We start from the raw sequence: 123,459 nt of genomic DNA, 5'->3' as shown, positions 1-123,459 counted from the left end.
TTTATTGAATAAAATCAATTCTCCTTAAAGTACCTACATGGCATCCACGTGGACTCAAAGTCAAAGTCACGTATTCAGATAAATAATTAGTTCATAATTCACTCATTTGGATACAATCCGAAAATCAACTAAAGAAAGGAAGAATTTAAAGTTAACTGCTCACATGCTATACCGTGAAAAAGTTGCATGAAGGAAAATAAACAAGAAAGAAATTTTTTTTTTAAAGAAAATCTATAGACTTATTGTATTATTCATTTCAATCAACCGATTACAATTTAATACAAAGATAAAAAAATAAATAGGACAAGAGCCATAATCTACACTAGACTACATTACAGACCGAACAATAATTAACCCAAGTATCAAAACAAATACTCGAGCATAATAGAAGCAGAGGATATAACGCTCTAGAAGTAAGCTTCTCAGTTTGGTTAATCGTAACACTATATGTAGAACATCATGAGTTTTGAGAAGCTAAGCATCTAACTAAGGAGCAAGCTTAGACAAGGATTCATGCACATCGGTGACAGAGCCCAATGAATTTAACAAAACACCCGATACGTCATTCTGTTTAGACTCGTGAATCCAAGAACAAAACGAGCAAACAAAGAAGAAAGAAAACAAACGGGAGCAAAGATCTGCCTAGTTGATTCTAAAAAAAGTTAGCCCAACACAAGGAGCTAAAAGCTAGGTGAGGCAAGGTAAATCGAGTCGAGGCGCAACAATGGAGATAACAAGGTGTGGGCGAGTCAAGGACAGGCCTTACGACTAGTGCGAATGGATAGATAACAGGACCAACGAGATCCACAGCCCTCGACTTAGACTGTGGCGACACAAAGGCCGAGAAAAGGATTGGGCGAATACCACGTCACTTGACGGGGGCAACGACAACAACACAAATGAGGGAAAATATATGAGGTGAATAGTAACAGAAGAAAGAGAAGAGGGAGGAAGAGAAAGAAAGGAGGGAAGCAGCACCCACTAGAGGTAGAGGAGACAAGCCGTCAAAGGCGACAAGGGGGAAAAAGGCCAAACCCCAGAAGAGGGCTCTGCTAGGGCCGCCTGTGGAGAAATGCTGCAACTCGAGTGAAAGTGACAAGCCCACCCAGAAAAGCAAGAATTTGAAGTTACTTCTTTGAAGAGTAAAAGAGTTAGAATTGTTTCTCAAAAAGAAGAAAAAAATTAAATTCAAATAAACTGAGAATATAAAATTAATTTGCGGAGGCCCTAAATTATCATGACCCAAACGATAATGAGGTCTGCTATAGCCATAGTATCTTTTACAAACTTCGAAATTATGATGAAAACATATCTTTATTTACGAGAGATACAATTCATATGCAGGTAATGTACACTCCATAGCGGTGAAATGTGAATGCATCACCATATTGAAATGGAGAAAATACAAGCAATATAAACAGGAAAGCAGAACCTGCGCAAAGAAACTAACATGGAAGAGAGAGTTATACATAATTCATTCGTTTTGGAAGAGTAATGCCTGCTCTCTTGAGAAGGTTGCTTGCTTCTCGCTTTGCCAACATAATGATCTCTTCCTGCAGGGGGGGGGGGGGGGAGAAAATCATATCATGAATTCAGTGTAGATGTTTTGAAAGGCAGCAAGAGTGTGCGTGCAAATAAGGGACAGCATAGTACATAGGTGGAAGAACAATGTGTATGCTTTGTAGAAAAAATGAGAGGCTTAAATTCAGTTGAATAACAAATAAAATCAGGGTTATATTACCTCATCTACGTTCAAGATCTTCTTATCCTTCATAATCCATTGACCATTGCACATGACAGAGTCAATATTCTCTGTCCGCATGCAGTAAACAAGGCTTGAAATACTGCATCAAACAACTGAATATTAGTTTCCCAGTTAATCTCCTCATAATTTATTAAATCTGTATGATGAATGCCCAATATTGCATTGGATATAAATTGATGAATGTCCAAATAGTGATGATTTCTTGAAATTCCTTTTTCATTTTCAGTAGGAAAAGGGAGTATCTTAATACCCCAAAACATATGTTTCAATGCTTTTCCAATATTTTACATCCAAATTTATCTCAATAAATTTGCCTACAAGCAATGTGGGATCAGATCATGCCTAAACAACATAGAACAATATGGGGCATTAAATTAGAACCATAATAACTGGAATCTCAACACAAAGTAATATCAAGAAGTATTGCAAAGTTAGCATCTCCTTTTGCTGGTTCAAAACCTTGATGCAACATTTAAATCTTACATGTTCATTTATATCAAAAGCACTTTACAGATGAATACCATGTCAATTTATCTTTCGCTACTAGATGTGATTAGAACTAAAAGCATTATAAAATTACTATGACAATCTAAAGACTGGAAGAGAAATGAGAGGTCTACATTTATAATACATACCAGTCATGTAAAGGAACCATGGTCCATGTAAAAGGATTCACAATAATAATGTCAGCCTGCAAAGAGGGAAAATTTCATCAAACAGTCAATAGGGCATAAGCATGATGACAACACTTTGAAGCACAACATGTTATTATTATCCTTTTTTTCCTTTTTGAGGGAGAGAGAGAGAGTGGAAACCTACGGCATGCCATTAAAGCCATAAACCATCATTGAGAGATGTTGAAATCCAAACTTCTCAAGTGGGGAACTATCTAGGTGTCTCAACCATGGGTATACTACTTAAGAAACATAAAAATAAAACAATCTTAGGTAAATCAAATAGTAAAGTAGAGTAACACTTGATATACAAAATGATGATGGAAGCAATGAAGCATAACAAAGTGATTTTGAAGGACAAACAAACTACTGGCTAATGCATGAGGTAGAAAGTAGAAACACAATCATTACGTCAATTTTCTTTCTTGAAGAAAAAAGCAGACAATAGACATGCAGAGAAGTCAACAACCATGACATCATTACAGTCAATGGAAAATTAATAGGTAAAGATCTGCTTCTAGAAACTCCATAACTTACTTTATCAGAAAGCTCAAGATAACTCTTGCTATTTCAGTTTCTAATTAATCTCCGTTGTGTTTTGTTTATATTGAAGTTCACTTAAAGAGCCAAAAATATTTTCGCATGGTTAAAACATCCTCAAACACCCATTTCATTCTACCAAAAGTACAGAAAATAATTCATGATTAGATGATATATAAGTAGTGATGGCATCAACTATTGGGAAAACACGGTGAATAACCTACCCTTTTTTCAATCTCAAGAGATCCTATTTTGTTGTCAGATAAACAGTTCATGATTAGATGATATATCAGCAGTCATGACATCAATCATTGGGAAGACATGGTGAATAACCTGACCTTTTTTCCAATCTCAAGAGATCCTATTTCATTGTCCCATAGAACTGATTTTGCGCCATTTATTGTTGCCATCTTTAGTACCACTTCAGAAGGAACAGCAGTTGGATTGGTTGTTCCACTAATGTATGCCTCCCGCCCTTTGTTAATAAGGGAAGCTAGATACATCTCGTCAACTGTATATTCAGAGGCCTGAAGATTATTATGTTGTAGAATATTGAAAATAGCTCATGGACAAACTATACGATGATACAGAGGACAGCACAATATTTGTGTTAAGAATGATTGTCACTTTATGCAGCAGATTCAAACCCCCACTTGTAACATTCCTACTCCATAGTTTTTGAAAGTCAAAGAAAAACTTATTTCCCAAATTATGGGAATAACGTAAAAATAAAATAGGCCTTGTATTATTGTGTTTAAGTCCATTTTCTTAATTACATTTAGCAGCACTAAGGATCAATTTGTTAAAAATGAATTTAAGTTCAAGTTGTCTAAACAATTTTCCATTGCAAGTCTGGTCTTGGGAACTAAGACTAATGCCATGCATTTGATTTTTATGTTAAATTGATATCAAAAGGAAAACTGTTATAAATTGGACAAATGGCAACTAAGCAAACTTTCAGCCTGGGATACCATGTTTTGAAGTTGAAATTGTGGCAAAATAGGATATGATGCCAAACAAGTCCTTTGATCCAAACTCCAAAGTAATAATTACAGACAGATTTCCACCGAGATCTACGTAGGAAAAAAGAAATCCTAGTGACTTGTAGACTTTCACAATCTGTTGCATATTTAAAGTAAAAGGCCCACAATTTGAATTGAACTCGATAGGAAATCCAAACCCATAAGATTACCTGACAAGATCCAAAAGTACATTGAAACTTGAAAGTCCAACTTAATCAAGCAAAACCTATAACTTGTAGGAAAAAAGTACCGAGATCTATGTAGGAAAAAAGAAATCCTAGTGACTTGTAGACTCACAATATGATGCATATTTAAAGTAAAAGGTCCACATACTAATTGAACTCAAGATAGGAAATCCAAACCCATAAGATCACCTGACAAGATCCAAAAGTACATTGAAAGTCCAACTTAATCAAGCAAAAACCAAATTATAGAAACTTGGAGTAATGGCTTAATAAGTGAAATTTTATGCATACGAGCTCCTGTGAACAATGAAGCCATGAGACTAAATAAAAGCACATATCTAACAGTTTCAGTGCCACATTTCTTGAAAAATAACACGCTCAAAATAAAAGAAAGGGTTGAATGTACTCAATCGCCCAACACTAGTAAGTAATGCCAAAGACTCGGTATTTATGTAATTATGTTCATATTTTAAGAATTGATGTTAAGATTCTACAAAGATGATCATGCTCATCAGAGTAATTTAAAGATTTGGAACAGACCAATGCTCATCCGGTTATTGCTTGGTGCTCCATCTGTACCAAGGGAGACACAAACACCAGCCTCAAGCATTTCCTTTACAGGAGCAAATCCCAGCATGCGCATTGCAGATGCAGGGCAATGAGAAACCTTGACGCCGGCCTTTGAAAAGAAACCTATCTGCAAGATCAAATGAACAGACAAATATCAACTTTTCAGCTTGCTAGAGTAGAAAGGAATAAATCATTGTTCTCTATCAGTTTAAACTTTTAGAGTAATTGGTGAGTTATTATAACATTTTATATAGTTTAAAAAAAATATGTATATAAAAATTAGAAGAAAGTAATATTCGCTGAAAATTATGCCCACCTCAGCATCATTCAGCCAAACAGAATGGGCAGCCAACAAATTGCTCTTTAGAAAGCTTATTTTCTCCAAGTATGTCACCGTACCATGGTCAACTTCTTTTCTACTTTTTACAAGTTCATTTTCATACGGGATTTCTGCAATGTGCTGCACAATATGGAATAAGTAATCACAAAGTTCACCTTTCATAATTATTATTTATTACAAAGTTAAGCATAATCAAATTTGCTGGGCAAATATGAAGTAAATGAACATTGAATAACTCTAAGTCAGATCTTTAATATCAATATAGCAAGCTCTATTCTATGACTGAGAAAAAAAAAGAGAAAAAAATAAGTTATTAAACTCTTCAAATCAAGCATTTACTTGAAGAGGCAGAAGCCGTGTTTCATTGAAATATTAAACAGAACATCCACACTTGACACTGATAGTATTTCAGCAACATGAGAATTTTAATGGAGCAAGATATTAAATGCAGTGGAGTAAACTTAAAATGACTCTCCAGCCCTAAAGAAAGCCATGCCATCAAAAGAACAGAGTTCAGAAGAATATAAAGATTGCCGTCCAACTTGATGGTCATAAGCCAATAGCTAATATGATAAAATAATATATCTTTTATGCTATAATGAATATAATAGTATATTAGTACCTCAATGACAAAAGCCATTCTTCAGATGAAATTTTACTTCAATATTCCAGAACCAAAAGGAAAGCTAGGATCTCTGAAAAACTTCTTATATAAGTTTAATGTGCTTCAAAAGAAGTAGAGCTCTTGGTTAAGGATGAGTTTGAAGGACTACTTAGATATGAGCTTTTAATCTTTCCTTTTCTAAGTTAGTACAATTTTTACTGCCTAGAAATTAAGGGCAGCTATTGTAATAATAAAACTAATGCTAGGTGCTACATAGCTAATATTGATAATTATTACTATCCTTGTATGGACTATGGAGTATTTCATTCAGGGAAAGCCACACCTAATACAAAGGTCTCACATTGAGACAATAAGGAGGGATTAAAAATTTAAAAAAAGTGAAAACATTTCTGAGTACAAAACCTAGAAAACCAATGAATTGTTCCCTTTTGTCTAGTAAAAAAAAAAAGGTGTATATCACATGCCAAAGTAAGGAGGAATTGCAGAATGGACTTCTCACGAAAAGCTTTGTGATGCAATGTTATGATTTAAGCAGTAGAAACAGATGACTTAAGAAGATATTGATCATGACTAAAGCTTTTGAAAGTTAAAACAGCATATGGATATCTTACCATGTGGATGCCTGTATTGAGTTCTTCTGCTACATCTCTTGTTTCAAGTAGCAACTGATCAGTTGCATTCATTATCTGTCTCAACCCAAACCATATTCTGATACGCCCATCAGCTGTGTTATGATGCTTCTTGTAAAGTTCTTTCTGAGACTGTAATACTATATAATGCACCATGATCAGCAGGCAGTGGACTAAACTTACTGTTAAAAAGATGGACATATAGGGGATATATATATATATATATATATATATATATATAACTGACATCCTTTCCTATATTCTATTATAATGAAAGAAGAAACAGCAGTCATGTAGAAGTTTTCTATAAATGTCAACAGTTGTATTAGTAACAAACTTACAATAACCATGGCTTTGGAAAGCTCCACTTAACCCTCTTCAGTTAACAAACCTCATCAACTAATTTGGCTTAGTACAGGCCGATGCCAGTTAATCCATGCCATAAAATAACTACAAACAATTTGTCAGAACTGGAACAGTTAAGAACCAAGTATCATTATAAAAGGAGACATGTCAATTGTCAGGCGATGAGATGGACATAACAATCTACGTTGTCAAAGTGTAAGGCAGTAATCAAGCTGGGCAGAACCTGTACATCATTCTGTTCCCATTTAAAATTTTCAATGGTAAATGAATCAGAAAATAATCAAGAGAACATATGCTTATTTGATGTATCATAGGAACCACAGTAAAGCAGGAACTTAAAGCAAACAAAGTGAGTTTATAAAAAGGAAAATAGGTAAGCGGCAAAAAATGACCTGAATACAATGATCAGTCGAGTGTGTGCTCCAATTAGGAGGTAAACCATCACCAGAGTCCATAGTCGATTGTGTCAAGCATGCTCGTAAGCCCAATAAGTGCACTGCTCTTGCCATACCTGCAACATGCTGCCCTCCTGCTTCTGCAAAACATGTTACCTGAAAAAGAGGTCAGGACATATAATTACTTGATGCAATTCTAGCAATGTTCTCCAAGCTGAAATGAAATGTAAGAAACATAATTCTCTTTTCTGAAAAATATCACTAACCTAATAAATTATAGGTGACAAAAAAAATGCTCCAGTTAGCAAATAACACAATTGAAAATAAAATGGAAAACTGCTAATCTTATAGGAAATGGGCAACCAAAATTAACTGCTTTATGCATTTCACATGTAATAAGTATACAGTGATATCTGACTGTAATATAGCCAAATAAGTTATTAGTATTAGGGCATCAATAGAACAAGAATTTACATAATGGATGCCTAAAGATGTACAATCAAGACTAGACTTTCTAAAGTTTAGCATATCTCCACAGATTCCTAGATCATCAATTGAGTGAAAGAAGCTTTGATCTAATTGATATGTACTCGACAAAATTCATAAACACCCAATTCATAAAAAATAGGAACATTAGTGCACTGCTGCAAAATTTTAACTTCACAAATTTAGCAAAAGAGAGACCCAATTCATAAAACATTCCAAATGATGATTCTAAAATCTAAACTCATCAGAGGGTAAGTAGCCTATGTAAGAAAAGGAAAAAAACACTTCAAGTGTGCAGATAAAATGTGTAGTCAAGAATTCAGAATTGACTTTTTCTAATATTAAGCAACCCATTAATAGCTAGATCATCAATTGAACTAAAGAAGCATTTTACTGGGGAGAGGGTTACTCCTGAATCCTGATCCAATAAAAGAGGGTTTGACACAACCTTTGGGACCAATCTCTAACCGAAAAGCTCTAAATTAACCCTTTTCACTTGATTAACTCAACAATTTTGGAGTCTCGATTAGCTAATGGTAGAACTAATACATGCCCCATATTCATAAAAATGAGAAGATAATCTCACTCACCGACATGCTTCATTCTTCAAGATTATAACTTTCAGCAATTTAAGGAACTTTCCAGAGGAAAAAAGAAACAGTTCATAAATCGTTTCGGCAAGAAGATTGAAGAACAAGCCTACTCACTCCGGATCGGATGAGCTCGATCCCACACAGCAGCGTGGAGAGGTATGAGTCCTCCTCCGTCATGTTCGACTCGTACGGCCATATCCGCTCGTGCAGCCACGTCATCAGGTCAACGTCGTCAGCAATCCCCCTCGCCAGCTGCTGTGATGTGTGCACGTGCGTGTTCACAAACCCTATAAAATCCCATTTTCTCAGAAAGTATTATAAATTATGAGAGGAAAAAAAAAGGAGCTTACGATGGGGGATACCTGGGAGAACGAAGTGACCGTGGAGGTCGAGGACTTCGTCAGCGAGGTGGGAGAAATCGGCGAGGATCCGGGGGGATTGGCCGATGGCTTCGATGCGATCGCCGACTACGACGAGGGCACCATCCAGGAAGACCCGAGAGATCGGGTCCATGGTGACGATTACGGCGTTATGGAGGAGGAGGACGCGAGAAGTCGGCGCTGGACTCGGGATCTTGTCCGCCATCGTTTCCTTCTTTTGCTCGTCGCGGAGGGAGAGAGAGAGAGAGAGAGAGTAGCCTGGTGAGCAGCCGACGAGGGAGACGAGAGGGAGATGGTCTTCTTTCTATTTGGATATTTCTTTAGGTGGGAAAGAAGGCAAGAATTAACTACATGCGTTTTTGCAATTTAATTGTTTTTAATTTATTAATATTCTAATTAATATATAAAATTGAATATATATATATATATATAGTATTTTGTTATAATAAAATGCTCATAAATTTGTATATACAGGACATACTATAGTCTACTATAATAAATAAAAAATAAAATATAATTAAGTTGCAAAAGTTCAGAAATAACAATGACATATTTTAGTATACTTTCTAACCCCTACTTTTTGTTATTTTAAATACAATTAGTTATTCTCCTTCTCGCAAAAAATTATTTAATAGTTATTTTTATGGTTATAATATTCTTAATCATCACTGTATTTCTAAATCACTCTGTTGAAATATGATATCAGGTGGCAATTTTTTGAGTTGGAATTTTCTCGGAACTGATCTCCTGATCTCCCGTGGGTTCATCTAAATGAATTGTCAAATTTATGTCAACATATCGTCACACATATCTAATAGCTTTGATCATGTATGTTCACGTATAGTGCTGGCCTTATATTTACATTTGAACTGAAGCTATTAAATACACACAACTTATACGTGCCAACGTACAGACTTGCACAAATCAACCTAGCCTAGAAGAAAAATCACGTTCTAATATTTTACTCAACCAGATAATTTAGCATGAATATGAAACCTTTATAAACAAATTTAGATTTAATATAGTTAATTGGTTGCCGAGTCTAATTCAATTATTTAACGAGTATTATTTATATTTATTACCTTATTCATTCTATTCATAACTCAATTGTGTGTGATTCTGATATTCAATCTATCACTCAAATAATTTATTTATAATATGAATAAATTTATTTAAAATTTGAATTACTAATGTGGCAACGTAACATATTTATGAACCATGCAATATATTTAAATGAATTATGTTCATGTTTATTGTTTAATAGTCTAACGGGTTAGTAAACAGATCATGTACGTGTTGATTTGACTTAACCCGACCCGATTACCCGAGCTGTTAGTTGTATTCTTAATCCCCTTGTATTTTTCCCGCCCTCTTCCACCTCGTTTTTTATGTGACCCGCCAATCCATCGACCTCGACTTCCTCCTTGCTCTCTTTCCTCTTCCTCGCACACCAAACCCTAGACCGCGATAAGTGAATCCAACAAGCAAGAGCTCAGAAGGAGCCCCGAGGCGAGAAGGAATCCTCGAGAGAAATCGACAAAGAGGAGGAGATCCAACTGGAATAGGTCTAAGAGGGACCGGAAGCTCACCGATCGCTACTTCCCACTGATTCATCGGAGACCGGCATCGAAGGCTCTAACGATCGAGCAGGTGGAGTGTTCCGTTTCTTGATCCTTTTTAAGGGTTTGTAGATATCCAATCACATTCCTAAATGTCTGTATCTTTGCTAGGCTTCAAATCAAAGAACACGTGTAGAACGAAGAAGGCACAGAGGGATACCATTTGGGATGTCCTTCAACTTGGTTCCAGGATCCTGAAAGTAAGAATGAGGTAAGCTTATGGCCGATTTAGATTAGTATCCTGAAAGTAAGAATGAAAGGCGCAATCCTTATTATTATTATTATTATTATTATTATTATTATTATTATTATGATACAATCTTTGAATAGGGAAACATTGGAGTTCTCTGGTTTTGTTTGGGGTGGTAATAATGTGCCATGATTTATCCATTCTTATTCTTGTTATCCACCTTACCTTATAACTGTACCACTTGAGAGTTGTATCTTTTCAAATTGATATATAACATCTACAGGGGTTTTAATTTTGGAATGTGATTGCATATCTGCATGAAGGAAAATTACTGGTATTAAGGCGGCTTCAAAATTTCCTAGTCCTGTATCTTCTGCAGGGAAAAAAAAAAGAGGAGAAATTTTTTTTTGAACCTTGATAATTGTTTTAAAGAAACTTTGCTGTCTTTCTGTGTTCTTCTTGACATACCTGAAGTGAACACGAGAACCAAGAAGGTTGACTGGTGATAACTCAAAATTTTATTATTTGCAAGCTGTATTATGAATCTCAGCTATAATAATGGAATTGTTGGAAACTTGGAATCTCCATCTGATACTACAAATGCTGTATTGACGAACAGTTTGAAAGTCTTGTACTTCTATTAATGAGATGCCTTTTCTTAAAATTTAACTAGTTATCTATGACCATTAATTTTAAACTTTTTATGATCCTTTCACGTGTCATTTGATGATTTCTTTGCAGGCAACAGAAAATGCAAGACCTGCAAGACTAATCACTTAGCATCAGAAGAGTAGCTTTCCGGAAAGCAAATTAAGGTTTGAATCTCGGTCTAGTGATTTCCTCTCCACTACCGTGTTCAGAGTGAATCTTTCGTATATATTATTCAACTGCATTAAACCAAATGGCATAAGTAATTTTTGCCTCTTCTCCCTGATATGTTTATTTCATAAAGATACTATTGACTCATGTGTTTGGGAATTTACATGATTGGATCTTTATATGTCAGTTTATTTGAAATTAAATGATTTCATATGGATTAAAGAATGTTCTTACTATCTTCTGTGCAGTATGACTGCTAAATCACTTGGCTTAATTTTGCTTGTGTGTTTCTTTTCGACGAACTCTTTCTTTTTCAGTACCTTCTCTTACCAAATTTATCTGCTTTTACTAGAAATTTGCAAGGAAACACTAGTGATAAGTGAAACAACATCCAAAGGGTCGTCTCTGTTTGGATTTACCAATGTGAGATGATCAGGACATATTAGGAAAAAAAGAATGAAAAACTGGAGATATCAGGAGAGAAGCAATAAGTCGCTATATAAATTAAAACAATAATCAATCAAAACAATGCTTATGATTCCGAGGCAAGTATAGTCTCACTCAAGCATGAAATTTTGCCGCAAGCAGAGCTGCAGAAATAAGCTCATCAACAAATAAACCTACAGTCTTTACAAATATAATGAATGCACATATATGCTCGTTGGATGGATCAAGTATGTTGAAGCTATATAACATGAGAAGAGCTGAATATAGCAATTAATTCAAGCTTCAAACTGCAGCAGGGGAAATACAAGGAAATATTACGAAGGAAGATGAGGATGACACCATGATGGAGTTTGGATAACAACTGAAGACAACGAAGGTACAAGTCAATGACTCTTTTGCACTTGTCACGTTTTTGCTGCATTATATGAAGCATTATAACTATTAATATGAATCTTTGTTATCTCTCTATATGTAGTTCAACATAAAATGAGAAGGGGACATGTTTGCATTAATTTTACTAAATAGTAACCTATTCTTTCCATGGACAGTAGAAATCTAAATTTGCTCATTTGACATCTGTTGTTAAAATTACCTCCAAAAGAAGGCTGTTCTTTGCTTGTGATTTAATACTAATATGAATGTATGCTGCGGGATAAATTAACACCGGAAGAAAGACAAGTTTTTAGCTAAATGACCAAACAACCCTTACTATCTTTAAATTAGATTATGTTTTTGTGGGGGTAATTAAAACTTTAATGTCTCAATTTATGGTTGACTAATAGTTGCAACTTGGTCTGAAACATAAAGGAGTTAAATGCTTAATTTTAAAATATGATGGTAAATTAAAATTGTATCAAATCACACGGGTATAAAGTGTAATTTCTCATCCCTTTTTTCTTTCTCTTTTGTGATTGATTATTATTTCTCATCATTGCCTGTGGGAATATTTATAAGTTACCTTAAAAGCTTAAACTAGCTTAGGCTCAAGTTATAGCGGTTGTTTTGTTTATTATAGTCTAATCTCTCTCCATGTATGGCTCAGATATTTTATGTCAGTATGAATTAAATAGATATAAATTTTATACTTTAGTAAACAGATGGATGTCAAATTCTCTTTTATTTAAGCTTTGGTTAACAGAAAACATTGGTTTTATTTCTTTTATTTTCTAATCCCTGTGACGTTTCAATAGGCTAGGTATGAATTGTAAATGGATAGAAATATTCTATTTAACAGATAAACGTTTTATATTTTACTTTAAGCTTCTACAGTAGATGGCAATTAACTTAACAGCGAATGTAGCATAGAAAATGGCTAGATTTAACACAGGATGTACATTGGAAAGCATGCGATATATTGGATTGGAGTAGTAATTAATCGTAATTATAACATAGATATTTTCCTTGCATGTGATATATTTGGCATAGCATGTGAGCCTTGTTGTCTTTTTACCAGGATTATTTGGTGCTCTCTTCAATTAATTTTTCCCATTTTTTGCATGTGAGATTCTGGTTAACAGTTGGGGGAAAGTGAGCCAAGTAATATGTTCTCTGCTGTCTTGGTTACTTCTATAGATGCATTTATACAAGAGTAAATTCGAAAAATTAAGAAAGCCCATGTCTCTAATTTAGACTACCTCTTTTCTTTCCTTTTAGATTCTTGCTTGGATAAAAAGAATGGAGTATTATTCTTATTTTTCATTTGAAAAGGAAGTGGGTACTTAATGGTGTCTCAATCTGGTTTTTGAATTCAGATATATTCATATATTATGAGCTTCTTTTAACAATGTGAGCACTATTTACAGAAGAGTATAGCATTGCTCAACAATTAAATATGAAATATGGTACTTCTTCGTAAGCTGTCAATTAATCAACTACTCCAAAAATATTTGTTGGTAGACAAAAATTTAACGAAGAGAGAGATGCAAAGAGACGCAAAGATCTTTATTGTTAGATCAGAATCTTATTTAACAAATCATGTTTGTATGCCACATGTATTTTTAATGGAATTGTAACTATCAATGGCAGACAATCTGCTAACTGTGCTTCCTAACCTTAGAAAATTATATTATTATAGTGGTGCACGAGTTATATTATATTATGTTGTTTTGTTGTTAAACAGTATAGTGATATAATTATTTCACTTGATGTAATATAAAAAATAAATATATTTTAGTAAATAATTAAAATACCCTTTGGTAAGGAGAGCTGAGAGAATACAAGAGTAAAAAGAGATGAAAAGAATAATTAAAATAATAGTTTATTAAAATGATGTTCTTTTTAAAGATAAAATAATAGTTAATAAATATAAAAATATTTGACTGAAGGAAATGTGAGAGAAGTAGGTATGAGTAAGTAAGCTAATATTGAGATAAGATTTTTGTTTAATTATTAGAAACAAATTTCTCTTTAATTTGCTTATTTCACAAGTTAAGGGAGCCTTTTAAGATATCCGGATGTAATCCATAAAAGAGGCTCTGAAAAGTAGGAAGTATCCTAAGCCAGTATAAAGGTTTTTTAGTTCCATGGCAGTGACCAACCCCCAACTAAATGACACAAGACGGGTGCAAAACTCCTATGGGAAAATTCCATTTGTCTCCTACTTTGCCTTTCTATCTCTCTCTCTGTCTCTCTATATAAAAATTATAATTATCTAACTTGCATCAGTAGCTTTGGTTGGCCTAACTGTTTTTCCTACCACACAACAACCCCTATATCCCTTTCACCCTTGCCTTAATATTCTCTCCAGTGACTGGAGAACTCCAATGTTAATCTAGTGTTCCATTTCACATAGCTAACAAATCTTATTACCACTGGATGTTTCCATTCACTGGAGGGTATCAAACCTTTCCACTTTTCAGTTAGTTAAACCAACTCAGTTAAGAAAAGAACTCCTCCATTTCTGCATCATATAAATAAGCCATCCTCCCAAGCCCAACATAAAACATATCTCATCTCATTCATCCCTTCTCTCTCTCTCTCTCTCTCTCTCTCTCTCATCTGTAATAATCCTTAGCCATCAAAATGGTACTCTTACTTAGTCATATCTCAAAATTCCTAACCTCCCTCATGTTAATGTCAATGTACTAACACTATCTCTTTGGTGTTTAAAGATTGCAGAGCTCAAGGAAGCTTCCCTCCTGGAGAAGGAACTCATTGTGAAGCAAGGAGAGCCGAGTCTTGTAGCCCCAGCTGAGGAGACAAAGAAGGGTTTGTACTTCCTATCCAACTTGGATCAAAACATTGCAGTCGTAGTTCAAACCGTGTACTGCTTCAAAGAAGAGGGCAAGGGGAATGAGACTGCTGTTGAGGTGATCAAGGAGGCCTTGTCGAAGGTTCTCGTGCGCTACTATCCGCTCGCCGGCCGGCTCACGATAAGCGCGGAGGGGAAGCTGATCGTCGACTGCACGGGGGAGGGGGCAGTGTTCGTCGAGGCGGAGGCCGACTGCGGTATGGCGGTCATTGGAGATATCGCAAAGCCGGACCCGGCCACTCTCGGCAAGCTTGTGTACAACGTTCCCGGAGCTAAGAACATCTTGGAGATACCTCCTCTGGTGGTTCAGGTATGGTGTTGTAGATTCTTTTCTCTTATTTTTGACCCTAACTATGGCTTAATATCACTCACACACCTAAAGAATAAAGTATACAATCGAACGGTTTAAAATATTATACTATTTTTTTATAATATAAGGAGCAAATTGTGTGCTTTTATTCTCAGGATATTTACATAATTGCTGCTATTTTTTTTAAGTATCAGAATTGTTATTATAATTAATTTTTAAATAAAATATTCCTAACTAATTATTATTGAAGTTAATTAATACATGTAAATAACGAAAATATCTCATTATTTAAGTTTAATAGTGTAAAATATTTATTAATAACTTTTTTACATTTAAGTTGTGTTTTAATCATGATTAATTATATTTAACTAATGGACTTACATTTTTAAAAGTGCACAAAATGATGGTACTTTGAAGGTTTTGACAATTATGTAAAATCCTATGTAAGAAAATATATATATTTTTTGAAGTAATTTGTAATTAGTTCGTCTCGTAGATTTTTATCTTTAGTATCCCTTTTGTCAGGTGACAAAAAAAACTAACATATTGGGATCTAAGTCTCACATATTGGACTCTTTAATCAATCCACATCAACGAAGTAGTTGGCTTTGTTAGGGTTTTAGGTAGGTTTGCTTACCTAAAGCAACTGCTTTCCAAGTCAAGATTTAATTAATTAGGACTATATAAGATATAATTATTCAAGTAGATTTAAAGTTGTTATGTAACAGAGTAATCTTTTTAAAATAGTAAAAGTATTCTCATATGATTTAATAGAGTGGATGAGTCCAAATTAAAGATAAAGTATGAGTATAATAGTATCAATTCCTATTATTTAATACGTAAGCCTATTTGTTTTGAAAATAGACGAGTCAAATAATAAATATTCATATCCATATGATGTAGAATAATGGAAACTTTATTAAGATTGTGGGTAAATTTCAAATAATTCTCATGTGTTTATGCCTGAAATTAAATGATGTTCTAAACTTTTACTTATATCACTTTATCGCATTGTGGTTAATTTTTACATAATATCACTATAAATCTTCTACCCATATTTAAAATAAAATATACTTTCAACCTCTTCTACTTTTCTTTTATTATCTAATTATCATAATTAGATTATTAAAATTTCCTCAAACAAGAAGATTATTAATATTATATATTTATTTTTCTATTAAGTTTGAATTGAAAAATGAATGGTTTTATATTAGTCTAAACCATATGAAAGTAAGGTGGGGGCAATTATAATATTTTAAAGGTTTTCAGTAGTTAATTATATAAAAGTAGCATATAATATATATATATATATATATATATTATAGGATGTTATGGTAATATGGGCAAAATATGTGGTTGAAAATATTAAAAAAATAATTTACAGGTGACAAGGTTTACTTGCGGCGGCTTCACCCTGGGCCTTGGGATGAACCACTGCATGTTCGACGGCATCGGCGCGATGGAGTTCGTCAACTCGTGGGCGGAGACGGCCCGCGGCCTCCCCCTCTCCGTCCCTCCCTTCCTCGACCGCTCCCTCCTCCGCTCCCGCGTCCCTCCTTCCATCTCCTCCCCCCACCACGAGTTCGCCGAGATCCCCGACGTCTCCGAGGCCGCCGCCCTCTACAAAGAAGAGCTCCTCTACCGCGCCTTCTCCTTCGACCAATCCAAGCTCCTCCACCTCAAGTCCAAGGCCATGGCTGACGCACCCACCACCTTCACTTCCTTCGAAGTGCTCTCCGGCTTCATCTGGCGAGCTCGAACTCAATCTCTGAAGCTAAGCCATAACCAAAAGACGAAGCTCCTCTTCGCCGTCGACGGTCGCGCCAAGTTTAATCCCCCACTCCCCAACGGCTACTTCGGAAACGGGATCGTACTAACCAACTGCATCTGCGACGCCGGCGAGCTCCTCGAGAAGCCGCTCTCGTTCGCCGTCGGGCTCGTGAGAGAGTCGGTGAGGATGGTGACGGACGAGTATATGCGGTCTGCGATCGACTACTTCGAGACGACGCGCGCGCGGCCGTCGCTGGCGTCGACGCTGCTGATCACGACGTGGTCACGGCTGGCGTTCCACGCGACCGACTTCGGCTGGGGGACGCCGACCCAGGCGGGGCCGGTGACGCTGCCGGAGAAGGAGGTGGTGTTGTTCTTGGCCGACGGGAAGGAGACGAGGAGGACCAACGTGCTGCTGGGTTTGCCCAGCTCAGCTATGGTCAGGTTTCAAGAGATTATGGAGGAGATATGAGTCATTAATTATGACTTAACTATTAAATTATTATATATGTTATTATCTATGTGTTGTATGATGCTGTTAAGGGTGTTTATTGGTTATGCACTTATAATATTTACCTAAATGCAGCGTTTAGCTGCTAATTAAAATTTGTTGTATCTGTGCTTTATTCTTGGATAATGTGTATTTGGATTCAAAAATACATAAAATTGTGGAGAAATTATCAAAATTATTTTTACGTTTTGCTTTTATTATCATTGCTGAAAGTGTCCATGAACAAACTAAAGAGTTGAGGCAAATCGATCCAAAGCAGCAGTATCACGCAATTCACAGAAAAGAAAATAAAAAGATTCACAAGTAATCCTAAAAAGTAATCTTTACAATGTACCTTTTTCTTTTTAGTGAAATGGATACGTTTGCAATTTTTATTTTTCTCTATCTTTCTTTATCTCTTAAATATTTAATTTACAATAGAGAAAATTATTTTCCATTGTACTTTTATTCTCTCAAGACTCTCCACACTTTCTCTATGAGTACTGACTAGAACAGTAATCACAACCTTTGGATCAAGATAGACAATTTTACGAGAGGCATAAATTTTTTTGGCAATTAAATATGATTCGAAATTGACTATATTTGCATATTCTAACTAGAAGTAATAGTTAGCTAAGATAACTTTAAAGTCTCCGCCTAACTCTATTAGGGTTTTTCATGAGGTTATACCCTCTTTCTCCAGCCCACAAACTCTAAAGAAGTTCACCATTTCTCTCATCAAAACCTCACCTCACTTTGTCACACTCCCCTAGACTTAACAAGCTCTCGGCCACTACCTCTAACCTCCCCAACTAGAGCACCACCTTTCCTCTCCGTGAACGATGAAACAAAACTTCTCCAAAAATTCTCGGAGATGCTCCAAGGCAATGACATGGAGGAGTCTATCCCCCATAATGGCCGACAACACCGTATTAAGCCAAAATTCCAACCTCTGTCTAACGGGAGAACTCTTGACGGGCAAACCATTTAATGTCGGAGGAATGAAAGCTACTCTCTCGAAGGCTTGGAACTTATTGAGGTTAGTCAAAACACATTCCCTTTGTCCTTTGAGAATGAAACACAAAAATAGTCTTATAGTCATGACCTCTTTACTCTAAACGTCTTCCAACTCAACCTGCCGGTTGAGAGCTAAAACTTTGACCGTGCAGAGTTCTGTTGCCGATGATCTACTTCTTTCCAGTAGCTCTACCCTTTGTGATGCTACAAATCTGAGAGCAACTACTGATTTTTTACTGCCAAGTTTCTAGTCAGGCCATCTACTATGATAAGTTAGCCATATTTTTTAGTTCCAGAGTTGATTCCAATAGGAAAAGCCAGGTAATTGCAACTCTTCGTGTCAAACTCTTGGAGGGAGGTGATAAGTATCTTGGGAATCCTCTAATTCTCCCATGCTCTAAGTGCAAGGCCTATCTGTTTATCTTGGACAAGCCCAAGAAGCTCTTGGCTGGATGGCAAGTAAGACATCTATCTCACGCCAGAAGAATGGTTCTTATCAAAGAAGCACTTAGTAGCATCCCGATTTACTCCATGTCAAGCATACTACGACTCCCTCATGCGTGACTTCTAGTGCTGTTCATCCGCAAATAAGAACTTTTACGTTAGGAGGTGGAGTTCAATATGTCGCCCAATGAAGAATGGAGGCCTAGGAATCCAACGCATGCATCTCGTTAACAAGGCTTTGATCATAAAGCTCGCACGACGCTTCATTATGGATAAAGACAGCATCTGGACTAAGCATCTCAGTGACAAGGCATTGGAGCGGTCTCTTGGACGTGGAGCTCAATCTTCCAATCCTGCAGTAATCTAGGGAGAATGATCAAGTATGAGATTGAGAATGGAAGTTCAGTTTCCATCTCAAAAGACCCTTGGTTGCCAACTTACGACCTCAGCAAGATTCAGCTCTAGGACAACATCTCTAGAGTGGAAGATCTAATTACTAAGCAGGAAGCGAGGTGGTTCAATGAACTAGTCCAGCACCTCTTCCCAGCAAAAACCGCAAGCACTATTACAAACATATTTATTAGTCTAGCTTCCATGGCTATAAGGGAAGGTACAAAAGCGTCTTCTTAGCTTGCTGTGATAACTCACTGGTTGGAGAAGCACACGCACTGCTCCTATGCATCAAAGAACTCATGGATCTAGATGAACAGTCCGAAGTGATCTTTAATTACTGTTTAATAGTAGTGAATGCAGCAACCAAACAGATGGGAGCCCATGGATTGGCAAATTTCATATATCATCTAGGAATGCAACAGACTATCAACCAAGTTATCCTCTATCAAGGTTCTCTATTCGAGCAGAAAAAACATCTCGATAGGCCACAACCTTGCCGATCTAGCTATTCAGAACAAATGTTGTAGAGAATGGACCGATTGTGATCTAGATTTGTGTAATGGTTTGAATGAAATGAACTTGTCTATAGATTTCTAATAAGAAATAGTCTAGTTCTTCTGCATTAAGTTTCAAATTCAAATCTATTAACTATTTATATTAGACAGAGAAGAGACAAAAGTATATTTGGCTCTTTTAGGAAAAGAATAAGTGGCAAATAAATATAATGCCGCCATTAGGGGCCGAAAACAGGTAAAAGTTAATTCGACCCAATTCGCTATCCGACTCAATTTGGATCGGATTCAAATAAAAAGTTTCTAACCAATTCAGATACAGATTTGGAAACAGGTAAATTTTTTGGATATGGGTTGGTATAATTTTTTGGATATGTATATAGATATCCACTAACTTATATTTTTTTAATAATTTATAAATTTTAGCTTGTTTATTTAAATAGTGAATATTGATATTGTTACTAATAATGTATTATATATTATTTATAGATATTAATTTTGCTAAATTTATATGTATTTCATATGAAAAAAAATTATTTTTAACTATTAATACTTTGTGTTAATTCTCCCAAAAAAAAAAGTCGTAATTTTGCTATCCGTCTAATATCCGTATTCGAACAAAAAAGTTAAGCACTATCTATCGTCTCTCCAGCTAGCTACTAAAACTGCAATTTTTTGACAACTAGATCTGATTTGAAACTTAGTAGATTTGCATAATCTATAGTCCAGTTCATTTGTATTGATTTTAAATTCAAATCTATCTAGTTATACTTATTTGGCACTTAACATTTCCCTAATCCGGATCCCAAATACTTTCCTCCCACCTCCAGTTAATACTACTAGGCATAAATAAAGAAAGCAATGCCCACTAAAATTACAATTACAAGTTTTGGATCAAGAAACACAATTTAAGAGGGGGTTATCCAAGTTTTTGCCAATTAAATTTGATCCAAAATTGATTAGATTCGCATAATCTAGCCTTCATTTGCATTAATTATAAATTTATCTTCCAATTAATATTTCCCTAATCCAGATCCCACATACTTTTACCTCTTCTCTCTTTAATACGAACCTCTCGCATCTATGATTCTTTCCATAATTAATATAGTTGATGCTACTAAACATAAAATTTAATGGTAGAAAATAGTTACAAGTTCCTCTATTTAGCGAACTCACGTGCGCCTGGATGGCGGCTGTGACACCCAACCGCACGTGCCAATCCGAACCCATCATGAGACCGGAGAGAGATCGCCGCCATCCAACCCGTCCACATAACACGTGTCACTCTCGCTTCCCTCGGATCCTCGGCGGCCTGCTTTATGGTGAAACCGTAATAGTTATCAACTTCAAGGCCGTTCTAATAGGGGATAAGACTCCTTTCTTCTCGGTAACCGGCGCTTCTCTCTGCTTCAGTTTCTCCACGCCTTGCTAGTTTCCCGCGGGGGCATTCTAGTAAATAACCTACTAAGCCAAACCCGGAACATAGCTATATATACCCCATCTTGTAACAGCGTCTCTCCCACTTACGCTTCAAATTCCATTCCAAAACCCAAGTAGAGAGAGAGAGAGAGAGAGAGAGAGAGAGAGAGAGACATCTCATCTCGACCTCCGGTCTCCTCTTCCAGGTATGCTTGTCTCTCTTCAACGAACTCTAGATCGCTTCCGAACCCTTCCGTTTTTCCTTCACATCCCTTCACGAATCTGAGCTCGTGAGATCGAGCCGACCAGATCCGTACCGGGGTTTGCCATTCTCGTGCTCTTCCGAGCTTTCTCCATAGCTGGGTAAGTTTGGAAATCCTAGCGCGACTCTCGATGCTGTTCGAGGAGTTGACGACAAGTCCACGGCGTAGATTGTACTCGTGAGGCGCCTCACGGTTCCCGAGGAAGGGTCGAGGGGGGTTTGCTCCGCTCCACTTCCCGCCTCGATCGATGAGGAACTCGGATTTGCCTTTTTCGGCGGCTCCTATGCGTGGGGTGGATCAGACCCGGTCGACTCGATGCCGCTTTTGTGATCCGGCGTGGGGATCGAGGATCTCTGAGTCAAAGCCTCTCCGCTATTTATTACGCTCCCCATGCTCTTCCTCTCGATCTAACTCGTGATCTCTTGCTCGTTTTCGCTGCAGTTGTTGCTTCTCTCGAGGGTTCGATATCGTCCGGGAGATCTAGGGTGTCCACGAGCTCGTACTGCGGTACCTTCGCGGATATAGGCTCAGGGTTTCGGATTCCGACTTCTACGATGAGATCTCTATCCAGGCAAAGCATATTAGCGGCCATGGCGGCGGCGGTTACCGTAGTTGCGCTTTCGGTGCTCGGCTTTTACATCGTACCAGGTCTTCTTCTCATTAGTCTTCTCACTTCTCTCTCTCTCTCTCTCTCTCTCTCTCTCTCTCTCTCTCCCCGGAAAATTACTTTAGAAGTAATCCCACTACCAGTTGTTTGTCGTTTTTTTTTAATAATATTGGTATTTTTTTTTGTTATATCTTGCTTCTCTTTGCCGAACACGACGACCCATCACAAATTTACCAAAACTTTTTCGATTTAATATTAGAGAAATTTCCTTTATTTGTCCTTATTCATGTGGGTAGACGACGACTAGAAGCGGATAAAAGAAGGGAATAGAAGTGGAATAATCCGTTCAATTTGTTTCTTTATTCCAGGTCTTCATCTGCCGCAACTCGGTCGGCCCGTATCACAAGAATCCCGTTCCGTCGGCGTTTACCACCGGAAGCTTCTCCAAGAAGGTACGAGATCCATTTCCATCTCCTAATCTCTCTCATTCCAATCAAACGGTCAGGATCATGTCGTGGGACATCTCCTGTCATTGGATCGGCCCACAAGCCGTTATTTGTTCCCTTAATATTCTCACTGGTCGATGGTCCCCCGCCTCCGTTAAGAGGAACAGGAGGAGGGAGGTGCTCCTGGGGCCCAGTGGGCAGTGGCTGATCCGACTCGGTACGATCACCCCCACGACACCACGACCTCTGCGCCGGAACGACCTGGCCAGTGGCCAGAAGTACGACGCGCATGCGGTAATTATAGGAAAAGGATCACTTGTTCATGGTTCTCTCTCTCTCTATCACACGTCCTTTTCGGTGCGAGACGCCAAACTTGCTTACGATCACCGCCCTGTAAGATTAGTGAATAGTTAAGATAATTGTGCTAAATACAAAGGATCGGAATAGTCGAATAGAACCAACCGGTAGGGTTCTTGTCGAAAAGGGTGTTTTGTCCCGTCCCGTCCCGTTTAAACCTTTTCTCTTTGGCATCTCTATTGTCCTTTGAAATTTACTATAGTAGGTGTAGGAATTCACTACAATCGGGGTACGCGGCGCCCTTAGGTAAGATTTGGAGGCTGCTTAGTGAGCGATGTAGCGAATTCCTGCAATTGGGGCTTGAAACAACCTTTCCTTATCGGTATTTAATTTGATCTGTTTTTAATATTTATCGGGATTATTTAATAAGATTTGATTGTAAATGATATATAATAGGTCCGGCGGCGGAGACGGATCGGGTGGGGGACGAGTGCAGCAAGGACGACATCGTGGTCTACCAGGGCGCCACGACGCCCCTCCCGAACGGGATCCCGACGTACACGGTGGAGGTGCTCAACGTATGCGTGCGCGGGTGCTCCATCGCGCATATCCACCTGAGCTGCGGGTGGTTCAGCTCGGCGCGGCTGATCAACCCCCGCATCTTCCGCCGCCTCCGCTACGACGACTGCCTCCTCAACGACGGCCGCCCGATCCCCAACGGCTCCTCCCTCTCCTTCCAGTACGCCAACTCCTTCAAATACCCCCTCTCCGTCTCCTCCGCCACCTGCCTCCCTTCTTCCCCCTAATACCATATACCCCTCCTCTCGCTGTCTCTCTCCCTATCTCTTATTCTCCCTTTGCTTTCTCACGTGGGATTAACGCGGGGGATGCGTTGCTAACTGTAGTTAACGAGGGATTTATGCGATGGGGACAGGGTCACGTGTATATAAAAGACAGCTAATTTTTGGTCGAGCGATGGGAATGTCATTCTCTCGTACTCCAATTCTCTCTCCTTTTCCTCTCTCTATAATATACTTTCTTGTGATAGCTACCATATATACCATACACCACTTTACAGATGGGTTGTTGTTGTCGTCGTCGTCGCTGTAGCTTGGTCCATTTCATGCATGTGTCTTCTGGGCGCTCATTAAATGAGGCGTCTTTTTGCATGTATATAACCTGAATGTACTCTCGATGCGTATTGAGTAGTATTTCTTTTACATTTATACCCTCGAATTACTTATTAATGTGCTTCTCTCTCTCTCTCTCTCTCTAAGTTTGTTATTTTGTGTATACTTTTTAATAATTTAGTGATTTAAATTTTTAATTGCCCACAAGCAATAGCGACAAGGACCTTTCACACGTGTAGAGGTCGCAGTTACCTAATTAATTTTACATAGTAGTAGTACCTGTCTTGCACTTTAATTTGTGTGGGCTCTCACCTCTGCGGTGGATTAGTAAGTAGTAGTTAGGCCCTTCTCTAGACCCGAGAAGTTTGTGGGATATGCTTGTTCCGCAGGGAGAATTAATAGATGTCGACTTTTTGGTGGAGCATTTCGGGCCGTGAGCAACCAAGGAAGACTTTTTTGGCCCACTTTATATAAATTGGGTAGTTAAGCATTCAATCTACTTTGCCCAGATGAAGAACCCTGTGACCTTTTTTTGTTTCCCTAATGTGATGTACTTTATGTCGGTAGTTGGCAGCCACCGCTTGCATTCTCTGGCTTCGATCTTGCCTTAATTCCGGATTCCGGATCATCAGCAGGTATGGTGAAATTTCACAGTTTCTTGTTGCTCTTAGATGGTTGACTTCATCAACATTTTTCTGAGGAAAAGGAATCACTCTACATTGTGATTTATTTTCCCCTCTCCTTTATATTCCCTCTACATTGTGCTTCTGTCATTTTATTCCAGTGTAGCTTTGTACCATGAGATGAGCAGTAGTTGATGTTGTACCCTATTGCCATCTCTACCCCCCCCACCCTTTGATAATATATAAAACAACCGACTCCATGATTGAATACATTGGAAACGAAGCAAGAGTCATGTCTCCTCTTTACATGCACAATAGAAGAAAAAAGGGACATCTAGCCCTTTTTTTAATTAACATTTATACCCAATAGTAAAGTTAGTAACTTTATGAGACGTGTCATGATTCTAGTAGAGTAGATAACACGGCTTGGCCCAATCCTTCATCGGTGCCCACTGGACGGACGAAAGCATGTATACTTTGCGCCACTCCCAAGATCCCATCCCATGAGCCCAAAAGGCAATATGCCATATTACAATTTTGCCCCTCGAACTATCTAAACTGTCTTACTATATGATTCCCTTGCCGGTTGCGGTCCAGCATTTATTGCACTATTTTTTTTTATTTTTATTTTTTAAATTTTTTTAAAGGTTAAAGTGTAGAAATCTGCTTTACATATAGCTACAACAGAGTGTATTAATTGTCTAATTTGCTATCGTATTACATTGTTTGTAAATATTTTTCACTTTAAAATTAGCAAAAGAATGGCATTCTGCTTAATTAAAAATGTACCAAAGAGAAAATGATTCGCACCGGCCGCCACATGAGGCATAAAATTTGAGAGGATAGATTTTGTGTCATCGTATGCATGTAATTAATATGTTGCCCAGATTGGTCTGTAGGAAGTCGACTAGTATCTTAGTTGTTAGGCTTTTAGTAGTGTAACGGTGATTTCTTATGTTTTTATTCTTCTATATAATGTGCTATTTAGTCATCACTCAATACGCAAAAATGCAAAAAGAATTTAAGAAAAAGAAATAAAAGAGCACTTAAATTGATATCCCTAACTCCACTTAGCATATAGCCTATCTAGAAAATTCAAATTTCATCTCATCTAAGATGAAAGAAGTACACATTATCTATGTATCACATGTTAGATAAAATAATGGCATTGTTGCGTCTTCAGATCATGGTGCTTTTTTAATCCATTGCACAACACAAAGTGGAACACTTTACATGGATTATTATTTAATCAATGAAGAAGTTGACAAATTGGTAGGAGGAGCAGACAATTATCATGAGTAGGGTGGTTAAAGATGTTCAATTTTGGACCCTAATGCCAAGCTTTTGATATCCAATTAAGCCCCACATCTTGTCTTGCCCTAAAATAAGATCCCACTATAAGCTTTGCGGCTTTCACATTAACCTTCCCAACCACTCCTCCACTTGGTTTCCATCTCTCTATCCATTTATTAATGCCTTCCTTTTGTCACATATTCTAATGGTGTTTCTTCTCGATCTGTCTTTCTTATTGTATTGTATAATTCTAAACTACAGTCAAGAAGATTAAATGAATTATTTGCTAACCTTTCTTTTAGCTTCTATTACTCTGTGTGACTAATAGTTTTGAGTATTTGATACTAAGAATTACCCCATTAATTTAAGCACTTAATTAGTTCATCAATTAGGCTTTTCATAATATTTAATCAAATTAGAAGCTGAATTTATAGATACTCATTAGAGATGAGCGTTAGAAAGTTTCCTCCATAACTTTGGATCTAATGATAATCTTTAAATTTAGTCTGTGTTTAATCAAATATGACGAACAAAATGACGGTTATACTTTAAGACCACATAGGAGTTAAGTGATTAAGCTTAAAATATATTGAAGAGTTTATAGAATTTGAGCCAAACTATTATGAGTTAAAGTTCAATTAATCTTTAATTATTTCATGATTACTTCATTTGGGGCTTACTTGGATTAATCCGACAAAGAGTGTTATTTAAACAGGATGCTTTTGAAATCTTTCGGAAAGGAGAATAGTGGGTTGGTGACATCTTTTAGGGTAAGGAATTTGGAGTTTTTAAAGTTGAAGTTAGGGCTTTTGTCCTCTTAGAAACACGTTTGCCATTAGAAGCAAGCAAACACAATCTCTCACTTCAATTGGCTCAGATTGTTTGTCTTTCTTTTGCAACCAATGGAATGTGGCATAGAAACCATCAGGCAAAAAAGGGTTGATTGGTGGATGCAATATGAACAAGATGGAAACATCTTGCTTTAGAGTCTCCATAGACTATATTTTACCATATACTTTGTGGTGCAACTTTTAACTGTCTCTACCATAAGAAGGCTACCTATTTGTTTATCTAGTTTCTCATGTGTTAGGATGTTACTTCCTGTGCAAGAATCAAGAGGATGAAGGATTAAAATCATAGTTTTCTATTAGTTTTTAGAGAGGAGATCATAAACATAATTAAATATGATGTCAACCGTCTTTTTGTTCATACTTAAGCTTTTAGAATAGTCGGCAAATTGACAGAGCAATTAGAGCAAGTCTATGAATGCAGATTTGAACATTTGAACTTTTTTGAAAGCCACCTTCCTGCTCTTTTTGCTCTGTTTTATCTATTAGGTTAGCTGATTTGATCACTTGGGCCAAATACAGAGTTAAGTTCTCAAGGCTTTTAGGAAAGTCCAAATTCTGAACATTAGTATTCACAATCACTCCAATGCAACCTATTTCTTGGCCCACCCAATTGGTCTAACTTGCCCAACCCATTGCCCAATTGATTAGCTAAGATTTTGATATTATCTCTTTATCAAACATATTTGTTATTTTAATATGTTAAAATGTTGAATCCACACCAAATGTAATGAAACTAAAACATAGTTGGATATATATCTGAAATCAGAGACAAAACAGAACCAATCACAAAAAGGCCCTTCCAAATTGGATTGTAATCAACTGGTATTCATCTTATATATAATAAATTGTCTACACAAGTGAAGAGGAAGTTAATCTTAGATATAGCTCACATATATTTGGTTTATGGCTGCTTGGATGAGGAGGGAAGATGGGAAGGAAGCCAAGACCTTGGGTCTCTTAGGGAGAAGGTTGATGGAGGTGGAGATGGTTTAGGAGGGGTTCGAGTAAGAGGAGGGAATGGAGGAAAAGGGAAAGGTGGGAATGGGAAAGGCAAAGATGGTGGTGGAGGAGATGGCGGTGGTGGTGATGGTGGTGGTGGTGGAGATGCAAACCATGATGGTATTGGTGTGATGGGAGGAATTGGAGGGAAAGGAAAGGGGAATGAAGGAGGAGGAGGAGATGGAGGTGGTGGTGGTGGTGTGAACCATGAAGGGAGTGGAGGAAGTGGAGGGAAAGGGAATGAGGGAGGAGGTGGTGGTGGTGGTGGTGGTGTGAACCATGAAGGGAGTGGAGGAAGTGGAGGGAAAGGGAATGAGGGAGGAGGTGGTGATGGGAAGAAGGATGGAATTGGAGGCAATGGAGGGAATGGAAATGGAAAAGAAGGTGGTGGAGGTGTGAAGAATGGCAATGGAGGAAATGGAAATGGGAAGGATGGTGGTGGTGGTGTGAGGAATGGCAATGGAGGAAATGGGAAAGGAAGAGAAGGAGGACTTGGGAAAGGGAAAGGGATTGGTGACCAATGTGGCCAGGGGAATCCAAATGGTGGGAAAGGTGGCCAGAAGAAGAGAGAAGTGTTCAAATTACTACTACTACTACTACTCATTTTTTCTCTATTAGTAGTACCACACAAGTTTGAGTCTTTCTTGCCTGGTCTATAATACAATGCATTGAGGTTGTAGAGACAAACACTATCTTCATTGCATTTGACTGAGACATGCTCAGTTGAGGTGGTCAAGCCTGGGGAGCTGCAGATGGTTGGTGGGCTCCCAATTAAGCTAGCCCTGCAGAATGAATCAATCTGTCTTCCCTCCTTGCATTCAAATCCATCAACTGGTGGGATGTCAAGCTTGTACACTCCAAATCTATCAGTGGTTCTGTCCACTGTGATGGATATCTCCTCCTTTGAGGTGGAATTCACTCTAAACATACAATCCACTCTCACTGCAACATCTGTGTGGTTGGTTACACATTAATTAGAGAGGCAATTAGCATCAATGGGGGGATTCTTGGAAGGAAAAAGGTTGTGACTTTTTACCTTTTAGGAAGTAGCTGTGCTTGGTGAAGCAGTTGTCAGAGCAGGCATCACAGAAGACAGTGCCCATGACTGTGATATTTGAGATGGGTCCTGGAGTAGCATCATCAAGGGAGAGTGATTTGAGGAGGAGGAGAGCAAAGACTTCAACAAGGATTGCAAGATTCATGGTGGAATTGCTGGTTGGTGCTGAGATAGAGAGAGATGGCTCCTGAGCTTACCTTACTAAGGGAAGAAATGAGACAATCTTTTGTGGCTATGGGGAGATGATATGGTGTTAGCCCGTGAGTGGTTGTTGGTCTGTGTTAAGAATTGGGTACTGTGAAAAGAGATGGAGCTCTCTCTCTCTCTCTCTCTCTCTCTCTCTCTCTCTCTCTCTCTCTCTCTCTCTCTCTCTCTCTCACTCCATTCGCAATGAAACAAGAGCATGTGAAGAGTCCTTTCGGCATTTTGTGAAGGGCATTGTAAAGGAGAATAGTTTGTTGTTGGGCTCTTTTCTGATCACGGGTGCCATGAACTGTTCTGGAAGCACAATTAAATTATACAAAGATTCAAGGAGATGAGGCAAAAATGCAAGTACGGACATAGGAAGTGATGGAATAGAAGATTGCAGGGGACTCTCTGGGTTCTTCTCTGCTGATCCCCACTTCTTTGTTCTCATGCAAGTAGGCTATTATATTTATATTGTTGTGAAAATTATAGTTCACATCCTATATTTTTTTTTTTTAATTTTAAGGTTCACACTTACATCTGTTTAGTTCTTATATTTTAAAATCAAATTTGAAATTTTGCACCTTTTAGAATGATCTGCTTCTTAGAGAGAAATAGGAGGGAGAGCAAATTTGATTTTTAATTGAATATTCTTCATTTGATGTGCTTCAGATCATATAAATTCAAGTGTATTCTGAGCCCCATCTAGGAACTCCTCCATTTCACATTCTTGTACTTCATCTTAATCTTCTTAGCCTAGGTGTTTTTTTAATAGAAATATGGAGAATCTCATTAGATTAGAAAATTATAAATTTACAAGTTATAAAATTGCGAGAAAGAAATCTTCTTAGCCTACAATGTAGCACTTTTATATAAGGTAATTTAAGAGAATTTTATAAATCACACCCTATATTTTATCTATTTTGTGATTCACACCTTGTATTTAAAGCTTTTATAACCCGACTCCTATTTTTTCCTTATAATTCTCATTTAACATCCTCCGTTAATTTAAATAGTATCAACAAAGAAATATTTTATTATAATATATAAAATAATTTTTAAATACCTAAATTATCTATGTCTTCTTCAGAGAAGGGGCATATAGAGGAGAAATAGTGGTGATGGTATTTTAGTAATTTGATCGATATTAGTTAGTTAAAGTATTAAATGAGAATTATAGAGAAAAATAATAGGTCATATTACAAAATTCTGAATCACAAAATATGTAAAATGTAGAGTGCGATTTATAAAATATCTAAAATTTAATCTTCATATATTATTTTCTAATAGAAATTTTTTAATGAATAACTAATGAAAAAGAGATTTAAGAGGTTTTGGATAGTTTACAGAGTCACTGTGTCATGCCAAAAATAAAATAAATGAGGAGGTCCTAGAGATCTAGGTAATAATTATAGCTTCATATATCTACACATCTTACTTTCTTGGAGCCCACTTCTCTAGCAGCAGAAGTATTTAAAAGATCTACTTGGATTGAAGGGAGTGAATAATTTAAAGACTATATTGTAGCTGGATGTGGGGTCAACCATTCAATTATTGGAAGATCAACAAAAAGTTATAATGAAATAATATTCTCATCAGTTGTGTCTGGCTGACAGCAGAAAGGGCAAGAGAAAGTGGTATATATCCTCTGATCAAGAGTAGGTGAACTGGTGAGTTAAAGCTTCATCCTAACAGTTTATAGTTATTGTAGTGGTTGAATTGAGATAACTTCTTTTTTTCCTCTAGATTTAAATGCAAAGTGAAACAAACTCACCACAAGAATTATGCTGCTGGATTCCTTAAAAAAAGAAGAAGTTTCACATGATGTGGAATGGCACACTTCTGGAGTGATTTGGTTGTGCTTTCACAGTTGAAAACAGAGGACTCTTTTGATTCTTGAGTTAGGTCTTGTCATCAATAGCAACTAAAGATCAGGATATGCTACAGTTGGAAAAAAAAAAAGAGAACTCTTTTGATTCTTGAGTTAGGTCATGTCATCAATAGCAATTAAATATCAGGATATGATATTCACAAGGAAACTTTATTATAATAATAAAGATATTCCTCTAACTATATGTTTGTTGATGAGCTTAAAATATATAAATTTTGGGCATAGTTGTCATTTACATATGATTGCTCTGCAAGAAATAATAAGTTTTGCTCTACAAATATCACTTCCCTTTGATATTGGATTTATTTTTGCATGGATATTCTAAAGTTTCTCATTGGCTTATATACTCTTCTCAATATATATATATATATATATATATATTCAAAATCTATGAATTTTATGGGGATGCCCTTTAGGTTACTTTTCAAGTCTTTTTATGGATATTTATGTCTAACATACAAAGATATAAATACTCTTAGCAAAATCTTAACAGTTAGTTAGATTTAAGCAGCATCTATATAAAAATAATAATAATCAAAAGTTTTAAAGGTTATTTATATAAAAACCAAAATTTGAGGGAATAACATGTATATATCAACTTTAGCATTAGAAATTTTTTAATTTCCAAGATTTCTACCCACAAGAAACAATTCCATTTCATTATTAGTTTTATATATAAATCCAACATTGAGATAAATACATCTTTCATATGACATTCCAACTTAATCATACCTTCAGAACTAGTCTCTGTTCCTTTCTGCACATCTATTATAACAACATTGCTCATGCATGCATGCATGCATGCAGATAATTAGCTCTCATCCTCCTCCTTCCTCCTCCTTTACGGCTTGACCCTTTTCATTAGCACTGCCAAGCCGAGGCGGCGATGACCGGCCGGTCCTGCCACCCGAGCAACAAGCAGCCGTTCTCCTCCGTCAGGCGGTAGCCATCGCAATTGTAGAGACCGAGCAGTACCCGGCTCTGGCTGGCGGCGTTGGCGCTGAGATCCACCCTCTTGAATCCCTTCCCCTCCATCACCTTCCTCCACCGCTCCAGCCGCTCGTGCCGTACCACCCTCTCCGGCCCCTCGCACGCCACGATGTTCCTTATCTCCGGTGATAGCAAGCATTGCTCCACCTACCATTAGGGCGGAGATTTTATATATCGCTCTATATTTTTTTTAAAATTTTTATCATCATAATTTTATATAAGACCCTACAATTTTCTTATATATTAAGTTAATTTTACTCTAACACCACCTAACAGAATAGAAAATATTTCCACTACTTCTAAAAATAAAAAATTAAATTATTTTTCTATTTATTTTTTTTACTTTAACTTAAAAAAAATAAAAAAAAATAAAACTATGCAGATTTATACTTATTTTGTATCTATTGTTTACAGAAGAGCTATATTTTTAGAATAAAAAAAATATAGATAAAAGTCTGATATCTATCCGGGATATTAGTTATACCACATTTGGTAATTTTGCATGGATAGAAGTTAGTTGAACTCGTCGTACCTTCATGCGCGCCGATGAGTCGGGCGGGAAGGTAGCGTGGAGGGAGTCGAAGATGGCGGAGTAGTAGTGGAGCGCCTCGAGGAACCTCCCCAAGAAGTGGGGCCCGTTGTGGCTCGCCTCCTGTTCCACCACCGTCACGATCTTTGGCGCCTGCTCGTGCACCATCCCTACCACCGCTGCCACCTTCCCCGGCTCCACGCGGTGCAGTCGGTTCACGGCGTTCACCGCCAGCGCCTCCCCAACCCGCCGCTGCAGCATCCGCGGCCGGAGCTCCTCCACCCGGTCGGCGACAGCCGAGTGGAACTCGAACGGCACGCGCAGCGAGGCTGCCAGCCCGGCGAGGTGGCGGCCGGTGTCCCTAACGGCGGCGGCGGGGTAGCCGACCCCAGTGAGGCGGAGAGAGGGCGGGCCTCCCGGGCGGGCGGCGAGGGCTTGGAGGAAGGCGGGCCATTGATAGCCTTGGAGGATGTCGAGGTCGATGATGTGGACACGATCCTCGCCGTCGAACGCCTCGAAGATGGCCTGGTTGGCGGTGAAGTGGGCGAATTTGATGTAGGGGCAGGCTTGGTAGAGGATTTGGTAGATCTTAAGTTGGTCGGGAGAGGGGGAAAAGGGGAAGGAGGAGGAGGAGGAGGAGGAGGGAGGAGGAGGGGAGAGGCGGGCGGAGAGGGCATCGGCGAAGCAGGAGGCAACGCGCTGCATGGAGTCGCCGAGAGGGGAGACGACGCGTTGGAGGTGGTGAAGGTGGCGGCGGGCGGTGGGGAAGTCATCCTTTGCGGCCGCCTCCGCGCAGGCCAGGAGGAGGTGGACTAGTTGCAAGCCGCTGTCATGCTCTTGCTGTTTTTAAAAGAATTCAATAATTTATAATATTATATCAAAAATAAAATAAAAAAGAATCGAGCCCCCTTTTCATATATATTTTTATGTGAATCCAAACTATATCTTCTCACATCCATTTACTATCATAAAAAAGTAATTACGTACGTGTATCCGGCCATCTTGTAGAAATTTTCTACAATCTAAGCAGCTGATGGAAATTAATTGAGAGATAGTAGCAAGTTATCATTTACCTGCTCACTTTCTGAAGCTAGCATTGGACCCAACAATCCCTGGAATGAAGCATCTATCCACTCACACTTAGCTGCAGTAGATATTTCCCTCCCTCGCTGTTGCTGCAAAACTTCTCCATCTCCAAAATGACTCATCTGATCATATAAACCCCCTTGATGTCCACCACTCTGCATCTCTCCGCCGGCCGGCTCACCGAACCCTAAGTCGGGTATCGACAAGCACTCTAACAGGGTCGGCAGGACTGCGGCCGCCTGAATATTATCGAACACCTGACCGCAGCCGACGTCCTCCACGCGGGCTTTCGTCGGCATCGAAAACCCCCCGTAACCCTCCCTGTATTCATCGGAGAAGGCGTCGATCGCCGGCAGTGAGAAGCTCTCCCCATGAACAAACTGATCAGTGGAAGAACAAGAAGAAGAAGAAGAAGAATAGAGTGGAAGGGTAGAGGTGGAAGAATTGTTGAAGACTTTGTGGAGTGGACTCATTGACTTGCCCTTGTTAATGTTGGGTGAGTATCCATGCATCCCATGCACGTAGCCATAGTTGCTATTATTAGTAGTGTAGATATTATTATTAAACCCTAATGATCTCTTAGGTGATGATATCATGTGGTCTTTCTTAGGAGGTGATGAGGTGATCACGTATTCCCTTTTAGGAGAGTATATCATGTAGTAGTCTCTCCTAGGAGAACATACCATGCAATCTCCTTTGGGTGAGGAAATAATATAATCTCTTCTAGGAGAGCAAACCATGAAGTCCCTCCTAGGAGAAGATATCATGAAATCGGCGGCACCGGTATCGATCTGATCGGCGAACAATGACTCCCATATCGTGTTGTCCGGCGACTGCACCTCGGTGGTGATGTCTGCATCGAACTTGAGCTCGTGGATCAAGGCAGTTGCATTGCTTTGTTCGAGCTCCGATGAGGCGAGGACATTGGATTCCGACACGGAGGCTGCCGGAGAAGGCGGTCGGTGCTTCGAGCCAGAGATGGTATCGGAGATCGTGGAGCTTCCCATGCTTCCATTTGGAGTGGTTATGGTCATCTTTCTTTCTCTTAGGCTCTCATAGAGAAAACTCTCTATCACGCATGCATGCACCTCTATTTGAAGAGGACTTGTATAGAGAGATCTAGAGAGAGAGAGAGTAGAAGAAAACACATCAAAGTTGCAGGTGTCCTTTTCTCCAGCTTTGGTGAAAAGGGTATTTTGTGATCACAAAGGGCAAGATTAGGGTTGTAAGGATTAATTGGAGTTTATTGGTTTGGAACATGGCAAACCAATCAAAAGAATGAGTTCTTTGTAGGGTTAGTTGCTCAAGGGATTCTCTTGTCTCTTTGCTTGGTTATTAAATTGTTTTGTATTAGAGGATAGAAAGGAGAATAGAGCCGGCCCAGGAAGGTGAGGACAAGGGACTCACTTAGGAGGAAACTTAGATCAAGGGATTCATTAAAAAATATATATATAGGAATAAAAGGTGAGAATGACATAGTTGGAGGAAAAGAGACAAGGAAGAGAAGGTCTTGGCCATGCCGCCGGACCTTGGATTTGTCCTAGGAATGGAGTATTTGGAGGTGTCCTTGGTTAGACTTACTCTTAGGCAGCATCCATTTTGGAAGGAATATATATATATATAATTACTACTGGTAGATGGGGGAGAATATAATTACTACCAGTACATAAGGTGGTGATGTTTTTCCTCGATTAAGAGGTCCAGAGAAGATAACTCTGTGGGTCCTTGTCAAGAGGTTAGCAATGACATTCTTTTGTCCAAATGCCACCAATGGATTCGAGTTGGGTATTGCACTATGGGTTGGCCACACGTGAGTTGTGGCATCTTAGCTTTTTATATTTTTAAATATTTTGTCATGTCTTGATTGAATCAGAAGTGGTGCGGTGAAAGTTGATGATCCTAATAAGTACCTCTTGATCTTAAACCTCTGTTCATCCGCGGAAATAAGGGTGAAATAAGCATAATTATTTTAATTTTTAATATCATAGGAAGAGAGCAATACTAATATAAGCTAATTTAATATTTAGTTCAATACTAGTATTAAGAATAATAACTATATTTGATGTGATGTAAAGTTAATATTAAAGTATTGAATAATAATATAATTACATTAAAAATTAGTGATATTTTAAACCAAATGATAAAAATACCCTTAAATATATGTTAAAGTAGTATTTTTCTAAAATAATATTTTTTATAAATTTTTCTAGTATTATGTAAATTTACTCTGGTGTGCAGATATGACTAGTAATTATGTGTTATCATCTCAAAAGATAACGCGGCAATCTTAATTTATTAGTAAATAATTCTTAAAAAATTATATGAAATAAGATAAGAAAAAATATTTAATTAGTATATTAGAATAAAGTAAACTGTTCTTTAGAAGACTTATTTTAGAATAAGCATATTCATATTCCATAAGTGAAAAGGAGATTAGTAGGTAAATTCCACTGTTTGGTGCACACATGAGGTGCAAGATATGATCTTGGCTTATAACGAGGTCTAAGGAGACGGCGGCAAATTGCACCATTGCATCTCTCTAATTATCAGAGAACATCCAATTCATCAGATTGAATAAGGTTTATCTTACCTGATTTTGACTTCATAAGAATTTTGCACCATTTTTGAAGAACTGATGTCAGACAACCAACTAGTCGTAAATAGACCATGACCTTATATATTGCATAGTTTCTCCGAGTTGGGAGTTATCCTCTCTGATCATGTATTAATGGTAAAAAGTTTGGATGAAATCACGATATGATGATTAAGGATGAGCACTATGAAGTATGAACTGATCCGACTGGAATAAAGCACATTTCAACTTACAGACTTCTTTTATCTCCTCCCATGAGAAAAGAGTAGGCGCAGACGAATGCAACCAATACAGTAGCATCCATCTTATTTATATGAGCAACACATGAAGTACTTCTGAATTATCCACAAAGATCATCAAGACGAACTATGTATATTGTATATACTATAAAAGTAAAACAAATGTTGGTAAAAAGTAAAAAAAATCTGTATACTTCTGAAATAGAAATCATAGCGAACACGAAATGTAAAAGGTTGTCACATAAGTCTTAAGTACAGAAGAAAAGCACAAATAGTTCCTCCCCTAATCTCCTTGGGTCAGGCACTGTGAAATTTTTAAAAACACATCAGAATCTAAAGCACAGGAGTAACATAAGTTGTTTTGGAAATTTGAAACTTGTAAGAATGCGGCGGTTGATTGAACGACAATACAGATGAGGGAAACTCTTGAAACCATGTACTTACTATACACCGAACATATTATGTCCGTAGAAAAGGAGAAAAATTAATAACAAACCAGTATATGGACGAAGTAGATCGAGACATATATTTTATATCTATATAGACTGTAGGAATATGATTAACTTTTCCTATCTCGTTGAACGGGTTAACTGGCTCACAACAATAAAGGCATGCAATAATACAAAGATGACCACCATACTGAACAAACAAACTATCGAGTGCGATTCTGATTGTGACTTCATTCCGCCTGTAGCATTGCCATTAAACGCTGGCAGGGACTGAAGCTGCTGGCTTCATAATATGGAACAAGAACAAGTTGTTTTTTTTGGCAACTCGTCGATCTTCTTTTCTGTTAAAATAAGTGATGGTCAAAATAATGAGTTCCACATAATCTCTCAAATTTAACCACTATATTACAAAAGAGAAATACACAAAGACTCTTCTCAATGTTCAAGATTGTAACTATGGATATGTCCTCAAAGGTGGCAAAGGGATTCTAATTACAGCACCCTAAAGGTATAGGTAGTTAACCTAATGGGCAGACAACAGCCGCCAGGGATCAAATAAGCCAAAAATAATTTTTAGGCCTTAAACATTTGCCATGTTTGTTGAATCAAACAAAGAGAATGAAAAAGACATTATTCAACTGAATTAGAACCTAGATGAGTGACCTGATCGAAAGAAAGTTGAAGGGCTTGAAGGTAGTTAACCTATTGAGGTTTAAAAGTTCTTAGGAGATGAATAGATAATAAATGATACATAAATGAGAAATTTTGAGAAGCAAGAAACTGTTTGATGAGTCGAGGAATACATATGCTACATATTTAGAAAACGAGATGGTAGCGAATGTGAGAAATGGTGGATTGGTGGTCTACTCCTGATTCAAAAACAAATAAAAAATCATCCGCTTGTCCTTAACTCCTAATGTTCCTTGAATTCAATCAGTGTCAGAAATATATGTCATGCTATTCTCCTTGGTGAAGCTTCCTTTTCCTCCTATAACAAGATGTTTATTTGCTCTTTCTTGACAAGATATTAAATCTTTGGACTTAAAATGACAACAAAACACTACATAATGGCAGCAATAGGATAGAAGCACTGATCTGAATGCCAAGTAAAAGCAACAAAAGTCCTAAATGTTACATTTGATTAATATGCCCTGCATTTATTCATTAATCTGAGTAGACTCGGTGATTACAATAAACACAAAAGGCAATGGGTTGCGAGGAACCCAGGCCCCTATACTTAATCTGCAAATCTTAGAAGCAATAGGATAATTCTACAACTACAAAGCCCTGCTAGCCAAACTTTCTGCATTTATAGGGTCCTTTTCTGGTGATAATCAACATATTTCAAAGAAGAAACAATACTTGAGCAATTCAGGATCAGGGAAATCAATGATCATGTATCAAAGGTGAATAGGAAATTCAGATACAAGGAGACAGTTTGATTCAATCTATTGTCACCTTAATTTTGTAGCATTTGTAAATTAAACCTCTTGGAACTTGGTTAATGGACTGAAATGTTCAGCCATGATATTAGCCTACTCACACCCGAAATCTCAACTAAAGTACCAGAAAAGCAATCAAAACATCTGAGTAATAATCTAATAATCATAATAGCAATTATAATGATCATGATACTATCTATCCAAAAAAAAATCAGATAATTAAAAAGGAATATAGAAAAGGGGCAGAAAAGAAAACCAGATAGCCTTGTCAACTTCAAATCCGTTCCTGGTATAACAATTGTACTCTTCTAGAGTCTCGGAGTCCTTAGATCTGATTGCTAAATTATGGACCAAGAATTTTCTAGGTGCCCTAGGGTCATAAAACTCGATTGATGTCCAAATGTGAGGCCAATAGTAACTTTCTCTCCCAGTCATCTAAATAAAGATCTGGCAAACTCTACGCTATCCTTTTTTCTATAAAAGGTTATGAATATACTTAGCTGGACTCATCTTCATAAGCCATTTTCTACATAGCAAGTAAGAAGAAAACATTCTAACTTTATAAGTGGCAAATAACTCCTCATGAAGATGGACATTAGTTTCTGGAACCCATGGAGACTTCTTAACTTTACAAAAAAAATGGGAAAGCTTGACTAATGTCTAAAGAAATGTATTGCTGACATATATTTTTCACCTTGTCAAAAATATTATCAAGAAAATAAGAAATGCATTCTAACACTAATAGTCTATCCATTATGAATGAGGATAAAAAAGACAAACATTTGATAGGGAAAGTATAGTTTGAAGACAGTCTTCAAGAACAAAAAATAAACAGAAGTCAGCAATGTCATTAAACAAGCTCTTTACAGAAACATATTAGATTAAACTAAGCACATGGGGATTTCTAGCCTACAAAAGAACGACCCATAATCTTTATGTAGAAATGAATCCTATATTTAAAATGGAGTTTAACCTAAGGATGGTTGTGCCGGTGGTGGTACGAGGACCCCTGTGCCGAGCCGTGCCAGTCTCTGTGTCGATATGGAGCCCTTTTTTTTTTTTTTTCTATTATTATCAATCATCATCAAATGAAGTTTTGATCATCCTTGTCATTTTATGTTCAATTAGATATTACTTCTAATTATTAAATCATTATCAATTAATAGTATGTGTTGAATGCTATTATATGTTCAGTTATATTATGAAGTGTTCAATCGTTAATATTAATTTTAATAAATGTATTCAATCATATCATGTGTTACATAATATTTATATTTGACTATTGCTTTATTTTTCATAAAAATATGTTATGTACAAAAATAATCTAAAAATAAAACACTATAATGTAGGTTTTAATACATATATTTAAACCAAAAACCAAAGATTAACATGTCGAAGACTCAAAAGCATCTCTAAATATCCAAATATTTTATTAAAAAATATGCTAAATGGGCATGCCACCAGCACGGCCGTCGTTGGTTTAACCTATTGATAAAAATATTCAAACCACTGTCCAATGCAATAAAATATTTTCCCGTACACAACGAAACTTAAAGAAGATACCAAGAAGAAAATTATTGTCCATAGATAAAGGTTGAGGTAATAAGAATGAGCTTACCTGGTTTTGTCTTAGTCAATGAAGGTTGCACAACAACATGCATGGTGATAGCCCCTGCAGGGAGCTCGCCGAATGTTGGTCTACATTGGGCAATGGTTTTGCTGTTCTCTAAAATTTTTCCAGAGCTTATCAGTTTCACATCGTTAGCCACCTTTGGAATGATCTTTTTATCTATAAACAAACAAAAATAGCACTTAAAATAATGCTACTGGAACTAAAAAAACAACACAAAAGGAAACAGAGAAAAAAAAGGAAACAGAGAAAAAAAAGGAAAAAGAGAACAACATCAACATAATAATATAGTGTATATATATATATATGTAGAGAGAGAGACATAAATATATATGTCTACATAAATTTGTACAATTATAGGAGCACCAACAAACATAGAGTAACCACTAATTGAAATAGAAAATTAAGGTTCTAATATTAAACCAGGCAATCTATAAAAAATGGGGTCATCACCATATTACCGATGGTCCCACTTAGACAAGAAGAAGCAAGCTCTTCTTCGTCCTAGGGCTGATTGCAGTTGATAGGCCCATATATTTAGTTAAAATTCAAAAGAAGTTTATAAATGCAAGAAGGCTTACTAGATTTTTCCAAGTAGCAGCCAACTATAATAGTCATAATAACAATTAAGGCATATGAAGTACTGATAACTAGTCAGCATGTTTAGTCCTTATGCCTCCTAATCTTACCAAAGGCACCTATAAAATTATGATTGACCTCAGAATAACAATAACATGCATCACACCTCTTTTTGGACTCAGTTCATCATCAACATATGACTCCCAAGCACGCAAGTGGGAATTCTTCAATCAAAGGTTGCATGCAAGTGGAATCAAATTAAGCCTCTAAAACACTGATTCTAAATAAAACAACTCTCTAAAACACTAAAATCGCATCCAAACACTAAGAGTACGATCGAAACCAAATCTAGGTGGAATTCAATTGATTTCAATTAGATAGAATCCAATTAATTTTATTTGGAAATGAATTGCAATGTTTGGAAAATAATGAAATTGAAACAAAATCCATATCAAATTGTTGTTTGATGACATTAAAATCATCAAGTAGATTTTTTTTGTGTTATAAACAGATTATTTACGTCGTAAATGAGTTATCGCATCATACGCAGGTTAGTGAGTTAGTTCATAAATAGGTTAATCAAGTTGAGGTAATAAACATGAATTTAACTAGTTTAATAATCGAATTAGATAGGTCAACTTGTTTATGACATGACCCCGATTATATTAAACTCAAACTGGTTTAAAGCCTTTGGGTTCGTATTAGGTCAAAAATTAGCATCCCCATAGTGGATTTGGTGAAACTAGAATTTCAAATCAATTGAATTCCACCGATCTAGGGATTAAAAAAGGGTGTGAATCCTACAAGATCAACTATTGTTGTTTAATCTCAAAGGTCATATTAAATAAAAAAAATACAAGAGTAATTAAAACAAATAAAGTTATCATTTAAAATGGACGAAATATTTCACTTAATATTCATATTGTTAGATGTTTGTTAAGTTACACTTAACTCAGAGTGTGGCATGATACTTTTTAACAAAATGAGGCTTAATTTGTGAATAATAAAAATAGATGGTTTTATTTCTAATAGAACCAAAATCTGGGGCGTTATTTGTAATTTTCTCAAACAAAAAGCACACATGCTTGCAGCTCAATATAAGGATATGGTATTTTTGGGTTGTGTAAAGATGTATTGCTTGCAGCTAATTAACTCTACTCTAATATTTCTGCTGACATGTCTCAGTTTACACATCCTTTGAATCCTCAAAATTTGTTGCAAGATAGCTATAAACCAAAAGACGAGCATAAAAAATTCTTTGTTAGTCACAATAAAACCAAACAAGCCCAACAATTAGCAACCACCAATGAGAATGCAATAGTCCAATGCCAAAATAACTATATGACACTAAGAATGATGCTTCTGCAACCCAGCTTCCAGAGAACTACATCTAAATTAGTCATTAAATATAAAGGGAAAAAAGGGGCACTCCAAGGAAATTAATCCAGAGCATCCAGAAGATCATAGTACACAAATGGCCAATAGGTAGCCACATTAAATGTCAGACTGCCTATCACTCACTGGCCAAAGCAAATATCGCAATGCCTAGATTAATCCAAATTTACTCAACCGTGAAATGAGTGCAAACCTCCAGCAAATCAACCGGTTCCCAAAAGAAGAAGAAGAGAGGTTTGGCTGATAAGCACGGCTAATGCATTTCTACTTTTAGGTACCGGAAACATTTACGATTTAGCACCTAAAGCCATGCTTCTCTAACCATAAAAATTAGGAGGTCATGTGGCATGCGGCATGCCAGATCTCTCAAACTCCCAATATGGCAAATATTATATATATATATATATAGAAACAGTAAGATGACTAACCCGAAGTATAAATAAAGCGGCTACCAAGATGGTCAGAACCTTCTCCACTCATAGAACAACAAGATCAATAAAGTTTCTAATAATTCCAAGATTCACCAACTGTATCAATACTACCGAATTAAACTCATACCTTTCGGCCACTCCGATATGATCCTTTCTTTAAGCATGGCGACCGTAGAAGAAGACGAATACCGGATCGGACCGATGTCCGATCCATCATATAACCTAAATTTGAGCTCAACCAGATCCTCCTCCGCCATCTGAACTCCCCGAAATCCTTCCCCAGCCCCAAATCTACCACCGACCACAATAAAATCGAAGCCCTCTGAGTTCGATCCAACCCAAACGAGAACCGAAACCGAGAAGAAGGGAAACCCGCACCTCAACAGCGAGATCCAAAGCGGGAGGAATCCACGAAAGGCTGGAATAAAGAGGAAGGTATACAAGAGCGAGAGATTCCACTGGTCCCTGGTACTTTTGAGAGCTAGGGTTAGGGTTCGGGAGTGGAATCGTGGAGAAGACGACGGAGGAGGAGAAGAGGGAGACAAGAAATAATAAAGGTATGGCTGTGGAAGTGCGGTGGATAAGGAAAAAAAAGAGTAAGACGGAGTTATGCAGATGAATAAAAGGATTTATCGGGAAAATACGGAAAAGGTGAATAGTGTTATTATTCCCATGGCCCACCATGTCGACGGAATAAAGGTGAATAGCGCGTTGGATAAGGGTTTATGATGCACGCTATTCTTTTAACCAAAAAGAAAAAGGAAAGAAAGATAAGTAGTTCGATACTTATTTATAAATCATTATTCTTATAATATATTTTATAACTAAATAATTATTTACATATTTTTTTAATTAAATTTCATATAAAGTAGTTACGTTATACATAAAATTTTATAAAAAAAAACAAAATTTTTAATAAAACTAATATGTTTATTTATAATTAATAACTAAATATAAATTTTTGTATAAGCTAATTATTAAAACAAACTAAACTAATATTACTTCATTATAGATTTTTTTTTTGTCAGACCTACAACTTTCATTATAGACAAATATTATTCAGAATTGCTAAAAATAAATAAATCCTCTGTCGATTGCCATTTTATTTATTATTTGATCAAACTGGGCCTCCTTTTTTTGACAGCCAATGAACAAAAAACTCCAATGAGTTCATGCAACTCCAAACACCACAACTAACCAAAGCAAAAACTAAGCAAACTACAACTAGTTATTTCAACCAAAAACAACAAGGAAATTATAAGTCACACCTACGAAATCAATGATAGGCCAAAAGAGCAATTAATAAAAAATTACTGAGTTATTAAATTTCTAGATAACCAACATCATATGCCTTAAGATTTCAAATAGCTCTCAATAACTATAACATGGACGCACGAAGTTTAAATATCTCCACAGGCCATAAAAGAATCCGTAGAATTTCTAATAATTTAGAATCTCTAGGTTACGATCGTCTTTGGTAAAGATAATTTCTATCCAATTTGGTAATTTGGACAGAACTCTGCACGAAACTTGCGAAGGTAATTATGATCGATCCAATCGTTTGAACAATCTGAGATTCGAATGTATTGTTCCTATGTGAATAAGGAATCCAACATAGCTAGAATCTCATCGATCGGGTGAGTAAATCGAAAATTATGTAGGAAATAATGACCGGAGGCTAGGAGGTATCGGGATGGACGTGAAATATGTGGTTAGGGTTATGAGAGATTATTATAGTATGGTGGATAGATTAGTGCTTTGAACGAGATGAGAGAAGGGAGCTTTTAGGTGTGGCTGGTCACTAGAGAGAGGAAGGAGAAGCAACGGAGGATTAACCTCGACTGTAAATAATAACTCGGGTTGGATTCTAAGGGGGGAGGAAGGTGGAGGGAGAAGTTAGCTCAAGTATAGATGAAATAAATAAGTTATAATGATCAATAATTCAAAGAGGCTGCTTTTCCACATATTTAGAGGTTAGCTAATTGTTCAAAAATTCTAAACAAATCCTATTCGACTTAACCGTCGTGCATTCAAATGCACTCCAATCGCGTTCGAACGACCAAAATACGTTCTCTTTATGTGCAAACACAAAATCAGACATTCTAACGCTATCCATTTGTGTTCAAATGCACTTGCCATAAATTATATTATTTTTTATAAAATATAAATAGAAATTAATATAAATTAAAACAGTTTAATTATATTCACTATACACCTAAATTAAGAACCGCAACACCAACACTCTAGCTCATCGGGGCTGCCGTAGAAAAGTTTTCAAGCTTCCTAATAAAGAGTAAAAGATTTCATGGTATAAGTCGCAGCTTTCCAAATATTCTAAATAAAATTAGCAATCATTATTCTCTGAGCGTTGCTTCGAAATAACTAGACCAATCTCTCTTAAATAAATAACTAAGACACAGATTTAGTATATTAGACTTAAGTATCAGATAAAGAATACTAAACATTTTAGTATTTTATTTAATAAGAAAATAATAAATTTATTAACGTTTCACCTAGTTTTACTATGTTACGATACATGTAAGTAAAACACTAAATTGATTAGTATTTTACTTAGACAAACAATTAGTATGAACTTAATAAACTTGATTTAAGTATAAGATAAAATGCCATTTTATTTACCACCTTCAAAAAATATTTTAGTATTTTATTTAATAGGGAAACACGGAAATGATTGATATTTTATCTTATAAGTAAAATGTTGTAAAAATAGACTCTTTTTTGTATTAAATATAGGACGGTAAATAAAGTTTAATGGCAGGCTAATTTGGTAAAAATAGTCGGTTTCATATAATAACGATATGATTCATTTGGGCTAGGACCCAAATCAAGACTGAGTCAGATTAGATTGGGTCAGAGCTTGCTTGGATTTATCACCTTTGGGTTTGGATTAGGTTTTTGTTAGCCTTCTCCGTGTTCTTTCTCATCTCCAATGGAGATCGTGTGGCAAACCCCCGCGAACCCACCGGAGCGCCAAGACTACATCTTTCGCGGCGGTATCCGATCGTCCAAACGACACCGTAATCTTGAACTGTTCTTGTATTTTATTCGAATTTCCGGTCTCATGCCACCAACCAATCTCTGCAGGGAGGCGATACGTTCGACCGTACTACTTCGAATTCATCTCTCATGTAGTTTGTTCCTCGCCCTCTGGTCTCCGCATTCTTATAAAGTTTTGGTGGAATTTTTGGGGGTGTTTTGAATCGTACTGCTATCGTTGTTAGGTTAAGAACAGATGGGCTGGGAAGAACATTGTCGATCTCTTCGCGGAGGAGTTCAAGGGACGACCTTATGATTACTATGTATGAGTTATTTAAATTCGTCCATTATTAGCTCGTCAGAGTATGATCCGTATGTAAAAGTATGATCTTATGGCATTACTGCTGTTAAATTCAGTGATTTTTACCATCTTACAAAGTCTGACCTCGAAATGTGGGAGAATTTATGCCTATTGGGACATTTCAAATATTGTAGTCGGCTATACTTTTATTTTGATATCATCACATCGTTATGACCTTCGTTGAGTGTTAACAGGTAGGTGCGGTGAAGTCAGGAAGAATCCAAGTGGATGGACAAATGGTTCACCCCATGTATGTCGTCCAGTCGTCGCAGAAGATTAGCCATTTCTTGCACAGGTGTGCTCCACTAGTAAGAAGTTCTTTATAGTGTTTTAATATTGTTCTGTTTGTTTCTAGAAGAAAAGAACAGCTTCTTGCAGCAGATGATATGATTACAAGAGTTTTACGAGGCTCTTGAATGACTATGCTAGACTGATATTTTAGTTCCAGAAGAACTAGAACACATATACTGAGAACTGATATCCTATTTTTTGGTGACATGTGAATTCACATGATACAGGGAATTCTTCCTTGATAATTGACTAGCTATATGATTGATTTAAATGTAATTGGTGTATGATAATCTCTCGCAGCCTTACTCAAGATTATCTTCTATGCCTAAAAGACAGCTATTTAATCATGCACTAATACAAATTTCTCGACTTAGATGATATTGAGGGGTCGTTGCAAGACCAGGTTAGCTATTAGTTATCTACATGTCATTTTCTAAAAGCCATAACTATTGCTACTGAAAAAAAATCAAGGAATGAAATAGATTGTTTGCCTATTATTTAACAACTAAAGCTTTTGAGATAACTAGTTATTTAACATAGTAGTACAACCAGTGTTTCTATAAGTCGTGTTTGTTTCTTCTGTATGCTTTTATTCCCTACTTGCCATTTCTTATCTTTGTGCACCATGGAGGGGCAAGAAACCTTGTTATCTATCATTTGTCTACATGTGGTGTACATGTCGAAGCTTCTCATCTTTTTTTTTTTTTAATTTTTATTTTGATAAAAGGCAGTATTGCTCCGTTTCATTGAAATATAATCATTCAACATGTATCAACCTGGACATAAGCAGTCCACAGTTAACACAGCCACTAACCACATATACCCCTTATCAGCACAACTATTAACACCTTTACAGACAATCCAGAGGTAATCAAATCCCCCAAAAAGAAGACAACATATAAACCCCCTACCAGCAAACAACCCAAAATATCACTACAAACAGTTAGTTATAAGTTCTCTCAACAGGTAAGCAAATAATGCAACCAAACCAAAACATCAAAGTCAGATAATAACAGCATGATCAGCACAAAAGAAGAAATGGTTAGCTCCTAATCCACATTGATCTGGAATATTTGCTTTGCCTTCTTGACCGCCTCCTCGCCTTGCAAGCCTGCCTAACAAAAACAGAGAGCTGTTATCTCGTGTTGCGGCTCTTCTTAGGATTTGGACTTATCATTAAACACTATATTATTCCGTTCCAGCCATATACTCCAAAAGAGGGCCGAAACCCCTATTAAAGTCCAACCTTTTTTCCTTTTCTCTTCCAGTGCTGCTCAAAAAACTAATCTCTAGCATGCTTAGGAGTTCTAGTAACCCCCATGATCACCGCCATCTTCCCAATGATCTTCTTTATATACTTGCATCTAACAAAGAGGTGGTCCACAGTCTCCTCATTAGCACAAAAAACACATTCATTAGTTGCCACTCCACTCTCTTTTGAGCAAGTTATCTCTAGTTGGAATCCTGTTCTGACACATCAACCATAGGAACGCTCTAACCTTTAACAGAATTCTTAGTTTCCAAATGTTCTGCAAGGAGTGAGAGATTATGCCACCATTGTTTAGAAATCTGTATAAAGATTTCACCGTATATATCCCATTGCTCGCAAGCCTCCACTTTATTTTATCTCTCCCTTCTATGATTCTAATTTCACTACTCTCCACTAGAGCCTTCAACTCAAGCTCCTCTTTCTTTTGATGCTCCGTAAGAAATCTCCGGTATTTCATATTCCATTCAGAACCATTCCAAATCTCCTTCACAGAAACCTTCTCATCCCAAGTAAGCTCAAAAAGACTAGGGAACCTAGTTGCCATGCTACATTCCCTACACCAAATGTCCTTCCAAAAATTCACTGACTGCCCATTATGAATATCCACACTCAAACAAAACATCTTGCTAGTTAGAAGCACTCCTCTCCAAAAAGGAGAGACTCTTGCAGAATTATTCAACTTGAAATCCATCATTTTTAGCCGCTTATAATATCTTTGCATTACAATCTTAGCCCACAACTGCTGTTCAGAGTTTAGGAGCCTCCACCACCATTTAGCTAGTAAAGCCCTATTCATATCTGACAAATCAGTGATTCCCAAGCCTCCAAATTCTTTTCTCTTGCAATTTTTTTTCCAATGAACCAAAGAATACCCTTTTTTTGCTTATCCTTTCCACAGAAAAGCTCTCCTTAGCTTATCTATTCTTGTTTTAACCCAAGTTGGGATATTGAAAAAGGATAAAAAATATAAAGGGATGGAGCTCAACATTGAATTTATAAGAACGATTCTCCCACCAGGGGAGAGCAATTTTTATTTCCACCCCGCCAACCTCTTTTCAATTTTATCAATAACCGGCATCCAATCACTCTTCCTTAGTTTGCTATCATGAAGTGGTAACACCAAATATTTGATAAGGTTGAGAAACTGCCAATCAAATATTTGGGAAGGATCTAATGAGCTAAGGAGAGCTTTTCTGTGGGAAGGATCTAATGAGGCAAAAAAAAAGGGTATTCTTTGATTCATTGGAAAAAAAGCTTCTCATCTTTTAGAAGAGAACATATGGCAACTTGTTTTTTTTATGACCATTTGAATCTTATCAAGTCGAGGAGTTGATTAATTAGTTACATTAACATCCTTTCTGGTTTTTTATTCTCAATTTACTGTTACCTGCTTATTGTAGAGTGGTTGTTATCTTGCTGATGCTTGTCATGTCAAGAGAGATCTAAGACAGTTAATGAAGATTGAGGATTTGCAGTTTTTTTTTTCTGGTTAAATAATATGACTGTCAAAATATCTTCTTCCATGCTCTTTTCCAAAAAGTACTTCAATTTTGGATGGGATATCTGATTTCACCAATTTCTTTCGCATCCTAGGTGCCAAGGATCTTCTTTCCAATGCTAGGGATAAGTTTCTGCTGTATTCTGTGTGTTAATTTAGAGGACCTTATTATAATTTGCTTTTATTTGACATTATGATTGATATCTAATATTTAAATGCTAAAAATCATACAGTAAGATCTGAATTTAGGAATGACTACATTTCAGGCATGAACCGCCTGTATTGGCTGGGGACGTGTTGGTCCTGCAAAATGAAGCTGATGTTCTAACTGTTTACAAACCAGCATCTGTCCCAGTAAGTCAATAAGATTGAACTAATTTTGCAATTTTCAGATTCTTTGGTTCAAATTTAGTTTTAATATAGTCCAAAAAAGCATCACCTTTGCTCTTCTTTGCAGATGTGATCTTTTTGCAGCTATGCGATATGAACAGATGTAAATTGTTTAAGTCTTATCTACAGGTGCATCCCTGTGGTCAATACCGTAAAAACACTGTTGTTGGCATTCTGCAGGCTGAAAATGGGTTGGCACCTCTGTTCCGTATCCTATTAGTTTGATGTATTTATCTTGTATTCAGTTATATACCTATGGTTTCTCCTGGTATGTTCTGAAACATAGTTATTTCTGCCTTTGTTGGACCTTTCTGTTTCCTTTGACTACTAATTTCATGTTTACAGCAGTGCACCGGCTTGATCGTCTTGTTTCTGGTCTTCTCATATTAGCTAAAAATGCAGAGAAAGCAGAAAGCTTCAGGCAACAGGTGCTGTAAAAGCTTTTCTGTTGCTTTAGTGAGATTAAGGAGCATTTGCCTTGTGTTAGAAATGAACAACCTACCATATTTCTGAACAGATTGTCAAATTACAGTTCTTTTAGTATTCTGCTCTCAAACGCTTGAGGTAGGAGTAACGTTTTTAACTGATAGCCCTCATATTGACATGATACCAATATTTCAGGTTTTTAATGGGAATTTTGGTATCAGGTTATATCCTTTCTAATGATATTTACTCCCTGTTTACCCAAATAACTACTTTGGAGGCTTTTCATTGTTTTTTCTGAAAGATTTTGTCCCTTGTCGTTATGGTGGGATAAGAACTAGAATATGTTGTATTGCCTTTGGGCTTTGGTAAGTATAGATCATCTTAGTCTGTTTGAGTAGTTTGGCATCCCCATATCTATATTTAGACAGTTCTTCTCCCATCAGCTGGAAATATTTGCCAGTGACCTGGGAGGCCCAGACATGCCTATATGGCTCCTGTGGTTATGTTACACATCTGACATGCAAAATGTATCCAAAATTTGATAAATAATAAAAGAAAAATATGGTGATGTTAATTGCTGGATAATTGTTTAAGATTGTGATGGATTAATTTACCTTGTTTCAGCTACTCTTTTCCTGTTTGAAAATCTGAACCTTATTTTCTCAACTCTATGTAACTTGTCCCTTTCTGTACCTCAACAGTTTTGAATAAGCTGGTGTTATCTGTATCTTGACAATGTTCTCTGTCCTGCAGATTGAGGCTGGATTACTGCAGAAAGAATATATTGCCAAAGTTGTTGGGGTGTTTCCAGAGGAAGAGGTTCTCTCAAATTTAATTTGATATCTGTGTTCTTTACTTAAACGCTCACATTTCTTAATATAATCATAGAAAAAAGAGTGATAGTTGGAACTTGGAAGAGTATCTGGGGAGATAATTTAACTATATTTCAGTGCCAGGATGAACTTCAGAACAGTCGCTCTTCATGACAAAGTTGGAATAGATACAGCAGTCCAAGATAAAGAGACCGTCCGAGTTCTCATATTTGATGGATTCATCATATTGAACTTTATTATTTATTGTAGGTCAGCGAATATTGCAGTTAGAAGATCAGTTAACCTAGAGATAACTAATTATGCCCTTTATTGTCTTCAAATAATTATTTCTGCAAATTACTAAATTATTTACTGAATTGAACAACTACTAGATTCTGGTTTAATTCTTGGTACCAACTATCAAGCTTTCGAGAAGCTCTTTTGTCAACAATATGAAATTGTGGAATTGAAGTTAAGTTTGAGTTTGGCTAAAAAGAAATAAAAGAACAGAGCATTAGTTTCAAGCTATAGATGGTAATATGATAAAATTGACCGGATTTTTTAATGAATGAACATGATGCTTATTTTCTGCTCTCTTTTCTAAATTTCATTCATGCAAAGCTGTTATCTAACTGGCTTCTTTCTCTAGCAAGTTGTTGATGCAAATGTAAATTATAATGCACGAGAAGGAAGGAGCTCTGTAGAGGTGTGACAATCCTTTTTGTTCATTATGCATTACGTTTGTGCAGCTTTATATTGTTTCTATATCTTGTAATGTATTCCAATGCAAATTCTTACTAAGATAGGCGCTATGTGGTGCTTTCTTTCTTATCAATTTCGTTAAGATTACAGAAAGTAAGAATTTATTTTGATATATGTTCAAATTTTTGCCTTGAGTGATTTAGGAGTTGCTTCTTTTTTTTGTTTTGTTTTCTTATTCGTTGACAACTGCTTTTAACTTATTTGTGTTTTTATCATGCCAAGGAGGTTATTGTTTCTTTGTAATATTCATTGTATATGTATAGCTCTTTCTTTGATTTATGATGGCTGTTATGCATTGCCGCTCGCTAACACGACATTTTAATGATATCGATTATTTTATTGACATTTCCACATTAGAAACTATCTCTTATCTTACGATGATGTGGAGCCACTCTCATTTGCCGCAAATAAAATGCTGATTGGCATGATCACATTTTTGCCACTTGGTGATGAAAAAGAATAATTCCACTTTAATATTGTTAAATCACAAAAAAGGGATGCTACTAACAATGTGTTATGATTATTTTTCGGGTTAATTATACTTAGACCTTCTGAACAAACACATTTTTTCATACACACTCGCTTAATATTTTTTTTACGACATATACTCCCTGAATTAAGAATTTTTTTACCACATAAACCTCTGAATTAAGGGGTTTATGTGGATAATTTTTTTTTAGTTCAGGGGGGTTTTTGTGGATATAATAAAATGTCAACTATGTATATGAAAAATGGTGATAGTTTAAGGAAACTGAAGTGTAATAATCCCTTATTTTTTGACACAGCAAAAAAAGAGCAATTGTAGTTACAACATAGTGTATAACTTCATAATATTATGGGGTCAGCCTTATATGGAATTTACCACGGCATTAATACTTCCAAAGCATCTTGTAGAACTGTCCAAGCATTTAAGCCTTTGTTTGTTTTGAATTTAGGGGGGTCTCTGAATTTGGTCAGGAACTCTTAGCTAAGTTGAGTAACCAAATATCTTTTTATTTTTTATTTCTAACCAAGTTCACTCTCCAATAAATAAAATAAAAATAGAATAAAATTTTTAATAAAAATTCAAATTGATTCTAATTTTATTTTTAACATGATTTAAATCTATCACTTTTATCATTAAAGTCAAAGGGTATTTTTGTCTGTTAATTATATATATCATTTATATTCCTCCAAAATTAATAACTTTTTACATTTTCACATCACATCAAAAGTAGCAATTACACTTTAATCTATTTCACAACCAAATATTATATTTTCTTAGTCTAGTTCAAAGTACCTAAAACAAGATTAAGAAATGAGGGCCAGCTAATTAAGTTTCAAGCTTAGCTTCAAACCAAACACAACCTAAAGAGACTGCTTTAGATCATATTGCTCTGAGTTCCAAGTAACTCCTATTGTAGCTAGATACATGAATGCCAGATTCAAAAGAGATGGCTTCCATATCTTCTATGCAGGTTTGTAATCACATTGGTCAAGTGCCAATAGGAAAAACTGCGTGCACAAAGTTTCAGAGGATAAGCACTAATGGAACTCATAGCATAGTCTTATGTAAACCCATCACTGGCCGTACTCATCAGGTATGTGCTTCTTCTGTTTCATAAATTGTATTTTGACTTCACTCATCTTCGATGCTGAGAATTTTGACAATTCTATATGTGAATATCATTAAGAAGTCTTGAAATATATAAAGATCTACCACAGTTTATTACCATCTCGTCCAGTGGTAATTCCAGTTAAACATATACTTTCAAATATTGTTTTTCCTGGTACGACAGTTTTGAACCTTACAAAAAATTAAGTTCTTGCTTCTTCAAATTCTAAATCCTGCAGATACGTGTACATCTGCAATATACAGGCCATCCAATAGCCAACGACATGCTCTATCTCTCAGAAAGTGTTTCTCCTCGTTCAGCCAAAGGAACAGGTGCTGACAGAGCTGCCTCGGTCATGCATCAACCATCTTTATTGGATCCTTCAAAAAATAGTCATTGTGATGAAAATACTGGGCATTCCACTGAGGATTTCAACATTGATCCCATGTGCACCAACTGCCCAAATTTGGCTCCTATAGGGTGAGCTACTCATTTTTGTTTTACAGTTGTCTCTAGTAGGCTCCTATTATGAGAAATTTCTTGTTTTTATGTGATATGTTGAGTAAAAAAGCCCACATCATAAGACTCTTCTATTGGAAATTTCCTAAGCATTCTATAAGCAGACCAGTCCATAAATTCCTAACGTATTTTCACATTTTCTACATTTTTTTTAAACGTTTGCTACATTTCATTTTTCGTTTAGTTTGATAGAAGAAATTCATCTTTATTTATGTGTTAGTTCTCCGCATAAGTAGCAAACACTGTGAACACAGGTACTCTGCATAAGTAACCTTCATTTTTTTTTTCACAATGTCTATCTTATTTCAATTACAAAAGAGAAATCACGTCTGTAAGTGTCAGTTCACTGTTGCTCTTTTATAAAACATTAATTGCATTTTTTGACCTAGACAAATATATTTTTCTCTTCTGCATAACCTATCTGGTATTACCATTGGCATCATAAGCCCATCCGTTGCAGATTTTGATTTCCTGATATTGAAATGTACAAAATCATATCTTTCTGAATATGTGTAAACTTGCCTGTACTTTATCCTTTGTACTAATTAACATTCTGCATATTTGGTTTTTTCCTTTCTTTAAACTCCATTATAACTCTTTTGGCAGCTATGATGGAGATGAAGAGGGTCTATGGTTGCACTGTGTGCGATATACAGGGCCTGGTTGGAGTTACGAATGCCCATATCCGGACTGGGCATTCGTCACTTGATCTTTTGAACAAACCAAGCCATGAGTCTTGGGCTTTACAATTTCCATTTCAGCTGATCAGAAGATTCAGAAACTGACAAGGTGATGCAGACAAATCATCTGAACATTCCGTGCAGCATTGCTGCTTTTTATCTTCTAAGTGTTCATCAACTATAACCAACGTATGGATTTCAACCAGCATTTCTGATGCCTGAAGCTTCCATTACAGACTTATCGAGCTCTGGAGCAAGGTTGTGTTTCAACCTGAGAGGAGACAGCCTACCTGTTCGTAGTTGAAAAGAAGTCCCCGACCGATCAGTTAAGCAGCAGCATTGAAAAATACTTGAATTTATTTTTATCACTTTCTTCTTTTTCTTAAGAAGGATCTGCCATTCTCTGAGTAAACCCAGAGTAGTCAAAATGCAATGTAAGAGGATAGGTACCCTCCAAACTCCAAAACTTAAACAGTCAGGTCTCGGTTGAACAGAAAACTGCTACAGACTTTGTGCTGCTTTGAAAGTAATGCAGTAAAAATCAAGAAAAACAAATTGTATTGGGTATTCTGTATGATTTACCAATATTTACCTTTGAGATTTATCATATAATGATCTTTGACAGGAATAATACTATGATCCAATAAGATTACACCCATTCGTGCATTCTCTATGGACCTTGAGCACCAAAACAGAGTGCAGTTTTGATGAGCTGAATCTGTGACGTTTCCCCAACTGATTGTGTGATTGAAGTTATTAGATGCGTTAGTGTACATCTGTCAGTATACTTGGGTTAGTGATAAGGGATATTTTCTCGAACACTATACATTCTTAAACACATGTTTGCTTGTATTTCTGTTGGCAGAAATGCTGCCACTTCATACCTCATGTTATTTCTCATGCTTGAAACTCACTGCTGTCTTTTGTCTCTGCCTTTTATGTTCTTTTCAGCTCTAATCCTGCTGTCTTCCAACATGCTATCATTGACCACCGCATTGCTGGACCCGCCCATGCATGCCTCAATTGAAAGGGACCAACTTACGTAACATTACTGCTCTGATATCTACTTGATCATATTTCCGTATGCATCCATTTATTATTGATGGTTTTCTTTACTTGGCTCTGCATAGAATGCAGAGTGCTGACTTCATCTTCTTCTTCTTTTCTCTTGACACCAACAAGATAATACCCAAAAGGCAATAGAAAAGATGCCAAAATGTCATCTAATCTAAATCTAGAGAAGTGGTAAAATAATGGAAGCCCTCTCCTTAGTTCAATTCCTTCTCTTAATTGTGTTGAAATTTATTTTAAAGAAAAGAAAAGAAAGCGGAAATTTGATAGTAAAATAACCTTTGCACGCTGGTTGAAGATATTGGATGGGTAAAAGGATCAAAGTGTCATTAAAAGAGCAAACAAATGAGGAATCTATATCAAAATAATTAATAATTCAGGGTCTTGCTATAATTAATTTTAGGGATTTGCACATAACACCCTATATTTTAACAAAATTATAGTTTAAACTTTATATTTGTACTATTTATAAATTAAACCATATTATTTAGCAAATATGTGTGGAAAACGTTCTGCCGTTAAGATTCGTTAGATTAAGTTAACTATACTAGAAAATTATAAAAATATATTTAGCTAGATTATATTTATTCAACATATACTAAGAGTATTTTAGTTATTTAAAAAATTAATAATTTGACGATATATTCTCATATCCGCAAATGTTGTAAGTTCAAATTTAACCCATAATATTTTCTGTACATAGTAAATTATAGCGCTCGATTTATAAATAGTAAAAATATAGTGTGTAAATTATAATTTCATTAAAATATAGGGTGTTATATGCAAACTTCTTTTAATTCTATAAGAAATAAAATCATAATTAGTTATAATTGAGATAACAAAAGAAAGGAATAATTACAGGCAGCTCTCATGAAAAATTTTCTTTAACTCATCAGACGGTCGATCTAAGTAATAATAAAAGAATTGTGGGTGGAAAATAATTAATAGTTTAAGGTGGTAAGTATAATTAACTTTTTAAAAAATAATAATAATAATAATAATAAGAAAAGAGGAGAGAAGAGGCGAGCATAACGTCATCCGAGAGAAGATGCCGTCATGTCCGCTTTCCTTTCTTTGGCGACGGCAAGACAACGGCAAAGTAAACTAACTTTAAAAGCTACGTGCTCTCATGCCATCTCTCTCTCTCTCTCTCTCTCTCTCTCTCCTTTCTTTCTCAATCTCACTCAAAGCTTGAGAGCTTTTTCTTTCTTTAATGGCTTCCTTTTAGGGTGTAATAATGATTAAAAGAAAGGCAAGGGTTGTGTTTGTGTTTGTGTTTGTGTTTGCAACTCTCTGAGAGTTGTAGTAGGAGACCAACAGACAACACATTCTGACACACTTGCTATCTATCTTTCTACCTTTTGTTCTTAATTTTGTTCTTTTATTAATAAAAGGTTGAGAGATTTCTTTCAATAGATTATAGTGAATATTTTCATTCCAATTTTTAAATTTAATAGAATTCTTAAAAAAAAAATCTCTCTCCATTATTGAAAAAAATAAAATAAACTTGAAAATCAAATAAAATTTATTAATTTTTTTTTTTTAAAAAAGGAAAGTTGATTACGGATTACCAACAAATCTCTCCTTTTTTCCTTCGTTTCCTCCCCTTCGCTTTATTCTCGTGCCGACCTTTTCTTTTCCTCCACTTTCCTCGGTCTCCGCGCCTCCACCAGCCGATACGACGGCTGGGCCTCAATCTCGACAAGTGCATCGAGATTTGTGGAAGGAGCGAATTTTAAATTTGAATTTTGGAATTTAAGTTTGCGTTGTGCTACCCGACAAGGGGGAGACCAGGGGAGTTTATAATGCACGGGTGCACGCAGTGTTATCTCTCTCTTTTTTTTTAATTTTTTTTAATTTTGTATAGTTATATATAGCGTTATTGAAAATAATTTATATGTAGCAAAGCTAACCAAAGTTATATATATATATATATAAGTTAAAATATAGGGGGTTTATTGATAAAATTCGGCTCCTCTTTTCCTGGATACTTCGCTGGGGCCCCGCGGCGCGCTGCTCCCACGAGCCGCGGACAACGCCGACACCCATAATTCCCTCTGCCTTCCACGTGCCGCGCGCGTGCGCGTTTCAGCCGGCTCCCACGAAACGGACGGTTTTTACTTAACGGGTTAAACCCGCAAAACCTCTGTATATATATATATATATATATATATATATATATATATATATATATATATATGTTCATGAAAATTTTATCAGAAACACCCCATGTTGATTTTATTTCTGTTCACATCCTATATATAAAGTATTATAAAAATAGTTAAATTAACAATAAAGTAAAAACTATATTTTAAACATAATAGTATATCCTCTATTTCCTTAGGTAGAGTAGATTTAACTCTGGGATATTTTTAATTTGAAAACATGAAAAGCAAAATAGAAGAATCTAAAAGATAAATATTCATATTGTATGAACGATAATAAAAATAGAAGATGCGGTCTTTTTTATAAATTTCGATATTAGTAAATAAAAGGAAAAGAAGAGGTGCATGAGATAAAAAGACGCAAGTAGAGAACAGTCGCAATAATCCATGCACGAAATATAGTCGTACATAAAATAAAAAGAAGAGAGAGGAGGGGGTAAACTGAAAAAGGTCATGTGTGTAATCTTTTTAGGATAGCGAAAAAAATGCATGTTGGCCCTTTTTAGTAGAGAGACTTTATATGCAGACCCCCGGGCGACAACAAGGACGAGAACAGCCGCTATTGCCCAACAATTTAACATCCTTCCCCTGTGAAAGCCTGCACACTTTGTCCCACAATTTAAACCTCCCACGATTTTATACTATTTACAACAAAGTAGTTAACTTTAGAATTGGAGAACAATAATCAAGCATGCCAGGAATGAAAAATTCTATTGAAACCCTCAAAAGTGTTGGGATGTCCATGGATGACATGGGAAAGTGTGAAACAAAATATTTCTCGAGGTTCAAAACGCAAAATTCTCACACAGCTCGGCACTAATAAACCAAGCATTAAATAAAGGTTGTGGATCGTAGTATACGTATCTCAACCCCATTTCTTTGCATTTAACACCCTGTGTAGTTATGAATTTATTCCATCGTAGGAGGGGGTATTTTTATACAATCATAAATTCGTAAAATTATGAGGACTGAAGTGTAAGTTTTTCTACGTATATTTATTTTTTTTATCACTTCGGCTTGCGGTGACGTCTCTTCCCATTCTACCATTCTCTCAAACTTTTTTCTTCTTCTTTCTTTGCCCCGGAATGCCCCCACCCCTGTCCTCTATAAATACTGCCCCAACTCATCCCCATCTCTCGTCAAACTTTTCCTCCAAAAGGCAACACACCCTCCTCCTCCTCCTCCACCAGCTCCGGTAAGAATGCAGTACGAGTCGGCGCCGGAGTACTGGTACGTGCGGCAGTCACGTGCGGACCCCCTGGAGCGCGTGGAGCGGCTGGCGTCGGAGAGCGCCGTGGTGGTGTTCAGCCTGAGTACGTGCTGCATGTGCCACGCGGTGAAGCGGCTCTTCTGCGGCATGGGGGTCCACCCCACTGTGTACGAGCTCGACGAGGACCCACGTGGCAGGGACATGGAGCGCGCCCTCGCCCGCCTCGTCGGCGCCGCCGGCCCGCCGCCCCTCCCCGTCGTATTCATCGGCGGGAAGCTCGTGGGGGCCATGGACATGGTCATGGCCTCCCACATCAACGGGACGCTCGTGCCCCTCCTCAAGGAGGCCGGCGCCCTCTGGCTCTGATTGCTTTTCCTGGGCTTTTTCGTCTTTTCACAGGTATAGAGAGAGAGAGAGAGAGAGTGGGGGGGGGGGGGGGATGGGGAGGGCTTGGTGGTCTTTTTATACTACTCCCTCCGTTTTGGGTACCGATGTTTGGGGTGATTTTGGGGTAGTAATTAAGATCGGAGATGAGTGAGTGAGTGAGTGAGTTTGGAGTGTGTTTGGAGTTATAATTCGGTTTGATGGTTAGCTTGGTGTATAGATATCAAGAACTCAAAAGGATTAAGAAAAAAAAAAAATTGTTGCTTTGCATTTTCCATTATAATGTCCAAATATTTTTTACCAACTAACTAACTAACTAACTGTTCGAGTGTATTAACTGCAACGTATGTCCATTTTAGGTATGTTTGGGTAGTTGTTGTGGAATGTTAAGACGAATGCTTCGTTACCACGTCGAACTTCCAGCGATGGCGTCAGCGGCGCCGTTTCCGAAGCTTTTCCGTACGACGGAGAAATTTTTTTCGGCGTGGGCCGACAAATCTGTCGGTCCAACTCATGACGTCTCGCCACGTAAGGGAGGTGAGGAAGAGTGAGGCAGTTGGAGCCGTCACCGCGTAATCCGCTGCGGCGGAGCGCACGCGAGCACGGATCGCGAAGCCAAAAAGCGACTGTGACCAGATTGCGCCACGTGTCGAACAAGCTCATTTGAATAAACAAGTAATCCTTTGTAGTAGATCACGGGACAATCTTTCTGGATCGCGCCACGTGTCGCCAGAGGGGATCGCGAAGCTAAAAAGCGACTGTGACGAGATTGCGCCACGTGTCGAACAAGGTCATTAGAGCAGCAACTAGTAAACAAGTAATCCTTTCTAGCGTATAGATCAAAGGACAATTTTTCTGGATCCGTCTAACTGCTAATGAGAAGTTTAGTAAAAGGGCATCATCTTATCGAGTTTTTGACTATTTTAGATGATAGATAAAGTTATGAACTTATTTAATCAAATTAGATAATTTATTTTTTAAAGTTAATGAGAATTGCTTTACGAGACAATAGTTTTATTCAATCGTTGATAATATTTGCTTATCCTATGCGTGCCAGAAAAAAAAATTATATCTAACAAAATTAATGGTACAGAGAAAAGCGATTTATATTCAATAAAATTCCTGATTTAGAGACTTTATCATACATAGACTCAACTAGTAGAGTAAATAAATTTGTAACTCATCAAGTTGGGTACATTGTTTGGTAGGTACACTAATAACAGTCAAAAACTCTCATCTTATCTTTATATAGGCCACTGCACCAACGGCCGTATCTCTCAGCAGCCCAAAGAAATTTAAACATGGCACATTCGAAGATTGAGAAGTGAATCTCTTGCTCACCGCTGGAGAATGCTATCAAAATTTATAATGTACATTCACTGGGATAGTAAGTGATGCGGGTGCATTTGAGGACTCTTGGAAGTATACAACAATGCCAAGCATGCCCGGAAACTGTTGCATCACATGCACTTTGATTTCTCGCATTGGCCGAGGATGTGCAAGGTTTGCACATGATCTTTCCTAGATTTGCAAAATGATTGGAGGCTGCTCTCGATGACCTCCCCGGTGCCCGTGAGGCTGATGCCGTGCGCCAGTAATCTTTGTATGTCACGAGAAATAGGGCTCTGCCACTCACCGTCCCACCATGCCGGTGGGAGGAGGGGTGTGAATGCACATTGGTGCGGCTGATGGCGGCAGCTCAAAGGTCCGGCGAATCTATTCCAGATGTGACCCCAGCCAATCTGATTGCTGAGACCATTGGCTAACAGGTTACTCTGAAAGCTGCTGAGGAATGAGAAGTTGGAGCCTGCAGGATCTTCACCTGGTAGATCAGAAGGTTGGTTATCAGCTTACCTAAGTTATAAAGATGTGAACGGGATGAGTGTAGTACCATGCCGATTGGCTGCAGCTAATGCTGCAATAAACTGAGCATAGGTCGTTCCTACACGGCGGTGCGCTCCAGACACTACAGCATGTTTGGCGCGTGATGCTAGAAAGAAATCCACAAATGCTACCCATCTTGGCGCTGGTCCCCAGTCCTTCACTCTAAAATTTAAGGTCTGAAAGAAGAAACTTTAGTTTGATTGTGTGAACTGTTCTGATGAAACGATTTCAACAAGGAGAACGTATGCAAATTCATAGCAACAGAGGAACTATTCAGCACATCGCAGTAAACATGACCACTTCAATAGAAGGAGAAAGCATTCACCGGATGCAGTCAATCATTCAGATATCGCACCAAACTTTTAAATGCTTACAAGTTGGCGCCTGTTAATATCCTATCAGGAAAAGTCATGGACAAAAATTGTGACTGCCTGTCGTCAACTTAAAGAAATCAGGGTGGAAATCCCTGGGTAAGACATTCAAAAACAAGATATGCTTGACGGTAGACTCACAAGGCCAGTTGGACACACTAACAGAATGATGGAACCTCAAACAAATGAGTGAAGAGAGTCTATTTCGTCAAATCTCAGGTATCAAAAGATTCCAGAATATAAAATGACATACCTGGTATGGTTTGATTATACCAGAACTATTCCCTTCAAACAACTCATAGTCAAAATAAAGTACCTGCATGGAGAAGTAGAAAATATATGCTTAATTTTGTCAGAAAGCAAGATATTGATTTTATGCAATAAATAGCCTCCTGATAAACACGAGCTTGAGAGTACTTAACACAGAATAAATTGAACAAAAAAATATATTTGATCAAACTCATCTACCTCTGCAAAATCAGTGAGGTACGGTGTAATCTCTCTAATAAATGAAGGTGTATCTGAAACCAAAACCACTCGTGGTCTTGAGCTTGGTTGGTGAATACCAGCGAGGGCTCTCTTAATACACTCAACAGCTGCTTTAGTTGCTCGTACAGACCTTGAACCACAAAAGGAAATTATACTGAACCATTACTAGTCATCATAATCCAAATGAGTCTAGTATATGTAGTTGAAAATGGTTCTGATGGAAGTCAAGAAAAGGAAATAATAATTTTTTAAAAATACCCAACACTATCTTCCAAGATCTTTTCAATAAAGAAAAGATCAGATCTTTATTGTTGAGAAAAGGTCAATACTTCACCCAATTTCATTGCAGAAACCATTAAGTTCTCCCCATGGGAATAAAATACTTACTTCCTCAAAGAAGAGAACAAAACCTAGGAAAAAGTGCTTCTATTATAGCAGGAGCCTGAGTTACTCACGCACCATCAACCCTTCTCACAATTTTTTTCTATTAAACTAAAATACACTAACTAAACTAAAGGGATATGTGATTCTATCAAAAGTGTTCTCTACTTCTCATTAATATCATGAATCTACTAAAAGCACAATAGGTAAATACTAAATAGACTGAGGGCTAGAATAGCATGTATTGAGAAGGATCCAACTAGTGTCACTCAAAACAGCACGAAGTAAACAAACGGAAGATTACTTCATCTGTTGATCCTTTTTGAAGGATCTTTCAAGAATGAATAGCATGCATAAGCAACTTACTACAAGCTATAGGACTTGAAAGCATGATATATGCACTTCAGATGATTAAAAACATCCAATCTAAATCAAGAGCATTTTCTTATTTGAAATCATTCCAAAAAGTTTAACCTATTTTTCCAACTATTACTTCTGTTGTATTGTTTGTTCCTCCCTCTAAAAGAGCCAAATGGACCAAGTGGATGTATCTCTAAACAGGGAGATAAGGTAAGACAAAAGATGGAGGCAGAAAAACGTTGGTGCATAGAAGTGCACAAACAATGACACATTACAGAAATACCCAGAGATGTCCCTCTGACAGCAGCAGCAACTGAGGAGGGGGAAGTAGAAGTTATTATCTTAGAACAACTACCTGTTGCTCAGCATGCGCATGTGCAACGCAATATCTGGATCTGCACCATTTAGAACCCAATTAACAGCCTCTATGATTGCTTGAGAAGGTGATATTATTGCTCTCATTAGCTCTCCAAACACATTAGGCCTAGATTGAAGAGAGTCCAACTCCCCGAAAAGAATAGAAGCTGATCTCCTCATTCCGGAATGTACATTCTTCAAAAAGAACTGAATCCCAGTTGCATCTGTTGTACCTTGAAACCTGCCATTGCATATTAAAAAGTGATTTGTTTATTTCAATTAAATACTGAGCAGTTTTTTAATGTCTGACAGAAATAATCTCTCTTACTATAATATCACAAATAGGTCAGAAGGAAGAAGCTAGCAAACAGCTCAGGAGAATAAAGCCAATAGAAAAAACTAGAGAAAAAGAAAATCATATGCATTTAGCCATGAACCAGTGTCAGTCAGAAAGATTATGCAAGAAACTCATTAAATGCCAGCAGTTATGTTTAAGCACAAGAAATAAGAGTTCTTGGGTATGTGATTACAAACTATAGACAGAAAATTTCTTTTCAGCATACTAATGACAATTGGCAAGTGCATTCTATCATATGAGTTTTCTTCTCTGCTGATAAAATAATCAGCCTTACAAACTTAATTAAGAGGTTGTAGAAGATGAATCTAATTCAATCAGGATGAATTCCACGTAATTTGCTGAATTGTTCCAATTAAGACTCATAAATGCCGAGCTAATTTCCAACTTACCATGACTTGATATGCTGACGAGATCTAACATACACAAATTTCAACTCTCCTACTAAATAATGAACAACTCAATATGGAATCAAAGTTTTTCTTTATGTTTCACTCCACTTACGCTAGCAGAGGGAAGTAACACATCTTCCCCCTGCAGAGCATTTCCATCAACAAAAGCAAATTGGAGAATTCTCAAAAGAACATAATAGACCTTCATAAAGAAGCACAAAAACATGGCCTATTCTATTGAATTGTTCTATTTGGCATCAATGGGAAAAAGAAAATACCATGTTTACAGAGTAGCACATGTAGATGTAAGGTTCCAAGTTTTGAAAAAGAAACTGCCAGAAATAGGAAGAAATGGAAAAAATAATTGTGATTTTTGGAAAGCTCAAATGACTATTCCACTTCTTTTCTTTTCTCTGTTTCAGAAACAGTCATCCCAGCAACTTCCTATACAATCCTATAAAGCATGCAATTAGAACTTACCAGATAATGGGATGCTTCCAAAGATTCCAATCACTGCAAAGAACATTTGTTTCCCTTGGATTTTCAAAATTGTCCACTCTAATGTTCAGGTTTTTGCCATACTTTCTGGCACAGTCATTCTTCCTCCATAAATGCTTGACCTCTCCCAGAGTAAATGAAAGGTTGGTATAAGAAATGTACTCTCCAAAAGGATATAATCCCCTGCAAAGAAGATTCTATTTATCAACATCACCTGCAGCGAAACTTTTAGGTCACAAGAAGCAAACTCATTGGCCACATATATGTTTTGCAATAAGAGAATGATAATTCCAATAATTAGGAGTATTTATATGTACATACAAAAGAACCTAACATAGTACCATCATCTCTGTACATTAAATAAAGCCAAAATATTTCTCAAGAAAAATAAACAAATGCAGATATTTCCCGAAAACCACACAAGTACTAAATAATGATTCCACTGCAAAAGAATGATACACAACTTGAGATAGAATTATATGCCTGGTTTGCCCGATGATCAAGGACCGATTTAAAATAACACTTAAGGCTGCTGCAGTTAAAATCTTGTACATTTCATTCCCAAACCCTGCTTCTGATGCTTTCCCTATCACAAAGCCTTGTCTGCAAAACTGGTGTGCAGTAAGCTCTCGAACTCTGGCAGCTCCTGACAAGTTAATTAAACAAGTAAACATCGAACTCCCTACCTACTTCTGGAATCACACTTTACCTACTCAAACTAGACTGCTTGTTGCATGTTTTGAATATACGAAGTCATTCATTTCATGCTGTATAAAATTCTAATGACTATATTATATGTACACAGTGACAGATATGCTGAATTCAGTCAAATGGAATAAATGGGAAACATCTGAAAGTAAGTAATTTCCGGAACTCTATTATTTCCCAAAGTTGCAGTTTGTTCAATATCTGCAAGGCTTTACAGTTTATGTTTTGTATAAGGTACTGCCAAAACACTCTACATCTCACTTGCCAGAAGAAGCTCAGCGTTATATAATCAAGCACTTCCTTTTTCCATACATGATGAACGACGTGGTTGACTGAGACCAATAACATTAACCTAACAAACAAATGGAATTATCAAGAAATGGTAATTAAAGATCTTCTTATTGAAGTAACAATCTTATCATAGTTCTAAAGTTGACCCATTTATACAAAAAGTGGTGCCTTGAATTAAAAATAGTGCGAGATAAATGGACTAAACCAAGTTCAAAACGGCAACAAGAATGAGTGATTCTCCACACAACTGGAATTTAGCATTCATAACTAGGCGGTTACCATGGAGATCGAAGTGGCGCTTGATGACCTCCCTAACCCTTAAGCTTTCCTTCTCCGATCCTTTGGCGAATGCTTCGCCCATCTCCTCCACGGTGGCGCAAGAAGCCCTATTACTCCCTCCCACCTCCGCCTCCTCCTTCTCGTCCCCTTCTTCTGGAGTTTGAGGTTCGACGGGGATATCCTCGAGGCGGCGATGGAGGAGATCATCGGCGGCGTGGGAGGGGAGTTTGACGTGGGTGGAGGAGACCCGGACGAGGAAGAGGACAGCGGTAGAGACGGCGCCGACGAGGAGGAGTGATCGGGTGATTCGGAGGAGTCGGTTACGCTTCCGAGATGGAACGCCGGCATGGCCCATGGCTCAACTGAGAGAAATCTTGGGAGTGAGATCGGATCGGGGTTTTCGTTCTCTCCCCGCAAATTTGCATTTAAAGACCTTTCTTACACTTCTTAACATATAACGCATAATCCGGGAGCTGATACACAAATATTATTAATGCAGGGTGTTTTCAAAATATTGTCCTCTGAAAATGCAAATTTGTTAACCGAGAGTGTCTTTTTAGAATAAAGTGCAAAATATAGGACTTAAAATATAAAATATTGAAAAAAGATGGGATGTGCATCACAAATTTGTGAAAAGATGGGGTGTGAAATGTAATATTGAGGTTTTTTACCACGGTCTTTGCACGTGCAAGTACAACCTAGAACCCTTGGAAGAACCCTTCTCGACGACGCCCATCTCCGCTTTCTCGTTCTCCGTCTTCCCCAGAGCGAGATGAGCGGCGGTTTCTTGGGTGCGTTTTTTGGGACGCGGGCGCTCGAGGTGGTGAAGAGGAACAACTCCCCCGGTCTCCTCTGGAAGCGGATCAAGCTCACTACCACCCGCAAGGCCAACGCCAAGAAGCGCCTCCGGCGCCTTTGGCAGGTGAACCCTAAATTACCCCGTTTGTAGGGTTTGGGTAATCCAGTGTATGTTGCTGGAATTTGATGCTTGCTTACGAGGCTTACCGAATACAATCGAATCTCGATCACTTTGCTGTCCAATCTTCTGACTCTAGTTAGGTTTCGTGCACTTATTCCTACAAGATACGGTAATCCGGTGATTTACGTGGAAATGGTGGATTCGATGCTTTCTTAAGGTATTTAGTCAACCAAGATCGAGTCGTGATCCGTGTCTTGCGTAGTAGCTATGGTGCCGTGCTGCTTTAGAAGGCAAGGGAAAACTTGGAGTCGTCGATCTTGTTTGATGTTAACCTCCTTGGGATTGTTGATATAATGATGTAGAATGAAGGATTTGGATTTAGTTGTGGCGACAGAGAAATGAGGATTGCTGAAGCTAGTGGGGATGCAGAATGTGCATTCTTCCATACAAAAATTGATTCTCACAATTGAAGTTTATGATCAGTTTTGAGGACATTTATGTTTAGGTACATGTATATAGTGAGTTTTCTATTTTGGTATTAGCTGCAAATTTAATTTAGTTTGATCATAGTTAGGTAGTGAAATCAGACCTAAACTTGTAGACAATTGAATGTTTGATGAAGAAGCCCTCTACATATGGGAGGCCCAACATGTGGGAAGGATACTGAGTTATGGGCAATGCTATTTATAAATTAAGCTCTGCATTCTTGTATATTGAGTTTTTACTACCTAGCTAGAGTTATGGCTTTATGGCTTTATGGTTGTAGAAGATAATCTGTCCTTTACAATGCCCTTCTCTACAAGATATGAAGTTAACTCAGTGTCTTCTGGTGCTTAGCTACTTTTGACAGTTCCTTCAATCATACCTATTAGAAAAAGGGAAAAAGGATCCTATAAAAGAAAGTTGCAGAATGGGCTAAAAAGTAAAATCAATGACATTGTTGGTGCCCTAAAATCTTTTGTGTGTGATGGGTGATACTAAATACCCATGGCATTTAAGAGTTCTTGTTGAAATCCACAAAAGGAATCTTTGAATTGAGGTATTGTATTGGTCGATCTGGAATTTTGGTGAAGTTAGGAGAAAACAATAAGGTTTGGGTGATTGTCAAATTATTTGCATCATTGAGCTTATCTGCCAATGAAATCTAAACAGATACAACCGACATCTCTGTGTTATACAGTTTTATTCTTCTTTTCTGATTTTGAGATTATAACTTAATAGTACAAAGTGCATTTGGCTAACATGTATTATTTTTTATATTAGTGTTTTTGTCTTTAATCTGATTAATATCAGAGCTGCTAGTTTCAGCCCATTATCAGTTAGCCAACTAAATAAAGCTAGTCCAAGGAAAAAAATATAATGGTCGTAAGTTATAAGGATTAGATATAGCAATATGAACTCCCTAAATAAATACTGGTAAATCACTCAATAGACATGAAAGTAAGAACATGATGGTGAATTTCATTCTAGGCATAAGGTTGAGAGGCTTGAGGGTATGATAGAAAAGATAGCTATATAAGGAGAAACATGTGAAGAGCCAATTGGAGGTTAAACAAACGTATGACTCAAAATAGTTGTGCTGTTATACTGGAAGTTATTGTTTTCCTCAATGTCCATGTCTGTTGCATTGGATAGCCATTTGATTGGCTTTTTCTGATAATGAAGTAATTTATGTTGTAATTGTCAATAGTGATCATAGAGGCAGAAATAACTTGATACTAGTGCAGAGTATTTATCGTGTGGTTCGCAACATTTTTCCTGTGATAAATCATGACTGGAAATTTCATAGATTTATATATTATTTAAGTTTCACAAGGGCATACAAATTGAACTTTTGAGGGGTTTCGTTATTTTGCCTTCAAATAATCATTTGTCCAAGAACTCTAATTTGCATCTTGTTGCAGAATGAGGCAGTTTTGAGGGCTTGCACTGAATCAGAATCTCAGAAAACATCAAGCACTGCTTCTTCAATTGAAGGAAACTAGTAGCCTGTAAACCACTAGTCAATGAGCTTAAGACTTTGATGAGCCACCAAGGGTTCACTCTCTGCTTCCAGTTATAGGGCATTATCTTTCTGTGTGGCTTTTAAGTGAAAAAAAGAGAGCTTGTCCTTTGATCAAGAGGACATAGAATTTTTTGCTATAATATATATCTCTGTTGCTGGCTTCTGGCTTTTTCTGCTTGATAAGGTCTATTTTCTTAAAGCTTGTTACTTCCTAACTTCTCTTCTAGCTCTGAGTTTTCTGTTTGTTTGTAACTGCTTCCTTATTTATTTAAATTCTTGTGATGTTTGGGTATCATAAAATCAACTGCCTTGGTAGTTGGTCCATAACATACTGCTCAGTAGTTTATCTGAATATTTCCTCTGTGAAATACAGAATTGATCTAGATATTATTTCACTTCATATGGTTAATGTGAGATCTTCATAAATCAGTTGGTGTCATATGTTTCCGGTATTTCTGTATATTGTGGTTAGAAACTTCGGAATGCAGAACAAAAAGATTGCTGCCTCTAGGTAGCCTTTTAAACTTCATTACTATGCTTGCAATAGCCATCCATGTATAAAGAGGTCTTCTTTGCCAAGAATAGATTGTTTCAACTAACACCTTTGTGACCTGTCTGATTAGTGCCAGGTTGCTGGAATCTCGACATCTTATAACTTTTATGCTAATGATGTTGAATTGCTGATATTTTCTCCAGTTTTAGAGTACATAACCTTTTCTCTGGTTGTCAACATCATTACATTAGGTTAGATGTTTTCTGGTAATTTTCTTCATTTATTTTTCAGCTATGATTAAATGTGTATAAAGTGAGAAAACTTGCCAAAATATACATACAGTGAGTGTTGCTATATCATTCTTTACATCACAAATATTTGGAGTCTGCCATATCAAATCTATTTTAGACTTTTGAGCTGTTTGGGGCCATATTCCTAACTATGAGATCTCATGACTTACAAATCGGTATGCCCAAGTAATTTTTTTTTGTGGATCTTTATCTTTTTTGTGGCATATCATAGACCATTCTTTAGAATTGCATCAAGGATTGCCAACTTATCTAAACCACATCTTTGATATATTTTCTGCATCTTTTCCTCAATTGATGCTCACTCCCACCTCCTTGTCTATATGTTCATGTTAGGTTTGTTCTAATGAAAGCATGTGCTGTACAAATGTAGCCTCTACTTCCTTCTTTGTTTCATTTCTTTGCTTGCTTGCATAGGGGGGCATCTTAATGAGTTGTTCACATGCTGGGTAACTGCACAATTCCAACTGCCCAGAGTCCCCACTGTCCTTTCAGTGATCAAACTACCAATATATTCAACTCTCAACTTGATCTCCTAGAACATCAATGATGTCTTGCTTTTCTTGTTCTTCTCAAATTGCTCATCAGATGGTGGTTAGTTGAAGCATTCCACAGGTTAAACAATTGAAAAGTTCTGCTATGCCTGCCGGCCCACATCATGGATGACGAGAACATCCAAGTCAGCAATCCAACTACACACTCCTGCCGGGTGTAAACAGGTAGATCAAAACCCTGACAGCCTAACCCGTTTTCATTTGATCCTGATTTTGTGATACAAATTAATTTTTTTTTTTGACATTTGAGTTTTTATATTTATGCATCAATTCATGATTTTTGGCTTATTCTTTCCTAGGATTGTATGCCTGCATCTATAATAGGCGCTTGATGATGTCATGATAGTGAGCTTGGGTTTTTTCTGTTTATCGGGTTATCGGGTCATCGTTTCATGGTTTTTGTCTATATTTGTTGAGGGTGACTTACCTTTGGAATGGTCAAAGTAGGGAACAAGGGAGCTTTCATTGAATTTGGAGTTGAGAAAAGAAGCATATGTGGTGTCGTGAACGAACTTCCCAATCTTTTAGTTGGAGTTGGCTGATGATCCCAAAGCCACACTCACAAGAAACTTTGGTCGGCAGTTCCTTTTCTATTTTATTCTCGCTAGGCTTTCTTTCTTTTTACTGATATGAGGTGGCACCAATTCTACACGTTTTAATCTTTTTAACTTCCTTACCTTTCCATCCTCCTAATCATCCTATGTCACTTTTGCAAAGTTTTCGTATCCATTGTGGTTTTAATCTACTACTCTTTTGTACTGTCTTTAGAGTTTAGAATCAAGTTCTTCATTTCCAAGTAAATGTTGAAAGATATATAGAGTTAGAATCAGTTACAAGGTAAGACTCTAATCTTAGTAGTCAATAAACTCATGTTTAATATATCGTGTTGATCATTATCATCAATAATTACTTTTTTGTTGTCATTGTTATTGACTAATTTCCATTTGCATGGTATAAGTACAAAGACATGAGGTCCCCACTTATTAAGAATTAGGCTTAAGATGAAAGACTTTGTTATATATGGTTGATTGCCAGTAACAAGGAACTTAGTGTGTGTCATCTTTTGCATACTAATGCACTGCCCAACACTGCTGTTTTATAGTGCCGTCCAAGAGTAAATATATCTCAATTCTATGGAGTTTATGGATCTATCATTGTCTTACTCTGGTGTAAATTAAACTATTTGGAGAATAATTATCCATTCCATAGGGATAAAATTTCTTAAAACCTTTATTTATATCTTTTGCTCTGAGATGTGTAGTTTTCATATGCTTCCACTATTGTCTCTGCACTTGTGTTACTTTCTCATTTATTGTTTATTTCTGACTGCCCCCACGCATTAATTAGGCTGTCTTGGATTAGAGAAACCTGCCAAATTATATTAATGCTTTCGATGTAGGAGTTCCATCTTACACACTGCAACCCATTGTGAGAGCATTTATATCATTGTTTCAGCAAGTACTCCATCCTATTAAATTTTTGGGGTCTGGTATCTGACTAATTCTGTACTTTTAACATTCTACGAACACTTTTGATGTGGCATCCTTATGTCCATTTACATATTAATGGAGATGATGATGCCATGTCAAAAATATTTGTAGAATGTTAGTAAAGTGTTTGTAAGTTAGAATAGTTTAGGTTCAAAAGCATTATTCATTGTTGATCACCTACCTTGTTTGTTTTTAACTGCTTCATGGTACTTAATCAGCCCATGTTTAGTACATAAATCCCTTTCCTTCTATATCCTGTTTGATTGCTGTAATAAATAGAATAAGGGTGGAGACTTTATCAATTCTTTTAGAATAAAACTTGGGGACTTATAATAAGGGAAAAGGATGGTAATTATATTTTCTTTTTTCTACTTTTTTTTTTTTTTTGGTTTCGATTAGAAGAATAAGGATAAATTATAACGATACTAAGTTGGACAAATTAGATAAAATTTTATTTCCAAACTTAGTTCTACAGTGATTAAGATATGAAAAAGGAGAAGATAACCAATCATCAGTTCACAACTTCACGCTCCCTAGTGAGGAGTCGTTTTGCAGTTGTATGCCATAAAGCCAATAAGAGTGAATAAGATGGTGGAATAACCTTCTGGATAAGAAACCCTCTGATTTGTCATTATCCATACCAATTGACAGGGTTAGGCAGGGGGTTTATCCTCACGTATATGTAGGTTTAGTAGCCTTCCTTGAGGTTAATCGACAAGTGGTGATTAAACTGACCATTGCTTGTATTATAATGATAGTGATTTAGGTACAATTGGCTGAATATGAGAAAAATGTTTATGGTGTAAGATGGATAATCCTTGTAGGCTACCTCATCGATAACGTATAATTTTGTACCGAAGCCAACAAAAGTGGTCTAAACTATTGTCAATTTCTTTATGTTGATGTACTTTTCCTTGTCCTAATCATAGACTAATCTTTAACTTATTCATCAATATAAGTGGCTATAATATAGGGAATGTCCATCAAAGCAGACATAATAAGATCATTAACTCGTTGTAATTTCTCGAGGCAAATCCTTAATTGTCAGAGATTGCTTCATTTTTACGATGTCCAGACATTCGGTTTAACAAACCAGCACATTTAAATCATGGGTCTTAGTCTGATGTGATGTGATCCTCTCGCTCTTGTCAAAGCAAAATCTATGCAAAATATTCTTGATCAAGATGTGTTTGTGTCCGGGGCCCAGATGCCTTTGACCAGCACCTCATTTCTTTCCTTGCATTATTATAATTACATTTTAAAAAATATCGAATGTATTTTTTTTATGTAGACCTGTAGACATACATACAAATTGAGTGATAAAATAATCTACCTTTTTTCTTTCACAAGCCACGTAGGTATGTGTCTTGCTATGTTGTTATTATATATGCAGTCCTCTTTCTTATCATCTGCACATTGTGTATTACTTTTTCTGCAATATTTATGTCAAGATGTTGGAGAGATAAATTAATGCTTGCTCTCTTGTATCAAACTTGGTGATTAGAAAAGTAGAGTCATAAAGAGTATAGATACAAATTTTCCTAAGCTCAAGTTTATTCATGTTGGAATTCCGAGTTGGAAAAAAAAAAGGGAAGAGAGGGGGGGAGGGGGGATTGGGTTTTTGATACATGTGAGCAAAGAGCTCTCTAATTTAAGTGCTGCTTGTTTCATCTCCTTGACTAGACTCGTCGGAGATCTCGGTGACACAGCTTGAATCTGATACGGATGGTGATGAAGGCCTTCTTCGCATGAAATCGATCAAGCCCATATGGTGTTCGACCTCGGGTTCTTCCATCTTGGTAGCAGCTCTCTTCTTCCTAAAAATGCGACAGAGCACCCAACCACTCTGCAAACAAAAACCCATCGTTTAGGACTCAAAAAAGGATGCCAGGAAGAGAAGCAAAAGGGGAAAGCTTGGAAGGAGGGAGGGAGCAAGCTCACGTGGAGATGAGCGAGGCGGTACTCGTGCATGACCCAATCCGTCCTCGTCCCTCTCGGGGCCTTCCCTTGGTAGAAGACGAGCGATCTCCTCAGACCAACCACTTGGCTGCACCCAGAAGCGGCGAAGATTTCCTTCTCCTTCCCCGTTGCCTTCCAGTACCCGGATTTCGCCAACCTGTTCGACCTATTGCCTCTGAGAAACTTCGGCTCCCTGAGGTTGAAGAAGTACCTCTCTTCTCCACACCCACCTAAATTTATTCATCGGTTATATACTTTATCGTGGTAAAATAATTAGACGGTCACTTATTAGAAAGTAGCAGCAGCAGAAGGGTAAAAGGGTAGGACTTTTAAGTACTAACCAGGTAAATCCCAAGGGTTGTACTTGTAGAGCTCGATCTCCGGGATGATGGCACAAGGCAATGGCCATGAGAGGACCTTCCTCTTAAGGTACTGGGAAACCAACTCCTCATCAGTTGGGTGGAATCTGAATCCCGGAGGTAGCCTCGTCAAGCTTGGCTTATCCATGAACCAACCCGAAGAGATCACCTCACTTCCTCTATTATTTGTCTACAAGTTTTTGAGCTAGCTTCTATACCACCTTTGGGTCCAAATGGGCCGCCGTACTAAGAGAACCCATGTGCCATTTTCCTCTACGAATGGCTTCAGCAGGAGAGAGAAGAAGAAGAGGGGAGAAAGTAGAGAGATGGGTATCTACGGAAGTAAAGGTTAGGGGCTTTATAGCGAGGTTGCGGGTAGAACGCGACGACTCATGTGGCGTGAATTAGACTCAAGCATTTCTTCTCCTCTTTGACGCATTTAAACAAATGCGTGGTGACCGAAATATATTATTAGAACAAGGAAGCAGAAAAGAGTTTCTTTAAATATCTGTTGGGGGGGGGGGTTGTTATGTAAAAGAGGGGGGGGGGGACGGCTCCTTTTGGGAGGAGTGGTCGTAGGGGAAACGTACGGGAGTTGAGTATGTATAATGACGTAAATGCCCTTACTTGTACATGCTATTTACTAGACAAAAATGACGGAGCCGGTATTCGTCTTGGGGTGGGTAGGTTGGGTATTTAGGGGAAAAAATTGGCGTCACGCTTACAGCTGGAGAGCACCAACGCCTCCTTTGGACCAGTGATTGGACGAAATTGCCCTTCGCAGCTACCATTATTACAAAGGTTTCTTTTGCATTTATTCCCTCCACAAACTTCTTAATTATAACTCTAGCCTTCATTAGTTTAAACAAAATATTCTCGTCTGCCATTTTATAATTAATATAAAAATTTAGAATCTAAGGTGATATTATTTTCTTTCCTGTAGGGGCAGAGTTGTAATTAAGTTAAAGAATTGCCCTTGGGACCCACATGTCTCCACTGTGATGGAAGAAGTTGAAGCAAATGACAAATTTGCCGCCTACCAAAGAGATTTTCCCATGATTCGGAAGTATGAAATTAAGGAAGCATAATTTTGGAGGAACTCTTAAATGACCTAAATGCCCTCTATGAGAGTAGGAAATTAAGTGATAAAAGAAAAGAACATTTGACCTGACGGCGATAAAATTCTACTCAAATATATAATAATTATTATTATTTAGTCATAATTCTTATACAAATAAGAGGAATAATATAAATCATGTTGTTAGTAGAGGGGAACCACTAATTGGCACCGAGGGTAATAATGCCAATAAAATGTTGTGGGCTAGCTTTGGGCATTTGACTTTGTATGGTTGTTAATTGACGTAAGGAGAAGGGAAACTAAACTGCCTTTCTTTTGCTTAATTAATCAATATTATAATAATGTGAAATAGACCATGAAAAAGGGCAAAAAAAGATCATATTCTCAAATAATTAATTAAGTATTCTCATCCTCAACTTATGTATATATATATATATATATATATTTATGTTTTGATTTAATTATTTTTATTGGTCAAAGTGGTTTGCGTGTGGGAGTTGAAGACGGTTTGTACCTTGTTGGAGTAAAAAGAGAGGCTCCAAAAAGGTGCAATTATTGTGCTTTATGTAGGGTTTTGTTTTCTTCCATTTATTTGCTTCCTTTCTTTGGCTTTTCCTCATTTCTATCCACTACTATTACAAAATAAATGAAGAAGAAAAGCAACACCATTTCCAACTCTTGGGCTCTTTAGGCTAATGGAGAGAGAGGAGAGAGGAGAGAGGTTGCAATTATTTGTGCCTTGATTAGTGTTTCTTTAGATTAAAATTTAATTTAAAGGGTTAGAAGCACTAAGAGGATTGAGTGGTGGAATGTTCTTTTTAGCTTCCTATTTCCTACTCTTGCCTTGTGAGGGGAAGCAATGAGTAAGTACCACATGGGTGGACCATACCTAATTACAGATTTGGGAACATTAATCTAGATTAGCATTTTGGGCTTAATGAATTTATAGTTAGGGTTTTATGACAAGAATTGTTTTGCCAATTTTAAACTCATAATCCAAACATTTAAACATATATATATATATATATATATATTTATATCTATATATTTTTTGTTCATGAGCAAAAGAGTCATCATCCTACCTTTTATGTTTTGGTTTATTGTTTATAAGATATTTGGAGCATAGTACACATGGGAAAATTCCACTAATATTGAGGGTTTCCTATGAAACCCACCTATTAATCATGCTTTACTTATGTATGTATAGAATATTTTATAGTTTAATTAACAATTGATTGCCACTTATTAGTTGTTAAAATATAAGGTAATTCGCGTTTAGTGTTATCCACGTTCTTTATTACCATTTGCTTTTAGTTTATTTTATTTTATGAATAGCTCGTAGGCTTTGTAATTCCATTCATTTCAATTATATTTATAAGCTTGATACATAGAAAAAGCTAGAAGATATATTGAAACAGTCCTAACAAGAAGAAATAAGTATTAAGTCCAGACCGTGTATAAGATCTAAATGAAATAACACCTAAAACACTTGAGCAAAATTCACCGGCTAATTGTAGCAACTATCTCCAACGCGCGTCTTACTACTAGATCTGAGAGAGGTTGATGCTGCGAGAGTGGTGAGGAAGGAGTAGTAGGTATAATGAGGGTGACGAGTATGATATGAAAGGTGCAGTTAACATGGTAGAGCTAACAAAGTTAGTGTGGAAGAAGAGAGGATGATGGAGTGGATGGTTGAGGAAGAGACAATGGACAAGAGGTTAGGCTCAAGCAAGTCCATAGTGTTGGAGGAAGTCTCGAGCAATCGGGACCAACCCAACCCAAGTCATAGGGAGGCGAATAGTAGGTGGAGTTGAGACTTCACCTCGGAAGCCACCACACTATGGAGCTGGCCACTAGTGATGCGGGATGAAGGAGGAGAGAGCTAGTTAGGACGATAGTAATGATGTTAGTTGCTACGAGATAAAGATCGAGTCGATGGCACTGACAACGAGGTGGGGAGGGAGAAAGAAATGTAAGAGCTCACAACTAAGAAGAGAGAGGAGGAAAACGCGAGGGAGAAAAGAGAGATTAGATCAGAGAAGAATGAAAATGCGAAGCCTCATGGGTTAGAAAAAGTGAGAGAGGAAAGCCTATTAACGGTAGGGGAGAAACCCTCTAGGAGGGCAAAAAAAAGACCTAATTCTAATGGAGAACTTTGCTAGGGTCGGTGTGAGGTAATAGGGATAACTCTCTTGAGAATGGAAAATTGACCCCTTTGATTTTGGTTGGAATATTAAGTTACGTTTCAGCTGTGATAAAAAAGTCATGCAGTTTTCCTTATTTCTATATTGTTTGGATGTAATTTCCCATATAAGAGGCAAAAAATTCTTCGATAAGATTCTTTTATGCTGGGAAACAAAGAATAGACAAGCTTTACTTATCATTTACTAATATCTAATATTACTATCTAAGAAGAAAAGATGTATACAATATTACCCTCATTTTGTTGAATCGAAGCAAGTCTGACCATCAATAAGTGGCAACCTTTTATTCCTTTTCATTTTTTTTCTCTCCAAATATTTTGCAATAACTTATTGGAAATACACATGATTTCCCAAATGACTCAAATGAGCTTTTGAATCGTTCACTTACCATCATATGCTATTACTGTGTTCAATCAAACAAATGGCCTTGACTTTGAAACTTTGACTTCACATATGGTGAGAGCTATGAATACATCTAACAAGACTATTCAAATGTGCCAGCTTTTGGGCATGGGCACATCTTGGAAACTGACAACCATCTTGTTTTGGTTGGCTTAAGTCTATGGTTGAATCAATCAAGCAATCTTGATGTAGTTGAAGAAGCTAAGCAACAGTTGTAATGGGAATATAGTACTCTACAATAAAAGAAAAGAAAATATTGACACTAAATTTTGCAGTAGAGAATAGAATGTTTCAATCACTGGAATACCAACCAATCAAGAGACAAAACAGTTGCAACCAGTTGATTTGAACTAAAGTAACAAATATATTACTCTCTGCCCAATTCTCTCCTACACCCAAAATTCTAATTCCTCTTGGAAGGCTACTTTTGTCATTATGGAAAAGAAGAGGTTCAACAAATATATATATATATATATATATATATATATATATATATACCCATTCTTCCTTAATGGTTGGCCTGGAATTGTGAAGTGGACTTGAGAGTAATCTTGTTCTCTTCTCTCTCTCTTTGCTTGCTTTCTTTCTTTCTTGGCCTCCCTTTGAGAAGCATCCAAGTCTAAGCACAAGAATGAGTCAAACTCCAACTTGCCCATCTCAAGGTGGGCTTCAAAAAAGTTTGGATTCTTGCTTCTGTGGTTCATATCATGAGCAATGTTGGAAGAATCCTTAAATTTTTTCCTTAGAAGAAACACACACTTTGAATTCAATTGATGGTGATGGTCATCCTAAGCTAGGGTGCATTTTTCCCTTCATTAACCTTTTCCCCTAATTTTTTTTTTTGATTGATTTATGGTGTAGTTAACAAGATATCCACATCTTCTTTTGCATCACAAATAGCACCTTGGATTATTTCTGAAGGCAATAAAGAAAAAGAAATCAATCTAGCAAGGATTTACTTGTTATTTTAAATGAATTATTGTTGCTTTGCTGATGATTAGTGCCTAATTCCAATCATTAATTTTTGCTCATGTTTTCTTTTCATCTGAAAATTAATATGTTCTAATAGGTATGATCTTCAAACAAGATCAAAATTGAACTATTTGCATAGTTAATGGGCTTGAAAGGTTAAATAAAGCCCATGGGCTAATGTTGCCTAGTCCAATAATTAATCTTTTAATCAAAGTTTTCATGGCTCAAAAATCCTATCAGGAGAACATTAATAATAGTGGATAGTTGTGAGATTAAAAAGGAGTGATTTCTAAGATGGGCCTATACATAATTCTCAGCTATTTGAAGTGGAGATAATTAGGAGATTATATATGTGATCAAGATTTTCCTCACTAGCATATTAGTTCCCCCTTACAACAATTAGTATCAAACTCGACCGTTTAAAGATCATAAAAAAAATGTTAAGCTATTTAGTGTGACCAATTTGATAGATCTCATGAATATGTATCTCTTGCGAGATTGGCGTTTAATTAGGGCTAGTTTTAACTAGGGTGTCGAAGAATTTGGAATTTGTGGACAAACACGACCGTTTAATAAACAAATTATTCATGTAATAAACAAGTTATTTAAATTATAATTAGATCATTAGGTTATTCAGGTAATAAATGACTTATAATTTGAATCCGATTATGTTAAATTAAACTCATTTAAAATCTTCGAATTCAAAAAATTACCACCCTTAATCTATGATTAAAGAATTGATAAAAATGGCAACAAGTACCAACTATCAAATTAGTTAAGAATGTAGAGGAGTTAAAAATAAACTACTCAATTTTGTTTTGTTCTTTAATTTTTCCTTCCTTCTTTTCTTGCTGCAACAAAAGGAAAGAGAATCCACACAAGAGAGGCAAAAGTTTTAGGAAAAGATTACAAGTAAGATTGTCTTTGGGTATTTAATTAAGAGGAACAATATCTGACTTTGATCACCACTAATTACTCAGAATTAACAATAGTACTCTCAAGGTCGGTGCATGGAAGCTTTTTGTGTTAAGTGTTAATTACTTAATTAGTTGAGCCCTAATCCAAGTACCAAGCATCATGTGCTCAGGTTAATTGGTGGAGGTAAAAAGGAGAACTGAAACTAGTGTTTGTTCCTCGAAAACTGTGCACCAAAAAATAAAATAATATATATATATATTACTACCACATTCGCATTACAAAAATAAGACAAGGAGAAGAACCAGCAATACGAATCAAAAATTTGAGAATGACTCGAAGAATAAAACTACTTAAATCTTCTACGAAATCGAAAATTAGATCTAGGGTTTAAGGTTCAGAATTTGTCGGAGTTAGATGTTATGACTATATATATTTGTTGTAACCCTAAATCGAGAGAAGTATCTCTTCTCCGCGCGCGCGAGAGAGAGAGAGAGAGAAAAAGAAAGAAAAAGTAGTGAAACTTAACAACTATCTCTTTTATGTGGATGTAAGCACTTTCCAGACCATAGAATCCTAAGTGCACTTAAGATAAGCTTTTTAGCATTTTTTTTCAATATCTATGGTGTGATTGCCCCATGCATTATACTTGGCCTTGTCTTAAAAATTAAGAGACTAGTGTCTGGATCATTCATTCCCAAGTTGATCAAATTTTAATCTTATCTCTCTTGCATTAGCCTTTGATGATGAGAGGTGATGATCAGATGACCATGCATGATAAGGTGCATCAGGCTATAAAAGATAACCCTAATCTTTGGAGGATAAGGACATACAAGCTAATTAAAACCTTGAGATAGGCCTCATCCTTAGATAGAGAAACATTTAATTCCACAAACCCAATTAGTGGATGCATGGGTCATGGGGATCATTAGTATTAATTAGTAATTACATCTCATTTAATTTGGGACAATGGCAGACAGATGAGAACCTCTTTTAGGGTAATTTAGTATGCAATTTGCTAAGAATATTCTTTTACCTTTGATCATCTCCTCACAAAAGGGACAAATACTTTCATCCATGCATGTCCTTCTTAATTAAGTAGATTTGGGAGTTAATTCTTTTATTAAGTACTAGCTAATCCACTGGTTAAAGTTACCAGCTTTTTGGTTAAAATATTTTGTACTTATGTTTCACCTTAATACTGCAAGACTAAGTAGTTGGGCAGAAGACTCTAACCTTTAATTATATATTTAAGAGTGTAGTGTATTTTAACCTAACTCCGAGGTTAAGTTCAATTAACAAAACTGTAAATATTTAGTAAAATATAAGACTTGATTTACAAATATTAAAAATGTAAGATGTAAATTGCAAATATGCGAAAAAAATGCAAGGTGTTAAATGTAAATTTTCTTTAAACATGTCGTAAGAATTAGATAAGAGATACTAACAAGCAATAACATATGATTAAGATGGTATAATGGAGGTTTTATATGTGATCTAATTAATCTATAAGATCAAGATTTGGAGCATTAAAATGATTAATTAGGATATTTAACAAGCAAGAAAATTGAACAATTAATCTCATCTATCCAAACCACATGATCAAAACAACATGCCATGTGGAGAAGAGTCCATTAATTATTGATAACCAAACACCAAACTATATGGTCAAATTTGTACAATTAATTTGGTAGCTTTTCTTTACAAGAATTAGATATCATTTAAGCTCTATTTTTTGCTCTTATTATCATTTATTTACAGGCTACTGTGTGTATATTTATTAGATTTAATTATGTTTTCATCTCCTGAGTATAGGCAAATGGTATGCTTTTATTTATTTTTAAGGAAATTTTGTCCCTTTTAAAAATTGAAATTAAAATTAAAATTACTGAAGTTAGTCCTCCTCTTCTGAACTTAGGAGTATTACTACGGTCTTTAAACATGCACAATCAAACTAATTCATATAGGCTGTGAATTATAAATTTAGGAAATTTGTATATAACACCCTGCTTTATAAAGTAATTCTGGTTTACGCCTTATATTTGTACTATTTGCAAATCGAGCTCTATGATTTAATAAATATGCGCTGAAAATACCCTAGGTTAAATTTGAACTAACACCGTCAGAATATTCCGTTAAGTAGAGATATCTTATTTTTAAGATGATTAAAATGCCCTTATTTTTAAAATGATAAAAATGCCCTTCGTATGACTTAGTTGATGGTATTTTTATAATTTTTTTAGTTTAATTAACTTAACTCAGAGATTTAATTAAGTTTAACTAACTTATCTAACGGCGTAGTATTTTCTGTACATATTCGCTAAACTATATAGCTCGATTTATAAATAGTGAAACTGTAGGATGTAAACCATAATTTTATTAAAAAAAAGGTGTTATATGCAAATTTCTCTATAAATTTTTTTAAACCCTAGAGAGAGAGAGAGAGAGAGAGAGAGAGAGAGAGAGAGAGGAAAATTGGGAGAAGCAAAGGTGGTAACGGGGAATGGAGGAAAGCCATGGGAGGAAGTTATTAGGGTTAGGGTTTCATTTCAAAGGCAGAGGGGGGGATATATGCTAAGTTGGCCATGCTGACGTGGACGAGCGGCTAAGAAGTGTGAGGAGGTGATCACGTGAGACAGCATGTCCTATGCCCAGCTTTCTTCCACTTGTTGTAACGTCCATAAAATAAATATATACTTAACAACATTATACTCACCTGAATATTAATATATATATATATATATATATATATATATATATATGCGTGTGTGTGTGTACCAAAGTGTAGATAATTATGGGTATAGAATTAATTACCTTTGTAGCCCTTCATTAGTGCTAATTAATCTGGCATAATTAGTTGTGCTTCTGGAGTGCAACATTGCCAAATACCACCTCACTAAATGAATAGCAGCCAAAAGCTTGCTTAAGCTTAATTACCACCCCTCTCTCTTCTCCTCTATAAATAGCTACTCTTCACCTCTCTCTTCCTCCCAAGCTTAACCTCTCTCTTTGAGCCCATTTCTCTCACTATACTATATCTCTCCTCTTTATATAGTTATAGTATAACTATATATATATATATATATATATATATATATATATAGTTAAGTTTGTTCTTTGAGAGAGGGAAAGAGATATCGAGATGGCAGTATTCTCCTTGGAACACCCTTGGGCTTTCACCTTTGGCATCTTAGGTAAGCTCTCCTTCCATTACAATAGATTCTACTCTCTCATCTTTTCTCCATTTCTTTTGATCTTCTTCTTCTTAATTTCAACAACTTGTATGCATGGAGTTGAGTTAATTAATTCACCACTGATATTGATGGTGGTGTGGAAGTGGACTTATACTAAACTAAGGAGCTAATAGTAACAACACTTACCTAATCTAGATATTTGCCTTGATGAGTCACTCTCAAACTTTAGCAACTAAGACTATGCATGCTGAAAACCTACTTGGTTTATGTATTGCAGGTAACGTCATCTCATTTATGGTGTATCTTGCACCGCTGTAAGAACAACAACATCACCCTCTCCTTGTCCTCTTTTTCAAAATTTTCTTCACTTATATCTTTGTATTTATGATCATCATTTTGGATGGTGAATTCAAATTCATTTGTAGGCCTACATTCTACCGCGTATATCGAAAGAAATCGACAGAAGGATTCCAATCGCTGCCCTACGTCGTCGCGCTGTTCAGCTCCATGCTGTGGATATATTATGCATTCCTCAAGACTAATGCTTACTTGCTCATCACCATTAACTCCATTGGTTGTATAATTGAGACCATATACATTGTTATGTATCTCACTTATGCACCAAAGACTGCTAAGGTATGTTTAATTCTTGTCATGTATATTTGCTAGCTCTTGAGAGTTGTAACTGATTAATTAAGTAATTAATTAAGTAATACTCTCAATATTTGATTAACTTGTAGATCTCCACTGCAAAAATACTTCTACTTCTAAATGTGGGGATGTTTGGATTGATCTTTCTTCTCACTCTTCTACTATCAAATGGGTCGAATCGAGTTAGCATTCTTGGGTGGGTCTGCGTAGGATTCTCCGTGAGCGTCTTTGTTGCGCCGCTGAGTATTATTGTGAGTGCTAAATTAGATTTAAATTGTGATGATAATTAAGATTTTTATTTAAAAAGATTGAATTTATTAGAACAGTTTAATTTCCGTTCTACAGAGGCTTGTGATTCGCACCAAGAGCGTGGAGTTCATGCCGTTCTCGCTCTCCTTCTTCCTCACTTTGAGTGCCGTCGTCTGGTTCTCGTATGGTTTACTAACAAAAGACAAATATGTTGCGGTAATTACCTAATCATTGTAACTATTTTTATTGATCTTTTATTTTTATCATCGACTAATTATTATGTTCTCTTTTTTTTTTCTTCTTTTGGTTGTTACTTATATAGCTCCCAAATATAATTGGATTTTTATTCGGGATTTGCCAAATGGTGCTCTACATAGTCTACAAAGACACAAAATTGATAGTCAAAGAATACAAATTGCCCGAACATGTCATAACAATCACAAAGCTAGGCACGCCCGATAAAAGCTCAGGGATCCAACCAGTCGAGTCAAACCCACCGCAACCTCACCGAGAAGAGCAAGGGGTGGAGAGAGATCAGAAGGACTACAACGACGAAGCAAATGGCGACAAAAAGGAAGCCCTAGAGGGGATTGAGATAGGTCATGTACTTGAGGTTTGATACATGGCAATTAAGTGTGATCTCATGGAAGTTCCATTGCTTTGCTCATATGTGATTGTATGACATCCTTCCTTATAACCCTATTGTGAATTAAAATGAGTGAGTAAATGAGATATCTAGTGAGAGAGAGAGAGAGAGAGTTAGATATGGACTTAGTTAACAATGTATGTGTGTAGGTAAGTAAGGAAGGAAAGCTTTGTCCATAATTTGATGCTTTGCTACATTTCTTTCGGCATGAATAAAGCTAGATTGGAATAAGACCTTGTTGTTATTATATATATATATATATATATATATATATATATTTTTTTAGGGAATTTGGCAAATAACACCCTATAGTTTAATGCTTTTGTAATTAGAGCTCCATCTTTTGAACTATTTATAATCCAATTAATCTTTTTTGTCATATAGTTGCTGAACTCTTTTTTTCTTTACCATACAGATCTCTTGATCTAAAAAATATTTTATTTTTTTCTTGAGGGTATATGCGAATAATAAAAAAAATTTAGGAGATATATATAATAATTCAGCGGAGTTAAGTGGAATTATTCTTCGTCGTTCACTTTCCTTTATATTACAAAATCTAAAAGTTTTTTAAAAAAAGTTAGTAAAAGTAATAGCAGGGTGTGATATGAAAAGGGGTCAGAGTAGTAATTGGAAATTTCACTAAACATTGGGTGTTATTTGAAAATTTTGCTCCTCGTAATAGCTTTCGTAGATCTTGGGCGTATGCCACGTGGGATTTGGTGGGTGCATGAAAATTTGCAAATTGGGCCCCACATTTGAAGGGAATCATATATAACGGTTTGGTTTGGATGTTTGTGAGCCGCTCTCTTTCCTCCTCTTTTTTAGATCATTCGGCCGTAAAGATTTATTAGCTTTGGAGTCATGCAATGGGAGGTTATTTATGACGCATAATAAAAACAATAAATATTTTCTCTACTTTTATTTTCAAAAAAATAAAATAAAAAAATTCTCATATGTGAGAAATATTTAGGAGATTTTATTTTTTTTAATTTTTGTTTCTTATTAAAAAAAAACTTTTATATAGTTGTAAAAGCTAGAGATGGATACATAGACATGTAGGTGGAGAAAGCCAAACCCTAATTATGATCGAGCATCATTGGCCGCCTATCCAACCTCAGCTAGCTTGATGCTTGTCCACATGTCACATGCATCAAACTCCCGCCGTTCATTTCTTTTGTCTCTCTCACAAGCTACGCACCAAATAGAACGTTGTGTTATGCTGCCTTTTGGACATCTGATGTAACATAGATAAAATTATAAATTTATTTTTTTATCACTACTATGTCAACCCAGACAAAACTATAAATTTGTCTCTGTTAGTGCTATGTCAGCCCGATATCCTTATATCTCAAAAAATAAAAGCATATAGGGGCGTAACTGAACTAAATTATTCAATGCTAAATTTGCTTCAAATCGAACTAATTCAAATATAGATCTTAATTTTCTGATGCGTATAATAAATTGGTCATATTTAATGTAAGTAATTCGGATCCTATCGTATGTAGATTCGGATTCGGATATGGAATGAATATCCATCCAAGCTTCCATGATTATATATTTTCTTTAAAAATATCTGTAGATAATGGTTATAGTCTAATATAAATATAACCTTTAGATTATTCTAATTCCTATATAGTATGAATAATCTTGAGTACCAAACAATAACATTTGTATTGTGTTTGCTTAATGTGTTAAATTTCTATTATTTCTGGTGAGATGATTAAAATATTATGCTCTAATTTATAGTTATTAAACTAACATAATCTAGGGTCAAAAGTTATGACTTATTGTCTTGGAAATTCTACTAGTATTCAATCATTATTTATTTCTGGAACCAATTTTTTTATTCCTTCCTCTGATTAAGAATAGAGTGCAATCAAATCTTTTGACTCAATTAATTTTGGGGGAGTAGCTTCTACTCCTTCCTAATTAATACTTAGAGCTTCAATCAAATCTTTTGACTCAATTAATTTGGAGAAGCAGCCAAATTCTGGCTCTTTATTACTCTCCCTAAATCCCTCTTTGATGTATTATTTAAACTATACTTCTCTAGAATCAAGATTTGGGCCTGAATAAATGACCTTATAATTTAATTTTATCAACTTTGACACGTTAACGAGCTTGTAATTATTTATATACAGCCAGGTGCAAACCAATGCATCAAAGAATAAAAATAATATGGGGCTTGAAAAAAATAGGGTGTGAATCACAAATACGTGAAAGTTTAGGTAGTGAAATGTAATTTTCCCGTTATATATATATATATATATATATATATATATATATTTGTATGTATATATGGGGAAATTAAATGGATTTTCATTTATATGCCACTAAAACTTTGTATACCTACATAGATTCTATCAAGTCCCACTATATAAATTCTATCAATCTATGTGCACAAAATGGATCTTAGCTGATAGCATTACAAACTTTACAAAATGCAAAATAATGCAGAGGAAATTTCTTTTGACTTCCTGCATATATTTTAAACATAAGCTATATACAGTAAAAGGACAGTGCTAGAACAGCTAGTCAAACCAAAAGAAAGTCAACTCCATTCATCACTTGACAATTCTAATATTTCCCTAGAGCTCCGACGAGATCGAAGTGCGCAGTACTTCTTCCGCTTACAATTCGTGATTTGCAAGTCATGAATTCTTACAACCTCTGGGCTTGGTTTTGGTTTTCTCTTGTGCATGAGAAGCTGGAGTCTAGATGCAGGACATGGGTCAAAGGGAAATGAATAAACTCCTCATCCTCCATGAATAACTGTAAGTTCTTGGTCTTCAACATAAACTTAACTTCTTCATCTAACCCAGAGTTGACATCCACTTGAATTAGCTTCCAGAGATCATTGGTCAGGTGTGGAGTTTCCTGAGTTTAAGATGTTTGAGATTGCACGAGAGAAGTACGTGATGAACTCGATACTTGTTTGCTCTCTTTGTAGCTTCTTTTATGAACAAAGAGCTCGTGAGAACATTTCTCCCAGAATACTATCCTTGATGCTTTCACCTCAAGCTTGTTCCTCCCAGATGGAAATTCTAAGATGTAACTGATTAGCACTGGTTGTTAATCTCATGAACTGCAAGATTTAATAAAATTCTTACCATGCCATGCCTTTTTTTCAATGGCATTCTAACTCTAGGGCCGGCGAAGAAACCTAACACAATCCGTATAAGACCTTCTGATATAAGCTCACACTTAGCTTTAAGTTCCCAGAACCATAGATTAAGGGGAGAGAGAACTAGCATTAAAGTTCACCAATTCTGACAGTTTTTTCACTCCAAGGCTGCTGTAAGTATGACAGATTGTGGATGGGAATGGAAGGGAAAGTTTGAGGAGGACACCAAACAAATAGAGGCTCCTCAATAGCAGCAGTGAACAAAGCTTCAAGCTCTACATCATCAGGGATAATGACCTCATTCGTCGCCTTCAAGTAGATTTTGCCTTCAGTCTTTGCAACAGTAGGAAGTTTCTTTATATTCTTCTTTAGGACATCAGTGTTTAAGTTCCAATTCGCAACTATGTGCTCCCAAAAGGAGCAGCATTCTGCAACTGTAACTTCATGTCGATTGTCAAGTTCCCAGCTATTCCATAGCACAATGTAATAACTTATCGAGGGATGTAGAGGTAGTTCAAAAGCAAAATAAAAGAATTGCAGCAATGGGCTTTTATAGCAGTTATCAAGGACATGAATTGGGACTTCATGCTGAAAAGGGTTCCCTTGTCATGAATTACACACACCTTAGATTTCACCCATGATCCATTGCCATGTTTGTCAGGGATCCAGACTTTGAAATCAGATCCATCACCTGGAGGCTTCCATCTGAACTGGCAAAAGAAACTATAGATCCTTACGATAATAGCAGACATGCGAAGCAAGACTCTTGTAGAGAAGCATGCAGACATCATCAATCTCAACCTTCACCTCAATGACCTTCAGTTCTCTGTACAAATAAAGGTTGAATCCATAGAAGTTGTTATCTAGGAATGCAGCATATGTTGGCTTTAATTTGCAATCTCATGCATGAGCAAACAACATACAGTCCTTTGGGGCTCTGTAACCCATATGGGTCTTCAACCATCTACTTATCCTGATTTTGTTCCGAAATGATTCAGGTGGGGAGTAATCAGATGACGACTTCATTAGGAAACGGGTACATTGAAGTAGCATTAGAGCAGCTTCGACTGTAAAGTCCCCTGGTTCCTCGGACAACCTAAGTCCAGCCTCTACCAAATGGAATCCTTCACCAAGGTCAACTACAACATGCATTAGTGCAAGCTCACTTCTGTATCTATAAATATCGATACCATATGATCCATCATCAATAAGAGGAAGGTCAACAAACTGACAAATCATTCCCCATTTTGAGTCAAACAGAACTGATTCTGGAGGAGATTTGAATCCATGCTTTGTTTTAAGAAACTGGACACTTATCAGGCAGTTTTTAATTTCAGATACAACTGAAGGCATATTCGTGGAAACAAATTTGATACAGTTAAGAAGCAATAAACATCTCTGCAAGTTGGGCTTCCTGCAGATAAGAGTGACTTGACTTAAACCAACATACAATTACCTTCTTTGCACTGTCCAAATCTACTGCCACACTAATATCTTTTAGTTCAGACATGAAGGATCGAATTGAGTAGTCATAAAAAGCTTCGTCAATAAAGGAATCTCAACAGAATCAGAGAAAGGGCCCATTTCGGAATTATGAAGGATAGACTCTGAAGGATATCTATTTCCGATGATTGTTTTCATCCAAGGTTTGCTTTTAACCTTTTCCAACAATGCTAGGTCCGAGGATCCCATTCTTTGGACAGACCGAAGTAATAAGATGCCATCATCCTTGCTCATATCAGTTAAAGATTGTGGAAATGTAAAGTTGCTCAAGATATAACTATAAACTTCTTCCTCTGACAGAGATCTGACACCCAATATTTCGAGTACATCTTTGTACTGATTAATTTTTCCACCATAATATTCAACATATATAAGTGATAAAGTTTTGACAGAGTTTGTCAATTGGCACAGAGCAGTTTCAATATCTTTCTCATAGAAAAAGCTTTCATTTGGACAATCAAACCATTCAGTTACTTTCAGTCACCTTCCATTTGATATGCTCATAACAAACTTTGCAGGCAAGCTGAAATATCTGTTACACCTCAAGTTTTGATCCAACCAAACAACAAAAAGGCCTGTTCGGACGTCAGATCAGCATCTAAAATTGGCAACTCAATATCAGGAGGTTGCAGTTCAGCCAAATCCATAGCACGAGTATACTTCTTCATGAAAGTAAGAAAGCTCTTCCCTTGAGCACATTCACCAGCAACTGTTTTGCCATCAGCATATATATAACCAAGTTCTACATACGTACCCTTAAGAACTTCAGAACTTCATCGTACTCTGGAACATCATCTGATCATGTAATATGCACTTCCCTTTAGAATTAATACATTGTATTAGTAAGTGAAACAACTACACTGTCTGAAATGTTCAGAGTTGTGTTCATGAGATAAATAAGAGGCTCTAAAGCTACAATTTTGTGAGCATTGAGTTACATAGTTAGATCTAGGATAGTATGACCTATTATGGAATACACAAGGAGCCACTAACTTTTGACAATAGAAGGCAGACTTTGAATAACCTGAGCAACTGTGATACTGATATTTCTTCCTGTACTTGGATTAGGATATTCTGATACTTTATTCATGAGCCTTGCAAACTTTTTTCTTTTCTTTTTCTGCAGGACCTTTGTTTATTAGAATCATCTTATATATTGGGGCTCAAAGCCATGCCAATGGCATAATGTTTAGTTGCCATGTGTCAGATAATTGTAAGAAAGATTCGTCAAAAAATTCAACGTGGATTCTGAATAACTATACTATCCATTCTTTGAATAGCTAAATTATTTCCGGATTAGCAGCACAATTTTCGAACTTGCTATCTCACAATCTTGAATTCTATTACATAGAATTTACATACATATTGTGCTATCTGATCCCTCCTTTTCTTTCTATCTTACTGTAGAACAAGTTATCAAGCAAAGTTATGACAAGTAGAAGAACTAGAAATTGGTTGATCTACTTACCCTTTTCACCGATGAACCCATCCTTCCATTTTCCTATCTTAGATGAGCGTCCAATGCTGCAAATGCACCCAATATGATTCTTAGAGAAACCAATCTCATTGTTCAATATAATGAGTGTTGCTGCAGCTCCAATTCTGGTTATGTTCATCGAGGTGAACACAAACTCGATGTATGGTTCTATCCCCGCAGGGTATTGGTTATCCTCAGCATTCTTTAAAAAATAAAAATGTACAATGTACAATTTATAATGAAGTAACGAACAACAAAAGTCATCAATAACTGTCTGCAATGCACGTCTATACCATCAAACTGAAAAGATACAAATCAGTCAAAGAAAAAAAAAACACATAACTAGAACTTGGAAAATAATAAAAAAAACAGTTTGGTTTGGAAGTCCCAAAGCAATACACAAAGTAGTAGTTTTAAAACGCCTAGAAAAATAGAGAAAGAGCCACAAAAATGATTGATGACAATGATGAGAGGTAAGTCTAATATGGATATGGCTAGAAGGAACAAAGTCATAGTCTCCACCTTACATTATACAAGCAAACAGGAAGAAGAAGGCCACTAGAAGATCCATAAGAACTTAGTTTTGGTAATTCATACGATAAACTAATATGAAGAAACACATATATATACATAGCCATTCACCCATAAAAATTAGTAGCATAGCATACTAATGACAAAAGAGAGCCTCCCGCATGAAAACATTTTAATCAAAATAAATAGAGTGTAGGGAGAATATATGCCTCTGAGAAAAGAGGAATCAATATGCAGAAAAGAAAGAAGTTTTTAGCAAGAAGCCTAAAAATAAGGGGCGATTATGCAAAAAAAGAAAACATCTTTTTTAACTTACTTGAATGAGCTCCATGAGAAAATGGACATCTTTGGCGTAGAACTCAGCGGAGAGGTTTTTAACCGCGGAATGCAAGTCGTGGGTTAAGGGGTTGGGACTTGCTCCAACCCCAATGGAGAACTTGTTCCTCCTTATCTCTTCTATATGGCTCCTAGCGGCCATTGGAGAGATGCATGAGAGGAGAAAAAGAGATGGTTGAGAGAAGTACCAAAGAAGAGAATGGAGATGGTGTACTGAGAGAGAGAGATTTGAAGCATAGCGGCACAGGGGTTGGTTTGCATTCCATTCGCAAGAATATTGGATTAATTACACTTTACCCATTCTTTTATGGGTGTTTTGAGAAAATAAAAGCAAACACAAGGGTCGGATAAGAAATAGCCATCTGACAAGTTGTTAATAATAATAAAAGAAAAAGTAGGGTGTGTTTTGTAATAACTATCCATCTCCCGCGCTTATCCTCCGCTCACATATTCCGCACGAATCGAGCCGATGCCTCCCGTAATCACCTCTCCTCCTCCCTCTTCTCCCCTCGCTAATCCTAACCCTACCTACCATCCTCATCGAATCCGGAATCCCCCGTCTCCTTTTCGATTCGCCGTAAAGATCACATCTTTTTCCTCTCTCTATCTCTTCGTCTCGATGGGGTGCAGCCGATCCAAGCTCGAGCCGGACGAGGAGGGGCCGCCGGCCGAGCTCCGCCCCGGACGCCGCATATTCCATGACTACCGCCGCCGGAGGGACGGCCGGGGCCGGAAGGACAGCTCGGTGACCACCTCCGACCTCCTCCGCCCCGACGTTTCCGACGCTGGCGAGGTGCCGGATGCTGAGGCCAAAGACATGGGGGTTGGAGAAGCGGACAAGAGAGGACTGGAGTTAGGGTTAGCGTTTCGCAAGGGGAAGAAAGGTACGGAGGGAGAGGAAGAAGAGCTGCCTGGATCGCCGAGTTTTAGGTTTTATTTCGTCGATCTGCCGACCAAGTTGGGTGATGGTGATCATTCGGCGCTCGGCGAGGAGAAGAACGGTAATCGTAGCTCTCCTTTTCTATTATTTCTATGTATTTTATCTGTCGTTTTTAAAGAATTATAGTAATTTCTCTCGAAGGAATGTTAGTTTACTCAACTTAGTTTTCTGGTTTTCTTTCTTAACATTCATGACCTAATAATAATAATAATAATAATAATTATGATATATATTAGCTTATTAAAAATATCTTTCTCTCTACCTCCTTTGCCCATCTTTGTAAACCACTTGAAAGGCATTTCACCAAAATGATACAGCATAATGAACTATTCCTTATGTATGAAAGGGAGGTGTTTTTTCTTGTTAAAGGTAACAGAAAAAAATTCAAAAAGTAGGAGTTGATTTTTAAAATATCTCAAACATCAGGTTCCCAGTAATAAAACTAAGTCATAGTCGTAATATGTAAAAAAATCTTCTTTTTCCTCTTAAATCTAGTTTAGTTTAATTTGCATGTGAGAGCGACAAAACAAGGAAATAAGCCAAAAGACTAAAATGAGAAAAGAGCTTTGTGTACTATTATTTGTAAAATTAGGACTATGTTGCTGCTATATGTTACACTAATTCTTCCAGTTATCTGTAAGATAATTATTTCTTGAGTAATAGTTCATGTTCAAGATATATATGAGATAAAAGGTCATAATTTTGTTGCCTTTTAAGAGTAATAAGAAAGATTTAGCCTCACACTGCAACAGTATCATAAGATAAAAAGGCAGATGCATATTGCATGCAAACTAATAGCCTACTTTTTAAATAAATAAGATTGCAATCTTTATTCAAGACTTTTTTACAAACTCCCTTAATCACAAAAGGTCCAAACTTTTGTTCTTTTTAAGGTCTGAAATGCCGAAGATTATCTCCTTTTGACCCAGTCATATGGATGTTCTTATGTTCGTACTATATTTAGCAACCAAGAAGGATAATGACAACTGCTAAACTATATCTCATTTTGGTTACATTTCAGTTTGCAGGAAGGGCTTTGCTATTTTGTGGTTAAATTATCCTAATGACAGTTATATTATGTTATGATGAATCATGAATTAGGTAAGCTTGAGAAAACAGAGGGAAAGGATAATTCTCATCAGCAGGAGGATAGTGCAAAATCACTGCAGCCTAGTGAGGTACTAAGCTAATTGTTGCATTTAGCAATCTGTTTATTAATAATCTAAGTTTAAGGACTTCTGATGGTCAAACTAATTGTGATTTTACAATTTACTTTTCAGTATAGATAAATCTCCCTTGGAATTTGATGATAGTTTTTCCCCTTAATTGATTTTCCTTTCACTGGTGCTACTCAAACTGTCTTGTCCTTTTACTTATTTATGGATTTCAGTTTTGTTTGGCTCTTTTTCTCATTTAACGCTTCTGTTTTGTTCATTGGTTATACATTGTCTATTTTCATTTTTCGTAATGAGATAACAATCAAGATAGTGGTTTATAAGTTGGTTCTCCCATGGAAAGAAACTTTGTATTTAATTTTTTTCTCAGTGAGCTAACAATTTTATCCATTACAGGATTCAGAGGGCAAGCAGCAAAAGAGAGAGAAGGGATGGAGGTTTAAAGTTCTGACAAAGCGAAGTAGTGATGCATATAATAGCTTGGCGACTAGACAATAACAACTTTCCTGTGTCCTAGGTATATTATTCCAAGGAGATTGTTCAGGGCTTTCTATCTCTTTGGAGCTAGTTCAGTCAAACAGCTGCTAAGGCTATGTTCGCAGAATTATATTGCTGCTTGGGAGTTGCCTTTCATTTTTCCACCCTTAAAAAAGTAATCTCTGTATATAATGCCTCCTAATGGATGAGGCCATGTCTAAAGTTCTCAAGATTTGCCACCAGTTTTTCAGATTCCAAAATTTGTATGTAATCTCAGACTTGTGCTGTATCGACTGCTTTCTCAAAGGATGAAGGTTTGCAGAGGAATTACAGCGAAGGAGAGAATTTATGAATTCAGAACTTTCTGTTCGAGATCGATGTTAGTAGTTCTTCGGGTTGAATCCCTTTTGATGTTCAAATATAATTCCAGAATTTGCTTTCTATGGACTGACAAAGAAATTGTGTGTAAGCAATTCCATATTCCTTCTTGAATCCCTTTCTATTTCTACTGATTAAACTAGCAGTCAGCAGTCAACAACATATACATCAAAATTTGTGTGTATACTTTGTGGAGAGGGGAAAAGGGTACAGGGTTCCTATTATTAATTCTATGTGTATAATTGGATTGAATCTTTTCATGCAAGAAGTAAGGAATCAAATATAGGAAGTATTGTAAAAATAATTATATAATATTTCATATATTTAGAACTTGTAGTATTATTCAACATGAAGTTAAATTAAATGAGAATTTCTATTCAACGGGAATTATCTAGGATTACTCATTTATATTATCTAAATTTAACGCCAATAGATAAATGGAAAGAATAACTATTTTATGAATAATCACCTATTTTCTGATCATATTGTTAAAAACCACCTCTCTTTTATCAAATTTATGAATCGATTTATCTTAGAATATATCTGCAAATAATCATCGACTAGGTGAAATATTTTAAAAACATTCTATTTTCTACTTTTTTTATCATTCATGAGCTCGAAGATTAGATATGAGCTCGACACTTAGGCTCCACCGAATTTTTAGCTGTCTAGTTTATGCTTCAAGTCACATGCATCGTCGAATAATTGTTCCGAACCAAATACCGTCGAGACCTGCTCTAAGTCGTTGCACCGCCGAGCTATTCCTCTAAGCTAACCGCACTATTGAGCTACCAACCGAATCGAGCTAAGTCACTAAACTACTAAACAATTTTTCCATAATATTATTTGGTGTTAGAGTTAAACCCATGACCTCCTTGGTCATAGAAAAGTTATTTGTTAAAGATCTGGAAATGAATTACTTTTTCAAAAGGAAATCGAAGTAATTTTTCAAATTTTCTTTTTTAATGGAACTGGTTTAATTAGGACATTATTAAGTCTTTATTTTTTTTCTTAATTTTTTAATATTTTTTGCAAATATACTAATAAAAGGAAGTGCTGGTTCGCAATATATCTGAAAGTAAAGTGGTTATTTGCACAAAAAGAAAACCGAGAATAGTATCCGTTGGATCTTGGATATGGAAAGATCTCGAGAATGGACGGAAGCGGGAGAGAAAGAGGGGAGAAAAAAAGGAAATAGATGAGGAAAAATAGGGAAAGAAGCAGGGAGACGAAACCCTAAATCCAGAAATCGTCGCTCGAATCCATCCATCCATCGACAACGTGAGGTGTCAGATCTCGGGCAATGGCGTCGAATCTTGCTCGCCTGATCCGCCGACCCGCGGCCGTAAGCTCCTCTCTTCCTCTTCCCTTGTTTATTATTCGACAAAAGCTTTTGTTTTTATTACTCATCCTTCTCTTGTTTGATATCATTGCATTTATTGATGATTAATAAGTGTTCTTACTTTAATTTTTTTTATTTTTCTGAATTTTATTTGTGTAGATTTGATTTAGTGATTGAGGAATTAGGGAGCGGATTTGGTTCAGGATCACATAGATGTGGAGCATGCTTAATGTGACGCAGATATAAAGGAGCTAACCTTTAGTAAAAACGACTAAAATTGAATGATGTTAATGTACTGTTAATGTTGGACCCAGAGTAGGGCCAATCAAGAATCATACTAAGTCACCGTGCTAAATCTGGGCACGAAATTGGGACATACGACTACATTATATAGTGAAAAAGAGAGAGAATAGATTAAGAAGAGTTATAGGCAATAATGGAATATCAACGAGGAGGTAGAGGAAGAAGAAAGCGAAAGATGGTTGGTAAATATTGAAACATTCTTGGCCCAACATACAATAAACAATCTCTTGCTCTATAACAGGTGATTTGATAGGAAGTCTATTCTAATGAGCCACGTTATTGTAACTCGAAAGAATATTGATGTAGTTAGAACTTAGAAGGAACTAGGAGTTAATTTTCTTAAACTAACCATCTGAATGTTCAGACTTCAGAATGCATTTTACATTCTTTGAAATTAAATTTTCCTATGATATAAGAGCTCTCAAAGCACAATGGGTTCTTATTTTGACAATCTGAATCCTAATACCTATATTTCTAACTTGTTGGATTCTATTGCCTCTGTGCTTTGGAATAAGATTCGCCTTTCATTCTGCATGTGGTCGTAAAGATACACTGAATATAATGATAATCCTGATGTGGTTGCAGACGTTATTTCTCTTGAGAAGTTACAGACACGTTCGACAATTTAGCCATCACATTTTGCCAGGTAATTTATTGATCTCTTCTTTTCAGTTTCTGTTGACGACAATAGTATGATTTCTTATTGAATGCTGTTTGTCAGGTGGTTCAAATTGCTCGAAATCTACAAGGTCAGCTGTGGAGTTGAAAATTCTGATATTCTCATGCTACTTTCCTTTTGAATTATTTTGTTCTTCACTTTTTCCTTATGTTTTTGTTTGTCCTCTCTTACTGAAAATTTTTGGCACCTTACATAGAACTGGTTGTCTTTTGGATTATGTTGCTGACTTGCTTCCCTTTCGAAGTGTTTCCTCACAAGGTTCTGCCTGAAACTGTAGGGAACTTATTGATTTTCTTCCAAAGGCTTCTCCTTACCAAGTATGGAGTAGGTCATTTGCTTCTGACAGCGGTAAGCTGCTGCTCTTACTTTCACCATTTTTGGCCTATTGCTCTTACTCAATAGATTAGTATTTCTAGTAACTTGTTAGAAAAATATGTTTAACTTGTACGCATCACTTTTCCTTTTTAAAGGTGAATTGATTGATGCTGTTGTTCCGTTTATGGGTGAATCTATAACTGATGGAACTCTGGCAACCTTTTTGAAGAGTTTGTACTCTCTCTCTCTCTCTCTCTCTCTCTCTCTCACACACACACACACACACACACACGCGCGCGCATGCGCACACACACACATTCATGTAGTCAGTGTGCAAGCGATATGTATGCGCCTGTATCTATCATTGACATAAGAAAATCCACTTGAGTGACCACATGTATCATCATAGCTTATAGGAACAACTGCCTGCAGTGTATGTGGATTCTTTATGTTTGCTTGTCCTTATATCCAACTATCTTAATGTTATGATTGGGAAACAGAACCTGGAGACATAGTTCAAGTTGATGAACCAATAGCTCAAATTGAGACTGACAAGGTGTGGTTGCTTTATCTAGGATATCTTTTCACATTGTATCATGCAGGATTCATGGTTATTGTTCTTTATCTCAATAATGCTTAAATTTCTTGCCCCATCATTCTTGTTCCAGGTGACTATTGATGTCGCTAGCCCTGAATCTGGGATCATCCAAAAGGTGTTAAAATCATTTTATTGTGACTTATTAGTTTTGCCAGCAGCATTCTTTATTGTCCCTCTTATGAAGTTTAACTCATTCAATTGTTTCAAAATACTGCGACTGTGTATATTTTTACCAGTTGATAGCCAAGGAAGGTGATACTGTTACACCAGGAACCAAGGTTGCTGTCATATCAAAGTCTGTTCCCAGTGATACACATGTTGCTCCATCAGAGGAGAAAGTTCAGAAGGATTCCCCTGTGCCTTCTCCTCCTGCTGAGAAAGAGAAGATTGAGGAGAAACTTGTTAAAATTGAAACTCCCAAACAAGAAAAGCCCAAAGCAGTTACCCCTTCATCTTCTAAAATTTCACCCTCAGAACCACAGCTTCCCCCCAAGGAAAGAGAAAGGCGTGTAAGTTCCATAGCACTCTCTTTTTTCTCCTAAAGAACACATGGTTGATTCACAAAGATTTAGAGTGTTTCTAGAGAATTGTTCCTAAATCAACTCCTTTGAACCTATTTATGATTACAGGTTCCTATGCCACGACTCAGAAAACGAGTTGCCACACGTTTGAAGGATTCTCAGAACACATTTGCACTGCTAACTACATTTAATGAAGTCGACATGTAGGTCACAGACTCTTTGTACTTCTTGCTATTTAATTATATCCCGATGACACCTATATTTCCTTCATCTTCTTCTGGAGCTTATTTTTTAACTTGTGGAATTTGTGCAACACTAGATTCTAAATACTCATGCGATGGGCTTATAGAATTCTTCTATATGGCAGTTCTTTCTAGTACATATGTCCTTTTTTTACTCTGTGACCACCATAGATTGTATATTGTAGGACAAACTTGATGAAGCTCCGATCTGATTATAAAGATGCATTCTTAGAAAAGCATGGTGTGAAGTTGGGACTTATGTCAGGTTTTGTTAAGGTATCTGTCAAGTGATGAATACTCAATCCTGCTTATGTGGTCCAGTTATTTACGTTCACCCTCTTCATGTTGGCAGGCTGCTGTTTCTGGACTTCAACACCAGCCAGTCATCAATGCAGTCATTGATGGTGATGATATCATATATAGAGATTATATTGACATCAGTATTGCTGTCGGAACACCTAAGGTTTGACAACTTATCGACTTTGCTGCTTTGAAGCAGTCTGTTTAAATTCGCTTTGGAAGGCTAACATTTTTCTTCTCAGGGCCTTGTGGTTCCAGTTGTCCGCAATGCTGATAATATGAATTTTGCGGAAATAGAGAAGGAGATTAGTACACTTGCCAAGAAGGCAACTGCTGGAACAATATCGATCGATGAGATGGCTGGAGGAACATTTACAATTTCTAATGGCGGGGTCTATGGGAGCCTTCTGAGTACACCTATCATCAATCCCCCACAGGTTAAAGCCCCATTACTGCTTTTAAGGACCATTTGTACATTGGCTATTCGCAATTATTTACGTCTGATATGCATGCTTATAATGCAGTCAGCCATTCTGGGAATGCACTCCGTAGTTTCCCGTCCAATGGTTGTTGATGGAAACGTTATCCCCAGGCCAATGATGTACCTTTCCTTGACATACGATCATAGATTGATTGATGGAAGAGAGGCCGTTTTCTTCCTTCGTCGCATTAAGGATGTGGTTGAAGACCCTCGCAGGCTTCTCCTTGACTTATAGGCTGAGATGGTCACTAAGGGTGGGCCTTGATTCTCTTTTTATATGACCCTAAATTATCCTTCAGGATTGTGAAATTTTGACTGATAACGTGTTTTGCTTCGGTGGAGTTCATTGCACTAATCTTAGATATTCAACACGTCAATTTGTGTTTCAATTAAATAGGAATCTGGAATGGCAGAAATAGTCAAATTTCTGTTTCACAAGAGAAGAATAGAATATTTTATACATTAATTTGATCTAGCCTGCTTTATATATGAGTGAGTTACAACATCTCTATGTACCCTTTTTAAATTATCATATCAAAACTCTTGATTTATCCATGGATACCTCCTCTGCTGTGACTCTCTTTGACAACTGGTAGAAGATAGATTGACATGCCCTTGGCTGAGACATCGGCCTATTTGTTAAAATAAAATCTTAGGTCCTTTTTTTTATATTAGATGCGCATCTTTTATGCCGAAATATATATATTTTATATAAATGATATGCATAATATTTATTTTACTATTTTAAAAATTAGAGAGTGTTTATTTGCTGTTTTACAAGAGAAGAAAGTAGATTATTTTATAAGTTGATCTAGCCTGCTTTACAGATGAGTGAGTTATAGCAATCTGACTGCAGGAAGGCATAGCACAGAATGAATCAAATATGTTAGCTTTATCCTGCAAATGTAGAAGATACTACGCATCATATTTCTCATGAGATTGGGTTTGAATCGTTTGATGGGATTCTAAATGGCTCTTCAAATCTTAAAAAATTGCAGAGGAAGAAGAGTAGCATTTCTTTTAGCATCAATACTTCTCTCTATGCTTTAATGAATTCATTCTGTAGAATTTCTGTACATTATTCAGGGGGTATACTCCTGCTTGTCATATGCAACATAGCATAGGAAGCAACAAAGATTAGCCCACAAGTTTTATTGTTTCCAAGACTCCCTAGGCAGCATAATTTCATGAAACATACTATCGAACAAAGAACAAGTTTAAAGTAGAAATGATGATGAGAACCAAAAGCAAGTAACATAAATATCGATCTTGGATTATATATATATATATATATGTAGTTAATAGTTTATATATAACAGATGATTCCTATTTGATATCACACACAAAAGATGGGAAAGCAAACCACACATAAATTTTAAAGTTCTAAACATCAGACATTCAAATTTAAAAGGAGCAAGAAACAGTTCAAAGTGAAGTAGCTGCATAGTTCAAATTCAGACCTTGGTAGAGGACAATGCAGATGACAGGAGGAACTCCTCATCCTCCGCGAAGAGTTGCAGATTCTTCGTCTTCAGCAAAAAGTCAACGGCGGCTTCCTCAAAATCTAACAAGCAACCGAGTTTGACAAGCTCTGTGAGTGAAGCAATCTGATCAGCTGTCTCAAATAACAAGCCTTGAGATATCTCCTCAGAGAAGTATGTTGCAAACTCAATCCTCCCTTTCTTTTCAGATGATCGATCAATTCTCTGCATTAAGAGCTTCGCCTTCTCCCTCTCCCAACGAAACATTCTGCTAGCTTTCACTGCCAAAGTCCTCCCTGAAGACAGTGCAACTTTATAGCTTACTGCTATTGGATCATCAGTCTCCAACACTGTCAGACCAAGGAGGTAACCAGCAATCTTGTGCCTCTTCTCAGCACATATATCAAGTGAAGGATTGGCAAGAAAGGCAAGGACAATTTGGAGCAAACCATTTTTTATCACAGTATCCCTTGGGTCGATTGTTCTAAAATCACTGACTTCTGATAAGTAGGATTCATCCTTTTCTACAGCCTCAGATATCTTCTGAATTCCAATGCTGCTATAGATACAGTTCATTTTTGCCCGAGACGTGGAAGGTTGATTAGATGAAGGATACCAGATGAATAAAGAGTCCTCAGATGCCTTATCAAACAAGTCCTTCAACAAGAGGTCATCAGGAATGAAGACATCTTGTTTGTTCGATAGCAAGATCCCATTTTTAGTGCAGACAGGAAGTTTTGTTGCACACTGCGAAAGAAGCCTCTCTGTAGTTGCATTCCAGTGCTTCGCAATGAACTCCCATACAGCAGAACAGTTGGCGACTGTCGGTTGGCAATTTGAGCTTGCCCAGATGCTCCAGAGCTTGCAGTAGTCCTCCACCGTCGGACCGTGCCTCACATCAAGAGACATGGAGAAGAATCCAAGTAAATCTTTCTCATAATACTTTTCCAAAACATGCAGCTGTGAACCAAATAGGTTGTGCTTATCATGAAGTATACAGCTTCTTGATGTCACCCATTGTCCTCCATCGTTTCCACTTGGGATCCAAATCCAATCCTCAGATTTATTGTCAGGCTCCCATTTAATTTCTTTCAAATACTTATACACTCTGCAGATAGCAGTACTTTGCAAGTGGCATTTTAGATATCGTGCGATTAAGGAGCAGCCATGACTGACATCAACAACTACACCAATGTCTTTAAGCTCATCCTTGTATGAAGTAATTGCTGAGCCATAAAATGCTTCATCAATGAAAGGACCATCCTCCTTGTGAATAAGGGAAGACCACTTTGAGTCAAACAGGATGGACTCAACTGGAAGTTGGTAACCCTTGACCGTCTTCAACCATTTTTTACTCATTCTGTTCATGAGCTCTTTAGGAATGTCAATCCTGCTTTCCTTCAAATTCCGAATGCAATTCAGCAATGAGAAGACATTTGCTGTAGTCATGACTGAAGGATTTTTCGGAATGTTAAGACCGGTAACGACAAACCTTGTTCCCTCTTTTAATCCAATTGCTACACCCAAAGCCTTGAGCTCCTTTCTGTATTCATAGATTTCCCTGCCCAGACCATTGTAAGAATCACTCATATCAATGAACGGAAGATTGGCTATTGGAGAGATTGACTCCCATTCTGAATTATAAAGAATGCAATCAGTTGGCGATCTGAAACCCATTGAAGTATGTAACCACTTCTCGCTGCGCATGCAGTTAAGAAGATCGACAGCTAAGGTATAGTTGTTACAGATCTGTCTGTAAGCTGCTAGTAGTGCAAGCACATTTCTCTTTGAAACAGGAGAAGTTGATATAAATAGTTTGAACTTGTGAGCAATAGCCTTGGATGCTTCTTCAAATCTAACAACTACTCCAACTTTCTTCAACTCTTCCTGGTATGAATTGATTCTATCTCCGTAGTAACCCAAGTCAATCTGCGGTACATCATCAACTACCTTCAGAAGACATTCCCATTCTGAATTGCCCAAGAAAGTCTCGTGAGGAGCTTTGAAGCCAAGATTAGTCTTTATCCATTTCAACTCTTTCAGCTGTTTTATGAAACTTTCTGACGACCTCACACATCGAATACAATCGAGTATCAGTATGGTGGCATCAGCTGTAATCAGACTTGTAGAGAACTCGAAGTTATCAACAAGAAGCTTGTAATTATTTTTAAAGCTGACTAGAACGCCTAGTAACTCAAGCTCGGTCTTGTAGTCAAGAATGTCCTCACCATAGAACTTGGTGTCAATGAAAGGTAGACTACTGATATATAATGCATCTCTCCAATCAGAATCGAAGAGAATTGATCCAACCGGGGATGTATAACCATGGGAAGTCTTTAGCCAATTGCCATCTTTGATGCTCTTGATGAGATATTCAGGAGAAAGATGTTTCTGCCTCAGAAATCTAATCAGTTGAAGCAGGGAAAACACATTTGTTCTAGTCAAAGTATTATTAGCTGCGATTGACATGAGATGCTTGCCTATATAAGTTGATGCCTCGCCAAATTCGAACCTCACTCCAATTGCCCTCAGTTCTTCCTTGTAATTAGAGATCCGCAACCCATAAAACTCTTGATCAATCATTGGTATGTCAACCAAGACAGATCCAATTTGAAGCGAACTTCCCCATTCTGCACTTGATAGAAAGGATTCTGATGGGGGCTTGTAACCAATGGATGTCTTCAGCCAACTTCCATTCTTAATGCACTTCAAGAACTTCTCAGGAAGTAGTATTCCTCTTGACTTTAAGTTCCGAATCCATTTTAGCAGCAAGAATGCATGATTCATTGTCAACGGAGAAGAGACTGTTGGAAAGTCAGCATTAGGAGGACATATATAAGGCACGTCGTTGGCCTGCGTATGAGTTTTGAGAAACATCAAAAGCTGACCATCAGATGTATAGTTTCCAGCAAAAGTTCCAACGGACATGTAATCAGCTCCCAATTCAACATACTTTTCACCTCTCCATGGATTAGAACCCATCAATCCAACCCACTTGCTCCCTTTAGCAGGAACTAAAATCTCAGTTCTTTGAGTAACTACATTCCCGTAGTTATCGACAAGAGGCATGGAAGAACACAACTCATTTATATACAACTCCGATATGCACTTCTTTGAAAGTGAATGATATAGAAAGTGAGTGAATATGATGACTAGTCTTCTTTCAGTCAGTGATTTCACAACAAGAAGTCCATACTTGTATGGAGACAAAACTTCTACTTTCACAGACTTCTGAAGCCAATCCAGAACAGTTCCTCGGCTATAGAATGTTTCTAGGCTTGTCTGCGTACTTGGAGGCATGAAGTAGCGACCAGAGGCAGATGCCAACTCTCGGTTCCAGTCGATAAGCCAAGAGATGTAATTCTTACCAGATGCAATGCAGATCTTCTCATTCCACTGTGATGCTCTATATATGCTCCAGAAGGACAGCCCACCATTGGTGTTCACAAACTTCAGGAGGGGTATGTTCTGAATATTTGTGCTATGAAAATAGTTGTCCCAATTATCAGCTATGAAACACAGAAGATCCAGGTAAATTTCCTCAGAGGCTTCCTTCACAAGATTAGATCCTTCAATGCACTTTCCGTACCAATTGCAATCGACATATCCAACTCCAAGGAAGCTCAACACATTATCATATTCTTTCCCATCAAAATAGGAGCTCAGAACATAAGTTCCATGAGATGACAGGTTCTGCAAATCTACTCCTGACTTCTGTGCTTTGTTCAGTATATCCCAAAAGGCAGGGAAGAGCCTGCCAACTTCATTGGGTTTACAGAATATCTTTTGTGCAGTATAGGATGCACATGGCACAATATGTTCTGCAGCCACTTTGTTTTTAATAGATAGCCTTACTGAATCCAGCAATGGGATAGAAGAAGCATTAACTGGTAGAAAATTAAACATGGAGGGAAGAGAGAATGCAGGTGCAGTGTCAATTGATTTCACTAGTGCAACAAAAGCACTGACAAAAGCAGTAGGAACGCAGTCGAGGATTCCTTTATTCCATGGGCTATCACAAAGTATAGACTCCCTTGATGCTGCAAGAAGGAAGTCTGCCTGAATTATGAATGGCAAGTTTGTCACCATCTCAGTGGGCAAGAAGGCATAAACACCAGGAAGTCTCATCCCCCGATTCAGCCGTTGCCCGAATGGAAATGCGAGAGTGATTATCCACTCATCAACTTCAATCCTCTTCTTTACTCTACATTCTGACTTGACTGGGAACTTCTGCTTCCACATGTAATAAGTGCACTCTTCCTCTCCTCCTTGCCCATTTTCTTGTGCAGATAGATGTAGAGTAAAAGACTCTGCGTCGATGTTCTTTCTCATCTGGTAATTTGCTTCACTAGAGATAGAAACCTGGCTGACTGTGCTGAGCTTCGGATCATCATTGTCTTCCCTGACGGAAAGACAGCGAATCTTTGAAAGAAAGAGAAGGATTTCTGGATGGATGCTTGAGAGTTGTTTCTTGACAGCAATCACCTTCTCAGCCTTGAGAGGCAAAATAATAGTTGTGGTGGGGAGAGGTTTAGAAGAACCATAAATCTTCTCCAAGTCAGAGACAGTGGGACTATTCCCAACCCATTCAGGGACAATGTATCCTACATCACATTCTGCTGATGGTTCTTCATTAAATTTTATCTGATACCCATTGCTGAAAATGTGTGGCTGACTAGAGATCAAAAAGACACTTTTGAATCCAATACCTGTACGTTCATTCAAAATGTAATCTGTTTTTAGAAACATAATCTCGGAGACGATGAAAAATGCATGCATCTTTTTAACTTTCTAGTGAAGTGGAATAGGATAGAATACTTTGAAGACATTATACTTCAATCATACAGGGCAGAGCTGAGATACTTTTAAAGATTAATCTCAGGATTATTTGAGCACCAGACATTACCATCACTTGTCAGAAAAGGAAGTATATAAAGCATACAATTTATCCATAAAAATTAAAATGTAGCCATCCTAGAATTAATTCAAGATAGTCTGTGAAACTATCTCAAAATATGCATATGATGCCTAGTTTTTTACATCGAAAAATCATAGTAAGATCAGGCATTCTAAAATCTCAGCTCATAAGCTAATCAAAGTAGCTAAGTGAGCCATTAGAGCTAAAATTATAATATGGATGAGCAATTGACATACAATTCATAGGGAGTAAAACTTCTTTGCTGAACAATGAATAATAGAGTAAAGAAGAGCAGAGGGATCTATAAAATCAAAGACACCATTGAATATATATCGTTTTTATTCACGATATTTAAAATAAGATTAATATATATATCTTGCATCTATTAGTAGTATGTCTACCACATATTGGGGCAAAAAGATTTCGAAATTCACACTGTATGTGTATCAAAGAAGAATCTAGTCTTCAACGAACCTTTCTCTCCAATATAGCCGCGGTTCCTGCATCCTTTCTTGGTAGACTTTCCGATCCGACAAATGGAGTTGATGTTGGCCGGAGAGAAGCCCATCTCGTTGTTGAAGACGAGAAGCGTCGATGTGGCCCCGGTCCCGGTGATGTCTTTAGACGTGACGACAAACTCCAGCGACGGCGCCACCCCAGTCGGGTACTTGTTGTCCTCAGCATTCTATGATAATAAGTAGACCAAAATCTAATCAGAACTACTCATGCTTTCTATTACCACATCAAGTAGGGAAATGTCATACAAGTGCAGCGGTTATGACATTGCAACGGTCATGGGCAAAATTGTAAATTTGGTGCAAGGGTAAGCTAGTAAATTTGATAATAGTGTTAATAAAGGTAATAATAAGAAAGTATTTTTTTTAAAAATTTAATACCCTGTATTATGTGTTTATTCGAGTTTACACCTTGTATTTTTTTATTATTACCCTATTTGCGGAATTTCTTTAAATCAAATGAAAATAAAAATTCCAGGGTTTTTTTTACTTAATTGCCACTAAAAACTTACAAAATATCATAATGATCACTAAAATATTTGGTCACTTTTAGGATTGCTATTAGAGTTAATTTTTTAACAGAATATTTATAGAATATTACCACCAGATTATTCCCAAAGTTAAATAAATTCAATTTAATGACTAAAATGCCCTTCTTCCTCGGAATCTAAACTGTAGAATATTTAACAAACATATATAAATGACTAGAATATTTGTCTTGCATATATATATATATATGATATTGGGTTAACTTCAATAGCTTTTGAACTATTTTAAATAATTTATATAAGGATGAAATAGGACTTTATAAATCCAAGTTTGGTTTTAATCATAATTAATTAGATTTAACCAGCAGACTGACATTTTTAAAAGAGCATAATAATTTCAGTGAAAATTAATAATATTTTATTATTTAAAAAGTTTTCAGTGATAATTATGTAGAAAATTAAGGGTATTTTGGTACCTAATAATAAACGAAAATCAAATAGTATAAATTGCTAAAAATATTAAGATAGCAAAGCTTAAGCTATCTGAGACGAGTTCACTGTAGGGATTAGTAATTAAAATGAAAGTGGTATTTACAGTTTAACCCCTGAAGAATTTCGAAATTTTAGTCGATGACATTTACTACAATTCGAGTTCCAAGCACGTAAAGTTCGAGAGACATCGCGTCCGTCGATCCAAATTAATTATTTCCCATCTCGAGGAATAATATTGCAGATCGACCGTCCATCACTATCACCCAAAGGTCGCGTCTCCCATTTTTGGGTTTTCTCCATATTTACAAGCATATTTGCAAAACTCACCTCCTATTTTTTAAAAGTTTTATGGGTTTTTTTTTTACATCTATACCCCTCAAGAGTCCCTTATTTCGGTTTATGCCCTTCTAAAATCTGAAGCATAGAAAGATGGAGGACAGCAGGAGAACAACGAAAAACGAAATCCTCACTCAAAAATATTTGAAAGGCTCTTTTTGCATGTATACCCCTATAAATTTAGTATTTGCATGAATACATTTCAAAAACTATTATTTTTGCATGTATATCCTTTTGAAGAAATTGAGAAAAAAGAAGAGAGAAAAAAACTGGAGCATAACGAGAGATATTATAGAAGAATATATGGGGTGAAATGCAAATAATAATAATTTTAAAAAAAAAGGTAAAAAAATAAAAGGTGTAGACCTGGATGAGCTCCATGAGGAAGTGGACGTCCTTGGAGTAGAGCTCCTCGGAGAGGTAGCTGACGGCCTGGTGGATGTCCTCCGCCAGTGGATTCCTCTCCTCCCTCCCTATGTAAAACCTCTCCCTTCGTATCTTCTCAACGTGCTCTCGTGGAGTACTCATTGCCGTTGTTGTTGACGAAGAAGACGAAGAAGACGAAGAAGAAGAAGCCCAAATGAGAACTTTCCAAACACTGAAAGAGAAGCAAAACCCGAGAGAGAGAGAGAGAGAGAGAGAGAGAGAGAGAGATAAAGTGGAGTGGAGTGGAAGGCTTCGTCGTTTTATATTACATTACACGAGATTTTGACCAAACTAGCCCTCTTCCAAAACTTTTTTACCAAAGTAGACTATCCTTAAATTTATTTATCAAATGAAATTTAATTTGCTATGGTTTTTTTGTAGGGCAAAAATGATTCAGTGTCTTTATTTGGTCCTATGAATATAAATCACTTTAACTTAGTCTTTCAAAAATTTAGAAAAAAAATTATCTGGCGATAAAAATGCTGAACTGCTAATTAATTTAATATTTTTATTATGGCTGCAGTGAGTCAAACCTTATCTGATAATAAGTTTCAGAACAGTCCATATCGATAAAAATTTAAAAAATATGAGACTATTTTCCTCCATTTCACGTCTTCACTGTTGTTTATTGCTACGATATATTCAAACTATTCTTAAGAAAATAATATCAAAAAATTAACTCAATTAATAAACTGCTCTTAAATTTATTATTGTAATTTGTTAAGATAGATACGAATTAAAATTAAATTAAATTAATTAATCAAGAACGAATTTATAATCGCTTTTCGAATGAGAATTATTGTAGAAAATATTACTGAGCCAGAGAAAAACACTTCCCATGCCTTAGCCGTTAGGGAACCTAAGGTTCCGTACGCACGTACGGATTATAGGTAGGAATGCTTTACATGGAATATGCGAGACGTCCGCATATAAAATAAGAGGGACGTCACTTCCCATAAAGTTCTCTATTAAATATCCTTTTAAATACATATAAAAAACCCTTCATTTACCCGCGGATACCTCCACGTGTCGTTTTTTTTTGACGACCGGTGGAAGAAGATATGCAATGTGGATAGGGGGATAGTGCTCAACTCATATCCGAATCAGTATTTTTAGTTCGGATACGGATTCAGATACGAATATTGGACGGATAGCAAAATTTAAAACCATATCCTAACTAAACGGATACAGATAATTTTCGGATAAAGGATCGGATCTTAAACGGATATTGATTAAATTTAAAATAATTATAATATTTTATTTAAATATAATTAACACAAAATTATTAAAAGTTTTACAACAAATAATTTTTTTGTATGTCAAATATATAAAATTAGAGAAATTAATCTCTATAAATAATATATAACGTATTATTAGTAATAATATTAATACTTACTATTTAAATAAGCAAACTAAAAATTGTAAATCATTTAAAAAAATATGCGGATAAACGGATATCCGATATCCGTATCCGAATCGGAAAAATATATCCGACCCGTATCCGAATCCGTATCCGAATTATTTTCAAAAATTCTATCAGTATCCGAATCCGAATTCGAATCGGATAGAAATTTTTTATCCGAATCTGATCCGAGCCGGGTCGGATAGCGTGTCGGGTCGGAGTTTATCGGACCCGTTTTCACCCTTAAATGTGGGTAATATCAAGGGTATTTTAATCTTTTTTAAACAGAAAAATTTGTATATGACACCCTAATATATAATATTATTATAGTTTATACCTTATATTTTTATTTTTTATAAATCGAACCTCTGATTGAATAAATACTTGCAGGAAATACTTAGGTTTCGAATTAAATTTGAACTAACACTATTTTATTTTTAAAATAACTAAAATAACTTTAGTATGACTTAGTTGAGAGTATTTTTATAATTTTTTTAAATTTAGTTAACTTAGCTCAGAAATTTGATTAGGTTTAACTAACTAATCTAACAACCGAATATTTTTTGCATATATTTTGGTTAAAATTATAAAACTCGATTTGTAAATAGTAAAAATATACAGTGTAAACTACAATTTAGTTAAAAAGACAGGGTGTTATATGTAAATTTTTCTTTTAAATTTTTAATTATTTGGGTTGTAGTTTTGAAGGGACAAGAACAAAAAACAAAAGTAAGTTAAATTTAGTTAATAAAAATAATAATTTCAGTAATTAAAACCAAGTAAATTAATATAAATAAAATTATGAAATACAAAATAATTTTATTCGAGTACTACCTTTTCTTTTTAAAAAGAAAACAAAAACTATTCGAGTACCCCATCTGGGACCTTTGGAGTGATATTGGGCTTCCCCAAAGTAATAAATTTCACCCTCTAATTCCCAATACCTGAATTTTAAAAGAAAACGAATCACATCCATCCACTAACTATGCCCCTCTCCTCTCTCTCTCTCTCTTTTCCTCTACTCCTTCCTATTATGTCATTATTGTCATCTCTCCTTTCTTCTGTGCTGTTTCTTTATTCCTTCTTTTTTCTCTTTTTAGCTTTGCTATCTTTGATTCTTTGCTGCACTACTTTCGGTGTTGATTGTGGTTTGCTCAGTGAAAGTTTAGTACGGATGCAATCCTGATACTTTACTCCTTACTTCTTGGCCAAGTAATGGAGCTTAGGAGTTAGGATAGAGTTGGAAAGTTTGTAAATCTATCACGTGGATTTAAACTTATTTCCAATTAATGGGACTTTGTATTTTTGTCACCGTATGATTATGCTTAAATTTATTTAATTTTCTATAGTTTTATTTGTATTATTTTACCTCTTTATAATTATATCTAAATTGAAACTATTATTTTTTATTATCATATTTAATTAGTTTGAAGAGGTCGAATCTAAGAATCATATAAATAAGCTTTCTAACACATCTAAGTAATACTGATGAGATTTCATATGACAAATATATTGAATAGATATATACTCTTTAATATTTTTATCATCTGAAATTCAATCGATATTATTTTAAATGCACCAAAAAATTTATTCAATTATCTACAATTGAATTCGTTGTGCGTTTTGGTTAAATATGATGATGAAAAAAAATAGATATTTATAAGCAGATAAAATGCTACAATTAAACTATCTAATGTGATGAAAACAATAGAATTTTATAAGCAGATAAAATGTCACAAGTAAAACTATAGAATTTTATAAGCAGATAAAATTTAGAATTAACTTCAGATCTCTCAGATTGTTTAAACAGTATGTCAGAATTCATTTTCCACCACTGCTCTTTTTCCCTCCTCTTTTGAGTTTTTTTTTTCACTCTGTATGATCCCCCATTATGTTTTCTGCTTGTCTGAAAAATCTCTAATAGCTTCCAACCATTCCACAACTTCTCTCCCCCTCATTTTGCCTTATACTTTTCACAAAATTACAGAAAGAAAATCTATGTTGCAATGCAGAATAAATGTTTGATTTTCAACATAAATGTGAAACAGTAAAAATTGTCCTGTGCTTATTCTATTACACCAGTAGATACATAACAGAGTAAGAGATTCAGCACAATATAACCTGCTCATTAGCTAAACAAAAATAGGCAGTTACAAATAATTCTGAACATTTGGCATTCAACTACATGCCAAGAAAGCTATTAAAAAAGAATTTGATGTATGTTTTAAGGTAAAACTTCCAATGTCTAGTGGGAAATGTACAAGTAATCAAAAGAAATTATATCTATCTCTAAACCAGAATACAGAGAACAGTCCATGATGTGTGGAAGGTGAGCAATTTACAGTTGTCAAGTTATCTTGTTCCTATTTTGTAGTCAGATTTTCTCGGCAGCATAACTTTTTAAAGTACTGCAAATATTGGTAGAAAGTCTTCCTTCTTCCCAGCCCAGGAAATGATAAACTCAATATGTGCCATAGCAGCAAGGGGTATTACGTATGCCGAAGTTGTGAAGCCTCATTAACACGAAATTAAGGACAAACGACGGCCTGCAAGAACAAGTAATACATAGCAACATGAGTCCAAGAAACAGATGGTGTTACACTTTCTCGATATTACAATAACTCACGAGTAAACGAGGAAACAACTGAAAGTGAAAAGTAAGGTTTCCAGCTACCATATGATAAATTCTGCAGAAAAGTCTACCAGTTAAAGATAGGAATTTGCCAACAGTGGAGAATTTTGGCCAGTTACTTTCTTGAGGAAGGAAGAATATGGACTAAAACAAATGTTAGTAATGAGTCTAATGACAGAATCTTTTAATATAAAAATAATTCTGTCTCAAACGGTAATAAGTTTTCTTCAAATATAAAGGCCTTTGGAAAACAACATGAAGCTTGACATCAATTAAACCTTGACAAAGAAATTAAGAAATACCTCATTTCAATATTTTAAGAGTTAGGACAGCAAAGTAAAAGAAGACAATAGCAATAAAAGCAAAAATTTCATTTGAATATATCTGTGTATTTTGAGAGACGCAGATATCTGGCAAAATATTATGTTTAGGATCTCTGATTCTTTTTCTTTTTTTCCTGTAAAAGTTCAGTCAGCTCCGCCTCCCTCCATCCATATTATGGGAGGGAAGAGAAGTGAAGAAAGCAAATTACAGTGCATCAAGAATAACAATCAATAAATTTGAAGTTCTCAAATTAGGTAATATTACAAGTTTGCAATTATGCTATTACCTGAAAATGCATCCAAGCATATGTTCCTACATGTGCATGCAAGGTGCAGGAAAAACCTACATGGACTTCCTCATAGGATGAATCGTAGGGAGGTCAAAAATTACACCACATTTATCTTAATAACTTGGCTGGTAATTCTAATTGAGCTTTATATGGATGCAATCCAAATCCATATAAGCCTTCCCACCAATACTAACACTCATGTAGCTAATTCTAATTAACTAGAACAAGGTGGATTTCTAACCTAGCAAGTAAGCTGCCATCTTGGCAGAAGTACAATAGATACAGCACATCAAGGTTTCTTCATTCTTCAGTAAAATTTGATTTTGAGCCAAATGATAAGAATCACGCTAAAACCTATTTGGAACAGAACTGTTCTTGACCAACTCTATTAGGAACAAAGTTGAGCTCCTCATTCAAGTATGACTATTTTTTGGGGGGAAATCAGTTTAGTATCATCCAACTTAAAAAGAATTTAAAATCCAAGTTTGTTTCTTTACCAAGAATCAAATGTAATCTTACTAGATTTTGAAGTAATAATTCCTATTTGGGACTTAGGTTTGATTAAGCGCATATTTAGCTTTCTTTTGTACAATTGATCTAAAAAGAAATGTGCTAACTAAAATGTCACACAGACGTACACAGTATTCATCTGGAACAAAATAATACATCATTTATTATGCCTAAATAGTTAAGATGTAAGTCACTTAGAGCATACCTCAGTGTGTAAAACCAGCATTCATGTTATTTTCCATCTTCCAGAACATCACAATCAGCAAAACGTTCCTTACACAATGACAGAGGTGGACTGGAACTAGAAGCCGCTATTATATCCTTTGGGAAAGTAATAGAAGCATAGATGACGCTCTTCGCATTTAGCATTGACTCATCATTTCTACTGGCAGTTGAATTTGAGATGGCACTGCATGCTGACTTCCCTATATTTGATGAGGATGACCCATCTGTCACCTGCTCAGCTTGGATCTCAACATTAGAAGTCCCCATGGGAATAGAAGTCTTTCGGACCCCAGTGTTATCCTTGGAGATGGCAGTTTCTATAAGCCACATGAACTGCAAATTGTGGCCTTGCAAACATTTACCAGCGGCATATGCTCTTTCAGCAGATTGACGTGTTGAAAACGTAACACAAGCAGAACAACATTGAGAAGACTTCAAGCTTGCACCTTCAATGAGGGTTTCACTATTCTCAAGTGCAACAGATGTGAGATCACCAAATGATGAAAAATGATCCTTCATGACAGCAACCTGTGGAGAACATAAGATGGACGTCAACTGTAAAAAAAAAAAACATTCCGAAATTAACCTGTCATAATCAGCACAACTAGTACAGAGAATATGTATCCATGATTAAAAAGGAGCAAAGCTTCCTATCAAAAGGCTCTCAGTTCAGTGGCAAATAAGTAAGAAGAAATTAAACAATATGGAAACCACTGCTTAAATAAAAAGGCTTTTTATTTCCATTTAGATACAAAGGTTAAAATTGATATGTATCCAATACTTCACATATTATAGAATTCAGTAGAAGTCGATAGGTCTCTTGTGTGTGTGTGTGTGTGTGTGTGTGTGTGTGTGTGTGTGTGAGAGAGAGAGAGAGAGAGTTACATCTGCAATTTCAGCAGGTAGAGGCGGCAAAATTCTGAATGAAGTGGGATGGTTGTCCAGCTTAAATCTATTCTGTGATGATGGCAGGCAATTAGTCTGTCTTGTAGTCCTTGGTGATTGTTGCACTCTTGTTAAATTAGCCTTTGAATTGGGCGAAACAAGAGTATCACCAGCATTTCTCCTTTCCAGTATACTTCCATCTTCTTGCTGTATACCTTGTGCACTACAATTTATGGCCTCTGGTGCTGCAGCTTTCACAGTTTCAGTAGGCATATCCATTTTACGCCCTTTTCCAGTAGTTTCTCCCTTTTTGACTGAAGTTGCCTGTAATATAAGCCCAATTGATTAGGAAACATACACGTTGATCTTGAACCTTGAAGTTACTATCATTGTTGATTACCTTGTCCCCATAATTTGGAAAACAATATTTTTAACGAACTTAAAAAAGTCAAAAACAAAAGGAAACAACAATGAGAGGACAACTATTCCTATTAAAAAGGTACACACTGAGTCAATACTTTTAGCATCAGTAGAAAGTCTTGCTCTTGAGAAACGACTGATATCATTAACAGTCTATACTCTATAGTATATCAAAAGGACTTGAAAAAGAAGAAGAGGAAATTACCTGTTTCTCAAACTTATCTAATTGTCGTCGGAACTCATCCCTTTTCTGGGCTAAAAGTTCCTGCCTTTTACGAAGTTCTTCAAGAAGCTCCAAACTCTCCAATTTCTTTTGTACAGGAGGAGCTGCTTTTTGACCATTTGCTGCTAAAGTTTTAGGAGGATTAACAGCAGGCACTGATGTTTCAACATCACATGCATTTCTTGACTTTGGACCTGCAGATTGTAGATTTCTTTTTTCTCTGTCAGAGACAAATGGCTGATGTGGGATAGAGTGCCCCACAATATTTGCCAATTGCGGCAACTTAGAGTGGACCCTACTTTCTCCATCATCAGAAATCCTATCTCGGTCTGCCCACCATAGCCTTATAAAACGGTTACCCATTACAGCATCAGGTGCTTTAAGGGCAGCTTCAGCCTCCTCCCTTTTGGAGAATTGAACAAATGCTTTTTCACTGTTCAGTGGAATATAAATGTCAATTACTTCGCCAAACTTCTGAAAATGCGACAGAAGAGCAATTTTTCGGTTGTTTTTTTTAGGTATACCATTGACATATAGGCTACGAGAAGCTTTTTGAGATGTCCTACTAGCACAATATTGTCCCAAGTCTGCATGCAGTCTTGAATGAGGTTCATCTGTGGACATCAGGGTCATCTCCCTCATTGCAGCAGATTTTCCTTGAATTGTAACAGGTGTTGCCTCCATGCCTTCTACCTTCATTTTGTTTCTAGGACAACTTCTTGTATTAAAAATCTCTGCTTCTGACTTACTCCCAGATGTAGTCTGCCCCCAAATAGATGAATCTGTAGATTCTAGAACCACATTGACTGCAACTCTACCACTCTGGCATTCACTTTCAATGTCATCGCATAACCTGAGATCCTGACGAACAGAAGAATTAGCATCCCCTACCAGTTCGTTGATATTACTAGGTGAAGTCAGTTTTAAGCCAGTAGGTGATGTTTCAGGATGCTCATTGTTCCATAGAGGCTGATCAGGATCATACACATCTGCTTCAGCTACAGCTGTAGTAGACAGATCTCCACTCAGTTTTAATCCATCAATTGTCACTCCGGACTCGATATCTTTTTCAGGTAGAGCTTTTCTGTTTGTTAGGAGACCAGATGAAGCACTGACAATAGGTGGATCTGCCTCAGCTTGAAAACCCAGTGCATGTGAATTGGGAACTGAGCTGGGAAAATTGAATTGAGATAGGCTCTGCAAAATGTCAAAGAAGATACTAATTGTGAAATAGGAAAACAAAATGCAACGCCTTGTCAATCTTTCATTAAAATGGCAAATGGTATGTGAATGATAGATTCTTGCAGCCACATATATCTAGGAGGACTTGCATCTGAAGTTTGTACTTGAGTAAGCAAGGGCCAGATGATATCATCACAATATAATAAACTATTGAGGGACAAGTAATTCTTGTATTTTAATTTGAGTATATAATGGTTCATATATACAAAAATAATACATAAGACAGGATCATGTCAGTTATCACATAAAGCTAAAAATGAACATGATGTATCTTTGATACAATAACCTACAGTTTGGATAGATGCTCCCAGAACTTGCATAATATAATGTAAGAATATAAAAATTGGCATGGACATGGCATGAGCTCATAGTAACAACAGACGGAATTTTGAAAAGAAACAGACCTGCACATCTTCGACAACGATTCTATTTACACCATGCTCCATTGGGCACATATCACCTCTCAAGCAAAATCCACGCTCCTCAAAGTCTCTACAATGTTGATGGGCCATGGTAAGATTCATTAGAGGGTTAATAGTAGGTTGAAGAGCCCCATGAAAACCAAGTGAGTGAAGTGGATCCAATATTCTGTTGGTCATTCCAGAAACAAACCCATATGCACCCCAAGAACTATTTTGTGTAGAAACACTTGGTAGGCCTGTCTGCACAAACAAGCTAGGATGTGTAGATAGTCCTTGTGAAGCCATCTTTGATGCAAAATCGATTGTGTCAAGCAGGTTAAATCCTGAATCATGCTGACTCCAAGGGAACATATTTTGTCCCCTACCTCGTCCCACAGGATGAGCTGGGGATGCAGAAACAGTGAGAGAAGGACCAGGATTAGAACGATATGCTTGGTTTACTCTATTCCATCCACCTAACTCCGAAGAAGCTCGAAGAGGCATCAAGCCAGGACGTCGCTTCTCAAACTTTGGAGAGTAATCCTCCAGGATTTCACCCTGAGAATCAGTTCCTGATAGGAGTTTCCCATTCTCAAAAGGCCTGTTTCTCTTGCAGTTAGACCTTATTAGAGGTTGTTTGATGACATTGTTGTCAAAGGAATGAGGCTCAACCTCCCTCCTACGGTGTTTATGATTCCGATCATCATCCTCATCGTCACTAATTTCTTGGTTTTCAGGATTGCTTTCTTCCTTTGATGATGAACTTCTCAGTTGTACAGTATCTGCTGCAGGAGAGAGAGATGACTCCAGCATTGAAATAACTTCTGAGCTTTTAGTAGTAGTCTTTATCAATGCATATTCAAGGGCTTCTCACACATTTGTAGAAAGGGAATTTGTACCTAAAGTTTCTGCATCCCTGGGAAGCATTAGAAACAACTGAAATGAGCACAATATATGATATATTATTCAAGTTTTTGAAGTAACATCACCCATTAACACAATAACCTTCAAATGTAGTCTTAAAAGAGTTAGTTCTCAATTCTCATGGTATCTATGCATACTAAGTTACCAAAAGACATATAATGTCACTGGTGATTGATCACCTTTTAGTTTGTTTTCACATAGTCTGAGAAGCATCAGTTAAAATGAGACCACATTTTAATTTCAAGAAGATCACACCGCTGAGCTGCAAAGATGCATCCAGGGTGAAACAACAAGCAAATGCTTCTCTATAACCTAATAAAATAATTCAATAAATTTAACAACAGCCCTTCAATTTACTATAGCACTGAATCCCCCGGAATCCAGATTAATTTACTGATATTCTCCGAATAAGTATTGTGAAAGCCTGATCTTTGCAATCGGCTCATATACTGCCCTCAAAATTAGTAGGCAATTAACAGGTTAACACAATCCTAAATGATATCTTGAACAAGAAACAAAGGATTCTGAGATCGACTAATACGAAGGAAGTTTCAAGTGCATTTCCTACTCATCTAAGTCATGTTCTACTTCCGTTGACAAAAGATTCAAATATGGTGAAAAGAATCAGCATTGACAAATGAAATGATATGCCATCTACAGAGGGATCAAATAACCAACCTCTACGTGATCAATTCCAATCAGAAGAGCAGCGGTGACATGATATAGATTGTTCTCCCACAACAAATCCCCAAATCCTAAACTCTTTTCGACGATTAGAGCACGCAGAGATCACCAGAATTATTCGCCTAAGAGGATTGAAAAAGAGGCGATTGCACTCACCTGAAACCAATGATCCAGAGAACGGAATAAGAACTCTTCTCTCTTCCCTCTTCTCTCGAATTAAGTCTTGGGATTGGGTAGCGCCATTGCTAGAAGACCTAAGCCGTTGCCATTACTATTTTAGCCTCCATTTTTGTTGAGATGCTATTCCACGTACCCAAGATTTCTCCCACGAGGAGAGGAACAGGACGCAATCCGGATAAGGGATCTTATTCGGGTATAAGTCCCTTGTCGGACCAAAATACCATGTTGCTACAAGTACATTACTGATAATTCCCACATTTAAGATTTGGTAGGATAATATCCTCTGTAATCGTGTTACACTTTATCCTTTTTCTTTTAATCAAACACTAAACATAGGAATAATTTGGGGGGGGGGGAGTTATCCATCAGCATCAGCATGACAAAGTGATTCAAAGAAGATAATGCAGAGCATCACACTTTATTTAATGACCGTCCTCTTATCCAATCATCTAAGACAAATCCATTGCCAATATCACCATCTTAATTGTGTACTAAAAGAGAGTACAAAAGCCTACCTGTACAATATTGAAAAGTAAAAGAACATATCTAACTCTCAGAAATCTTTATTTGCCCTCCACCAAACACTTCTAGTTCTTCTTTTCCCTTGCTCCTATGGATCTTGGTAGTTCTTCTGAGTTCCATAAGCAGTCCAATGGAAGAAGGTTTGAGTCCTTTCATCAAATTATTAGAAGCAGCTATCTGAGGCTTATCTTTACTCAAACTCTTTCGTCGGTCAGTGCCCCTGTGATTGTGGGATTCTTTGTTCATTTCGAAGATTGAGGAAGTGAAAGATGCATTAGCTGCGATGAAAGACATTGGTCCCTTGTATGGATCCTGCAATGGAAATCCTACTGATCCATCTTGGTGCGGCGGTGGGAACTTCTCGCTTTTGCTCACGGGATTTACTCGAGCCATGAACCTCTGTCTCTGGAAATTAGAAGAACATAGAAGTAGAAAGAACCATCAGAGTTCAGTAAGCTAGCTACGATGTTTTGCTTAAATTATGTTCCATTTTGTTACCATTCTTGCTCTCATATAAAATTCGTTCAGTCACAGGAATGTCGATAATCCCACCATTTTTGCTGAATACTAATGCACTCTTTTTATGATCCATTGACCAAATTTACTCTTTACGAAGATTGAGTTACATATTGTATCACCATTTAGCACACCAAGTGTTAATTTGTGACAGTTTTGGAGGTTTGTTTTTCCCTTCAAAAGTTACATTTTACTGCTACATATTAAGTACATTTGGTTGCCGTAGCTTACATTGGAGCAATCTACTGAAAGATAGTTTCTTTTAACAGATGATCATCAATTGGCTAAGTGAGGCAAACCTTTCTCTCGCTTATCACACCTCACTACATGCAATTAATTGCGAACCGAAATACTTTTTCTTCATAAATTAGTTCTACCCAATGTATATAAGCATCACCATTTTTTCTTAATCTCAGATAGCTAAATTGGGAGCGGAAAAGAGCTGAAACATAGAGACAGTGAGGACATACATTCAAGTTAACTTGCAACTCAGCATTTGCCTCTGGAGCTGGAACTGCTCTGCTTCGCCGATTATGGACATGTGACCTCCTCGTAGCTTCGCCATCTCCATTCCTCTCAACCCTTTTCTGTCTGCAGATCAAGAAGATTCAAAATTAGTGACCACATTGAAGCTTCTGCATTGATATCTACCAAGAGGCAATTATGTATTTCTGACCTTCTTAACTTCTCTTCCCTCAATCTCGCATCCATCTCTTTGCTCGGAGGATACTTCGGTAAGCTCAACGGCTCACAGGCATAAGGCTTTGTTGTGAAGAACTGCATCCAAAACAAATACATAAGATTACTACAACATTAGCTAGTATTCGAAATTCCTGACTACTATCAAATATGGAGTACTAACTTCACTGTTAAGAGCATCAGTGGCTGTTCCTCGCTCAGCAGGGTCAATAGCTAGGAGCTTCTCGACAAGAGACAGTGCCGACGGCGGGAAGTCTTTGAAGGTCTCCGCAATACATCGCTTATACGGTTGCTGCGGCTTAACAATAGTTGCATGCGGCAACTTTGATTTCTTCCAATAATTCTCTGAAGGAGATCCACATAACTTGAAGATTCTATGCAATTGTTCAACCTAGAATAGCACAGCAGAGCAGAAGGATTAGCAACACAAACGAGTGAGCCAAGCCATGGCCGTGGCTGCGAACTCTACTGTACCTCGGTCTTGCCCGGGAAGATGGGCTTCCCGGAGAGCAACTCCGCCAGGATACAACCGGCGCTCCAGAGATCAATGCCAACGCCGTAATGGGTGGCCCCGAGGAGGAGCTCCGGAGCACGATACCACAAGGTGACAACTCTGCTGGTCATGGGCTGCTTGTGCTTAGGATCAAAAGTAGAAGCTAGTCCAAAATCAGCTATTTTGAGCACACCCTCGTTGTCGAGGAGCAAATTTGAGCCCTTTATGTCACGGTGCAAGACTCCTCGGCCATGGCAGTGCTCCAGACCAGAGAGGAGTTGCTTCATGTAGCATTTCACCTGTCTCAGAGTACAACAATTTTATGAGATCAAGCTCTGTAAAGTGTAGTAAAAAAACGAAAAAGAAGAAGAAGAAGACGAAGAAAAAGAGAACTCGAATGGAGCTAAAAAGGAGGGAACTTTTTTGGGGAAGGCCAAAGCTTTTGCTGTACCTGAACTGGGGAGAGATAAAAGTTATTCCAAGATGAGGTCTTTGGAGCCTAACTGGGGATAAGGAGAAAGGACGCAGAGTTAAAAGACTCGAGAGAGCCTAAAGAGGAGGCCTTTGAAGAAATTCCAAAAAAAAGAGAGAGAGAGAGAGAGAGAGAGAGAGAGAGAGAGAGAGAGATTTGTACAATGGATGGGGTAAAATGTAATCCAAGATACGATCTTTCTCCTTGTAAACAGCCAAAGATGCGATCTCGAACAGCTCTAGAGGAGACGAAGTTTAAAAAAATAAAATTAAAATATTAAAAAAGCACAAAAATTCTGTCGGGATCGAAGCGGCGAATAGTTGAGCAAGAGAACTCGATGTTTTGAAACTCGTGCGGGGCTAAGGAAGAGTGGAGGGGGGGATAGGGGGAGGAGGTGGGAATCACCTGGGGCTCGGAGAAGCGGACGCCAGGGGCGGCGGCGAGGCCGGCGAGGTCGTGCTCCATGTACTCGAAGACGAGGTAGAGGGCGTGGGAGACGCGTGACGTGGCAATGCCCTCGAGGCGGACGACGTTGGGGTGGGACCCGACTCGCCGGAGCACCGATATCTCCCTCGCCATGAACGCGACGCTCTCCTTCTCGCCCGCCTCGAACCGCACCTTCTTCATCGCCACTACCCTCCCACTCCCCACCTCCCTCACCTTGTACACGTTGCTGTACGTCCCCGACCCAATCTAACAACCCAAGTGAACAACCAACAAGATCAAATTTTGGACGGATTTTTTCGAATTTACATAAGGATTTCTACCATTTTTAAGGGGAAAGACCTTGGAGATCTTCTGGAAGGAGTCGGCGCGGCGGGGGACCCATCCGGCCAGGGCGTCGCCGGCCACGGCGACGAGCCACGCCGGCCAGGCCGACTGCTCGGTTGGAGAGGGCGGGATCGAAACCGGGCTCGGCCTCCGGTGTTCGGGGGTTGACCGGCTATCGGCATCGGCCTTGACTGCGGCGGAGGCAGCGGTGGCGGCGGCGCCTCCACGACGGCGCTTTGTGCTGAGGAAGCAGCCCATGCTCGTAGGAGGTCTGAGCGAGAGAGCGAGAGATGATGTCGATTTAATTGTAGCTTTCGCTTCTTCGTGCTCCAATTAGTCGAGGCATGCAGTTTGGAAGGGAGAAGAAAGAGGACACGACTTTCAGAACAAATTGCAGAATTGACACTGTGGTCGTATCAGAAGCCAGAATGGTGGCAGGAGGCAAATGAGGCAGAGGATCGTCTACACTTCTTATAGCAGGAATTTCCTCCATCACGTGTACTTTGGATAACAAGCAGCCAAGTTTACACATTGCAGCATGTTCATACAACCCACCTGAGCTTGATTAATTAATTACACTTAGCCCCTCTAAATTATCACAATTTATCTCATACACTATTCTTTGCCGCATATATATTTTTTAGTTGAAGAGTCTATCTAAATATTTTTCTTAGTTCAGAAGTCTACATTAATTAAATAAATAAAAAATTATCGTAGTTGGCTGTCCCGGTTGCTCTCCGAAGAGATTGGAAAGAGATTTAGGTAGTTGAGATATTCACTTCCTTATAAATTGAGAGACTGAGAATTACACTTCTCTGCAACTTGTGATATCATTAGGACACCATCACTTTATGACCTAATGAAAGAGACAAACTATTTGATCAACAGCAAGTCCTAATGATGCAATAAAATTTTCTCCTTAATGAAATAAGTCACTGCTAGATAACATATCACAAGCAAAGAATTCATGTAGCCATCCTGCAAGGGGTCTGCTACCAGTAATGGAGCACATTGGAGTCATGAAACCTTGTAGATAATACTGGAAGAAAGACTTCTACAATGAGAAAAGCTAAAAAGAAGTGATTGGAAAACACTTTTCTAGTCTGACTCTCTCTTATCCTAATCAAAATTAAATTTTGAGGGAGGTTAACCAAGCTGCTAATATATTAGCCCCACTAAGACAGGAGCAGGGTTTTACTTTCTACTTAGATGAAGTTTATTCTATTAGATGTTTTAGACTATGTGTAATATACTTACTCTGTTTATCAACAAAAGAAAATATATTTTGTAGTTGCAAAATGACTATTTTCTATAAAAATTCCTTGGGAATGATGGCCATATGTGTGTCAATGTCTGTTCACATTATAATGAGGATAAGTTACTTAGATATGCTTATATTAAGTAGTTCACATTCACACTACCTTCCAAAGGGAAGGAGGTCAAGAGGCTAAGAGAGGAGCTTCTTGTAATATAAAAGGAGAAATGTTAGCTACCATATATCTATCAACCACCAAAATGTCAAAAGAAAGGTTTCAAAGTAGGCGCTCTAGAGAATTATATATATTTTCCAAAGCTCTTATTATTATTATTTATAGTCATGGTTCAAAGTTTTGGTGGTCTTAATTAATGAGTTTCGAGTAAATGATATTATAATATAGGAAAATATGTTAAAAAAAACTTCTACATAATGGGACTTTTATGGTTCAAAAAATATCCCGGAGTTGAGTTAAACTCATATTAGCCTAATAAAACAGAGATATTATATTTTATTTAAATTAATATTTTAAAATTTTAAAGTTACTCTTTTTATTTTTATTCGAGACTCTTTCTAGGTTCTATAGAAGAAGATGGTGATGATAATTATGAAAATTTTAAAATATTATTTTAAATAAAATGGAACAATTCTATTCTTTTAAGTTAATATAAGTTTGAGTTAACTCAGGGTTTTTTTTGAATAATTTTTTTATAAAAGACAGATTTTTTTTAAGAAAAAAAAAATAACAGGATATAGAGGGTTCGAACCATAAAAGCCCTATTGTATACAAGATAGAGTGAGTAATAATTGATCGTAATTAAGAAGAAGAAGAAGAAGAAGAAGAAGAAGAAAGCGTTTAATTTAAATTTTACCTTAATGGAGAGAAGGGCAGTCTCGTAGTTTTGTAGGAAAATTGAGGGTTATCTTGGGAAGCATCCGGACAGAAAAAGGGATTCCTTTGCCGGGAGCCGGGAGAGGAAGGAAGTCAACGCACGCGACGACACTGTAACGAAGGGCTGCTCACGGACACGTGTCAGTCGCTTTTAATGCCCCTGACATTCTTATTAATTGCCACCACCCGCCCCATTACTCCGACCACCAGAACAGCGTCACTTTGATCCGCTATCGCGTTCCAAACAGCAAACACCAAGTTTAATATATAAGTTCTTTCTGGCTTATACAAAAAAGAAATTTTTTCCCCTATTTTAGCTTTTTTTTTTTTTGTTGAGTTTTTGACCAAATTAGAACTCTTTTTTTAACTTTATACCGAAATAAATTTCCTCACAAACTTATTACTAAATGTAATTTAATTTAACGTAGCTCTCACAAAAATGCTAAAGAAACCAGCATTTTTAAAAACACTAATCAGTTCAGCGTTTTTATCGTTAGATAATTTTTTTTATTAACTACTAAAAAATTAAGATAAAAGGATTTATATACATAAAACGCTGAACCACCAACATTCTAGGACAAGACATAAACATTGAACTGATTACCACTCTTTTTAGAGATAAAATGCTGATTAGTTTAGTATTTTTATTATTAAGGTTATAGTAAATTAA

General features: G+C 36.8%; 17 protein-coding genes and 2 long non-coding RNA genes across 27 annotated transcripts; 10 read left to right on the top strand and 9 right to left on the bottom strand.

The window, feature by feature from the left end:
• Positions 1 to 1,232: 1,232 nt before the first annotated feature.
• On the bottom strand, positions 1,233 to 8,908 carry LOC140801785 (uncharacterized). Its single transcript, XM_073157066.1, has 10 exons — positions 8,553 to 8,908; positions 8,305 to 8,477; positions 7,109 to 7,267; positions 6,333 to 6,482; positions 5,073 to 5,216; positions 4,727 to 4,883; positions 3,318 to 3,490; positions 2,401 to 2,456; positions 1,742 to 1,844; positions 1,233 to 1,553 (listed from the first exon to the last, which is right to left on the bottom strand). The coding sequence occupies exons 1-10, from the start codon at positions 8,773 to 8,775 to the stop codon at positions 1,464 to 1,466; spliced, it is 1,428 nt and encodes a 475-aa protein (XP_073013167.1). The 5' UTR covers positions 8,776 to 8,908; the 3' UTR covers positions 1,233 to 1,463.
• Positions 8,909 to 9,966: 1,058 nt separating this feature from the next.
• LOC140802271 (uncharacterized) lies at positions 9,967 to 13,501 on the top strand. 3 transcript variants are annotated; one of them, XR_012111614.1, is made up of 5 exons: positions 9,967 to 10,220; positions 10,301 to 10,400; positions 11,121 to 11,194; positions 11,939 to 12,021; positions 13,099 to 13,501. It is a non-coding gene; the product is annotated as an uncharacterized lncRNA (long non-coding RNA). The 3 variants fall into 3 exon arrangements; XR_012111616.1 differs by having other exon boundaries at positions 13,163 to 13,498; XR_012111615.1 differs by having other exon boundaries at positions 13,149 to 13,167.
• Positions 13,502 to 14,574: 1,073 nt separating this feature from the next.
• Positions 14,575 to 17,661, top strand: LOC140802270 (omega-hydroxypalmitate O-feruloyl transferase-like). The gene is made up of 3 exons (XM_073157736.1): positions 14,575 to 14,669; positions 14,756 to 15,205; positions 16,590 to 17,661. The coding sequence occupies exons 1-3, from the start codon at positions 14,667 to 14,669 to the stop codon at positions 17,445 to 17,447; spliced, it is 1,311 nt and encodes a 436-aa protein (XP_073013837.1). The 5' UTR covers positions 14,575 to 14,666; the 3' UTR covers positions 17,448 to 17,661.
• A 3,709-nt stretch (positions 17,662 to 21,370) lies between these two features.
• Positions 21,371 to 24,110, top strand: LOC140802114 (TPD1 protein homolog 1-like). Its single transcript, XM_073157549.1, has 4 exons — positions 21,371 to 21,456; positions 21,955 to 22,161; positions 22,489 to 22,572; positions 23,320 to 24,110. The coding sequence occupies exons 2-4, from the start codon at positions 22,068 to 22,070 to the stop codon at positions 23,667 to 23,669; spliced, it is 528 nt and encodes a 175-aa protein (XP_073013650.1). The 5' UTR covers positions 21,371 to 21,456; positions 21,955 to 22,067; the 3' UTR covers positions 23,670 to 24,110.
• A 3,454-nt stretch (positions 24,111 to 27,564) lies between these two features.
• Positions 27,565 to 29,089, bottom strand: LOC140801715 (uncharacterized). Of its 2 annotated transcripts, XM_073156962.1 has the most exons (3): positions 28,796 to 29,089; positions 28,084 to 28,710; positions 27,565 to 28,011 (listed from the first exon to the last, which is right to left on the bottom strand). In XM_073156962.1, exons 1-3 carry the CDS (start codon positions 28,959 to 28,961, stop codon positions 27,662 to 27,664), a joined length of 1,143 nt encoding a protein of 380 aa, XP_073013063.1. In that variant the 5' UTR covers positions 28,962 to 29,089; the 3' UTR covers positions 27,565 to 27,661. The 2 variants fall into 2 exon arrangements, with proteins under 2 accessions (XP_073013063.1, XP_073013062.1); XM_073156961.1 differs by having other exon boundaries at positions 27,565 to 28,710; positions 28,796 to 29,088.
• Positions 29,090 to 31,754: 2,665 nt separating this feature from the next.
• Positions 31,755 to 34,532, bottom strand: LOC140802131 (GRAS family protein RAM1-like). The gene is made up of 3 exons (XM_073157566.1): positions 33,486 to 34,532; positions 32,416 to 33,252; positions 31,755 to 32,030 (listed from the first exon to the last, which is right to left on the bottom strand). Exons 1-3 carry the CDS (start codon positions 34,530 to 34,532, stop codon positions 31,755 to 31,757), a joined length of 2,160 nt encoding a protein of 719 aa, XP_073013667.1.
• A 2,154-nt stretch (positions 34,533 to 36,686) lies between these two features.
• On the bottom strand, positions 36,687 to 42,853 carry LOC140802179 (membrane-anchored ubiquitin-fold protein 4-like). Its single transcript, XM_073157618.1, has 4 exons — positions 42,635 to 42,853; positions 42,384 to 42,547; positions 39,840 to 40,010; positions 36,687 to 37,120 (listed from the first exon to the last, which is right to left on the bottom strand). The coding sequence occupies exons 2-4, from the start codon at positions 42,511 to 42,513 to the stop codon at positions 37,065 to 37,067; spliced, it is 357 nt and encodes a 118-aa protein (XP_073013719.1). The 5' UTR covers positions 42,514 to 42,547; positions 42,635 to 42,853; the 3' UTR covers positions 36,687 to 37,064.
• Positions 42,854 to 45,151: 2,298 nt separating this feature from the next.
• On the top strand, positions 45,152 to 55,007 carry LOC140801901 (RNA pseudouridine synthase 7). Of its 4 annotated transcripts, XR_012111549.1 has the most exons (14): positions 45,155 to 45,270; positions 45,362 to 45,405; positions 45,499 to 45,576; positions 45,809 to 45,909; positions 48,940 to 49,027; positions 49,193 to 49,271; positions 49,409 to 49,491; positions 50,243 to 50,308; positions 50,951 to 51,007; positions 52,521 to 52,643; positions 52,897 to 53,138; positions 53,784 to 53,966; positions 54,094 to 54,182; positions 54,809 to 55,007. XR_012111549.1 is itself a non-coding variant. In XM_073157267.1 (12 exons), exons 1-12 carry the CDS (start codon positions 45,207 to 45,209, stop codon positions 53,884 to 53,886), a joined length of 1,128 nt encoding a protein of 375 aa, XP_073013368.1. In that variant the 5' UTR covers positions 45,152 to 45,206; the 3' UTR covers positions 53,887 to 54,488. The 4 variants fall into 4 exon arrangements, 1 of the variants encoding a protein (XP_073013368.1); XR_012111550.1 differs by lacking the exon at positions 54,809 to 55,007 and having other exon boundaries at positions 49,412 to 49,491; positions 54,094 to 54,488; XR_012111548.1 differs by lacking the exon at positions 54,809 to 55,007 and having other exon boundaries at positions 54,094 to 54,488.
• A 3,137-nt stretch (positions 55,008 to 58,144) lies between these two features.
• LOC140802078 (glutaredoxin-C3-like) lies at positions 58,145 to 58,964 on the top strand. The gene has a single exon (XM_073157505.1). It carries the CDS (start codon positions 58,295 to 58,297, stop codon positions 58,667 to 58,669), a length of 375 nt encoding a protein of 124 aa, XP_073013606.1. The 5' UTR covers positions 58,145 to 58,294; the 3' UTR covers positions 58,670 to 58,964.
• Positions 58,965 to 59,772: 808 nt separating this feature from the next.
• On the bottom strand, positions 59,773 to 65,857 carry LOC140801943 (uncharacterized). The gene is made up of 9 exons (XM_073157339.1): positions 65,724 to 65,857; positions 65,053 to 65,525; positions 64,258 to 64,420; positions 63,757 to 63,957; positions 62,528 to 62,770; positions 61,411 to 61,561; positions 61,196 to 61,258; positions 60,579 to 60,747; positions 59,773 to 60,509 (listed from the first exon to the last, which is right to left on the bottom strand). Exons 2-9 carry the CDS (start codon positions 65,405 to 65,407, stop codon positions 60,148 to 60,150), a joined length of 1,707 nt encoding a protein of 568 aa, XP_073013440.1. The 5' UTR covers positions 65,408 to 65,525; positions 65,724 to 65,857; the 3' UTR covers positions 59,773 to 60,147.
• Positions 65,825 to 68,153, top strand: LOC140801944 (uncharacterized). The gene is made up of 2 exons (XM_073157341.1): positions 65,825 to 65,974; positions 67,876 to 68,153. Exons 1-2 carry the CDS (start codon positions 65,825 to 65,827, stop codon positions 67,954 to 67,956), a joined length of 231 nt encoding a protein of 76 aa, XP_073013442.1. The 3' UTR covers positions 67,957 to 68,153.
• A 4,150-nt stretch (positions 68,154 to 72,303) lies between these two features.
• Positions 72,304 to 73,571, bottom strand: LOC140802080 (NAC domain-containing protein 83-like). Its single transcript, XM_073157508.1, has 3 exons — positions 73,122 to 73,571; positions 72,763 to 73,010; positions 72,304 to 72,667 (listed from the first exon to the last, which is right to left on the bottom strand). The coding sequence occupies exons 1-3, from the start codon at positions 73,285 to 73,287 to the stop codon at positions 72,473 to 72,475; spliced, it is 609 nt and encodes a 202-aa protein (XP_073013609.1). The 5' UTR covers positions 73,288 to 73,571; the 3' UTR covers positions 72,304 to 72,472.
• An 8,213-nt stretch (positions 73,572 to 81,784) lies between these two features.
• Positions 81,785 to 83,681, top strand: LOC140802017 (bidirectional sugar transporter SWEET14-like). The gene is made up of 6 exons (XM_073157424.1): positions 81,785 to 81,904; positions 82,182 to 82,218; positions 82,330 to 82,540; positions 82,645 to 82,806; positions 82,901 to 83,020; positions 83,127 to 83,681. Exons 1-6 carry the CDS (start codon positions 81,853 to 81,855, stop codon positions 83,421 to 83,423), a joined length of 879 nt encoding a protein of 292 aa, XP_073013525.1. The 5' UTR covers positions 81,785 to 81,852; the 3' UTR covers positions 83,424 to 83,681.
• A 7,206-nt stretch (positions 83,682 to 90,887) lies between these two features.
• Positions 90,888 to 93,284, top strand: LOC140802161 (uncharacterized). Its single transcript, XM_073157605.1, has 3 exons — positions 90,888 to 91,422; positions 92,463 to 92,539; positions 92,933 to 93,284. Exons 1-3 carry the CDS (start codon positions 90,891 to 90,893, stop codon positions 93,032 to 93,034), a joined length of 711 nt encoding a protein of 236 aa, XP_073013706.1. The 5' UTR covers positions 90,888 to 90,890; the 3' UTR covers positions 93,035 to 93,284.
• A 1,202-nt stretch (positions 93,285 to 94,486) lies between these two features.
• On the top strand, positions 94,487 to 98,727 carry LOC140801746 (dihydrolipoyllysine-residue succinyltransferase component of 2-oxoglutarate dehydrogenase complex 1, mitochondrial-like). Its single transcript, XM_073157017.1, has 13 exons — positions 94,487 to 94,736; positions 95,622 to 95,682; positions 95,758 to 95,785; positions 95,993 to 96,063; positions 96,186 to 96,260; positions 96,531 to 96,586; positions 96,699 to 96,743; positions 96,865 to 97,137; positions 97,258 to 97,352; positions 97,577 to 97,667; positions 97,744 to 97,854; positions 97,934 to 98,128; positions 98,216 to 98,727. The coding sequence occupies exons 1-13, from the start codon at positions 94,695 to 94,697 to the stop codon at positions 98,405 to 98,407; spliced, it is 1,335 nt and encodes a 444-aa protein (XP_073013118.1). The 5' UTR covers positions 94,487 to 94,694; the 3' UTR covers positions 98,408 to 98,727.
• Positions 98,728 to 99,521: 794 nt separating this feature from the next.
• On the bottom strand, positions 99,522 to 107,050 carry LOC140801745 (uncharacterized). Its single transcript, XM_073157016.1, has 3 exons — positions 106,769 to 107,050; positions 105,046 to 105,256; positions 99,522 to 104,362 (listed from the first exon to the last, which is right to left on the bottom strand). Exons 1-3 carry the CDS (start codon positions 106,928 to 106,930, stop codon positions 99,627 to 99,629), a joined length of 5,109 nt encoding a protein of 1,702 aa, XP_073013117.1. The 5' UTR covers positions 106,931 to 107,050; the 3' UTR covers positions 99,522 to 99,626.
• Positions 107,051 to 110,335: 3,285 nt separating this feature from the next.
• LOC140801711 (zinc finger CCCH domain-containing protein 27-like) lies at positions 110,336 to 117,371 on the bottom strand. Of its 3 annotated transcripts, none has more exons than XM_073156957.1 (7): positions 117,146 to 117,371; positions 116,984 to 117,067; positions 115,385 to 116,297; positions 113,721 to 114,935; positions 113,096 to 113,419; positions 112,191 to 112,738; positions 110,336 to 110,776 (listed from the first exon to the last, which is right to left on the bottom strand). In XM_073156957.1, exons 3-6 carry the CDS (start codon positions 116,192 to 116,194, stop codon positions 112,217 to 112,219), a joined length of 2,871 nt encoding a protein of 956 aa, XP_073013058.1. In that variant the 5' UTR covers positions 116,195 to 116,297; positions 116,984 to 117,067; positions 117,146 to 117,371; the 3' UTR covers positions 110,336 to 110,776; positions 112,191 to 112,216. The 3 variants fall into 3 exon arrangements, with proteins under 3 accessions (XP_073013058.1, XP_073013056.1, XP_073013057.1); XM_073156955.1 differs by having other exon boundaries at positions 116,984 to 117,060; XM_073156956.1 differs by lacking the exon at positions 116,984 to 117,067.
• Positions 117,372 to 117,557: 186 nt separating this feature from the next.
• On the bottom strand, positions 117,558 to 121,242 carry LOC140801712 (probable serine/threonine-protein kinase At1g54610). The gene is made up of 7 exons (XM_073156959.1): positions 120,658 to 121,242; positions 120,277 to 120,564; positions 119,381 to 119,698; positions 119,070 to 119,297; positions 118,884 to 118,984; positions 118,678 to 118,798; positions 117,558 to 118,096 (listed from the first exon to the last, which is right to left on the bottom strand). Exons 1-7 carry the CDS (start codon positions 120,898 to 120,900, stop codon positions 117,716 to 117,718), a joined length of 1,680 nt encoding a protein of 559 aa, XP_073013060.1. The 5' UTR covers positions 120,901 to 121,242; the 3' UTR covers positions 117,558 to 117,715.
• Positions 118,001 to 120,084, top strand: LOC140801714 (uncharacterized). Its single transcript, XR_012111504.1, has 2 exons — positions 118,001 to 118,142; positions 118,624 to 120,084. It is a non-coding gene; the product is annotated as an uncharacterized lncRNA (long non-coding RNA).
• Positions 121,243 to 123,459: the final 2,217 nt, after the last annotated feature.

The sequence above is a fragment of the Typha latifolia genome, chromosome 15 (genome assembly GCF_019914945.1).
Source record: "Typha latifolia isolate L0001 chromosome 15, TyphaL0001v2, whole genome shotgun sequence".
In the NCBI taxonomy this organism is placed as follows: Eukaryota; Viridiplantae; Streptophyta; class Magnoliopsida; order Poales; family Typhaceae; genus Typha; species Typha latifolia.
Note: the sequence above shows the minus strand (reverse complement) of the source record. Positions and strands in the feature narration are given on the sequence as shown.

Bases quoted from the DNA above. Each gene is read 5' to 3' on its own strand.
- LOC140801944 (XM_073157341.1), top strand. From the start codon at position 65,825: ATGAGCGGCGGTTTCTTGGGTGCGTTTTTTGGGACGCGGGCGCTCGAG. The intron at 65,975-67,875 runs GTGAACCCTAAA...ATCTTGTTGCAG, and splicing joins GCCTCCGGCGCCTTTGGCAG to AATGAGGCAGTTTTGAGGGC.
- LOC140802161 (XM_073157605.1), top strand. From the start codon at position 90,891: ATGCCTCCCGTAATCACCTCTCCTCCTCCCTCTTCTCCCCTCGCTAAT. The intron at 91,423-92,462 runs GTAATCGTAGCT...ATCATGAATTAG, and splicing joins GCTCGGCGAGGAGAAGAACG to GTAAGCTTGAGAAAACAGAG. The intron at 92,540-92,932 runs GTACTAAGCTAA...TATCCATTACAG, and splicing joins AATCACTGCAGCCTAGTGAG to GATTCAGAGGGCAAGCAGCA.
- LOC140802080 (XM_073157508.1), bottom strand. From the start codon at position 73,287: ATGGATAAGCCAAGCTTGACGAGGCTACCTCCGGGATTCAGATTCCAC. The intron at 73,011-73,121 runs GTTAGTACTTAA...GAATAAATTTAG, and splicing joins CAACCCTTGGGATTTACCTG to GTGGGTGTGGAGAAGAGAGG. The intron at 72,668-72,762 runs GTGAGCTTGCTC...TTTTGTTTGCAG, and splicing joins ACCGCCTCGCTCATCTCCAC to AGTGGTTGGGTGCTCTGTCG.
- LOC140802270 (XM_073157736.1), top strand. The intron at 15,206-16,589 runs GTATGGTGTTGT...AATAATTTACAG, and splicing joins TACCTCCTCTGGTGGTTCAG to GTGACAAGGTTTACTTGCGG.
- LOC140802131 (XM_073157566.1), bottom strand. From the start codon at position 34,532: ATGACCATAACCACTCCAAATGGAAGCATGGGAAGCTCCACGATCTCC. The intron at 33,253-33,485 runs GTAAATGATAAC...TTTTAAAAACAG, and splicing joins TAGCTTCAGAAAGTGAGCAG to CAAGAGCATGACAGCGGCTT. The intron at 32,031-32,415 runs GTACGACGAGTT...CCCTAATGGTAG, and splicing joins ACTCATCGGCGCGCATGAAG to GTGGAGCAATGCTTGCTATC.
- LOC140801745 (XM_073157016.1), bottom strand. From the start codon at position 106,930: ATGAGTACTCCACGAGAGCACGTTGAGAAGATACGAAGGGAGAGGTTT. The intron at 105,257-106,768 runs GTCTACACCTTT...TTATTATCATAG, and splicing joins TCCTCATGGAGCTCATCCAG to AATGCTGAGGACAACAAGTA. The intron at 104,363-105,045 runs GTTCGTTGAAGA...ATGAACGTACAG, and splicing joins CGGCTATATTGGAGAGAAAG to GTATTGGATTCAAAAGTGTC.
- LOC140801785 (XM_073157066.1), bottom strand. From the start codon at position 8,775: ATGGCGGACAAGATCCCGAGTCCAGCGCCGACTTCTCGCGTCCTCCTC. The intron at 5,217-6,332 runs GTAAGATATCCA...CATATTGTGCAG, and splicing joins TCAATACAGGCATCCACATG to CACATTGCAGAAATCCCGTA. The intron at 1,554-1,741 runs GTAATATAACCC...CCCCCCCTGCAG, and splicing joins AGATCTTGAACGTAGATGAG to GAAGAGATCATTATGTTGGC.
- LOC140801901 (XM_073157267.1), top strand. From the start codon at position 45,207: ATGGAGATCGTGTGGCAAACCCCCGCGAACCCACCGGAGCGCCAAGAC. The intron at 49,492-50,242 runs GTGCTGTAAAAG...TCTGTCCTGCAG, and splicing joins CAGAAAGCTTCAGGCAACAG to ATTGAGGCTGGATTACTGCA. The intron at 51,008-52,520 runs GTGTGACAATCC...TCTTCTATGCAG, and splicing joins AAGGAAGGAGCTCTGTAGAG to GTTTGTAATCACATTGGTCA.
- LOC140802114 (XM_073157549.1), top strand. From the start codon at position 22,068: ATGAGATCTCTATCCAGGCAAAGCATATTAGCGGCCATGGCGGCGGCG. The intron at 22,162-22,488 runs GTCTTCTTCTCA...TCTTTATTCCAG, and splicing joins CGGCTTTTACATCGTACCAG to GTCTTCATCTGCCGCAACTC. The intron at 22,573-23,319 runs GTACGAGATCCA...GATATATAATAG, and splicing joins CCGGAAGCTTCTCCAAGAAG to GTCCGGCGGCGGAGACGGAT.
- LOC140802179 (XM_073157618.1), bottom strand. From the start codon at position 42,513: ATGGCGGAGGAGGATCTGGTTGAGCTCAAATTTAGGTTATATGATGGA. The intron at 40,011-42,383 runs GTATGAGTTTAA...GTTTGTTTATAG, and splicing joins CATATCGGAGTGGCCGAAAG to ATAAAAAGATCATTCCAAAG. The intron at 37,121-39,839 runs GTAAGCTCATTC...TTATTTTAACAG, and splicing joins ATTGACTAAGACAAAACCAG to AAAAGAAGATCGACGAGTTG.
- LOC140801943 (XM_073157339.1), bottom strand. From the start codon at position 65,407: ATGGGCCATGCCGGCGTTCCATCTCGGAAGCGTAACCGACTCCTCCGA. The intron at 63,958-64,257 runs GCATATAATTCT...TCTTCTTTGCAG, and splicing joins TTGATCATCGGGCAAACCAG to GGGATTATATCCTTTTGGAG. The intron at 62,771-63,756 runs GTAAGTTCTAAT...ATGCAATGGCAG, and splicing joins TGGAAGCATCCCATTATCTG to GTTTCAAGGTACAACAGATG.
- LOC140801712 (XM_073156959.1), bottom strand. From the start codon at position 120,900: ATGGGCTGCTTCCTCAGCACAAAGCGCCGTCGTGGAGGCGCCGCCGCC. The intron at 119,699-120,276 runs GTGATTCCCACC...ACTCTGAGACAG, and splicing joins TCCGCTTCTCCGAGCCCCAG to GTGAAATGCTACATGAAGCA. The intron at 118,799-118,883 runs GTCAGAAATACA...CTTGATCTGCAG, and splicing joins AGGGAAGAGAAGTTAAGAAG to ACAGAAAAGGGTTGAGAGGA.
- LOC140802078 (XM_073157505.1), top strand. From the start codon at position 58,295: ATGCAGTACGAGTCGGCGCCGGAGTACTGGTACGTGCGGCAGTCACGT.
- LOC140802017 (XM_073157424.1), top strand. From the start codon at position 81,853: ATGGCAGTATTCTCCTTGGAACACCCTTGGGCTTTCACCTTTGGCATC. The intron at 82,807-82,900 runs GTGAGTGCTAAA...TCCGTTCTACAG, and splicing joins TTGCGCCGCTGAGTATTATT to AGGCTTGTGATTCGCACCAA. The intron at 83,021-83,126 runs GTAATTACCTAA...TTACTTATATAG, and splicing joins CAAAAGACAAATATGTTGCG to CTCCCAAATATAATTGGATT.
- LOC140801746 (XM_073157017.1), top strand. From the start codon at position 94,695: ATGGCGTCGAATCTTGCTCGCCTGATCCGCCGACCCGCGGCC. The intron at 95,683-95,757 runs GTAATTTATTGA...GCTGTTTGTCAG, and splicing joins TAGCCATCACATTTTGCCAG to GTGGTTCAAATTGCTCGAAA. The intron at 97,353-97,576 runs GTAGGTCACAGA...TGTATATTGTAG, and splicing joins ACATTTAATGAAGTCGACAT to GACAAACTTGATGAAGCTCC.
- LOC140801711 (XM_073156957.1), bottom strand. From the start codon at position 116,194: ATGCTGGAGTCATCTCTCTCTCCTGCAGCAGATACTGTACAACTGAGA. The intron at 114,936-115,384 runs GTCTGTTTCTTT...GACATTTTGCAG, and splicing joins TCGTTGTCGAAGATGTGCAG to AGCCTATCTCAATTCAATTT. The intron at 113,420-113,720 runs GTAATTTCCTCT...CTTATATTACAG, and splicing joins TAGATAAGTTTGAGAAACAG to GCAACTTCAGTCAAAAAGGG.
- LOC140801715 (XM_073156961.1), bottom strand. From the start codon at position 28,961: ATGAATCTTGCAATCCTTGTTGAAGTCTTTGCTCTCCTCCTCCTCAAA. The intron at 28,711-28,795 runs GTAAAAAGTCAC...CCAACCACACAG, and splicing joins GCACAGCTACTTCCTAAAAG to ATGTTGCAGTGAGAGTGGAT.